Here is a 139,061-nt window from a genome sequence, read left to right on the forward strand (position 1 = left end):
CATATCCCGTTTTTATTTATATTGTATATCTAGCCTTGATTGAAATGGGCCGTTCTACATGATAGGAGGAGGCCCGATACCGGTATACAAGAAGTCGGGGCTGCCAATGTGATGGATCTCGACTGCTAAACATTTCTGGTTTTTGTGGCTGGTGACGATGATACATAACAAAATTATTGGTTAACATTTAGAAAAAAACCAAAAGTAAAAGTGACGAGAAAAAAGAAGAAGGAAGAAAGATTAAGAACGAAAGTGCATTTGATATTAATGGTGACAAAAAAACACAATTAAGTGGACGTGCGATGTGCAGAGAAAAAAAAAAGGGGGATAGAAAGATGAGACCAAGGCCTGATCCATGACATCTACACCGGGACTTGAAAAAAGAAAAAGTACAGAATGATTTGAGGTGGACTATTCTTTGGTGCAGAGTAAATGAGACGGCTGTATATGGGTCCGTGGGAATTATTCTATCGAAGAGTTCGAATATCGTGCGGTACAAAAACAGAACGGCGAAATCGTTACTGTGAGGAGGAGAAGGTAGTTGGGGGTGGGACAAGTACGAAACCAATCGAATTACGTACATTCAGCAAATGGCATGTGATGTGGTTTTTTTTTTCTTTTTTTTTTTTCGGGTCGAAAATATGGTTGCACTCGTTAAGATGAAGATCGAGCATAGATAGATGAAGCTTCAGAGCAAATAAGAGCCCGAAAGGTTTGGGCCGGATATAAAGTCCAATTTGGAGGACTTTTCTTGTTCGGGCATTAGTAACCCAATCGGCCACCTGGTTTGCTTCTCGGTCACAATGCGCCGGAAATGCTTCTTATCAAATCAAAGATGATTTGATTCCGGTTCATCATTCTCTTCGGCTCGAGCTTGGAAGTAACAATAGGGTTTACTGTAGGGCCATTGCTTCCGTTTGAGCTGCAGAGGCGGTCCTTACTGTTCGTGTAAAGCCATCTACGAGGGGACCAGAACTGTTCGGACACACGCAAGCTATGGCTCCCTTACTTGTTCCGTCTAGCTAAGATCTATCTACAGAAAAACCCCATTTTTTGGTGGCCTCCAGCTTCGATCTAACTCGGTACGACACCCTAACGACATCCTAGCTGATGCTCGGTACGTCGTTTAGCTCCCACCGTCCATCTCGTGATGTTTGAATAAGTAGCCATAGCTGATTCCACGAGCTTCCTTGGGTTCGGTTTTTGCTCTCTAAACACAACACTGTTCCTCTCCTTCCAGATCTGCCGAAGGACAACCGAGAGGAGTTCAAAAGGTACAGAATTATGTAGAAATGCAACGGGCCATTCCTCAATTATTGACAACCCAGGGTTTGGGATGTGCACATTTAGAGCTGGGTCGGACCAAATTATCATTGTCCAGGGGGAGACTAGGAGGACATGCTTGGTGGTTTCGTGTTGCTGGTGGCACTAGTCACACATAGAGGATCAAGTGTGATCTTTTTTCTCTCGAACAAGTTGTCCTTAGTAGAGAGAGTGCGTTCTGACAAATACTCCAAAGAAAGAATCTGATGTGATTGGAACTTTGAAACTTACGCCCTTATTCCTTAACTTTCTCTTATACATAATCCTGGTACGATGTGTGGCCATGCTAAGCTCATTGGGTTCTGCCAAAATCGGAATTGTGCATTCAAAAACATTGAGAATTGGCACGGCACCGTGATGTTGGATGCGGTAAGAAATCAAAGCGGCCATTGAAAATATGGTCCCGGTGGTTGAGGGTTGGGCAGGGGCATGGCATCGCGGGTCAAGGGCTATGGAGGTGGCCTATCTAGGATCATGAAGCTTGTCACCACCTCCGGTCCATACCTTTGGGACCATGTGTACGAATTACGAAAGCTGGCATCTCTCTCTTCCCGTCACCCATAGCCACCCACCTCAGTTATAGTTAAGATCTGTCAAAAAAAGAGTTCAGTATCATGTACTTTTCCCACCCGCAGATGAAGGAATCGCAGAACCCATAGCTAATAATTAATGCAGAAGCTTACAAAAGCAGGTGAAGATTTTAGTTCCATGGCATTGAATCATGCATACCATCAACGTATATGTTCATCCCAATTGCGCCAAATTGAAAAAAATGTTCGATGAACAAAAGGTCTTCGATCGCGACATGATTATATGATAAATACGGCTCGAGACATCATTGCGTCCATTGCTCTAATAATTCGTTTATTTGAAGAAAAATTGTTTTCGCAAAATTATTTTCTCGACTTTCCGGTGTTTGGATGATAAACCAGTTGATCTACGGAAAAAGTTTTCCATGGACCAAAAACAAAAAAGCTTAGATTGGATAAAACAACTTCTCATTTTGGAACGAAGGAAACCACTTTCCATAAACTTTGTAAATGATTTCCATGAAAAATATTTTTCTTTATCAAAAATTTTTTAACGAAACAAACGCATCCTAAATTTCCTATTAAGGGTTGCTTTACTAACGTAAATCTTGGAAGAAACATGGGAAACCCTCATTATCATTCGAACATAGATAGTCACCTCTCTCTCACCTGGTACATAACATGACTATTGGGTCATCATAATTCTCATATTAGCATATCACAATCACGCTTAAAATCATTCACAACGAGTCAATTAAATCAGGGTGAACTTAGTATGAACCTTACTAATTTGTGTTAATGCACGAGTTAGTGTCTATGTGTTGAGCCATTTATTCAGTTCCTTCTCGTTTAGAGCTTTGATTCTGTCGTACCAAACACGACCTTGCAGGATGTTAGAATGTCCAATCCAAAAGTTTAAACTAATAGGTGGGAGGAGACCACATGTATATAAAGAGTATACATGGAGGATTAGGAACAACACGTGGAATTTGACGAACGAATCTGACGCACACTTAAAATTAACTGGGAAACCTGGCTCTGATACCATATTAAAATATCTAATCCAAAATCTTAAGTTAATAGGTGGATGGAGACCGTGACTGCTTTACGAATTTAAGTTGTTAGATGAATGTGTGATTTATGATGTGTTTATTTCGCGGAAAATGGATGATATGGAACATATTTTCTTAAAAACAATTATTTGTATTGTTTGTAAAAATGAATGAACGAAAAATATTTTCATTGTCTACAGAAAATATTTAGGCACAAATAGTCGTTGATAATGGAAATTTTTTATTTTTATTTTAAGTGATCATTTTCAGGAATATATTTTTTAAATTATTAATTTTTAGCAAAATAAATAGAGTCTTAAAATTTAAATATAATAATACAAGGAAAGAAAGAAAGAAAGAAAGAAAGAGGGAAGGACGCAATAACTCGACTTGTAAAGGACGGGTCCATTAATTTTTCCCACCAGGCACAATTGACAGGTTGCTGATTCATTATTGCGCGGTGATTAAATGCCACGTTGGACATTACATGTGATATGAGGACCTCTTTTTTTTTTATTTTAATCTATGCATTTTCGATTATTAATTTAAATTCAGGTAAGAGTAATAGCTAGTGATAGTTAGTCAAAGAGTCCACCGCCAACTTAGGTCACAGTTGAAAAAGGAAACTTTATGAATATTTCAAGTGCATAGGCAACTTGTTTTTTTTTGTTAATATCATAAAAAATCTCAAACTGATACACATGTGACAAATTTACCCAAAATTAATTTTTTGACCACCAAAAACCCCAAACTGGTATATGTGTGATAAATTTATCCCAAACTAATTTTTTGACCACCAAAAACCCAAAACTGGTATATGTGTGATAAATTTATCCCAAACTAATTTTTTGACAAATAAAAACCCCAAACTCGGTACCCCCATGACAAATTTACCCTCCGTTAAACCGAATTAATACCACGAAAAATCACAAACCTGCACACATGTGACAAACGGAGGGTAAAAATCCAAATCGGTACACTCGTCAACTGTCACGTGTCATTCAACTCAGAAATTTGAATGTAAATGTTAATGGAAACTAACGGATGGAAAAATTGTCACAGGCGTACCAATGTGGGGTTTTTGGTGGTAAAAAAATTAGTTTTTGGTAAATTTATCACAGATGTACCAGTTTAAGGTTTTTCGTGGTATTAAAATTTTTTTTTTTGCATGGACTTAAATTTCTATATAGCAGTCAAGGATGGAGTCTTGGATCCGTTTGTTTCACGGAAAAGAAACGATTTAGAATACAATTTTCTAAAAATGATTGCTTGTATCGCTCACAAAAATGAATGAACAAAATATATTTTCATCATTCACGGATATGTTTAAAAACAAATTGTTATTGACGATTAAAAAAATCTTCAATTGAATAATTATTTCAAGTGATATAAATGATCATTTTTAGGAAAATATTTTACAAAATCGTTCATTTTCCGCCAAACAGACAGAGCCTATAGGTAGTTTCTTTTGCTAGAAAGAAGTAAGCTACCTGCCCGCAACGCCATAACTTCATTTTAATTCTGTTGAAATTGAACTGCCATGCCTAAATTGATTATTTGATACTCAATTGATACTTGTTTAACATTTGCATAAGCGATCAACTAAAACATCTTCGACGCTTTTTCTAGCAAAAACATCTTCGACGTCAAGTTTATTACAAAAATCGGGTATTAGGATGATTCTGCTGTTTCGATCCAAAATAACGTCTAATAGACTTCTTAAAAAGTTGGGTAAGTGTCAAAAAGGTGTTGTTAAAAAGGTGCTAATCACTTTATTTCCAAATAACTTGCTGGTAACTTGCTAACATTCCTATGAAATTATTTTATTTTTGACCGTTTACAAATTATCAACTTTTTTTTTTATATCTATTATCAATTTTTATTTGCCTTTCTTACCAATGTCTTAAATTTACCGACTCATATATGAAATATCAATAATTGATTGATTACCTTTATCTCATTAATTTACAAACTACTGGATTACCGACTTTTATTTGTCTTTCTTACCACGTCCTAAATTTACCAACTCATAGATATCGTCATAAGACGGTAACGTCAGTTGGATTGAGCTTGATTCAGTGCTGGTGACATGTGATTAGAAAATTTGTGAAAGTAGAATAAAGACATATTACAAGTATAGAGATTTGATTAGGAAAAATGTGACAACGATGAAAAGTAAAATTTTTCCAAAAAAAAAGAAAACTCACTCTTGGGAACAGTTTAACTTCCTCAATTAGTAAGATTGGCTCGATTTAGTCGGGCCAAATGCCCTTGCGCCATATGAATCTTATGAAGTCGAGATACAAAATGGGTTTTACAATGTTGCTTTAAGTTTCTACCTAATTGATCTTTCATTTCATGTAATATTAACACTATGAATTTAGTATCCTTGCTCCTTATAGGTTCGAATTTGGCCGGTCGAATTAATTGGCTGAAACTACGTAAATCCGGCGTCGCTTTTGTTCACCGTAACCTTCGCGCCATCAAACTCGTTCCCGCGACGATATTTCTAGATCGAATCTTCAATGCAATCGAATTTAAGTCGGGTTCCACCAAACATTTCTACTTGTACCACTTGAGAGCCCATCGACCCTAGACACCACTGGCCTTGGTTAAACACAGCTCATCCTCTCTCTTTAATTCAGCCCTTTGTGGTAGGGAATTGGCACCGGCAAGTCTAATTAAAGCAGGCTTCTTGTCGTGCAAGACAGATTAATGTGCCAAAACTGTTCGGTTCCTTTCGTTGTCCCCGTAGAATCCTAGGACATCGAGGTACTAGAATTGAAAGACAGCAATCCAACTCGAATGTTTTCAGCACTGGCTTCTGGACCACATGCTTATAGTGGTGTATTATCGACGAATGCGGAAGCTAACCGAGATCTTGCAAATCAAATCATTGGGAGAGAGCCAGCGAAATAAACGAGGAACGATAAAGGATATTCAAGATTTACGTGGTTCAGTCCGAGTATCGGCACCTACATCCACGGAAGAGTTAGCGACAAATAATCCACCAATAATTGGAGAATGAAAGTTATAATCGCCCACACGCTCTTGTGTTTCCTGCACTTAGATTTATCTCAAACCTAAAACGTACACAAATAAACAACTCACTTGAATATAAAAACTTACACGACACATATCTCACAGTGTTCGTGTCGGTGCGGCCGAAGAACAGAGAACCTCGTGCTTTCAGACTCTTCCCTCTTCGAGCGGGCTCCTTTTCTTGAAGAGAACTCACGCCACCCTACTCCAATTCTTGTTCTTCGTGCGGCTGCTTCAGCATCTGGCGGCCAAACTCTTCTCAAGAAACCCTCCTAGGCGACCACTCCTTTTTGCTCCTATATGTGCGGTGACATTTTTAAGAGAAGAGGGCATCCTAAAGGCTGGAGTCAAATGATTAGAAAGCTGTATATTTTGCTGTGTTTCCTTTCCTTCTCTTCTTTTGGGCCTCCACATGGGAACCCACGCCCTTTGTTTTGACAATGGACCACCCATATAAGAAAATGTGAGCCCCTTCTTTTGTCTTGTGGTGCCCATCTTTCCTCTCGATCGTCCAATTATTAGCAAAGGTGAGTACAGCTCATGTCGGATAATAATATAAATGCTTCCTGAATGTACAATATAATTCATAGACTTTCAACGTATTAAATGTGATTTCTGAACTTTAACCCAATATGCAATGCCCCTCGAACTTTGGTAGTGCGTTTAAACCTGGTCCCTAGATTATACGAAAATGTTCAATGTAGTTCAAGAACCACATTACACATTAAACAAATTAAAAGTTTAGGTGATCACATTGCATATAAGCCCAAAGTTCAAGAACCATTTGCTGCCGTTTTCCCCTTTTATCGCAAAGCCGTCAAACTTGGGTATTTATCTAATCGGATTGGACTCCATAAACGGTTCAAACTCGAGACGCAATTCAACAATCCTCCAACTTTGCTTAACGTTTGAAGCCATGTTATACTACTCATCGTCCATGCTGCCCTCTCAATGCCCCTACGGGCGCTCACACTACAGATGCCAATTGTGCTTAAGCAAAACTTTAGTTTCACGAAAGGAACAAGCATAGTCATCATGTTTGCCGGAGCGATCTTTTCCACAACAACCTTACCATTCGCTAAAACATTTCGGATAAAGTAGTACTTGATGTCGATATGCTTCGTTTGCTTGTGATAACCGAATTGTGTGCCAGGTATATTACATCTTGGTCATCGTAGTGTATATCAACATTTTTCTGTTCTAACCCAAAATCCGACGGCAAACCTTATGACGATACAGTGAGCGATATAATTAGAAAGCGATAAGTTGATAGACTACGTACATTACATACTGGGTCAATTTTCTCGTCCTACAGAAAGTCAACATGTTAAACTTTTCATCTGAACCTCCTCAATTTCTTACGCAGATGCATAGTTTCTTCATTGCTACGTAGTTGTTCTGCCAACTTAATATGTTTGTATGGAACCCTTTACATTTTTTTTTTCTTTCTGGTTTCAATTTACAGAAATTGGCCTATTACCTGGTGAGCTGCACACGGATCCTGAGCCCGTTTATTTATTGATTGTGGTTACTATTTGCTTCGTTGAGTTCACTTTTTCTAACGCAACCACCACCTCTACATCATCAGAGCGACGGAGCCCAACATTAATTTATCACAACCGCTTTCATGAACCGCATAAATGCACCCCAACCACATCCAGTAAACCACGAACTCTCTCCTTTATAAGAACCCTCTCCCACCCCTCCAGTTTTCACTTACTCCCCACACTGCATACAACATTCTCGTTCATCTCATTCAAATCATCAGTCTCTCAATCATGGCGTGTCAACAGGGCAAGACGAAAGATGAGATGGTGGTGAGCTTGCAGACCATCAAGAAGACCCATGTCAAGCCCAGGAAGAAGCTCGGGAGGAGGGAGTGCCAGTTGGTCACGTTTGATCTTCCGTACCTGGCGTTTTACTACAACCAAAAGCTGATGTTCTACAAGGGGGGCGATTTCGAGGGCATGGTGGCGAAGCTCAAGGATGGATTGGAGCTGGTGCTCGAGGAGTTTTACCAGCTCGCCGGCAAGCTTGGGAAGGATGAGGAAGGGGTGTTCAGGGTGGAGTACGACGATGACCTGGACGGCGTCGAGGTGGTGGAGGCGGCAGCGGAGGCGGTCGCCATGGAGGACCTGGCGGCTGAGGAGGGCACCGGCATTTTCAAGGACTTGATTCCTTGCAATGGCATCTTGAACTTGGAGGGGCTTCACAGGCCTTTGTTGGCCATTCAGGTTCGATCACAAACTTGTCTTTCGACCATTCTTTTGTGGCCTTCTCTTCTTAACCTCAATACGAAGTGCATTATCTGCTGCATCTCAATTCTTTATCCTTTAAATTGTGTACTAAACATAACTCTCTATGCTTATATTAACCCTTAGAAGCTTCAGTCCATAAATGATGTTGACCCAGGTCATAATACTTCTTGTCTTAGCTAAGATTTCGGTGATGACAACTCTTAGACACTCGAATTTATTTCTTTTACTATCAAACGCAACCAAATGATGGGGTTTGGCCCGACAAAAAATAGTAGAGTTCCCGCATATATTAGTCGAGTTTTCACTTGTTCTTGAACTTAGATTGTACCAACAAGCCGAGAAGAGATGGAACGCGATAAAAGATGATCTTGATGTCGATGTAATTGATTGTACATTAGTCGTTGTTTAGGCCAGCCGTAAAGAGATTGATACGCATTCGCTCTGTCATATGATCTTCAGTATTACGAAGCATCTGTCTAAATGGCATTATAAAAAATCGGAAGGGACCTTCTCTTCAGGAGAATGTATGTTTTGCTAAGCATGTGGAGAAATTTTTTGTTTTTGAGAAAATCGAGGTGGGTGAATTAAAAAATGTTGACTTCTGTTACCATTTATATTAAGGACTCGCATAATAAAGTTTCTTCCTCTTTTTGATTCGAGAGTTCCAAGAGCCGGATAATATGGTCGCATTGAAGTGGGTCTGTGGCGTGTAATGAATGTTATTGAATGTCGTGCACATGTAGCCAGTTGCCCAATAGAATGAAATTTCCCTATTATGTTATGATGAAATCCGAAGGACAGTGGGAGTTGTTGCCTAGCTGTCGATTCTGGCCCTCTGAATGATCTAGACAAGTGCTTGAATAGATGAAGACTCCATGATTTCAACACCGTCGTACCCGAATTCATTTCCCTTTTATTGACTCATATTAGATCAGAACCCTAGATATAGGTATGTTAACATACCCTGATCTTTGTCAAGTAGAAGCTAACACTAAAGAGCAATGAGGCTCTGGTGAAGTCGGACCGATGTCGATTTGAATATAATCTCTAAAAAGGATCGCTCAAAGATACAACGAGCGAACGAAGCAATGCTCTTCGGGCTGTTAATAAATGCGTAGTACCGGCTGTTCAGTACCCTTCTTCGCTAGACAAGAGACAAAGTTAAATACACCTAGGAAGCACGAGGAGAGTGGGATGATTTGGATTGATTATCCAACTCAAGATCACATTCGATCCGAGGAGTTGGTGGTCGCCATCCATCAGTCTTAAATCGAAGATTCTTGTCAATATACGGAAATACGGCTTAAAGAAGTTGTATATTCTCGTTTCGCTTTGAGAATTATGGGTTGTGTTATCAATATTACCGACAATGAATATCCACTTTCGACCAAAAAAAAAAATATCCACTTGTTAGATGTGACTCCCATATTAGTTGCCTGTGATAATAATACGGTCTGTACATTTAATGGCTCGTCTCTGATGCTTACCAACCGCCGTGGCCCCACCGTGGCGGAGTCCCATAAATGGTCAACGCCGCGAAATTCGTTGAGTCTCCAGTCGTCAATGGGCTTGTGGACCACCAACTCGTAGGTGCTTTTGGGACACTGATTTATGACGTCATTTGTATGATTCAACTATAGGTTAAAATTATATCGATATAGTATACCGCTCTCCCATCTCACGTAGTACATGATTTCATGCTTATTCACCCTCTGACCGAAGGATCGTGGTGCGTGCAGTTAACCAAGCTGAAGGACGGGCTAGCCATTGGGTGCGCGTTCAACCACGCCGTCCTCGACGGGAACTCCACGTGGCACTTCATGAGCTCGTGGGCCCAGGCCTGCGGCGGCTCGCCCGCCGTCTCGGCCTCGCCCTTCCTCGACCGCACCAAGTCCCGCAACACCCGTGTCAAGCTCGACCTCTCCCTCCCGCCCGATCCCTCCTCCTTGTCGTCCAACGGCGACCATGCCAAGTCCGCCCCGCCGCCCCCCCTGCTCCGCGAGAAGGTCTTCCCGCTTTCTCTGAATCGTCCATCAACAAGCTCAAGTCGACGATCAACGCCAGCACGCCGTCGGATGGCTCGTTGCCCTTCTCCACTTTCCAGGCCTTGTCTGTCCACATCTGGCGCCACGTCACCAAGGCGCGCGACTTGAAGCCCGAGGACGTGACTGTCTTCACCGTGTTCGTCGACTGTCGGAAGCGGGCCGACCCTCCCATGCCGGAGACCTACTTCGGGAACCTCATCCAGGCCATCTTCACCGGCACCGCGGCGGGGCTCCTGATGGCGCACCCACCACAGTTCGGGCGGGGATCATACAGAAGGCCATCCTCGCGCACGATGCCAAGGCCATCGAGGAGCGGAACAAGCAGTGGGAGAGCGAGCCCAAGATATTCCAGTTTAAGGACGCGGGGACGAACTGCGTGGCGGTCGGGAGCTCCCGAGGTTCAAGGTGTACGAGGTGGACTTCGGGTGGGGAGGCCTGAGGGGGTGTGGAGGCGGGTCGAACAACCGGTTCGACGGGATGGTGTACTTGTACCAGGGGAAGAGTGGCGGGAGGAGCATTGATGTGGAGATCACTCTTGAGGCTGGGGTCATGGAGAAGTTGCAGCTGGACCAGGAGTTCCTTGAGCCTTAAGTCACTTAAATTAAGTGACAAAGATTAATACAAAGAAGGAAAACTTCCAGTGCTCAAGTAGCTAATTATCAATAAACCATCTTCAGGGGGATCCAAAATTCATATGATCGGAGGATCAGGTGCACCGGCACTTGAAAAGTATCAAATGGATTACGCGGGGATTCGATCTACTGCGAATCTCACGATTTTCTCGAGTGCTGGATGTGCTTTGATCTTAGGACATGATGAATCTTTGTTTCGCCCCGCGATTTTAGCTATTTGAGCACCGGAGTTTCTCTAAACTATGGTGATTTTAAGTGACAGTTTGGACTTGGGTTTTTAAGATTTGATCCTGAGTGATTTGAATTTTTCTTTGCTTGTTATAGCAACTAGTGGTTCTATGATGCATTATATGTAAGTTAAGTCTTCTTTGCTTAGATATGTTGTCTATATCGTGTCTGTAAGTTCGTGTGATGTGTCGTTAAGACTCCGTAAGATTTGAGACTGATATTGATTTCTGAGTGCTGTGAGCTCTATTAATATGGCCTTCAGTAGTAACTTTCTCAGTTACGTTCCTGCAGAGTTAAACCAAAGTCTGAGATGGATAGCTCAAACTTTCTAAGAGTCTTTGCAAAATGAAAATCGGTCGACGCAAGTGGCATTCGGAAGGATCCGAAGGAATAGGCTTGAAGGTTCGATCATCTATGTTGACGACGCCCTTGTCAATCGGACCATGTCTCTCATAGTGACACACTTGGTTATCATCGGTCGTGAAGTATACAATATACGGCGCAAAACCGGGCAAATCCGAAACGACATCAAGTGACTATTCCCAATGAAAACCATCTCATTGTCGAGGCTCTCGATCTCGACCCACCTTGGCTCTCCTCCTTCTCCTTCGCTTGAAGACTTGATCACCCTCGTTAGGTACAAGTACAACCGCTCGGCATGTTCTTGCTTCATCCGAGAATGCCGAATCATTAGCAATTTCCCTTCGCATGATTCCACAATGTAGCATTGCAGGACATATACCATCAGGTCTATGAATTTAAAACTTGAATGAAATGCCAAATAGAGCTGCACAAGAAAACTCAAGACAGTATATACAACTCCAACATAGGATAGAGACTCGCCGGATATAAAAGCTGCTTCGCCTCTACAATTTGCACCTGTGATAATTGATAACTTTACAATATCAATCCCTCAAGACCTGGGATAGTTCCAAGAACAAAATTCCCAGCTCATATGCCACATTGAACCTATGAGCACTTGTTGGTATCAACAGACTTGCTACCTAGCGCTCTAAAACAATGAGCGAAGAAAAACTTCTTTATCGCCGGACTCTAGGTTTCTTTTTGGCTTTCCGCTGTCCTGTCTCAACCTTCGCAAAAAGTGGCGTTTCACACAGCTTCATGTCCCATTCTCAGTCTTTGAGGGGGAAGGCCCAGAAGTGACAGTTTGTTCTACTGCAGTAACATAATCAAATCCTGTTTAAATTGAGAGATAGACAGACGGAGATAGAGACAGAGACAGAGACAGATTGAGACTCGGAGACTCACCTATAAACGAATTGCTTATGCATGGGATTTCCAAACGACATTGCTAGAATTCCAGAAAGTTCAGCAGCTCGTGACCGAGCGCGAGTCTGCTTACGCTCCATCTGTTCCTCTCCTCCCTCTGCAACAACGTACGTCATCTATTGGGATTGTTGTGCTAGATTAATAAGGAAAAGATAACAGCTTGTTTGATTTTGGACTACTGGTCTATGTGAACTGGTTCTCCAACAGTTTCGGGTCTGATGAGCAAGTGGCATCTAGAATGGCCCAGGAATTCCAACCTTTTCTTATGGATCAGTGGAGGTAGGCAGTTCAACACTGCACCGAATTACTTTAATGTCGATTAATCGAGGTCGGTATAGGCTTGGAACCCATTTCCATCTAGCCTTGTTCGATGGCTTGTTCAATGTTAGACATTGCATGCTGTGCACATTATATATTCTTTGGTGATCTTTCGACTAGTAGTATTCATGCTGGGAGCTATCAATTGCAATCTCATGTTTGTAATTTCCGTTACTTGCAAAAATGTGTCTGTTCTGTTGCCCGCTCGATGCAAATAGAGCCTTAGAAGCTCAAATGTAGTCTCTTTCAGCTTGGCTAAACACGATTAAACTTCATGCCGATGAAATGGAAGACAAAAGTCATATCTACAATCAAATAATATCAGTTCTTCCATTTCAGGCAGGAGTTTGTGCTTCTAGACAATGAAAGAGAACAAGGTGTAAGAGAAGTAGAGGAACAGAGAGGACAAGCAAATGAAATATTCAGGGATCTTGCGGCTTTAGCTCGTGAGCAGGGTGTGGTAATTGGTAAGATGCCAAAATAACACGAAGCTATCTGGTTTTCCGTTCTAAATTTCTCCTGGTTCTGACGATTTTTTTTACTTTGGTTTTTATGTGATCACATCTTTCAACACTACAGATGATATTCAATCGAACATTGAGAATTCGCGGCCGCGACAAAACAAACGAAAGTTCGACTGGTTAAAGCTTCTAAAAGTACGAAATCCAGATCCTCATAAGGGTAAGTATCGAGCTCGACTATCGAGATCATGTTTTTCCTTCATTTACCATTGACGATATCGATAGCCAGATTGATGTGGCTATGCAAAGATCACCTAGAGGGGGTGAATGAGTGATCTTAAACAATTTTGAGAATTTATGCGAAACAAAACAAATCACGAAGAGTGCCAATAAAATTGATTCAAGCAAGATTGTATAGACGGTGCTCTTGATGTGTAGAATGTAAAAGTAAGAGATAAGGAATAAAGAAGTCTACAGGTTTATATTGGTTGCAAACATATGCTGCAGCCTACGTCCTCTCCCACGCCTGACCCTACCGCATTGGATTTCACTATGTAATCAAGAGGAATTACAACTTACCGAGTGTGTTAGCACTTGTGTATGATAGGACTCTCTATCTCACACAATCACTCTTACAAAGTGTCCCTCAAGATCTTAATGTATTACTAGAAAGGCAAGAGAAAATGATCGGAGTATGCCTCGGACTTTTGGACTTGATGATTCTTGATTTTGTACATTCTTCGCGTCGCTCGTTGATCTCCTTAAATACTCTTCTACTTCCAAACTAGCCGTTGGACGGCAAATATTGAGAGGATCATCTTCCAATCTTCATTCGGGAGACTGATTTGTATAGAAAGGATTAGTGGCGTTGACGACTGATGGTCGAACCCGCTGATTCCCGGTCGCCCACAATCGAGAATCTTGGTTTTGTAAGAGAGTTTTATTCGTCAGAATGCATGCTTGTCGTAGTGTTTGATTGTCAATCAATTATAGCCTTAAATTGAAACAATCAAAACTTTCCTTGTAGAAATCCATACCCGGATCACTAGTTGTTATGACTCGTTTCACTGATGATCTCAGGAAAGTGCGTCTACATCTGAAGAACTGCCTAGGCTTGCGGGCTGAAGAACTTCGCGTCTACTTGGCGAATAATTTCTTCGTCTGCATCTGAATAATTTCTGTGTCTGAGTCTTCAGAACTAAGATTATGTGGGTCTTCAATAAGGTATTTGCCAGCTTGTAAAGTTTGAATAACTTTCTTCTGAGCTTCCAGAATATACATACCTGGAATAAATTAGTTCAGAAGAAGTATTAGATTTACAATAACATGGAAGGTTTTGTCAACTTCAAAATCAATAGGAGTTTTCCTCAACACAGATATCAGAAAACATCGTTTGAATTGTCTGAAAAAAATTGCCACAAGAAATTGTCAATTGTAGTTTAAGTTAAATTCATTGTGGTTTTCGTGTCCTTTGCTTTAAGAAAGGATATGTAATATTAACATTTGAATGCAGTTCTGCCTCCTTTTTCTTCAGAGAAGAACAGTTAGAAAAGAATCAGACTGCAGAGAAATGAAGTAGTAGTTGGGTTAATTTGGTATTATGAATGTTCAGTTGTCCATAGTATCTTCAGAACACCTAGTCCCTCTGGTTACATTATCTGCTCTTGAGTGAAGACTGTCTAGTGTCTAGTTATCCTTGAACAAGTTCTGAAAATTTCCCTGTGCGAGCAAAACTCCATTATATCATGAGGTTACTGTAGTTCCACATACGAGGGCGAGGGCAAGGGTGTTCACTGAGACGCATATTCTAATAATGAACTTCTAATTAATCCCAATGTCGATGATTTTGAAGAAATGGGTGGCGATTTTTGGATGCGTGGGCAGATTTGGGACCCAGAGTGAAAGTTGAGAATTTTTTTTAGACAAAAAAGTTCGGGGCGGATATTGTCGGCATCCACATCGGCGACTTCCAACCAAAATTACCAGACTGACTACATTGGCAAATCATCAAAATGTTTATGACTAAATTTGGCCAAATTGAAAAGGTTTAAGACTTTTTTCGGTTATTTTTCCGATCTGTATATATTGAAATAGTACAGAGAAAAAGAAAAGGGGAGATATCGGTTAGTTGGCCTATGCTACGTAACTTTTGAGAAATTCTATGTAATAAAAAAAATTTCGTAAAATTCTGAGAAAATAATGAAAATCTTTCAAGAAAATACTTAGGTGCGCATGACAACCGTTCGCGCGTGGGTAACTATTTACGAATCAAGAAATGATTTTTTTATTCTCGTGCCTGGAAATAATTTTTGTGCATTTAAAAAGGCGTTTGGTGAATGTCCAGAAATTTCTTATTAACGGAATAGAAAAAGAACGGCCAAAACGTTTACACTTGAAATTTCTTTTATTAATAATATTTTAATAATATTTTGAATTGTTTAATTTTTTTTTTTTCTACCTAGGCCATGGCCGTCGCCTTGGCCATGACCACGACCCTGGGCGCCGCGAGGGCATCACGGCCCTCGCCACGGCCAGCAGGCCCCTGCCGGCGAGCGGCGAGGACCCTCGCCGCCACCCGGGCGAGGCGGCTCGTCAGAGTCGGTCATGGCGAGTCGGCCTCGCCTGGGACCGGCAGGCCGGTAGCGCCTGTCGCGACCTGCTGCGAGGTTGGCTTCACAGGTGGTGCGGCCGAGGCTCGCCGCTGCACCCGAGGCGAGCGGCGACCTCGCCATGGCCGACTCGAGGGTCCACTCGCCCTCGCCGGCAGGGGACTCCTCAGCCGCGGCGGCCAATGTACGTCTGTGACGCCCGCTCGCATGGGCCCTGGCGCTGAGTCAAGCCGCCGGCATGGCCGACGCCATGACGGCCACAACCCAAGAAGAGCAACACAAAAGAAGAAAAAGAAGAAAAAAACGCGTTCTCAAAATTGCTCTTAAACAAAAAGACTCTTTATTTTATTTTTGCTTTTCTTCCAAAACTTGTTTCTAAAAGCACAAATATTTTGCAAAATGTGCCCAGACAAAAACAAAAGTTTCTACCGGAACGCATTTCGTTCCTAAACTATTCTCGGAACAAAAGAATGTAAATTTTCAGCTCAGGCTTTGGCATCGTTCTACCAACCACCTAGTGGGAAAAAGTTAGGAGAAAGTTCTAGACGAAGACAAAAAAAGGTGGGTCAGGGAGTGTGGGACCCACCAAGGCTGGTATCCATCACATGGCGCTTTCGCATTAACCAAATCCGCAAAATGGATTAAAAAAACGAGAGCCTGTCTCGCTATGTGATTTGATTGGCAGCGCTGCAACTTCGGCTGTGCTTTTCCTTTTAAAAAAGTTCATTTTAAGGAAGGGGTCGAATCTTTTTTATTTATTTATTGTTGAACAAAAAAACCGCATAAGAAACCTGCCCTGTTTGAGTGGGTCAATTCAATCCCACTCAAATTTTCATTTTTCCATATTATTGTGTAACCCTTATAAAACTTTACTTGCGATGTATGTTTTGCTCTCTTTAGTAAAACTTTGACCCCACTAAATTTTCGAAAGTACAAACTCGGCTCCATTGAATATGAAATTTTTTCTTCTTATTAGAATCAACTTTTTTTTAATTATTGAGCTTCCGTTTCAAAAGCGAGCTTATGGGAATAAATTCGCCGCTTCCGGAATAGAAAAATTTCTGGCATGGATGTTCTTTTTGGTTTGGGAACAAAAATAGAAACAGGGTGGTTTCTGGTCACGCTTGACCCACTGGAAGCTCTTCCTTGCTTTTGCTTTGAGCCCGAGTTTTCCTTTCCACCATACGCTAGGAGGATCGTGTCCTCGTCAGAAAACCAGCTGTCAACAAGACATAAACACTTCTATAAGTTGAAGGTCACACTAAGATGACAACCAAGGTGACCCTCATCGATATAGATAGGGAAGGCAAAGGGAAATATATGCCCCAACCCCGAAGGAACTCAATGCAGTGCGCTAATTTTATTCAACAGAGAAGATAAAGAACCAATCAACATGAAAATCAAGAGGATTTCTAAAGTTCTTGTTGTTTGGTGACCAAATCTAAATGCAAGCTAAGCGAAGGTTGAAGGTTGTCATTGTTTTTATTGCCTTATCTTGATTTTTGTTTTTCCTTTTGTTGCGGATATTACTTTACCTTTTTGCTTTCTACACAATTTTATGGCAGTTCTGAGAGAGGTTCTTCTACTACATTTTCCTTGGTATCTCTCCATTTATGTAAATGTAAGTGAAAAAGAAAAAGGCCTGATGCACTTTAACTTGCATTAGCAGAAGGTTAATGTACAATAAGGAAGTTTCTCATACAGAAACCAAGAGGGGCTTAGGTGCTGTTTTGATGAACACAGGTGAGGTGAACAAAACATACACTGCACTCAACCTTTTCTTAAACAACAAATATCTTAAGAAAGAAAACATTGTGTGGTAATAGAATCTCATAATAATTAAGCCTATCTTACCGGATCTAAGAGCAGGACGTAAACCAGGCTCCCAGTTTTGCAAGGCCCTGCTGATGCCCAATCGAATCGCTCCAACTTGACCTGGCATCAGATGAAGTTTAGTATTACCGCTTACAAACTCCATTTTAGAAGGACCAGAGATATATCCAACAGTAAAAGAAAAGACAAGACCTCTTTGCTAAAGAGACAGAAAGCAAAAGGTACGCTTTTTGCTTTCACGCCAAACTTAAAGCATTATTCAAATTTCAAAACATTAGAACAAATTATTTGTCAAGCTATGGGTCAACATCTGTATCTAGTGAAAGTTTCAAATGTTTCAGATTATAAAAGAGTTAGTGTGTGAGCCATAAGACTTAAGTTAAACAAAAGAAAAATATACAAGTCAATCCAAAGAGACCCTGTCTTTTCCCATTAAGCAAAGCCTTTGCATAGGAATTCTTACTGTGTCGAAAAATATTGTCACTACATGTATTTGAAAGGAAAATGACACAAGCGAGTTCTGAACTTTGGCCCATGTGTAATTTGGTCCTTAAACTTTTAATATATCCAATGTAGTCCCTAAATTTTAACCCTTGATATACAATGTGGTCCCTAAACTTTTAATTTGTTCAATGTCATCCCTGAGCTTTTGGTACATGTTCAAATAAGGTCACTGAACTATATAAGAATGTATTCAATGTAGTCCTTCTATTAATTCAAGTTTAGGGACTACATTGAACATTTTCATATAATTCAGAAGGACCGAATTGAACTACTACCAAAGTTGAAGGACCAAAGTGAACAAATAAAGTTCATGGACCACATTGGTAACATAGGCTAAAGTTCGGGGACTACATTGAACAAATTAAAAGTTGAAGAATCCGAGTGCATATTAGGTCTGAGTTCGGGGACTGTTTGTGTCATTTTCCCTATTTGAAAGCACTAGCGAGACTCCAGAAACTTAAAAAATCTTGTGTTAGAATATACAACCATTGTGACTGCACCAAAAGAGCCCGGTTCCTACTTTTTAGTTGGTAAAACACACTAAGGCGTTAGAGATGTGCTAGTGAGTGCCTGAGTGATGAGAGAAGAAGGAAGAGGCAATTCAGAAAACAAAACTCAACCAACTAGTGCGATAATATCAGCATTAGATAGACATATCAAGCCAGCCTTGCACATGTTAGTTCACTTAGGCAAGCCTATCCATCCCTAATATCAGTCTTATATTCTCAGAAATTACAACAATCGCTAACAAATGATGATACATAAAGACTGCAAAGCAAATAGTATAAAATGCTAGTAATGGATGCACGGATAGCACAAATTAAAATAAATTCAATCTGCCATGTATCCTGAACTTAAACAACGATACAAATAAATAATTGCAAAAACAAGTGCTTTCACAGTTCAGAGCGACACTAGAACTCACCCCGAGACACCACCTCCTTTCACGGTACAGTTGGCGTCCCAGAGGCCCAAAGTCTTTGTCTCAGAGAAAGGTCGAAGTAGAGCAGCACGATGGTCAAGCATTGGGAAATAGACATCGACTTCTTTTTCATTCACCGTGAATTTGCCATCACCAGGTTGAACCCAGGACGCGTGCTATGCTGCACTTCCTTCTTCCTGTTCCATAAGCCCTTTCCTTGTCGTCTACTTGTCTCACTCTTGCCTTGGCGACTTCCTCCTGCTTCAAGCGCTCTATTTCTGCTCTTGTGGATTTTCTCGTGTTCTTCTCATAACGCATGTCTTCGATTTCCCTCAAAGGTGGCAAGCCTTCAATTCCTTGAAATCCTTGAGAGCAATCAGACTGTCCAGCATGGCATCTGTGATTCCAGATGCTGCAATAAGGTACTTAAATGCACGATTTGGACCTATGATACACAAATGCACAAATTAAACTTCAATACTATGAGGAATAAAGCGAATTATATAAATAAAAAAAAACAACGAATTAATAAAGGTTGCACATCTACATGAGGTGAAAAAAGAGGCAAACTTGGCTCTCGGGTCTCTCAAAATGAGGAACATGACAACAAATTTCCCGATTTTCTTTCCATTGAGATGAAGCAATGTTCAACTCCGAACATTGATTTGCAGTCACGGAAGCCAAGGGTGAAACTAATAGGCTTAGCATACACCACGAAGAAATACAACTACACTAACCACAAGTACCAAATTACTCGAATTATCTGGCGCACAACTCTACAACAGAACTAGGAGACAACACCATCAAGCTTGCGACCACGTTGAATACGAGAGCACACAATGCCGAAAAGAAGATGGCTTTCCCCGAAACGATAATTCCAACGATTAATACTGTAATAATGCACAAATGATGCCAAGAAAAAGGAGCAAAAATGCATAAGGAGCACGCTGATCGGTAAAATTGGGAACCTTTGAGTACTGTAGTGAGTTCTTGTTCTTCTCTCTCGAGCCTCTTCTCCTCCTCGATCTTATCACTCTTCACAGCGTCAGCTCCCCGACCCACGTCATCGCCAAAAGCCTGTGCACCTTCCCCAATATCAAACAAGCCGTCGTCCTTCCCTTCCTCCACCAAACTCCACGCCCTATACCCCTCGGCCGTGAGCCATCCGTCGTCTTCTCCGACGCTCTTCTCTCCCGCTTCCCCCTCCTTCAGCCACGAATCCTCCCCGCCGCCGGAGAATCCCGCGAGCTTCCCGGAGTCCTCCGAGAAGAGGCGGTCGAACTTCGCGTCGCCGTCGCCGTCGCCGGAGAGCTTCCAGGGATCGGAGGGCGGGGGATCTCGGGAGTCGCCGCCATTGCCGCCGCCGCGATCGGTGGAGAAGCGCCGGAGGAGGAGGAGGGAGGCCAGGTGTGGGCGGCGGCTGCTCGGCGGAGGAGGGGGATTGGAGCGGAGCCTTGCGGCGGCGGCAGCGGCGGCGGCGGAGAGCAGAGAAGGGAGGCTGGATGGTCTGGTGAGGAAGCGAGCGAGCATTTTCGGAGGAAGTTGCAGAGCGAGGGAGCACCGTCCGGGAGAAGTGCGCGTAACTGAGAGTAGGGTTTTAGGAATGGAAGGGGGAAGGGAAGGAGAGAGAAAACGGGTCGACCTGGATTCACAAACGGTGCGGGTTGGAGCTCCCGCGGGCTAATGGGTTCGGGATCGAGATGTGGGGCCGAAGCCCGGCCCAAATTGGAGACGTGGCTAGACACATTTGCTCATACCTTTTGGGGCTCGGCTGGCTTGACGGTGCCGTGATTTTAATTTTCTAACCGCCTAATACCAGCCACATTTCGACCCAAAAATAAATAAATAAATACCGGCCACAACTTTTAGAGTTACGTTTGGTTATCCGGACACGGATTAGGATAGGATAAAATGAGGTGAGATTATAAATCTTCCGGATTGTGAAAAATCTCATCATTTGTTTAATAAATGTCCGGATATAACATGGATATTGGGATATGCTATTCACCACGCTAGCTTGATCTCTAACGGACAACGGTGATGACGGCACGACTAACATGCCAAGGCTGACATAGCCTAGTGGTGGCGTCCTCCTAAATCTAGAACGGTGACCATCATTGAGATGATCGCACTCCTAACCATGGTGGTTGTACTTTCTCTTTTGAAGGACGGCCAAGCTGCGCGCTAAGGCAGACAACTGCTACAAACAGTGTTTGATTACATTCTTTTGTTCACTAGAATCGGTTGGGAATAGAAATGCATTTGTTTAATTTTTTTGATTCTAGGCACAATTTTGCCAAAAATTGTTCCCAGAATCGCCGAGAGAAAAATCAAGAATAAAAAAGTAACTTGCTTGATTACAGGGAATAATTATGAGAATCGATTTTTTTTTAACTTCCATTTCTTGGTTTTTAATTTAGCTTCTAATGTCCGAGCTTAGGGACCAGCCCTAAGCCAGGATCGACGAGAATAAAATATTTGAATAAAAATATTATTAATAAAAAAATATTTTACTCGGCCATGGCCATAAAAAAAGAAAATATATATTTTTAATAAAAATATTTTAATAAAAAATATTATTAATAAAAAATATTTTACTACGCAATGGCCGGTGACCAGGCCATAGCAAAAGAAAAAAAAATATATTTTTTATAAAAATATTTTAATAAAAAATATATTAATAAAAAAAATATTTTTAATCGCACCATGGCCAAAAAAAATAAAATGTATATTTTTAATAAAAAATTATTTTGGAGCCATGGCAGGCGATCGGAACCATGGCGAAAAAAAGAAAAAAATATATTTTTAATAAAAATATTTTTAATAAAAAAAATATTTTGTCAAATACTATGGGCGCTGGCTAGTAGGCCATGGCAAAAAAAAATAAAAAATATATTTTTAATAAAAATATTTTAATAAAAAAAATTATTAATAAAAAAAATTTTATCTAGTGGCCGAGCGCGACCAGAACCATAGCCCAAAAAATAAAAATGTATATTTTTAATAAAAAAAATATTTTATGCCATATATGAAAAAAAATAAAAATATTTTAATAAAAATATTATTAATAAAAAAAATATTTTCAGGTCATTTGGCCAAAAAAAGAAAAATACTTTTAATAAAAAATTATTAATAAAAAATATTTTTTCTGGTCGTGAAGTGTGGAAGGTACTATGGCCAAGAAGGAGAAGAAAAAAAAGAAAAGAAAAAAAAAGAAAAGAAATATTAAAATATTTAAAAATATTATTAATAAAAGAAATTTTGTGGCGTTAAACGCGTTTTCGTTAACTTTTCTATTCCAGGATGGAATTTTAGGTACCGTTAACAAAGCGCTTTAAAATGCTCGAGAATCAGTGCAGGGCACAGAATAAAAAAGAATCAGTTTCATTACGAGCGGAACCTGTTTAGGGCGCTATGAATCGTTGTAAGTCGCCTTGCGACCCTTACGCATTACAAAAAATAAGGATCAAATATCATTCAATTCCTTACACTTACGGTTTAAGGTGGGATGGAACTCTAAAGGGCTGTGCGTGGCGGCAGAATTCGTGTCGTGCCGAGGGAATACCCTGGTCAATGATTCTTTGTATTCTATGTCCGAACGCTGATCTCGGCGTTAAAACGCGTTTAGTAGCTTAGCCCAAAGATTATTCTGAAAATAAGTAAAACAAAAAATACAGTTTGATAACAGCATAAAGAATTTTCTTTTATTAATAATATTTTAATAACATTTTAAATATTTAAATATTTCTTTCTTTTCTTTTTCTTCTCCTTCTTGCGCCATTAGGCGTAAAATATTTTTAATCAATAATACTTTTATTAAAAATAATTTTTTAATTTTTTTTTGGCCATGGCGGTAAAAAATTTTCTTATAAATTTTTTTATTATTAATTTTAAAAAAAATATTTTACTAAAAATATTTTTATTGAAAATATTTTTTTTTTTTTCAACCCATGTGCTTTTAGTCGGTGGCGATGGTCAGGTAAATATTTTTTATTAATAATAATTTAATAAAAAAATTTATTGTAATTATTTTTTTTATTTTTTTACCATGGCACAGTTCTTGACCATGGCCGCGATAAAATATTTTTTTATAAATATTTTTTTATTAATAATATTTTTAATAAAAAAATTTATTGAAAATATTTTTTTATTTTTATTTTTTCGCCATGACACAGTCGGCTGGCCATGGCGGTAAAATTTTTATTAATAATATTTTTTTACTTTTTTTTCGCCATGGTCGGTAAAAATTTTTTTATTAATAATATTTTTTTTTTTTTTTTTTTTCACCATGGCTGTCAGTCTTGGCCATGAGTTAAGTAAAATTTTTTATTAATAATATTTTTTATTAAAAAAATATTTTAATCATCGCCCAAATACGTGGTCAGCCCTCTAGCCTGGGACATTAAGTTATATTAAAAACCAAGAAAAAGAAGAAGAAAAAAAAGCTGATTCTCATTTTGTTCCTGACCTTGAGAGAAGCGTAAATTTGGAACAACTCCAAAGAACTCGAAATTTTATTCTATAATACCGTGTTTTTTTTATTACGGAATGGACATCTTATATATAGAGATAGGACTCCTAATACTAATGGAAGCTCAGAATAATTAAAGCGCATGAATGGTAATATAGGAACCCCCTTTGCCCAGTAATATCGAAGCGCCTAAATGATAATATAGGAAAGCTGCTTGAATGGTTGTTTTCCCAAAATCGAAAAAGCTATGAGATTCCACGGTGATTACGGTGATCGCGTTGTTGAATAATCACGGGCGTGAATCGTTACTGCATCATTCCCTCCTCTTCGGAGAAAAACTCGTCCCTCGAGTTATGATCGGAATAGAGGAGTGTATGGAAGCATGATACTCAAATAAGTCTACTTGCCACATTAAATGTAAGGGAAATGTTGAGATAACCGGGAAGGTCAACTACATAGGCATTGTCGTTGATCTTCTTGAGGGATGCGACAAGGACCAATCTTGCTTGTGCTTCGGTTTATTATAGTGTACTACAGAAAATGCTCCTTTCGCGGAAAACCATTACCTCATCACCCACCTCAAAAATTTCTGAACGTCGCTATGTTTATGTCATCCTCCTTATACTTTGAATTAGAAGCGACCAATTGACTAGCCACGACAGGACTTAGATTTCATTAATGCGGTGGATTAAATTCTGCCCGCGATCTTATAGCACGGAATCTTGGGCAAGAGAACCAAATCCAGTATCTTTGTTTGGTGTGCGCCCAGTAAGCGACTTGAAAGGGAGATGTCTTGGTAGAGCGGTTAGCCCGGGTTGTTGAAGGCGAACTCGGCAAGAGCAAGATACCGGTCCCCTTTGTTGGGCATATTGCTATGCCGGGCTTGATGAATGATATCGCCATAGTACGATTCGCAGCTTCGTCGACCATACGTTTGGGGATGAAAAGAACTACTATATCTTGTAAATCCGTCCCAGACAAGCGCCGTAAAGTCTTGGCGCGTTAGTGAGTCGAAATGGCATGACAAGCCACTCGTACAAACCGCGCAATGCTTGAAGGCCGTTTTTCCATTAAATCGTCGCCGAGGGCGGATGCGAACTTGGTGGTATCCGCTTTGAAGTTCGATCTTCGTAAAAATGCGTGATCCGAGCAAGTACGCCTAGCATATCATCAAGTCGTGGAATCGGAAACCTATAGCAGACAGGTAATCAGGTTAATGGCACGATCTGTCTACACATACGCATAGTACAGTCTTTCTTTGGCGTGAGAAGCGCATGAGAGCGCACATGGACTTTTGCTTTCACGCAAAAAGCCCTTTGAAGGAGATCTCCCGCGTCTTTCTGTAGAATCGATTCTCCTTGATTCATCCAGATAATGCACAAATTAGGAAGACTAGCACACTGGAAGAAAATCAATCTCGTGATGGATATTCCTCAAGGAGGTAATCCGTCGGAGTAAATCCTCGGGCATAACATCTCTTGAATACCTTTAATAAGGGCTTAAGAATGTCGGGAACACGAACCACAACTTATTGGTCATCTTGTCCACAATCATATACATCCCTTCACGTTTCGGATATTCATCATAACCCACACATTGCTAACTTCTTCACAACTGACGGGAATTACTCTTTGGTTTCAAAGTAATTTTAGTCCTTTTCCACACAAAAGAATACGTATTCTCCCTAGCTCGGTGTGTAGCATCAACATCATATTGCCATGGCCAGGACCCGATAAAACATGACACGCATCCATCTCAGCAACATCACGAGACAATAGTATCTTGATATGATTTCCGTCGAAATAGGTAAAGCGGCATAATTGGTTTACCTTAAGTTCTGCTCCCTTGCGTATCCACCCGATCGTGTAGGGCGCGGGATGCGGCTTCGTCTTTAGTTGCAAGTGATCCACCAAGGCCTTTGACACTATGTTCTGCGCAACTTCATTGTCAATAATAATATCGCATACTTTGCCATTGACATGATGACGGCTGGCGGAAAAGTGATTCATTGGGTATCTTACGTTCGCGGAGCAAGCAATAGGCGGCGCACAACACAATTAACTTACTGCCCACTTCATCTTCCACTCCCTTTCTTCTTCCTTTTCCCAATCTTCCTCATACACATCTTCATCATGTTCAACGATATTGGCCATTCTACGACGAGGACAATCGGTGGAGCGATAGCCCAACTCGTTACACTTGTAGCCTTTGATCGGTTAGGGCTTGGCATATGGATTAAGGTATTCGATTGGGAGTGCGATTGCTTTCTTGTATTGCTTCCTTAGGCGTCCCAGTAGTACCCCACGGAACTCGGCTCCCGAATCGAGGTGTTTGTTGACTAGAAGAACTTGCAACATCAGTTGTCTTCCTTTCTAGAATGACCCACGACCCGAATAATTACTACCACGAGTACTAGGGCTAGTCCTCTCAATTGCATCTCAACTTTTCGCGCCATATCTTGGGGCGTCTTCGACAGAAGAATAGTCGATGCAAAGAAACCCGATCTGGATATTAAGTCGCAAACCATTAATGTACCTAGCGGTTTGTTGTGCCTCGGACTCATCCAGTTATTGCGAGCGGAGAGTCGAAGGAACTCTTAGTATAAGCTTGGGCCGATCTATTCGATTGTCGGCAATTTGGAATTCTTTGAAATAAGAGTTGCTCATAGTCAGTTGGGAGGAACCTCTTTTTTAACCATTTCATCGACCCCATGATCGAATAGGAGCCTTGCCTTATCGACGTCGCGTCAATTGAGTACGTTCCCCAAGGGTGAAGCGCCACCCTTCAACTTATGCATACAAGTTTCACTTGGCGATCTTCGTCAATATCCATAGCGTCGAAGAATTTTTCGACCTCCCAAAGAAAATCAAGGAAATCTTCAATATCCAAATTCCCATTGAAAGTAGGAGATCTACCTTTAGTTGATCTTGCTCGGGATCTCGTCGATATCCTCCCTGACGTCGATTCCCACGAACATGCTCCTCCTGGAATCCCTTGTATCGGCGACCACCACGAATCTGCATCTCCTGGAAATCATCGTCTTCATCTTCCGTATCCTCGACATAGTCTTGACGCCTTTGTCGGGAATTCTCCTACGCCCCATAGCATTTTCGGGATCACGAACGAAGGGAATTCGCTCAGTGGAAGATTGCCGGGCGCATGGTTTTGTGGACAAGCTATTTGGATGGCATCAAGGATCTCTTGAAACCTCCGTTCGGTTTGATCCACGAAGGCGATTGAACTCGGCCGCGTAATAGGCTTGTTCTCACGTCCCTCGGCGGGGAGATTGACATTCACGTTATTCACCATCGTCATAGGAGAAGCACGCTTTCGATACCAAATGACGCGAGAGAAGCGTAAATTTGGAACAACTCCAAAGAACTCGAAATTTTTATTCTATAATCGTGTTTTTTATTACAAGACGGACATCTTATATATAGAGATATGACTCCTAATACTAATGGAAAGCCGAATAATTAAAGAAATTGCTGAATGGTAATAAGAATCAATGGTAATATAGGAAAGCGACTAGTTTTTTAAATTTGATTGCTTGAATGGTTGTTTTCCCAAAAAGCTTGAGATTCGCGGTGGCACACGATCACATTGTTCAAGATAATCACAACCTTGTGCCATTAGTTTCAAGAATCAAAAATTAAACAAAGCGGTTTCTATTCCCAAGCCGGAATCAAAAAATTAAACATACGGGAACATTCCCAAAGGCGATTACAGGAGCAAGAACAGAATCAAACACTATTTAGCAAGTTGCCATGCGCAGCCTAAATCCACTTTTTTGCGGCAGAATTGCAATGAGCACTTTTAGCTTTGACTTTTTTCCCATTACATGTATATTCTGATGTCAGAACGTAATGCATTTTGTTGCAAATCTAGTCGGAAATAGCAATGGTCCCTTAAAGTTCACTAGAAAGAAGAAACTTTCTCATCGTTAACAAACAATTCGAAAGAAAGAAGAAATTAAAGATTAAAGAAAAATAACCAAGTGCCCAGAACACCAGCCAACGAAACACATTGAAGAGAATCGAACAAACATCAAGGATCTCGGTTGTAACCACGTCAAGGATCTGCCGTCGAAGTGGACCGCGTTAGCATAGCACTAGATAGATCCTAAATCTCGGGTCTAGGGTTTTTGTCGACCTCAGATTCAAGTTACAAGGCTCGACATTGCCGGTCGAGCTCGGGCTCCACGATGATGAGGACGGCCGCAATCTACCCGGTGAGAATCAATGGCGACGGAGCGTCGTGGAGGAGATGACGGTGGTTGAGGGTTGAGGTGACGGCGATCGGCTATTATGATGGCGGTCCTCAGACTTTGGCCAAAATGCTCTTGTTGGAGGTGGTGACAAGCGATGCTTTTCACCCCTTAGTAATTGGAACGTGATCGGCTAGCCAGTTGACGATCGGCGACTATCAGAGGCTACGACGATCGTGCAGTGGTCGGAAGTGACAATGATATCGTCCGGTGACGTAATATCCCAATGTATCACTCCATCACTCAATCGTTGGGACAGGGCTTATTAAGTTACATTTTAAATTTTTTTATCCAATCCGGGTTTATCCCGCCTCTCACAAGAATTTCTTATTTGGCATTTTATTTAGGTGTATCTAGATTTATCTTGTCCGGAGGACGTCGCCGAACATCGGATATGATAATATGGATTCAAATTTAGACTGCCAAATGCAGCTTTGACCAGTTTCATTTGTTTGTCTTTTTTAACTTCCCATCATTTCCTTTTTCACTCAGCTTAATTTAGGATTAGAGGATTTATAAAGGCTGAAAAAGCACCAATCTGAAAGGGAAACTCTACATATCCCAAAAAGTCAAAATCCTTGAATATGAAAACAAGAAAAAATAAATTACATACCGCAAAATAGAAAATCACGAGTAAAAAATATTATCACTAAGTATAAAGTAATTATTAATGTCATTAGAAAGATCTATTACATTTCAAAGATAAAAAAACATTTGAAATGTTGGCTTTGCAACTAATAACGAAATCATTGTGCATTATGACTTCTCATTTGTTTCGCTCGGATCGAATTGCTCTACAAGGACTTTTCAGAGGCCTAAGATAATTAGTGAAGTTGCTTTCATCGCTAGTAACTTAGGTATCGCATGATGTCACGACTCTTTTATCCCTAGCATCTTCAATTGAATTGTTCACCTCATCTTTATCACTAGCATTATTTTCATTAGTGAAGTTGCCTTCCACATAACTCCATTCATCTCAACAAGATAAGAGGAAAAAAAAATTAAGCATCGCTGTTACTTTCTTGCAATCAAAGAAGTAAAGACTGATGAACCTTTCTCCACGGTTACATGATAATCCATTATAAAATCCTAAATTAATCGAAAGTTTAAAGTATACTGGATATTCGCATTCTATTTTTTCGAGTTCTCAAATTTCCTATCGTTCTTTAGACATGCACGGCCCCATCCATGCCCCTCAGTTGTTAACTAGTAGTGTCTTTCTCGAGCGGAGATTTCAACATGGTTTGGTCAAAAACCCCCCAACTCGACCCAATCTTATCAGATCTAATTAAACAAATAAATAATCAAGCATCAACCCGCACGGCAGGCAGGCAGGCAGGCCTGAGGCCAATCGCGGCGGCTCTTGGTGCAGCACGCAACCGGCCGAATCTCGCGCCGGCGGGGCAGGCCACGCTTCTGCACGAAGCTCCCCTTGGACACCTTCCCCAGACAAGAGACGACCGGCCTCGTAAGCATCGCCACCTTCCTTCTTCATCTCTCTGTCTGTCTGTCTGTCCGTCTTCTTCCCCAGTTGAACACTCCCCCCGATCTAAGTCAACGGATCGATTCTGTGCATGTTCTTGCTTCGTCGCTAAGATCTCACCGCCCTGCACCTCCTTTATATCCAGCCCGGCTCCTGCAGACAGATCTCGGAGTCTAGCATCGCGTCGATTCTCTTTTCATCATCTTCATCGGGTTGAGTTGATCCAACCCACCACACCATCTTCGTCAGCGTTTCGAGCCACGCTCGAACATGGCCTCCTCGCGCTACCAAGTCGAGATCACCCTCATCGGGGCCAAGGACCTCAAGAACGTCAACTGGCGCCACGGCTCTCTCAGGCCTTACGCCGTCGTCTGGGTCGACCCCAACAACAAGTCCTCCACCCGGGCCGACTCCGAGGGCGACTGCTTCCCCGTCTGGGAGCAGACCCTCCAGATCCCGTTGCCGCCGGGGACCGCCGTCGACGACGCCACGCTGCACGTCGACGTCGTCCACGCCGGTTCCGAGGACGGCACCAAGGCGCTGATCGGCTCGGCCCGGCTCAGGCTGAGCGACGTCCTCGAGGACGACGATGGGTACGGCGGCGGCGACGGGCGCGCCAAGAAGCGGAGCCTCCCGCTGAAGCGACCCTCGGGCAGGCCCCACGGGAAGGTCGACGTCAAGGTAGCGGTGAGGGAGACGCGCTACCGGGCCCCTCCCGCTGCCTATGGGGTCCCGCCGCCAGCGGCGAGCAGGGAGTACTCGAGCAGGGACTACACGAGCAGGGAGTACACCGCTCCTCCGGCATACACCGCTCCTCCAGCATACACCGCCCCGCCGGCGTATACCGCTCCGCCGGCGTACGGGTCGGCATACGGCAACCCGTATGCACCGCCACAGCCTCAGTATGAGCGGCAGGATCCATACTACGCGTCGGCTCCGCCGGCTGGGTACCCGAGCTACAGCGGGACGTCGTACGGCCAGCAGCCACCGAGCTACGGGCAGGAAGAGAAGAAGAAGAGCAAGTTCGGGGGGATGGGGATGGGGACGGGATTGGCCGTCGGTGCCGTCGCCGGGGTGCTGGGTGGGATCGCGCTGGTCGAGGGGGCTGAGTACGTGGAGAACAAGATCGCCGACGACGCGGCCGAGAAGGTCGAGGACGACGGCGACGACTACCGAGACGACGGCGACGGCTACCAAGACGACGGCGACGACTACTATTAGTCACTACTGTTTGTCTCGATTTCGTGTTTCCGATCACCGTCTGTATTATGGGATGAATTATATCGTCCCTTGATCTTTCTCTATGTCAAATTTTTTGGCTTTTACTCCCAATCTGCACATCGATCCACAACGAGGGACGAATCAAGCATTAAAAGCGTTTAAATTTAAGTTTGGAGCACATATTATCGTTCGATCATTGCGTATTATATAGAGTTTAATAATTGAGTAATTAGCATAAATTACTTAGAGATCTGGTGCAAAAGTGTTGACCAATTGCTTGAAACATACTATATAGCATTAAAGAAAAGGTTTAAGTACAAATTTATGGAGTTTAACAGTAAAGTTAATAGTTGAGTAATTAGCACGAATTTACTTAGAGATCTGGTGAAAAAGAATTGACCATTTGCTTGAAATGCATTAGATATCATTAAAGAAAAGGTTAAGTACAAACTTAGTTATTAAAATTTTAGCATTTGTGCACTGTGATCTTCTAACTTTGTATTTAGTGCAATCCCAACCCTCTAACTTTTCGGATTTGTGCAATTCAGTCCTCTAATTTTTTTTGCGCAAGCAAGTACTTTGTTTACCCATTAAAACTAAGATAGTCAAATTAGGTTTTTTTTTTTGTCGGTTTGTTTTCTGCTCGTTTAGCTCAAGATTAGCATCGCTTGTTATTTTCTGTCACATAAGCAGTGCCACGTTATTAACTCATTTGACAATTTATTTACAGTGGTTGACTTGAGGATTTGATTGTACGACTTTCAGAATGTTAGAGGACTTAATTGTACAAAATAAAACTTAGAAAATCAAATCGCACAAATTCAACAAAGTTAGAGGAATCAATTGAACAAAGCAAAAGTTAGAAGACAGAATCTCACAAGCGCTAAAATTTAAAGGATTAAACATGCACTTAACCCTTGAAAAAATAGAAAAGTTTCGCGAGGCCAAGAGGAAAATTTTCAAAAAAAGAAAAAGAAAATCAGGGTAAATGGTACAAAATAAAACTTGTGGAAACCAATGTGGGATAAGTCCCTCGAGTTAATCAATTTTAATTGGAAGGGATCAATGAAATGACTCGATTCAATCAATTTGATAAGTTTTTGTTTTCAATTTTGTAAATTTTAAGACTCAATTCACTTTCATGACAAATTTTAAGACTTAGAGGCCCAATTCCAAAACCCTCTAACTTTAGCCTTTGTCCCAATTATATCCCAAACTTTTTTTTTGTCTGCAAAAAACCACAAACTTTCACTTTTGTCCCAAATCTACCATTAATTAACTTTTAGTCAATTTTTAATATTTTTTTTTTTTTTTTTTTTTCTTTTCTTTTCGTTTTTCCATTTAGCATCGCTTGTTATTTTTTGTTTCACCTTCAAGTAGTGCCACGTTATTAACTCATTTGACAATTTATTTAAAGTGGTTGACTTGAGGATTTGATTGTGCGACTTTGAGAAAGTTAGAGGACTTAATTGCACAAAATAAAACTTAGAAAATCGAATCACACAAATTCAACAAAGTTAGAGGAATCAATTGAACAAAGCAAAAGTTAGAAGAGACAGAATCTCACAAGCGCTAAAATTTAAAGGATTAAACATGCATAACCCTTGAAAAAATAGAAAAGTTTGCGAGGCCAAGAGGAAAATTTTCAAAAAAGAAAAAAGAAAATCAGGGTAAATGGTACAAAATAAAACTTGTGGAAACCAATGTGGGATAAGTCCCTCGAGTTAAGGCGAGCATAGCAAGATTACATTGTCAGAATCGATTACGGGCGAAATGATTTTTTTATTCTATGCCCGGAAATAATTTTAAGCATTCGAAAGGGTTTGGTAAGCACCCAAAATTTTTGTTCTTAGAATAGAAAAGAACAAAATGCATTTGGTAAGCTATACAAATTTCGCTTTTATTAATAATAATTTGAAATTTTTAATATTTATTTCTTTTTTTTTTCTCTTTTTCTTTCAGGATAGTTCCCCTTCCTTGATCGATATGCATGTGGTCGGGGCTGCCGGCTCGATATGCCCGATTCGCGGCGTGGGGCCTCGCCCGATGGCCGCCGGCGAGCCTCGCCCCGGTGGCCACGGCGAGGCTCGGCCCGTCTTGGCTAGGCGATTGGCGCAGGTCGGCCTCGCCCAGGCGGTGAGGGGGACCCTGCCAGTCGGCGTCGGGCCACCTGGGCGGTCGTGGGCGGTGGCGGGAAAAAACAATAACAACAAAAAAAAAGAAAAAAATCAAGAAGAATAAGTTCAAAAAAATTGTTCTAGAATCAAAGGAATTGGATTCTAAAGAAAAGCGATTCTTGGCACAATTTTAAAAATTGGCTCAACAAAAATTTAACAAATGGGGTCCCAAAGCGATTTGGGAACTAAAAGTGAAAGTTTGGGGTTTATTTTATGCCAAACAGACTTAATCAATTTTAATTGACGGAATTAATGAAATGACTCAATTCAATCAATTTGATAAATTTGAGGATTTGCTTTCATTTTTTATAAATTTTAAGACTCAATTGCACTTTCATGACAAGTTTTAGAACTTACGGTGCACATATCCCATTTTTATTTATATTGTATATCTAACCTCGATTGAAATGGGCCGTTCTACATGATAGGAGGAGGCCCAATACCGGTATACAAGAAGTCGGGGCTGCCAATGTGATGGATCTCGACTGCTAAACATTTCTGGTTTTTGTGGCTGGTGACGATGATACATAACAATATTATTGGATAACATTTAGTAAAAAACCAAAAGTAAAAGTGACGAGAAAAAAAGAAGAAGGAAGAAAGATTAAGAACGAAAGTGCATTTGATATTAATGGTGACAAAAAAACACAATTAAGTGGACGTGCGATGTGCAGAGAAAAAAAAAAAAGGGATAGAAAGATGAGACCAAGGCCTGATCCATGACATCTACACCGGGACTTGAAAAAAGAAAAAGTACAGAACGATTTGAGGTGGACTATTCTTTGGTGCAGAGTAAATGAGACGGCTGTATATGGGTCCGTGGGAATTATTCTATCGAAGAGTTCGAATATCGTGCGGTACAAAAACAGAACGGCGAAATCGTTACTGTGAGGAGGAGAAGGTAGTTGGGGGTGGGACAAGTACGAAACCAATCGAATTACGTACATTCAGCAAATGGCATGTGATGTGGTTTTTTTTTTTCTTTTTTTTTTTTCGGGTCGAAAATATGGTTGCACTCGTTAAGATGAAGATCGAGCATAGATAGATGAAGCTTCAGAGCAAATAAGAGCCCGAAAGGTTTGGGCCGGATATAAAGTCCAATTTGGAGGACTTTTCTTGTTCGGGCATTAGTAACCCAATCGGCCACCTGGTTTGCTTTCAATGGCGGAATGCTTCTTATCAAATCAAAGATGATTTGATTCCGGTTCATCATTCTCTTCGGCTCGAGCTTGGAAGTAACAATAGGGTTTACTGTGGGGCCATTGCTTCGTTTGAGCTGCGAGGCGGTCCTTCTGTTCGTGTAAAGCCATCTAGGGGACGAGAACTGTTCGGACACACGCAAGCTATGGCTCCCTTACTTGTTCCGTCTAGCTAAGATCTATCTACAGAAAAACCCCATTTTTTTGTGGCCTCCAGCTTCGATCTAACTCGGTACAACACCCTAACGACACCCTAGCTGACGCTCGGTTCGTCGTTTAGCTCCCGCCGTCCATCTCGTGATGTTTGGATAAGTCGCTGTAGCTGATTCCACGAGCTTCCTTGGGTTCGGTTTTTGCTCTCTAAACACAACACTGTTCCTCTCCTTCCAGATCTGCCAAAGGACAACCGAGAGGAGTTCAAAAGGTACAGAATTATGTAGAAATGCAACGGGCCATTCCTCAATTACTGACAACCCAGGGTTTGGGATGTGCACATTTAGAGCTGGGTCGGACCAAATTATCATTGTCCAGGGGGAGACTAGGAGGACATGCTTGGTGGTTTCGTGTTGCTGGTGGCACTAGTCACACATAGAGGATCAAGTGTGATCTTTTTCTCTCGAACAAGTTGTCCTTAGTAGAGAGAGTGCGTTCTGACAAATACTCCAAAGAAAGAATCTGATGTGATTGGAACTTTGAAACTTACGCCCTTATTCCTTAACTTTCTCTTATACATAATCCTGGTACGATGTGTGGCCATGCTAAGCTCATTGGGTTCTGCCAAAATCGGAATTGTGCATTCAAAAACATTGAGAATTGGCACGGCACCGTGATGTTGGATGCGGTAAGAAATCAAAGCGGCCATTGAAAATATGGTCCCGGTGGTTGAGGGTTGGGCAGGGGCATGGCATCGCGGGTCAAGGGCTATGGAGGTGGCCTATCTAGGATCATGAAGCTTGTCACCACCTCCGGTCCATACCTTTGGGACCATGTGTACGAATTACGAAAGCTGGCATCTCTCTCTTCCCGTCACCCATAGCCACCCACCTCAGTTATAGTTAAGATCTGTCAAAAAAAGAGTTCAGTATCATGTACTTTTCCCACCCGCAGATGAAGGAATCGCAGAACCCATAGCTAATAATTAATGCAGAAGCTTACAAAAGCAGGTGAAGATTTTAGTTCCATGGCATTGAATCATGCATACCATCAACGTATATGTTCATCCCAATTGCGCCAAATTGAAAAAAATGTTCGATGAACAAAAGGTCTTCGATCGCGACATGATTATATGATAAATACGGCTCGAGACATCATTGCGTCCATTGCTCTAATAATTCGTTTATTTGAAGAAAAACTGTTTTCGCAAAATTATTTTCTCGATTTTCCGGTGTTTGGATGATAAACCAGTTGATCTACGGAAAAAGTTTTCCATGGACCAAAAACAAAAAAGCTTAGATCGGATAAAACGACTTCTCATTTTGGAACGAAGGAAACCACTTTCCCTAAACTTTGTAAATGATTTCCATGAAAAATATTTTTCTTTATCAAAAAGTTTTTAATGAAACAAACGCATCCTAAATTTCCTATTAAGGGTTGCTTTTCTAACGTAAATCTTGGAAGAAACATGGGAAACCCTCATTATCATTCGAACATAGATAGTCCCCTCTCTCTCACCTGGTACATAACATGACTATTGGGTCATCATAATTCTCATATTAGCATATCACAATCACGCTTAAAATCATTCACAACGAGTCAATTAAATCAGGGTGAACTTAGTATGAACCTTACTAATTTGTGTTAATGCACGAGTTAGTGTCTATGTGTTGAGCCATTTATTCAGTTCCTTCTCGTTTAGAGCTTTGATTCCGTCGTACCAAACACGACCTTGCAGGATGTTAGAATGTCCAATCCAAAAGTTTAAACTAATAGGTGGGAGGAGACCACATGTATATAAAGAGTATACATGGAGGATTAGGAACAACACGTGGAATTTGACGAACGAATCTGACGCACACTTAAAATTAACTGGGAAACCTGGCTCTGATACCATATTAAAATATCTAACCCAAAATCTTAAGTTAATAGGTGGATGGAGACCGTGACTGCTTTACGAATTTAAGTTGTTAGATGAATGTGTGATTTATGATGTGTTTATTTCGCGGAAAATGGTTGATATGGAACATATTTTCTTAAAAACAATTATTTGTATTGTTTGTAAAAATAAATGAACGAAAAATATTTTCATCGTCTACAGAAAATGTTTAGGCACAAATAGTCGTCGATAATGGAAATTTTTTGTTTTTGTTTTAAGTGATCATTTTCAAGAATATATTTCTTAAATTATTAATTTTTAGCAAAATAAATAGAGTCTTAAAATTTAAATATAATAATACAAGGAAAAAAAGAAAGAAAGAAAGAAAGAGGGAAGGACGCAATAACTCGACTTGTAAGGACGGGTCCATTAATTTTTCCCACCAGGCACAATTGACAGGTTGCTGATTCATTATTGCGCGGTGATTAAATGCCACGTTGGACATTACATGTGATATGAGGACCTCTTTTTTTTTTTTTTTTAATCTATGCATTTTCGATTATTAATTTAAATTCAGGTAAGAGTAATAGGTAGTGATAGTTAGTCAAAGAGTCCACCGCCAACTTAGGTCACAGTTGAAAAAGGAAACTTTATTGAATATTTCAAGTGCATAGGCAACTTTTTTTTTGGTTAATATTATCAAAAATCCCAAACTGATACACATGTGACAAATTTACCCAAAACTAATTTTTTGACCACCAAATACCCCAAACTGGTATATGTGTGATAAATTTATCCCAAACTAATTTTTTGACCACCAAAAACCCAAAACTGGTATATGTGTGATAAATTTATCCCAAACTAATTTTTTGACAAATAAAAACCCCAAACTGGTACCCCCATGACAAATTTACCCTCCGTTAAACTGAATTAATACCACGAAAAATCACAAACTGGTACACATGTGACAAACGGAGGGTAAAAATCCAAATCGGTACACTCGTCAACTGTCACGTGTCATTCAACTCAGAAATTTGAATGTAAATGTTAATAGAAAATAACGAAGGGTAAAATTATCACATGCGTACCAATATGAGGTTTTTGGTGGTAAAAAAATTAGTTTTTAGTAAATTTGTCACGGGTGTACCAGTTTGAGGTTTTTCGTGGTATTAACCTTTTTTTTTTTGCATGGACTTAAATTTCCATATAGCGGTTAAGGATGGAGTCTTTGATCCGTTTGTTTCACGGAAAATAAATGATTTAGAATACATTTTTCTAAAAATGATTGCTCGTATCGCTCACAAAAATGAATGAACAAAACATATTTTCATCATTCACGGAAATGTTTACAAACAAATTGTTATTGATGATTAAAAAAATCTTCAATTGAATAATTATTTCAAGTGATATAAATGATCATTTTTAGGAAAATATTTTACAAAGTCGTTCATTTTCCACGAAACAGACGGAGCCTATAGGTAGTTTCTTTTGATAGAAAGAAGTAAGCTACCTGCCCGCAACGCCATAACTTCATTTTAATTCTGTTGAAATTGAACTGCCATGCCTAAATTGATTATTTGATACTCAATTGATACTTGTTTAACATTTGCATAAGCGATCAACTAAAACATCTTCGACGTTTTTCTAGCAAAAAAAAAAAACATCTTCGACGTCAAGTTTATTACAAAAAATCGGGTATTAGGATGATTCTGCTGTTTCGATCCAAAATAACGTCTAATAGACTTCTTAAAAAGTTGGGTAAGTGTCAAAAAGGTGTTGTTAAAAAGGTGCTAATCACTTTATTTCCAAATAACTTGCTGGTAACTTGCTAACATTCCTATGAAATTATTTTATTTTTGACCGTTTACAAATTATCAACTTTTTTTTTATATCTATTATCAATTTTTATTTGCCTTTCTTACCAATGTCTTAAATTTACCGACTCATATATGAAATATAAATAATTGATTGATTACCTTTATCTCATTAATTTACAAACTACTGGATTACCGACTTTTATTTGTCTTTCTTACCAACGTCCTAAATTTACCAACTCATAGATATCGTCATAAGACGGTAACGTCAGTTGGATTGAGCTTGATTCAGTGCTGGTGACATGTGATTAGAAAATTTGTGAAAGTAGAATAAAGACATATTACAAGTATAGAGATTTGATTAGGAAAAATGTGACAACGATGAAAAGTAAAATTTTTCCAAAAAAAAAAGAAAACTCACTCTTGGGAACAGTTTAACTTCCTTAATTAGTAAGATTGGCTCGATTTAGTCGGGCCAAATGCCCTTGCGCCATATGAATCTTACGAAGTCGAGATACAAAATGGGTTTTACAATGTTGCTTTAAGTTTCTACCTAATTGATCTTTCATTTCATGTAATATTAACACTATGAATTTAGTATCCTTGCTCCTTATAGGTTCGAATTTGGCCGGTCGAATTAATTGGCTGAAACTACGTAAATCCGGCGTCGCTTTTGTTCACCGTAACCTTCGCGCCATCAAACTCGTTCCCGCGACGATATTTCTAGATCGAATCTTCAATGCAATCGAATTTAAGTCGGGTTCCACCAAACATTTCTACTTGTACCACTTGAGAGCCCATCGACCCTAGACACCACTGGCCTTGGTTAAACACAGCTCATCCTCTCTCCTTAATTCCCTTCATGGTAGGGAATTGGCACCGGCAAGTCTAATTAAAGCGGGCTCCTTGTCGTGCAAGACAGATTAATGTGCCAAAACTGTTCGGTTCCTTTCGTTGTCCCCGTAGAATCCTAGGACATCGAGGTACTAGAATTGAAAGACAGCAATCCAACTCGAATGTTTTCAGCACTGGCTTCTGGACCACATGCTTATAGTGGTGTATTATCAACGAATGCGGAAGCTAACCGAGATCTTGCAAATCAAATCATTGGGAGAGAGCCAGCGAAATAAACGAGGAACGATAAAGGATATTCAAGATTTACGTGGTTCGGTCCGAGTATCGGCACCTACATCCACGGAAGAGCTAGCGACAAATAATCCACCAATAATTGGAGAATGAAAGTTACAATCGCCCACACGCTCTTGTGTTTCCTGCCCTTAGATCTATCTCAAACCTAAAACGTACACAAATAAACAACTCACTTGAATATAAAAACTTACACAACACATATCTCACAGTGTTCGTGTCGGTGCGGCGGAAGAACAGAGAACCTCGTGCTTTCAGACTCTTCCCTCTTCGAGCGGGCTCCTTTTCTTGAAGAGAACTCACGCCACCCTACTCCAATTCTTGTTCTTCGTGCGGCTGCTTCAGCATCTGGCGGCCAAACTCTTCTCAAGAAACCCTCCTAGGCGACCACTCCTTTTTGCTCCTATATGTGCGGTGACATTTTTAAGAGAAGAGGGCATCCTAAAGGCTGGAGTCAAATGATTAGAAAGCTGTATATTTTACTGTGTTTCCTTTCCTTCTCTTCTTTTGGGCCTCCACATGGGAACCCACGCCCTTTGTTTTGACAATGGACCACCCATATAAGAAAATGTGAGCCCCTTCTTTTGTCTTGTGGTGCCCATCTTTCCTCTCGATCGTCCAACCATTAGCAAAGGTGAGTACAGCTCTTGTCGGATAATAATATAAATACTTTCTTAATTTTGGCTTAAAGTATAATATAATTCATGGACTTTTAACTTGTTAAATGTGATTTCTGAACTTTAACCCAATATGCAATGTGGTCCCTGAATTTTTGGTACAGGTTCAAACTGGTCCCTAGACTATACGAAAATGTTCAATGTAGTTCAAGAACCACATTACACATTAAACAAATTAAAAGTTTAGGGATCACATTGCATATTAAGCCAAAGTTCAAGAACCATTTATGTCGTTTTCCCTTTTATCGTGCCGTCAAACTTGGGTATTTATCTAATCGGATTGGACTCCATAAACGGTTCAAACTCGAGACGCAATTCAACAATCCTCCAACTTTGCTTAACGTTTGAAGCCATGTTATACTACTCATCGTCCATGCTGCCCTCTCGATGCCCCTACGGGCGCTCACACTACAGATGCCAATTGTGCTTAAGCAAAACTTTAGTTTCACGAAAGGAACAAGCATAGTCATCATGTTTGCCGGAGCGATCTTTTCCACAACAACCTTACCCTTCGCTAAAACATTTCGGATAAAGTAGTACTTGATGTCGATATGCTTCGTTTGCTTGTGATAACCGAATTGTGTGCCAGGTATATTACATCTTGGTCATCGCAGTGTATATCAACATTTTTTCTGTTCTAACCCAAAATCCGAGGGCAAACCTTATGACGATACAGTGAGCGATATAATTAGACAGCGATAAGTTGATAGACTACGTACATTACATGCTGGGTCAATTTTCTCGTCCGACAGAAAGTCAACATGTTAAACTTTTCATCTGAACCTCCTCAATTTCTTACGCAGAAGCATAGTTTCTTCATTGCTACGTAGTTGTTCTGCCAACTTAATATGTTTGTATGGAACCCTTTACATTTTTTTTTTCTTTCTGGTTTCAATTTACGGAAATTGGCCTATTACCTGGTGAGCTGCACACGGATCCTGAGCCCGTTTATTTATTGATTGTGGTTACTATTTTCTTCGTTGAGTTCACTTTTTCTAACGCAACCACCACCTCTACATCATCAGAGCGACGGAGCCCAACATTAATTTATCACAACCGCTTTCATGAACCGCATAAATGCACCCCAACCACATCCAGTAAACCACGAACTCTCTCCTTTATAAGAACCCTCTCCCACCCCTCCAGTTTTCAACTACTCCCCACACTGCATACAACATTCTCATTCATCTCATTCAAGTCATCAGCCTCTCAATCATGGCGTGTCAACAGGGCAAGACGAAAGATGAGATGGTGGTGAGCTTGCAGACCATCAAGAAGACCCATGTCAAGCCCAGGAAGAAGCTCGGGAGGAGGGAGTGCCAGTTGGTCACGTTTGATCTTCCGTACCTGGCGTTTTACTACAACCAAAAGCTGATGTTCTACAAGGGGGGCGATTTCGAGGGCATGGTGGCGAAGCTCAAGGATGGATTGGAGCAGGTGCTCGAGGAGTTTTACCAGCTCGCCGGCAAGCTTGGGAAGGATGAGGAAGGGGTGTTCAGGGTGGAGTACGACGATGACCTGGACGGCGTCGAGGTGGTGGAGGCGGCAGCGGAGGCGGTCGCCATGGAGGACCTGGCGGCTGAGGAGGGCACCGGCATTTTCAAGGACTTGATTCCTTGCAATGGCATCTTGAACTTGGAGGGGCTTCACAGGCCTTTGTTGGCCATTCAGGTTCGATCACAAACTTGTCTTTCGACCATTCTTTTGTGGCCTTCTCTTCTTAACCTCAATACGAAGTGCATTATCTGCTGCATCTCAATTCTTTATCCTTTAAATTGTGTACTAAACATAACTCTCTATGCTTATATTAACCCTTAGAAGCTTCAGTCCATAAATGATGTTGACCCAGGTCATAATACTTCTTGTCTTAGCTAAGATTTCGGTGATGACAACTCTTAGACACTCGAATTTATTTCTTTTACTATCAAACGCAACCAAATGATGGGGTTTGGCCCGACAAAAAATAGTAGAGTTCCCGCATATATTAGTCGAGTTTTCACTTGTTCTTGAACTTAGATTGTACCAACAAGCCGAGAAGAGATGGAACGCGATAAAAGATGAACTTGATGTCGATGTAATTGATTGTACATTAGTCGTTGTTTAGGCCAGCCGTAAGAGATTGATACGCATTCGCTCTGTCATGTGATCTTCAGTATTACGAAGCATCTGTCTAAATGGCATTATAAAAAATCGGAAGGGACCTTCTCTCTTCAGGAGAATGTATGTTTTGCTAAGCATGTGGAGAAATTTTTTGTTTTTGAGAAAATCGAGGTGGGTGAATTAAAAAATGTTGACTTCTGTTACCATTTATATTAAGGACTCGCATAATAAAGTTTCTTCCTCTTTTTGATTCGAGAGTTCCAAGAGCCGGATAATATGGTCGCATTGAAGTGGGTCTGTGGCGTGTAATGAATGTTATTGAATGTCGTGCACATGTAGCCAGTTGCCCAATAGAATGAAATTTCCTATTATGTTTCATTTTTGCTCTTTCTCCTCTTTCATCACATTTTATCTGTGTATGTTATGATGAAATCCGAAGGACAGTGGGAGTTGTTGCCTAGCTGTCGATTCTGGCCCTCTGAATGATCTAGACAAGTGCTTGAATAGATGAAGACTCCATGATTTCAACACCGTCGTACCCGAATTCATTTCCCTTTTATTGACTCATATTAGATCAGAACCCTAGATATAGGTATGTTAACATACCCTGATCTTTGTCAAGTAGAAGCTAACACTAAAGAGCAATGAGGCTCTGGTGAAGTCGGACCGATGTCGATTTGAATATAATCTCTAAAAAGGATCGCTCAAAGATACAACGAGCGAACGAAGCAATGCTCTTCGGGCTGTTAATCAATGCGTAGTACCGGCTGTTCAGTACCCTTCTTCGCTAGACAAGACACCAAGTTAAATACACCTAGGAAGCGAGAGGAGAGTGGGATGATTTGGATTGCTTATCTAACTCAAGATCACGTTCGATCCGAGGGATTGGTTGTCGCCATCCATCAGTCTTAAATCGAAGATTCTTGTCAATATACGGAAATACGGCTTAAAGAAGTTGTATATTCTCGTTTCGCTTTGAGAATTATGGGTTGTGTTATCAATATTACCGACAATGAATATCCACTTTCGACCAAAAAAAAAATATCCACTTGTTAGATGTGACTCCCATATTAGTTGCCTGTGATAATAATACGGTCTGTACATTTAATGGCTCGTCTCTGATGCTTACCAACCGCCGTGGCCCCACCGTGGCGAGTCCCATAAATGGTCAACGCCGCTAAATTCGTTGAGTCTCCAGTCGTCAATGGGCTTGTGGACCACCAACTCGTAGGTGCTTTTGGGACACTGATTTATGACGTCATTTGTATGATTCAACTATAGGTTAAAATTATATCGATATAGTATACCGCTCTCCCATCTCACGTAGTACATGATTTCATGCTTATTCACCCTCTGACCGAAGGATCGTGGTGCGTGCAGTTAACCAAGCTGAAGGACGGGCTAGCCATTGGGTGCGCGTTCAACCACGCCGTCCTCGACGGGAACTCCACGTGGCACTTCATGAGCTCGTGGGCCCAGGCCTGCGGCGGCTCGCCCGCCGTCTCGGCCTCGCCCTTCCTCGACCGCACCAAGTCCCGCAACACCCGTGTCAAGCTCGACCTCTCCCTCCCGCCCGATCCCTCCTCCTTGTCGTCCAACGGCGACCATGCCAAGTCCGCCCCGCCGCCCCCCCTGCTCCGCGAGAAGGTCTTCCGCTTCTCTGAATCGTCCATCAACAAGCTCAAGTCAACGATCAACTCCAGCACGCCGTCGGATGGCTCGATGCCCTTCTCCACTTTCCAGGCCTTATCTGTCCACATCTGGCGCCACGTCACCAAGGCGCGCGACTTGAAGCCCGAGGACGTGACTGTCTTCACCGTGTTCGTCGACTGTCGGAAGCGGGTCGACCCTCCCATGCCGGAGACCTACTTCGGGAACCTCATCCAGGCCATCTTCACCGGCACCGCGGCGGGGCTCCTGATGGCGCACCCACCACAGTTCGGGGCGGGGATCATACAGAAGGCCATCCTCGCGCACGATGCCAAGGCCATCGAGGAGCGGAACAAGCAGTGGGAGAGCGAGCCCAAGATATTCCAGTTTAAGGACGCGGGGACGAACTGCGTGGCGGTCGGGAGCTCCCCGAGGTTCAAGGTGTACGAGGTGGACTTCGGGTGGGGGAGGCCCGAGGGGGTGCGGAGCGGGTCGAACAACCGGTTCGACGGGATGGTGTACTTGTACCAGGGGAAGAGTGGCGGGAGGAGCATTGATGTGGAGATCACTCTTGAGGCTGGGGTCATGGAGAAGTTGCAGCTGGACCAGGAGTTCCTTGAGCCTTAAGTCACTTAAATTAAGTGACAACGATTAATACAAAGAAGGAAAACTTCAGTGCTCAAGTAGCTAATTATCAATAAACCATCTTCAGGGGGGATCCAAAATTCATATGATCGGAGGATCAGGTGCACCGGGCACTTGAAAAGTATCAAATGGATTACGCGGGGATTCGATCTACTGCGAATCTCACGATTTTCTCGAGTGCTGGATGTGCTTTGATCTTAGGACATGATGAATCTTTGTTTCGCCCCGCGATTTTAGCTATTTGAGCACCGGAGTTTCTCCTAAACTATGGTGATTTTAAGTGGCAGTTTGGACTTGGGTTTTTAAGATTTGATCCTGAGTGATTTGAATTTTTCTTTGCTTGTTATAGCAACTAGTGGTTCTATGATGCATTATATGTAAGTTAAGTCTTCTTTGCTTAGATATGTTGTCTATATCTTGTCTATAAGTTCGTGTGATGTGTCGTTAAGACTCCGTAAGATTTGAGACTGATATTGATTTCTGAGTGCTGTGAGCTCTATTAATATGGCCTTCAGTAGTAACTTTCTCAGTTACGTTCCTGCAGAGTTAAACCAAAGTCTGAGATGGATAGCTCAAACTTTCTAAGAGTCTTTGCAAAATGAAAATCGGTCGACGCAAGTGGCATTCGGAAGGATCCGAAGGAATAGGCTTGAAGGTTCGATCATCTATGTTGACGACGCCCTTGTCAATCGGACCATGTCTCTCATAGTGACACACTTGGTTATCATCGGTCGTGAAGTATACAATATACGGCGCAAAACCGGGCAAATCCGAAACGACATCAAGTGACTATTCCCAATGAAAACCATCTCATTGTCGAGGCTCTCGATCTCGACCCACCTTGGCTCTCCTCCTTCTCCTTCGCTTGAAGACTTGATCACCCTCGTTAGGTACAAGTACAACCGCTCGGCATGTTCTTGCTTCATCCGAGAATGCCGAATCATTAGCAATTTCCCTTCGCATGATTCCACAATGTAGCATTGCAGGACATATGCCATCAGGCCTATGAATTTAAAACTTGAATGAAATGCCAAATAGAGCTGCACAAGAAAACTTAAGACAGTATATACAACTCCAACATAGGATGGAGACTCGCAAGATATAAAAGCTGCTTCGCCTCTACAATTTGCACCTGTGATAATTGATAACTTTACAATATCAATCCCTCAAGACCTGGGATAGTTCCAAGAACAAAATTCCCAGCTCATATTCCACGTTGAACCTATGAGCACTTCTTGGTATCAACAGACTTGCTACCTAGTGCTCTAAAACAATGAGCGAAAGAAAAACTTCTTTATCGCCGGACTCTAGGTTTCTTTTTGGCTTTCCGCTGTCCTGTCTCAACCTTCGCAAAAAGTGGAGTTTCACACAGCTTCATGTCCCGTTCTCAGTCTTTGAGGGGGAAGGCCCAGAAGTTACAGTTTGTTCTACTGCAGTAACATAATCAAATCCTGTTTAAATTGAGAGATAGACAGACGGAGATAGAGACAGAGACAGATTGAGACTCGGAGACTCACCTATAAACGAATTGCTTATGCATGGGATTTCCAAACGACATTGCTAGAATTCCAGAAAGTTCAGCAGCTCGTGACCGAGCGCGAGTCTGCTTACGCTCCATCTGTTCCTCCTCCCTCTGCAACAACGTACGTCGTCTATTGGGATTGTTGTGCTAGATTAATAAGGAAAAGATAACAGCTTGTTCGATTTTGGACTACTGGTCTATGTGAACTGGTTCTCCAACAGTTTCGGGTCTGATGAGCAAGTGGCATCTAGAATGGCCCAGGAATTCCAACCTTTTCTTATGGATCAGTGGAGGTAGGCAGTTCAACACTGCACCGAATTACTTTAATGTCGATTAATCGAGGTCGGTATAGGCTTGGAACCCATTTCCATCTAGCCTTGTTCGATGGCTTGTTCAATGTTAGACATTGCATGCTGTGCACATTATATTCTTTGGTGATCTTTCGACTAGTAGTATTCATGCTGGGAGCTATCAATTGCAATCTCATGTTTGTAATTTCCGTTACTTGCAAAAATGTGTCTGTTCTGTTGCCCGCTCGATGCAATAGAGCCTTAGAAGCTCAAATGTAGTCTCTTTCAGCTTGGCTAAACACGATTAAACTTCATGCCGATGAAATGGAAGACAAAAGTCATATCTACAATCAAATAATATCAGTTCTTCCATTTCAGGCAGGAGTTTGTGCTTCTAGAAAATGAAAGAGAACAAGGTGTAAGAGAAGTAGAGGAACAGAGAGGACAAGCAAATGAAATATTCAGGGATCTTGCGGCTTTAGCTCGTGAGCAGGGTGTGGTAATTGGTAAGATGCCAAAATAACACGAAGCTATCTGGTTTTCCGTTCTAAATTTCTCCTGGTTCTGACGATTTTTTTTACTTTGGTTTTTATGTGATCACATCTTTCAACACTACAGATGATATTCAATCGAACATTGAGAATTCCGCGGCTGCGACAAAACAAACGAAAGTTCGACTGGTTAAAGCTTCTAAAAGTACGAAATCCAGATCCTCATGGGTAAGTATCGAGCTCGACTATCAGATCATGTTTTTCCTTCATTTACCATTGACGATATCGATAGCCAGATTGATGTAGCTAGCAAAGATCACCTAGAGGGGGGGTGAATAGGTGATCTTAAACAATTTTGAGAATTTATGCGAAGATCTTAATGTATGGCTCAGAAAGGCAAGAGAAAATGATCGGAGCATGCTCAGACTTTGGACTTGATGATTCTTGATTTTGTACATTCTTCTGCTGCTCGTTGATCTCCTTAAATACTCTTCTACTTCCAAACTAGCCGTTGGACGGCATTGAGGAGGATCATCTTCCAATCTTCACCTTGGGCATGATTTGTATAGAAAGGATTGAGTAGCCGTTGGATGTGATCCCAATCCGTTCTCAGTCGCCCATACAATCGAATCTTGGTTTCATAAGTAGAGTTTTATTCGTTGTAATGCATGCTTGTCGTAGTGTTTGATTGTCAATCAATTATAGCCTTAAATTGAAACAATCAAAAAACATCGTTTGAATTGTCTGAAAAAAATTGCCACAAGAAATTGTCAATTGTAGTTTAAGTTAAATTCATTGCGGTTTTCATGTCCTTTGCTTTAAGAAAGGATATGTAATATTAACATTTGAATGCAGTTCTGCCTCCTTTTTCTTCAGAGAAGAACAGTTCGAAAAGAATCAGATTGCAGAGAAATGAAGTAGTAGTTGGGTTAATTTGGTATTATGAATGTTCAGTTGTCCATAGTATCTTCAGAACACCTAGTCCCTCTGGTTACATTATCTGCTCTTGAGTGAAGACTGTCTAGTGTCTAGTTATCCTTGAACAAGTTCTGAAAATTTCCCTGTGCGAGCAAAACTCCATTATATCATGAGGTTACTGTAGTTCCATACGAGGGCGAGGGCAAGGGTGTTCACGGAGACGCATATTCTAATAATGAACTTCTAATTAATCCCAATGTCGATGATTTTGAAGAAATCAGTGGCGATTTTTGGATGCGTGGGCAGATTTGGGACTAGAGTGAAAGTTGAGAATTTTTTTAGACAAAAAAAGTTCGGGCAGATATTGTCGGCATCCACATCAGCGACTTCCAACCAAAATTAGCCAGAATGACTACATTGGCAAATCATCAAAATGTTTATGACTAAATTTGGCCAAATTGAAAGGTTTAAGACTTTTTTCGGTTATTTTTCCCGATCTGTATATATTGAAATAGTACAGAGAAAAAGAAAAGGAGATATCGGTTAGTTGGCCTATGCTACGTAACTTTAGAGAAATTCTACATGTAATAAAAAAAATTTCGCAAAATTCTGAGAAAATAATGAAAATCTTTCAAGAAAATACTTAGGGTGCGCATGACAACCATTCTGTGCCCGGGAACTATTTCTGAACAGAAATGATTTTTTTTTTATTCTGTGCCCGGAAATAATTTTTGTGCATTTAAAGGCGTTTGGTAAACTGTCCAAAATTTCTATTCCTGGAATAGAAAAGAACAGAAATGCGTTTGGTAACCACACACAAATTTCTTTTTATTAATAATATTTTAATATTATTTTGAATTGTTTAATTTTTTTTTCTTTCTACCTAGGCCATGGCGTCGCCGCCGGCGCCACGCCTCCTGAGGCCGGCGAGGGCATCACGGCCCTCGCCGGCCCGGCCGAGGCAAGGGTCCCCCCCTGCCGGCGAGGGCGAGGCTGGACCCTCGCCACTGGGCGAGGCGGCTCGCCGTCGGTCATGGCGAGGTCGGCCTCGCCCAGTCGGCGAGGCCGTCGCGCCCACTGGCGAGGTCGGCCTCGCCCGGCGAGGCCGAGCCTCACTCGCGTCGCGACCCACCTGCGAGGTTGGCTTTGGCAAAGGTCGCGACGGCGAGGCTCCTCGGCCTCGCCAGATCCGGGCGAGGCCGACCCGCCATGCACCGACGGCGAGGGTCCAGCCCTCGCCCTCGCCGGCAGGGGGGACCCTCGCCTCCGCCGGCGGCCAGCGAGGGCTGTGGCTGGTCGCCGGCCCTGGGCTGTGGCTGGTCGTCGGCCGCCGGTCGTCACAACCCAAGAAGAGCAACACAAAAAGAAGAAAAAGAAGAAAAAAAAACTGATTCTCAAAATTGTGCCGAGAAACAAAAAGCAACTTTATTTTATTTCTTGTTTCTCTTCCAAAATTGTTTCTCGGCACAAATATTTGCAAAAATGTGTCCGGGAACAAAAAGTTTACCAAACGCATTTCTGTTCCCAAACTATTTTTGGGAACAAAAGAACAGAAATTTTCACTGTTTGGCACGTTACCAAACGGGACCTTAGCGGGAAAAGTTCGGAGAAAGTTCTAGACGAAGACAAAAAAGGTGGGGCAGCGAGTGTGGGACCCACCAAGGCTGGTATCCATCACATGGCGCTTTCGCATTAACCAAATCCGCAAAATGGATTAAAAAAACGAGAGCCTGTCTCGCTATGTGATTTGATTGGCAGCGCTGCAACTTCGGCTGTGCTTTTCCTTTTAAAAAAGTTCATTTAAGGAAGGGGGTTTAACTTTTTTTATTTATTTATTGTTGAACAAACCGCATAAGAAACCTGCCCTGTTTGAGTGGGTCAACTCAATCCCACTCAAATTTTCATTTTTCCATATTATTGTGTAACCCTTATAAAACTTTACTTGCGATGTATGTTTGCTCTCTTTAGTAAAACTTTGACCCCCACTAAATTTTCGAAAGTACAAACTCGGCTCCATTGAATATGAAATTTTTTTCTTCTTATTAGAATCAACTTTTTTTTTTAATTATTGATTCTGTTTCAAAACTGATTATGGGAATAAATTTGTGCCCCGAAAGAGAAAAATTTACCAGGCGGATTTCTGTTCTTTTTTGGTTCTCGGGAACAAAAGAATAGAATCATGCACTGTTTGGTCGGTTACCAAACATGCCCTTAGTATCACCACCATCCGAAGTGCCACGCGAGGGGGGGGGGGATTTGTCGAGCTTGGGAGACCGCTGGAGTGAGGAAACCATACGCCTAGGAGGAAACATGTCGTGTCTACATTGGTTACGTTTATTAGAATAAGGGAAAGAATAGAAAAAACGAAAAAGAAAAGGAGAAATCAAACCCTAATTTGAATTTTAGGTGGCCCGATCCTAAAAATTGCTTCGAAAACCTGAGGAGATGGTGACCCATGTCGTCTGTATTTCCACCATGTTCTTCGTGTGTACTAGCTAGTTTGTATGTTGCCGACTAAAAAAAGAAAACATTTGCAAGCGGTACCCAAAAACCTCCACACCAATAATATCTTTATAGCCCTTAAGGAGAAAACAAAAGCACAAAAAAGATAATAAAAAAACATTTTCATTTATTAATTATTAATTAATTTGACAAAACGTAAGGAAAGGCATGTGTGATCGTGGATAACTACGCCAGTGTCTAAATTCTTATTTCTATATAAATTTTTCTCTCTATTTTGACACATTCGTCATAATGATAAAAAGTTTGGGATACCGCCGAAGTCTCCCCCATGTCGTGGAATAAGATTCTCATAGCTTGGGAAATTCCAAAAGATAGGCGATGACGTGTCAGGTGGTTATGGCAGAATTGGGTTACTTTGGTTGTAGCTGGGCTTGGGATTCCATTTAACATTTTTATAATCACAACACTATGATAAACCAAATTCCACCATTGACTGTCGCCGCCGTCATCATCAGTCGCCGGTCGCCGGAGAAGGTGGCTAGACCCCTGCCGCTAGTTGCTGGCCGTTGGACTTTGTTGCTGGTAGACAGACTTTGCTACAATCCCCGATCGTCGATTGCCGATCGTCGACTGCCAAACTTCCCCGTTGGTCGTCGGTTGCCGTTCATTGTTGCCGATGAGAAGTATTCTCTCGTTGAGTCCAAAATATTTTTCCGCAATCCGTGAAATTGGAAAGGAATCTACTTGGAATAGGAACCCATTCGAGTATTTCTTGCCATGTAACCAGACGAAGCCGTAGCTAATAAGCCAACTAAGCAACAGATTAGAAGCTAATAGTCACCGCCCAACTTTACATGATGAATTTTGCTACCGAGCACCGCCAGAGCACTTACGAAGCAAGTCCAGGAGTGAGATCTTATGTTTTCCACGTAGAGTTTTATGTCGTGTTGTAATCGCAATTGTAAGAATCAAAATATTTCTAATTATACATATACATCTAATGAGCATCTTGAGGATGCTCGTCAATAGTGTTTTCTACATAAAGATTACTTTTCTTTAACCACAGACTTTTGTCTTCCATGACTTCCTTTCCTTCGCTCACAAGAAATTGGAAATCGTAAGAGAAAGAGGGGGGCCTGAACAGATTCGGTTAGCACATTAGAATTATTGGGAGCCGATTCATTTTCTCGGACCGAGATCCCCTCGTTGGACCGGTTAATATCTTAGTCGTCAAGCTTGTGGGTGAAGGAGGAGATGCGCCACTGGGCGCCTCCCACTGCCTACGGCGTCCGGCCGCCACCGGCTCGAAGGGACTACACCGCTCCGCCGCCACCGAGGTATGGGCAGGTAGAGAATTTTGGGGGCATGTTGACGGCATTCGCTGTGGGTGCGGCAGCGGGGGTGCTCACTTGGCTCGAGCTGGCCAATGTGGTTGACTACTTGGTGGACAAGATCACCGACGTGGCCAAGAAGCTCAAGGAGCTTCTCGCCTCCGATGACGATGCCGAAGCCGCCGAAGATGAAGGCGCCGAAGATGCCTCCAATGACGATGCCGAAGACGCCGGAGATGCCTACGACCTCGCCTTCGTGGAGCTTCTCGCCTCTGATGACGACTCCGAAGCTGCCGAAGACAGAGACGCCAAAGATGCCGAAGACGCCTCCGAAGACGCTGAAGACGAAGACACCGGAGATGCCTACGACCTCGCCTTCGTGGAGGTTCTCGCCTCTGATGACGACTCCGAAGCTGCCGAAGACAGAGACACCGAAGATGCCGAAGACGCCTCCGAAGACGAAGACGATCCCGCCTCCGAAATAATCGATCTCACCTACCCAGACGGCGGCGGCGGCGGCGACGACAACAATTAGTCGCTCCCTATCGTCCCCTGGTTGGTTTGTGTTCCAATAAGTTCAAAAAGAAAAAGCCATACAGCGGAGGGCATTTTCGTCCAAGGGATTGATTTGAGTTTTTCTTGGCTTGTTATAAAGCAACTAGGGGCTCTATGATGCATTATATGTTGTCTGTATCGTGTCTATAAGTTCGTGTGATGTGTCGTTAAGACTATCAGATTTGAGACTAACATTGATTTCTGTGTGTTGTGAGCTCTATTCATACGCCCTTCAGTACTGGCTTTTAGTCTGTTCACTTGAGAAGTGCTTAGGCATATGCTTGAGTTACATTCCCGCAGAGCATCACTGATTAGTGGCTAAACCAAAGTCGAGACGGATAGCTCAAACTTTCTCAGTCTTTGCCCAGTGAAAATCGGCCGACGCAAGTGGCCTTCAGAAGGATCTGTGGAAAAAAGGCTTGAAGGTTCTATCATCCATGTTGAATCGGTCCGTGTCTCTCATAGTGGCACGCTTGATAATCATCGATTGTGAAGTATACGATGTACAGTGCAAAACCGGGCATATCCGAAACGACATCGAGTGACTATCCTCAACAAAAACTATCTCATTGTCGAGGCTCTTGATCTCGACCCACCTTGGCTCTCCTCCTCCTCCTTCGCTTGTAGACTTGATCACCCTCGCTAGGTACAAGTACTGCTCGAAGACTTGATCACCCTCGTTAGGTACAAGTACAGCCGCTCGGCATGTCCTTGCTTCATCTGGACTGCCGAATCATTAGCAATTTCCCTTTGCATGATTCGACAATGCACGCCTTATATATGCATCCTCCGAGCATTGCAGGACTAGGAGTTCCACTTCATCCTTTCCGACGTAGGAATCGTTGCTTAGATCGAAGCTTATGATGATGCCGTTGAGGATAGTGATTTCCATGTCCATGCAACTCGAGGATTCGTCCCCCAGACATGAAATTCCCTCCATAAATGTCATAATATGTATATTGATTCAGGGAAGAAAATTTCGACGATTGAAAGATGAGATGGACTTATAATCGATTTTGGAAAGTAAGCATACTTACTGGAAAATCGACAATTTATCTCGATGCAAAAATGAACATCATATCCTTAGTACATCCTAATTTCTTGCGATAGGCCTTGCATCGTCCATCGATGCCATAGAATCCCATGCACGGATTTGGTCTTGGAGCTTTTAAGTCTGTATGTACCATCAGGCCGATGAATTTGAAACTTGAATGAAATGCCAAATAGAGCACAAGAAAACTCAGGACAGTATATACAACTCCACCATAGGATGGAGACACTAGAGATATAAAACTGCTTTGCCTCTACAATTTGCACCTGTGATAATGATAACCTTACAATATCAATCCCTCAAGACCTGGGATAGTCCCAAGAACAAAATTCCCTACTCTTATTCCACATTGAACCTATGAGCACTTCTTAGCATCAACAAACTAGCTACCTGGCGCTCTAAAACAATGAGTTAAGAACAGCTTTATCGACGGACTCTATGTTTCTTTTTGGCTTTCCGCAGCCTTGTCTCAACCTTCGTAAAAAGTGGAGTTTCACATAGCTTCATGTTCCATTCTCAGTCTTTGACGGGGGAGGTACAGAAGTTACGGTTTGTTCTACTGCAGTAACATAATCAAATCCTGTTTAAATTGAGAGATAGACAGAGACAGAGACAGAGACAGACCGACACTCAGAGACTTACGTTGAGGTTCGGGCTTGCTTTCTTCCAAAGACATTGTCTGGCTCTGCTGTGGGGCAGCAGATGCTTTCAATTGCTCTTCCGTAATCTTCAAGTACTCTTCACTTGAGTATGCTCCGGTGGGGGGAGGAGTGCCATCTGCAATTAGCGCGAATTATACTGCAATTGTCATATAATTTTCAGTGGAGTCAATTTGGATAAACATTATGACTAAAGAACCTGAATCTGCGGGACAAAGCAAAATGCATCACATCCAAGAGGGGTCTAAGACCAAACCTACCAACAAGGTGCCGCAAATGGAAACTCTAAGACCACTTCATTGCAAGTTAAAAAATCATTGCAGTCACATTTTTTTGATGTTAGATCTGAATGTCAATTGAGATTCAGGCTACTTACTATTGCTGAAATCAAGTTCTGCTAACTTGATCGGTCTTGTCCAAAGTCTGTTGAAGTCCATACACATCGCATTACTAATATCCCAATAGGCAAAAAATTCTGATCGTACAGTCCATAGAGCAGCTTTATTCAGTCTCATGCTTCACAAATGATCACGTCACTACTAATATCCCTTTCCAATCATTTTTCGTGTACTTGCTTGATTCAAGGACTTCTACCGTCATCAAATATGTTGAATACACACTCTTAAAAATTGAACCAACAGTCATCCAAATATTGAAATACTGATAATCCAATATATGCGAGCCTGATGCTGTTCTGGCTAAATTTTTCCGCCAAGCCTCTCAACATAGAAGTCTAGTTGAACAATGCCTTGAAGATGGTTATAAAGCGTCAAAACTGCTTTGAAATGTGAAATTTAATTACTATTAAATGGCTCCAAATAATACGACCTAAATGCTAAAGACTCCTTTTTTTGTTAGATCTCCCTTATACATATTTTTATCCTCACATTACCCTAACTTGACATCAAAAGCATTTCTTGAAACCCCATAATTGAGCAAGTAACAAATAAAAAAAAATCAGGAAACACCACATGGGTTCTTTGAGACACAGTTCGCTCTTATAATCATAAATATGAGATGAAGACTTCAGATGGTGGAAATACTTATGACTCACTAGGGTCAACCACAGTCTCCTGCTCCTTCCCACGATCAACTGTAGGAGGAGATGAAGCGCTTGTCCTGCTTGAAGTAGACATGTTTTGTTCTGAAATTTCGTCAAGACCAATTTCCTTTTCGAGTGTGCTCTTGAACTCCCTTGAGACTTCCTACAAATGGGAAACATTAAAGTGTTCACCATCGTTACTTTGAAAATAATTGTTAACTTAAGAATTTGATAGTTTGCCAACCTGAAGCTCCCTAATGGTGGGTTGAAATGCTCGCAAAGTCTTCCCTAAATTTCGTGCTACCTGCAGTTAATCTCTTTCAAATGTGCTACAATGTCACCTCAGCTCTCACAATAGCATAAATTACCAAAACTGAGCATAAAAAATAACCTGTAGGAAAAGGTTGAATAAATATGATTGCACAAGTTAAAAGATAATGCAATTTTTTCACTAGGCCTACAGCACCATGGCACCAAAAGGCACTTTCTTTATGTAGGCATTGAAAATTGTGGTGTCATACCCATTGGCTTCTCTAACACCTAACATATATAGTTCTAAAAGAAAAACAGGTTAGCATAGAAAAAGGAAAAGCAATTTTTAATTCATAAACACTAACTTTTCTCCTAATATGTCTCACCGGTGTTTTGAAAATCTAACATTTCCTCATAAAGTATGCTTAACAAGTACTTCTGGGGCACTCATTCTATGACCTAATAAAAAATAACGGACCATTACGGGTGGAGGGATTTAACCAAGATATCAAATTAAATCACTTATGATACATCCATGACACAGGACAGGATTAATGTGATTTTACCCTATGGAATACTGAGAGCGTTATTAGATGCTTCACAGTACAGAAGAAGTTTCTTAGACTAAGAATATGGAAACCGCCACGATGTTCAATTGGATGCTGCCCCTTTACTTGATAGTTTGAACATGAAATTAGGGCAATAAGACCATATCAACTAGAAGCTGGACTTTCAGCATTGCCCGCACATTTAGAAGATCTACTATTTTCATCTGGTGTTCATGAATGCATCACTGATTCTACTGCAACTTCCTCCAAAGTTGCCCAGTTTCCCTAAACACACTGCATCACACTGCAGCATAACTTTGCTCCTCACATTTTTTATTTCTTAAGTACACAAATTCTTAAGTTGACTGCTATGTACCAGAAAAAAAAAAAAAGCCTTGCTTGCAGAATTACATCACCCGAAGACCTCCCTCTCCAGATACAATATCAGGAAAATAGATTCTTGCGAGACAATCATGTCCAAGCACGTGAAGTTCATCAAGGCAATTCTAAGCCTTGCTTTTGCTTTTTTTTTTTTTTTTTTACTGATTCTACTATAACTTCCTCCAAAGTTGCCCATTTTCCCTAATCACACGGTATCATACTGCAGCATAACTTTGCTTATATTTTTTAGTTCTTAAGTACACAAATTCTTAAGGCGACTGCTATGTACCAGAAAGAAAAGCCTTGCTTGCAGAATCACATCACCTGAAGATCTCCCTCTCCAAATACAATATCAGGCAAATAGATTTTTGCGAGATAATGATGTCCCAAGCATGTGAAATTCATCAAGGCAATTCTAAGCCTTGTTTATCAAGGAGAAACGAACGGGGCATTGCCATTATGCTAATGTATGTAAACTCATATTGAAACAGACAATAGTAGTCACCAGAGCTCAACATGGATAAACATAGCTCTAGGGCAACGGCTCTTGATCATGTAATGCTTTAGTGGTATTCAAGACTCGGTAAAATCTAATCGCATACCATTAAAAAACAAAAGCATACCAAAGTTCTTAATTATTTTCAGCATTCAAAAAGTTGGATTTCGTTTCTTCCTTTTGAACTTCCTAAGGACCTAGCAGGTCTGAGAAAAGTGCGACTCGATCATCAATCTGAATTGGTACAATTCGACAAAGTAATTCCAAGATCAGCGTACTCTGAAATTTGCCACCAAACCTATAAATTGTGCCGGCTAAAAACTCCTCAAGCTACAACAAAAAGAATTACCCAACCTAGAAAATTAAAAGAAAGTGAGACTACAACTAAAGTTGTACTTTTAGTTCAACTAACCTCAGCGAGACCTTTGGGACCAAAAACCAAAAGAGCCACAACCCCAATAACCAGAGCTTCAGGAGCTCCAACTCCGAACAGAGACGCGTACACAATCATGCCTTTACTCCTGCTCCTCCCACCTGCATCACCATTAATTCAAGAATTGTGAATGAACCCACCTCATATTAATTGGCCATAAACTCAAGAGCGAAACAGACAGAATAGAAGCACCCATTCTTAAAGATTTAGGCCTCAGCGAAATGCCAAGATGCTTCAACCCATTCCATGGCGAGAACTCCCGCAGATTCAGAGGCGAAAGCAGCATGGAGCCACCGAATTTGGAAGCTCTGGGGCACGAGACAACAGACGAAGAAGAACAAGAAGATGAGAAGGCACAAAGGGTTGGTCTCGAGCAACCAGACGACGAGCAGAAAAGGGCTGCTGCTGGAGCTGGCATTGGTGATGCCACCACGACCATGATTCTCTCTGCCTTGTCGAGATGACTACTATTTCACTTCTTGCTCCGAGCGGCGGACATGGGCGTTATCTGGTGATGACTGATTGGGATGGATACATTCAATTCGCTTGGCTATTATCCTCGCCGGGGAAGAATTGCGGCACCAGATTCATTGATCATCGTCGTTCCCTCTCATTCGCTCTTTGTTTGTAAGGCCCAAATATCGAATGTAGGCCGCTGCGGCAGAAGATTATGTCGGAGCACGATCATCCACGTTAGGCCCACTCAGCATACTCAGCTGGACCAAAGGTTGGGTTTGGAGGGTCTTGGGCTTCATCAATTTATATCTTTCCTTTCAAAATTTGAACACGAGGAAAAAAAAAATTAGGAAAAATGACATAAACAATCCCTGAACTTTAACTTAATATGTAATGTAGTCCTTGAACTTTTAATTTGTTACATGTGATCCCTGAATTTTAACCCTATGTATAATGCGGTCTCTGAACTTTTAATTTGTTAAATTTGATCCCTAAACTTTAACTTAATGTGCAATGTGGTCCCTGATCAGGGACCACATTGAACATTGGATCAAAGTTAATGGACAACTTGTCATTTTCCCTAGTGATTGTGCCCATGAAAAATAGTAGGCTTTTTCCTTTTTATTTTTTCACACACAATGCACAATGCATGTATATCACACCTTTTGCAATGGCTTGCTAGTTCAACCCTTATCTAGTTTGAAAATGTTCTTTTATTTTACTTCATAGATCATACATGAATGACAAACTTTGAGAATGAGATGTCCGTCGGTGAGAGGAGATTGGGTAATTTCTGTTTTAATTTTTGGCCAATCATAGAAGCTCGAATACAATGCAAAATGTGTGTTTGTTCTTCATGCTTTTAATACACATTCGAATGCACAAAAAGGAGGCACATGGTAGTCAAATCTTCGAGTTTCGAGCCGTTGCTTCAACACTTTTGCATCCATAAAAGGGACACTAAATCTTATAAATTCGACACTTGCTTATTGCACTTTTCACAGAACTCTGTTTCTCATTAAATAGCGCTAGGATCCTTCTAATGCCTAATCAATTCAAGGATTATCACAAGATGATCAACCTTTAAGCGGACCATTGTAAAGAGTACATCGTTGCTTCGAGCACACTTCATTTACTCAAAGGTACCTTATAGTTCTCACATATCACCTATTCAAGTTCGCCAAAACCACGCACAACCACCAGACCCTGTTGATTACAACCGAATTTGCCAATTTTTCTTTCAATCCCTTAAACTCACTCGTCCGAGCCTTGCAAAGGAGGTTGCAACATCACCAACTCTAAAATAGTTTTGAGCCTCGCACGGAGGTCATAGGAGGTCATGGGGTTTCATGTGAATTTTGCCGAACTCATCCTACTGACCCTACACGAGATGAAGAGTCTAGAACTTTCACCGTGCTAATTTCAAAAGACTTGAAAATGCTATTTAAGAGAAGAGGAAGGAAGAACACTTCAAACGATTGAGTATTGCAAACAATGCGCCACAGAAATCAGAAATGGGTGGAAAGCAATATATCATCCCGAATTTACTAATATCCGTCTCGTTAATTTTCCCAAAGAGGTGATGTTGTTATTATAATGAACACGAGAATGCAAGTCTGAACATTCTCTCGAATCTTAATTACAAGCTAGAGTTTGAAAGAGTTTTTAAAAGAAAGTAATAAACAGAAAAGATCCATAAAAGTGCCTAAACAACAGCTAAGAACATTCCCAAGTGGAGCCACTGGAGTAGGAACCGGAATGCAGAATCCTAGACCTTGCTGATATTGCCAGCGCAAGAGTGACTTGGGTGCTGCTCCCAATATCGAAGCAGAGTTGAACGGAGAAGTCATGTTTTTTTTTAAGGATCAACTGGGTTTTGTTGGGCATCTCTTGCTAATTTTTGTTGTTGACCCATGTTTAGTAGATTCATTAATATTGTTGGATTAAGAGCGATATTTTTTAATAATCCAGGCAGGGCAGCAGCAGGATTGACACTTGAAACTCTAGACAAATTGTTCCCACTGATTGCCGCACTGGTCCTAATGGAAAATCCACCATCATCTGTTCTCTTCAAATCATTTGCCTTTTCCAGCGGATTGTTTACATTGTTTGCTTAATATCCAGCCACCAGTTTTCACATCCTTTGTAACGCCAGAATTTTCGAATCTATTTCTTGGCCTTTTTGTTTTTGTTGCAAGACCATCAAGAGTAGGATCCTGAAAAAAGCATTTGTAAACAAATAAAAATTGATACATTTAATGTAAATGAGATTTTAATCTTGGAAGAGAATCTAACTAGATGATGTGGAAAATATAGGCCAGAAATCTAGCCGGTTTGAGTAATTTCTTGTGTTTGTCGTTCTCTCTCATTCTTTGTGCATGTAGGCCGAGGTTCACACCGGTCAACATCTTTGGTGTCACGTAGTGATTTCTAATTATCGATTGTTGCTTATGTGTTAAAGAGAGAGTTATTAGATTTTTCATAGTACAACACAAGGATTTAATGTTGATTTCTTTATATCTTCCTGGGAAACTGTGGGTCCTTCGGTTGTGCTGGCCATTAAGGATTTCTTTCGGTCAGGATCGCTTCTAAAGGAGATCAATACTACGATTCTCACTCTTGTGCCGAAGATTCCTAATGCCTCGTCTATGAATGATTTTAGGCCTATTGCTTGTTGCAACACAGTCTATAAATGTATTACCAAGATCTTGGCTAATAGGCTAGCCTCTGTTCTGCCGTCCATTATTAGCAACTCCCAAAATGCTTTTGTTAAGGGACGGAGGATAGGAGACAATATTCTTCTTGCTCAGGAGCTCTTTGCGGGGTTTCATCATGAGCCTTATCGGCCAAAGTGTGCAATTAAGGTTGATTTTCAGAAGGCCTATGACACAGTAGATTGGGCTTTCTTGGAAACGGTTTTGCAAACCTTTGGTTTCCCTCAGTTGTTTGTTAAACTTATCATGGAGTGTGTTATCTCTCCAAAATTCTCCATTGCTATTAACGGGGAGTTACATGGATTCTTTGCAAGTGATAGAGGTATACGTCACGGGGATCCTATGTCTCCCTACCTTTTTACACTAGTGATGGAAGTACTCTCTGGGATTCTCGACACTCAGGCGCGGCGTCCGGGTTTCAAATATTTTTGGAGGTGTAAGCCCATGGGTTTAACCCATTTGTTCTTTGCTGATGATGTCCTATTATTTATTGAGGGGAATATAAACTCTTCTACCTTGTTGAAGGAAGGCCTGGACCTATTTTCTAAGTGGTCTGGATTGAAGCCTAATGTCAACAAAAGTGACATATTTTTCTCTGGTGGGACACCGGAAATTCGAGGACAGATCCGGAATGTGTTTGGCTTCAATGAAGGTATGATTCCCTTTAGATACCTTGGGGTTCCTATTATCTCGACCGGCTTGAGTAAGGCGGATTGTATTTCATTAGTGAACTCCATTACTGCACGTGCTCGTTCTTGGTCCCAAAGATTTTTATCCTTTGCTGGCCGATTACAACTCATTAAGTCAGTCCTTCATGCTATTCAAGTATTCTGGGCAAGTGTATTCACGCTCCCACTGTCCATTCTGTCTAGAATTGAATTGATCCTTAGACAATTCCTCTGGAAGGGTCCGGACCTTAGCGTTGGTGGGGCTAAAGTCCCCTGGTCTGATGTATGTCTCCCTAAAGAGGAAGGTGGCTTGGGTATTCGTAGACTCCTTGATTGTAATCATTCAGCAATGCTCAAACATATATGGACTCTTTTCACAGATAAAGAATCTTTATGGTGTAAGTGGATTCACTCCACCTTTCTGAAGAACAAGAATTTTTGGATAGCGCCCAAGCCGACTTGTTGTTCTTGGGCTTGGAAAAAAATTCTCGACATCCGCCGGGATTTTCAAATGTTCTTCAAATGGCAAATTGGTGATGGTGCAACCACATCATTCTCTTTTCCAATAGGGACATTTATTGCTCCGGTATCCCGAGGGAGGCCTCTGTTCGGGAGTTCTTTTTCGATTCCTAGCATAGCTCGTATATGCTTCAAACCTTCAACTCCTGGCCGGATGCTATCCCTGATCTGGATGTACAGAGACCTGATCGATTACTGTGGAAGGGCCACTCGTCGGGTATCTTCTCTGTGGCCTCGGCATGGGAGCTGATCAGAATGAGCAGACCTATTATCCCTTGGTGTTCCTTCGTTTGGGACCAGAGCATTGCGCCGAGGTATGGCTTTTTGTTGTGGCTTATGTCACTGAATAGGCTCCCAACACATGTCGTTTTGCTTAATTATCCCAGAATATCAGAAGGTGTTTGTGCCTTTTGTAAATGTAGACCCGATTCTGTTGATCATCTGTTTTTTGGGTGTCCTATCACGGGTACCCTTGCACTACTCTGGGCGGATAAATGTAATCTTTCTTGGAGAAACCAGTCATGGCAAGATAATCTCCAATGGGCCGTCCGTTTCATATGCGGCCACAATTTCCACCAGCGAATTGCTCGCTTCTCATTTGGAGCATTATGCCATATTATCTGGACGACACGGAACAATATCCTCTTCAGAAATCAACCCCTCTTTGTGCCAGCCCTACGGCAACATCTTGCTAAGCTCATAAGGGATATAGGTCTGTCATTCAAACCTGTTGAAGATAATCCTCGCAACAGAAGGATCCAAGTCAATTGGGGCATCTCGCCTACCATCTTTGATTAATCCTCCTCGGTTGTTGTTGGCTCTCTTTTGTAGTCGGTTGGTCGTTTTTCGGCCCTGCTGTATTTTGCATTTGATGCTTTTGAGCTCACTATCCGTTACACCTTTGCACCTGTTAGGACATCTTGGGTGTTGTTTCAGGTACGAGGTTTTTGTGTTTCGGTTACATCATGTGTAGGTTACGCTTTGAAAAGTCAATATACATCTTACCTTACCAAAAAAAAAAAAAAAAAACACAAGTTTCTTTTAGACTAAGAGTATGAAACCATCACGATGTTCGGTTGGATGCTGCCCTTTCACATGATCGATTGAATATGAAATGGGGGTAACATGACTATCATCAACTAGAAAAACTTTCAGAATTGCCCACACATTTTGAAGATTTCATTATTGAATTACAAATTCTACTATAACTTCCGCCAAAGTTACCCAATTTGGTATATCATAATTGGATTACTGATTTACCATAACTTCCGCCGAAGTTACCCAATTTCCCTAAGTTACACGAATTCTTAAGATGACTGTAGTGAACTATTACTTTTGTGATTGTCCTCATGACAAATAATTGGTTTTTCTTTTTCCTTTGTAACTTTTCACACACAATGCACAGCGCATGTGTGTCACACCTTTTGCAAGGGCTTGCTAGTTCACCCCTCATCAAGTTCGAAAATGTTTTTCTCTTTTACTTCATAGATCATGCATGAATGACACGCTTTAAGAATGAGATGTCCCTTGGTGAGAGGAAATTGGGTAATTTCTTTTTTAAATTTTGGCCGATCATAGAAGCTCGGATACGATGCAAAATATTTGTTTGTTCTCCATGCTTTAAATACATATTTCAATGTAGAAAAAGAGGCACATGATAGTCAAATCACGCACTGCGAGTTTTGAGCAGTTCCTCAGCACTTTTGCATGCATAGGAGGGACACACTAGGTCCTATAAATCCGACACTCGATTATGGTAGTTTTCTGAGAACGCTCTTCTCCCTAAGTAGCCTCTTTTCAACTAATGATAAAAAAAAAATGCTAGAAACCTCCAAATGCCCACCGTCTAGTGAGTTTGTATTAATGAAAATGATTTAGGCATGCAGGATTTCACCATGTTGAGGGATGGTGCAACATATGCAGAGATCGATTCATGGAAGATGATTTGTTAAAATATGCTAATTTTGCCTTGAGCTACTCAAGGCGCCTCAATACTCTTCACATGTCCTCTGACATTCATGTCCACCAAAACCACACACAATCACCATTAATATTGAGCCTAAATAATTATTTCGTTTCCCGACCCTTTGCCAAGCCCATGTTACCTTGGACCTGTCCAACTGGAAGGGGGTTAAACTCCAGTTCTTCCACTTTCATTCATTGATCCATTCCTTCTTCAGATGAGATAGAAGTATCTCTATCTCACAACAAGCTAGGAAATTAACAAACAACCGACCCATTTTGAAATCTGGGGAGGGGGATCAAGATCAAGAAGTTATCGAAATTTTTTCTTTAAGAATTTGTTTGATTCAGGGAACAAATTCAATTTCTTCATCATATGATTCGATCAAATATTTTGAATCTATGTCGAATTGGTAGATAATCTCAATCAAATGAATTTCGTTTTAATGGGAGTCAATTTATTAATTAATTAGGGTCAGCCTTGAAACAATTCATTGCATTGATATTTATCAAATCTAATTTTGACCCTATACTACCTAGGTAGGTTAAAATTTTTCGTTACTGAATGAACCACACTAGCCATTCAGAGTCTACTGCATCGATTTCTATAGATAGAATCTATCGATAGAAATATATATATATATATATATATATATATATATATATATATATATATATATATATATATATATATATATAGATCTTATATGCATGGTAGGAACTGATTCAGGAATTGAATCAAATGGGCCCTTTTAACTCGGTGGTAGAGTAACGCCATGGTAAGGCGTAAGTCATCGGTTCAAATCCGATAAGGGGTCCACTAAGATTAGTGTTTCCTCACTCGCGAGTATGCCCAAAATCATTACGATCGTAGGCATAAAAGATAGAACTAGATGTAGATATATGTTGATTATCGGCATCTAGCTTTACAAAAACAATGGAGCATCACTCGAAGAGGAAAAGTTTGGTTTTTGTGATAAGAGATCGTAAAATAACCCTGAGAAAGGAAATGAGAAAGAAAGACTGTTTTATTCCAAAGAAAATAAAACTCATCTCAGCTCCCTATCGAATCGGAACGCTTGTTTTCAATGCTTTGCTGTGATGATGAGTTTGCCTGACCTTCGATTTATCACGGCAATGGAGGCCTCTGCTCTAACCACTGTAGCTAACATTGCGACTTCGGCTCGCAATGGTGACAAGTCGTTCGTTGCCATGGCTCCGGCCCATTTCCCTTAGGAGGAAGAGGTTGGTAATCGGAAGCTTCCATTTGCAGCAGAGAATCGAGAGGGTTATAGTTGATGCCTCCAAGATAAAACGTACGAATTTGTTGCTGCAGCAAACATTGAAATCTCGGACTGGTGTGCCATGTAGTAGTCGATCGACATGATCCGGACGCTGAAAATCTACGTTTCCTTCTCCAAACCCGATGCTATATCGGGCTGCGAATCTTCTTCCTTCGGGAGCGAACCATATGGTGAAAACCTTCCTACGACTCTAGCTCGCGAAATGCCGAAACCCCGATTCGTGGTCAGCCAAAGTTCAATTGCAGGCAAGAGCTCGGAGGCTCTGGTGTCTCTTAAGTTCCAAAGTTATATGTACGGAACGTATTCTTGCAATTTTCCCCTTTTATTATTCCAGACAAGTCGCAAAAATTTTCAAATGAGACAACAAAGAATTACGATATTTTTTTCTAAAAAGTGCACTCGAGCAATTGACAACATGAGAGGACTTGATAGTGCGAAGTAAAGCTTAGAAGATCGGATTGCACAGGTCCAAAACGTTATGGTATTCGATTGAACAAAATAAAAGTTAGAGGATCAAAATCGAACAAACACCCCGAAACTTACATCCGTTCTTTACCCATGACAAAGAAAGGAAAAAAACCCAAGTTGGGTGAATCTTTCCTCCCTCAGGAGCCAACTGGAGGTGCATGTGTTCATTCATGGGCCTTGCACCAAGACCAGCCCTACGTAGCGGCCGAACGGGCCCACCTTTTTGCCCCCTTTTTTTTAAAATATTTTTTTTTATTGTAAGGTGGTTTACAATATGTTAATATATTTATTCGTTTTTCATTTCTACTTGCCACATGTGGCGTGCCGGGTTGTGCTTGTGCATGTGGGACCGATCGCCGCCCGATCCACCACCACGGTGGGCCAAATCCTGAAATTAATTTCCCCAAACCCCCAAAATCCTAATTATTTCCAAATTTTTGTTTTATCTATCTATGCACCGGGTCGAAAGATCAATTTCCACGTTCAATATTTTCTAGGCTATACTTATCCATGTCGATTAAAAAAAAAATAATCATGTCGTATCGCATAACGGATGTCGCCCGTGTGCTTTATAAAATATTTTCCAGGTTTTATTTTTGTCGCCCGTTTAGGGGCACGGCTTGCTGGATGTTGAACATTCGACTCGCCTTAGATGAATAAATCGCCGATCTACAAAATACCCCGTTAATCTCATGGATTGAAGAAGACACGAGTCAAATATGGAAAGGTCTATGCTCAATATAGGTCCGATTTCCTAAAAAAAGCCTTTAACTTTAAGTTCAATCCTTAAAAAAATCACAAACTTTCACTATAAACCCAAATCTGCCCCTCGTTCAAAATTCACCACTTTTTTATTTTCTAATTTATCAATATCAAGATGCTGCTATTGTTGGGTGTCGGTGAAAACGCGTGTGTGTTCTAATAATGAATATTTAGCTAGTCCCGATGTTGATAATTTTGCAGGAACTAATGGCGACTTTTTGACGTGATCGTGATTTTTGTTAGGTAAAAAAAAAAAAGTTCGGGGGCATAATTGGAATTTGACCCTTCTGTTTTTAAGGAATCGAGCCTCTAATAATGGGATGATCAAAGCTCGTGACCCCCGCACTATCCACGACGCCGAGTCCATTTCTTGACCCGCACAAGTCAATCCCGTGGGGGTGGTGAGGAGAGTAGGTAATAATTGCTGTATTTTAGATGGAAAGTAAAAAAGGTGTTGAGATAAGATTACGAAGCTGATGACACTTTTTCCCAATATCGGACGAAGGAAAAAGTCGACCCCATTTCCTATGCACCTTTTTAACAGAAGCTTTTCGAGTTACTTTCTAATAATAATAATAATTATTATCATTATTTTTTTGGGGTTTACAGAGGTTAAGATCTATTAAAGTTGCTGAGGATGATTCGGAGCCGTACCTCAATATCTAGCTCGATCCCCCTCCCATGAAAAGTGAAAAAAAATAATAATCGTAGAATCGCCCCCAAAAAAAGAAATAGGAAATTAAATACATTTTTTTTTTTAAAAAGGAGAAAAAGGGGAGCTGGGGGAAATGTAAATGTGAAAAGTGGCCTTTATAAGGTCACACGGACTCTAAGGTCGCGAAAAGAAAGGGGGCCAAAAAGGGGAGATGATTGAGGAATCCCAAACGGAGAGGTGGGGACATTTTATCTTTCCGGGGATTGGAAAAAGTAAATCTTTGGTCATGATGATGGCACATTTAATCCAAGAATTACTGTCGAGATCTTGTTAATGAGTACCATCCCAACAATCATTCTATGTATTTACTTTGAAACGATCGATTATTCGAAAAATGCTTATCGCGCGTGACACGAGAGCGTTCCGTGCGTCCGGAGTTAGAGATTTTCTTTAATTAGTTACTTAACAAGTACCCGCCAGATTATTGGTCAACAAAATCATGGGTTTTTTTTACCGAAAAATTCCGTAAGTGATCTTAATCACGGTGCATATACGGGACGGGTTAAAATTGAAAATCATTATATTAATTAGAGAAATTTTTTTGCCATAAGTATATTGTCGAAAAGTGCACTTTGGACATTCCGGAGAAGAAACGAAAAAGGAGGGTCGTAAATTTCACGGAATTATTTTTCTATTTGATGAAGATTACCGGATTACTTTAAGATGCATTGTTCTTTTAAAAAGAAAATTATGAACACCATCCTCAAATTTTGCGCTCCTTATGGATTGCCTTTTTCACATTTCAAAACCTACAATTACCATTCTCCTAACATTGCATTGGATTTCAAGTTGCATCTCTCATCCGGACATAATTTACCAAGTTGCCATTTTCGTTCTCAAATCATCTCATCCTCCGTGTTTGATTTCACTTTTTGAGTATAAATTTGGGTAAGCATGAGTGCAAATTGGTCTTTCTAGGATGGAGCTAGCGGCGTAAATGGAGGTTTGAAATGCGAGGACGGTATCTGGTATGGAGAACAAAGCCGATGATGGGTTGTGCTTGTTAGTACGAGCCTTATGACCGAAGATTCAATTACATACTTAAACTATGCTACCTAATTGTATTTCATATACTCCAAGCAAATAAACTATAATTTCTTTCTTTGAGGGCGTGAAAATATAAATGGGCTAAGAACACGAATGGTTTCCGAATTTTGGCAAAATGTGCAATGTGATATCTGATCTTTCAATTTGTTCAATATGATCCGTGAACTCCGATCCAGTGTGCAATGTGAGCCCCTGAACTTTCAATTTGTTCAATATAATTCCTAAATTTTCAATTTGTTCAATATGGTCCATGAACTTTTAGTTCATGCTCAAACGTTCAAGATCATATTGAATAAATTAAAAGTCCAGGAATCACATTGCACATTGATCTAAAGTTCAAGGACCATATTGAATAAATTGAAAATCCAAAGATCACATTATATATTGACCCAAAATTTAGGAATCGTTCGGGTCGTTATTCCAAAATAAATTAGTAATCGTAACCGCACCGGTGCAATTTTTTTTTTCTCTCTCTCTCTTTTTTTAAGACAGAAGTGGGGGTGGGTGATGATGAGGGAAAGAAATAGTAATAGAGAGAGAGAGTGGAGGGCCTGTCACTATCTTGCGCACGAGGAGAGATGCACGAAAAGTGGATCTCCACACGTGCACTCCTTTGACAAAAATTATAAAGTTCCCCTCCCCTTCTATGTAAAGGGACGACTTCTTCTTCTTCTTCTTAACTTAATCATCTTCTCGCGAAAGCTGGGAACCTCCTTGGACCGTTTTGCCCTCGCGTCTTTGCCTCAATCGCGCGGGACCTTGTGCGAAGGGAATCTTCGTCTCTATCGCTTTTGGGGGGGCTCGCTTTGGGGGCGAAAGCGACCTTTCATATTTTTATTTTCAGATATTTGTTGCGTGAGACGCTTGCTGAAATTAAACCGATTATATCATATAATATAATACCAAATTATTTATATTTGTCTGACAGCTAAGTTCATCCTATGCTCAATTAAAGGAAATAATAATAATGGTAATAATATAAGAACGGCTTGAGCGAGGGTGGTACGCTATCGATCGATTGTGCAATATAAAATGTCTCTTCCTTTTGCCTTTTTTTTTTTTTTATAAAGAAAAATTTTGTTCACGTGATTGACTCTAAGGAAAGAGATGGTGCTCCTTGCAGGTTCAATTTCGGAGATGAATGGAACTTCTTTCGATAGGTAAAGTTTGAAGGTGATTATTGTGGAGGCCGAGGTTTTTACCGTGGTAAATGTAGTTTTTTTTGGGGCAGGTCGATCGTAAAGAATCGTGTCTAGTAGAGAAGCCAATCAAACTTGTCTGCCCTGATAATAAGCTGGAAATTTCCTAGCGTGGCTGGATAAATACGGAACGCATGATTCGCCTAACAGCCAGGTCGGCACATTTATTGGCTTATCGAAAAAGACGAATTTGGACGTGAAACGACACATTTTCGCAATCGATCGATTCCGTGGGCGCATCTCGCGGCCACGATTACGAATTATGATTTTTAATTATTGACTTGTCGGTTAGCGACAGCTCAATTTCCAAAAAGGGACGAGCACGGCACTCACCCGCGCAAACTCGTGCATCCACTTTCCATTTCTATCAAAATCACTCCTTACCCCCACGATGCTATTTTTCCCGACAGAACGCAGCAAAGTCGCGGACGCAAAAGTTTCTATCGACCTCGCGAGCCTAGGATCCAAGATTCGATTAGGACCCGCACCAAACCGTCCCACAACGTGGAGCTCACGAGCGGAACCCTTTTGTCCCGGTCGCGGCTACTACACATTCGATCCAACCTCGCCTACACCAAAATCGAAAGTCACCCTCACATCCGACGAAAGGTAATTTAATACGGCACTACACGAGTCCACGGAACACCGAAAAAAAAGAAGAAAAAGAAAGAAGGCATTCATTCTACGAGAGACATGCCATCAATGCCGACCGTTGGCTGGCCCATGCGGGGCTCGGCTCGGTCGGGTCGGCCGGGGCCAGCACGGACCATACGGCGTTCACGAGAGTCGCATGTATTAGGTTGGTTGGCTGGCTGGCTGGCCCCGAGCAAATAAATACGTTTTACATATCTATATCTATATCCCCTCCTGCCTCGGTAAATACGGACGCGGCTCGGGGGCAATCCCGTCAATTCGCCCCCCCGGGGAGGTTGGGGGGGGGACCATTAACTTTTCCCCACGGCCTCTCTCAAATCATTATTGGGTGGCGGATTGAATGGGAATCGAGCTTGGAATCCCACGGGGGGGGGGGGGGGCAGCAATTATGCGCCAAAATCTTCGCGACTCCAATTGGGCGTTTGACCTTTTTACGAAGAGGGGGGCTTCATCATTTCCAAATCACAACCAGATAACATGTTCAGACTGCAAAAAACAAACAAAAATTTAAGATAAAATAAAATTAAAAAAATTTAAAAAAAATTAAAAATAAAACGGCACAGCTGGCCGGCGTCCAACTCTTATCCTCAAGCGGGTTTCCTTTTCTTTTTCCTTAATAAATAAATAAATGAATATAAATATTTCCCCGATTAATTAAATTGGGGTAAAAACCAAGAACGTCGCATTATTCTGTGGCCCTTGAATAGTTAGGGGGCGAAAATTAAGTACGAAATAAATTGCCCGTCCGTCCCACTACCCTATTTGTTTACTCCAGAGGCAGATGACCCTTTTGTTCTCTGTATTTCGGTCGTATTTATATATATATTTGGCGTAGGAAGCTTTCCAACTAACTGTTTCCACGCAGAAATTGAGGGGGAAAAATTGTGAAAAGAAATAAAAAAATGTGTGTAATTATTAAATGCGGTCACATGTTTTATCTGAGAAAGAATGATTTGAGTATTGCAATTTGGTGCTTTTGCTTAGCTGGGCCCTTCCGTTCCCCCGGATGTCCCTTGCAAACTAAATCGCGATTTAAAGCTCGAGATTTCTCCTTTTTTCCAAAACGGTGGACTCCGCGATGGGAATTTGGACATGCGACTTCCCGTGGAGTGCGCACATGTCGCGACCACAGGGCTTGGTAAATAAAAAAAAATTTAGGGTAAACGTATCGCGTCAGGCACGATATATGATTTTTGATGAGAGATGGGGCGGAGAAATTGGAGGGTAACTACGAGAGGAAAGAACCGGACCGAACCGAATTGTCGGGTCCTGTGATTAGAGATTAGATTAGATCAGATTAATTATTATTGATTTATAGATTTATATATATATGCGGGAGGAGTTCTTCAACATGTGGGAGAGTAATTATATGCTTCTTCTGTCTGCTGCACATTCTCTCTGCTCCGAGCTTCCATTGCCAGATCGAAACCCGACTCACTCCTTCCTTCCTTCCCTTCATCTTCCTTCTTCTTCCTTCTTCCTTCTTCGTGTTCGGAGAGCCTCTCTGCTTTCCCACAAAATGAGAGGCGTTCACCACCGCAACCACCACGACCACGACCACGACCACCACCACCACCACAGCATCAACAGCATCGACACTGTGAACGCCGCCGCCACTGCGATCGCCGCCGCCGAGGCCCGCGCCCCGCCCGCCGCCGCTCAGGTACGTCTCTGCCGAGCTCTGCCTCTACGCCGCCGTGTGTCCCGCGGGCGCGGGGTTGAGATTTGGGTCCCGCGTGGTTTCTTAAGCTTCGATTTTCGAGCTCGAGGTTGGTGTCGGAGGAGGAGGAGGAGGAGTGGAGACGTGATTTGTGCATTTCCGCGTGTTCGCCGCCGTGCGTTTGTTCGTTCGAATTCGCGCTTTCTCCTTGATTCTGAGCTTCCGGTTGGTGTCGAACGCCTCATCACGTGAATCGAGTCGTTGTGCGTGCCTTGATTCCCTCCCCTCGTCTTTGTGAGAAATTTCTTTTTTTTGGGACGAGTTGTGGTTAGAAATTTCGCGTCTGTTTTAGATTGGAGCTACGGAGTCGCGAATCGGGTAAGTGAAATGGAGGCGGTGTTGTGATTTGTCAGCACCAAAGGCAGAGGCTTTCTTCTTTCTTAGGTCCTGTTTCGTCGCTGAGAAGATTGATCTAGATTTGTAAATTTTGCAGTTGTGCATATTGAATTTTGAGATTGTTAACTGCTTTAAGAGCAGTGATGTATGGAGATCTTGTAGACTGGTCATGAAGAGTTGAATCTGCTCAGGTGGAATTTGCTTTTGTTTGTTTTCGTTATAATTGCAATACACATTGCATGAATTCTCATTTCTTGATTACACGCTTTAAAACCAAGAAGAAGAAATTCAACCACATAGAGTTCTCTAATATCCGTGATTATTGAAAATGGAAGTGATCACTGCATTAAGCTGATGACCAGTAAGCACTCCAAAGAAAGAAGACGCGGTAGACACAGTTTGGGAGCTCGTGATTTGGGCTTTTCTTTCATATGGGTGACAGAGTGTTTATAGACTTGTAAGAAAGGGACTTAGACTAAGGAACTTGGCGGTGATTTTTTATATCCAAAGTTTTGTACCTTCTTCTTAGCATTGTTTTTCTAAGTATGGTTGTCCAGGAAACGCCTCAGTTTTCCCGCCATTTGCATGCTTCTGGCAGATTTCTGCTTAAAGTCAGGATTTCATGCTGGAAGTGTCTCTCTATTCTTATTGTTAGAGTGTTTAAATGCTAAAGCACGTATTCTTTTTGGTAGCTTAAGCTTTTAGAGCAATTGCTTGTGCTCCTACAAAACTTTACATGGTATAAGTACAGGAGGATTCGAGTTCAAATCTTTCTGACTCCTATTTATCTACATTATTGTATATTTACACACTTTAGTCTTAGGCCAAAGTCCAGCCTATGCATGAGGATGAGTGCCAGAAAGTTTAAATATTAAACCCCTCTAGGTTGTGGTCTCACAAAATTTTACCCCTTACGGAGTAACCTTTTTCTATTTTGCGCAAGGTGATTGATTATTAGTCAGATATGAGCTATTTATAACTCTTGTTCCTGTTTGTGTAAAGCTCTTCATGGTCTGGTAGTGGAGCCTATGGATTGTCATGACAATGAATCAAAATAGTATAAATTCTCTTAAAAAACTTGTGGATTAGTTCTAGTACTTGTGAGTCCCCTAAATGACTTCATAAAAAAGGGTTAAGGTAAACTTTTTCTGTTTACACGCCTGATTTTTCTTGAAACAAACACTTGTCTGTTGATATTTGATCCCATCGATGTTTTAATAACTGTTATTTCAATGAGACTTTAGTGCTTTCTAACTTACAGTGTTTTTTTTACCCAACGCAAATGCAGAAAAGAAGATGGGGCAGCTGCTGGAGCCTATACTGGTGCTTTGGACATCAGAAGAGCAACAAACGAATTGGCCATGCTGTCCTTCTCCCTGAACCAGTCACTCTGGGTAATACAGCTCCTGCAGCAGAGAACCAGGCCACATCAACTGCTATTGTGCTGCCGTTTATTGCTCCTCCCTCATCTCCTGCATCATTCCTCCAGTCTGATCCTCCTTCCGTGACCCAATCACCTGCCGGATTACTTTCCCTTACTTCTCTTTCCATAAATTCTTATTCTCCTAGAGGCCCTGCATCCATCTTTGCCATTGGACCTTATGCCTATGAGACCCAGCTAGTTTCGCCACCTGTATTTTCCACTTTCACCACCGAACCATCCACTGCTCCTTTTACTCCTCCTCCGGAATCTGTGCAGTTGACTACGCCTTCTTCTCCTGAAGTTCCCTTTGCTCAACTGCTCACATCTTCGCTCGAACGCACGCAAAGGGGTGGTGGGACCAACCATAAGTTTTCGCTATCCAATTGTGAATTCCTTCCTAATCAGTCATATCCAGGAAGCCCAGGTGGCAACCTGAGATCACCAGGTTCAGCAGTCTCATATTCGGGAACCACTTCGCCATTCCCTGGAAAACATCCTTTTGTCGAGTTAAGAATGGGGGAAGCTCCCAGGTTATGGGGCTTTGAAAATTTTTCCACTCGCAAGTGGGGTTCAAGAGTAGGTTCTGGGTCTATAACCCCAGATGGTGCAGGACTGCGGTCCAGACTTGGCTCTGGATCTTTAACACCAGATGGCATGGGAGTGGGATCGAGGCTGGGTTCTGGATGTTTGACTCCCGATGGCACTGGCCCCATGTCCCGCGATGGCTTTCTTCCTTTTGGCAATCAACTCAGCGTAAGGGCATCAGTTCCAAGATTGGATGATGGATCTAAACATGACGAGACAATAGTAGATCACAGAGTATCATTTGAATTAACTGGTGAAGATGTTGCACGTTGTCTTGCAAATAAAGCCGCGACCTCTTTCGGGACTTTATCAAAATGTCCCGAGGATGAAGCGGCTGAAGTCCTTGCTGAAAGAGGTGGGACTATGGGAGTCGACGATGATTCTGATGAACGATTTACTGAAAAAGGTACAGATGATAAACTTGTCAAGGGGTCAGGTCCAATGGAGAAGGACCATAGCTATCAAAAGCATCGTTCTGTCACACTTGGATCCACCAAAGAGTTCAACTTCGACAACAGGAATGGAGGTATATCTAGTAAGCCCAATATCAACTCCGAGTGGTGGGCAAATGACAAGGTTGCTGGGAAGGATATGAAGTCTGGTAGCAGTTGGTCATTCTTCCCAATGCTGCAGCCTGAAGTCAGCTGAGGTCAACTTTATCCTCCTCAGCTTCATCTATGTGTACAACAGCCAGCAATTGCACTTCTAGAAGTTAGATCTACTAATCGACTAACCCCATTCAAAGCATATCTGGAGGTGATAACCAGATGTAGATTAGACACAGCATTGCTTTCTTGGGTTTGGATGACTGCTGATAGATGGATTGCATGTGACTTGTGAATGCTAAGTGAGGATTTTGGTAGGAGTGCTGGTATCGATAGGGCATTCTTTCTAGTTCTTTTACCTTACAGAACATAGCTTTTACATGTAGCAAGTATAGTTAGCACAATGTGCACTATTCATTATGTCGTGTGCAATAAATGATAGAGACCATCAATAGATGCAGTTATTGTATATGTCTTTTTAGCCCGACTTCACCATGTTGATTTCTAGGGTATCTGTTTCTCTATTAAGATGATGGATTGAGTGAGCTCAAGCTTTACATCCTCATCTCCTATCATGAGGGGAGAAAGAAAGATATCTTATGTCCAATTAAAGTTGCCCACTTTCACTCAAATTTCCCTAGAGACTATGTCTGTATGAATCATCACCTGTGACGTGACTGATGAATTTCGCATTAGTTATGTGGCCGTAAGAGAATTTGTGGTGCTGGGCTCTAGTTTGGTAATTGCATGAAAAGTCCTGTCCATGTTAAGCACACAAAAAAGCTTTAGAGTAATTCTCTTTGTATATCTGGTGCTATGCCGCACATGGATACAATATGATCTTACTACCAAATACTGATGCCAGCTTTTGTTGTGCTATGGGTGGATAAGCCTGAAGAGCCCTTTTTTAAGGTAAAGGCCAAAACGCATTTTCCTGCTCATATCGACCCTGTGTGCCCAGACACAGAACATAGACTAGACAAGAGAACGGCCAGGGATTACTCCATGTGGGTTGTTGCCCATGATTTTGTCTGTACCAATTTAAATGAACCGAATCAATAGTAGTTTAGTAGAGATCCAGACCCTTCTTGTCATGAAGTGGATAAAAACACAAGTTCGCAATCTCTTCTTGCACTTGGTAGTGAGGGAAACTCGGTCTGCGTGAGAAGACATGCCACCAACTTCAGAGAAGATGACACGGAACTCCCTACATGGCTGAACATGTAAACTGTTCTACCTACTAATTGAGTCCTAGAAAGAGTTCCTCCCCAAATTTTTGTTGCCTCAAATGGTTAGGTGTCATTCAAATGGGACATCACCCTGTTGTCATATTCGGCTCAAGCTTACTCATTAGCGGTAATGTTGGCATTGCCCACGTCGAGTTCCTTCCGATCAAATGTCCATTCGTTTCGTCACCATTGAAGATATAAACCTAAGCTAGAAACAAAAAGTAGTCACATTCTTTACACTTTCTGTTACAGATTATGTTATCTATATTGGCGCCATGATTGAGAACATTATTCGTCCGTCGGCGCCGTCCCATGCGTGGGGAGACTTAAAGAAAATATATGTGAAGCACATAACTGCTGCTTCCAAGGAACTGAAAGGTGTTCTTATTCTTGGGTGAATGATAGGGCTCGTTGTATTCTTATACCTTAATCAAATGCAAAGGTCTATTCTTGCCTGTCCAATTCCGGCCTTCGCAAGATCAAAACCGATCAAGTTTTCCCAGACCATTTTTTAAGAATCGCACAATTATGGGTTAAAGAATTAAATACCGACAGCGACATCATGAACCGAATCCAAAACCGTATTTCCACATTTAAATGACAAGATATAATGAAAAATCAAGCTAATGCACCAAAATTTGTTTAGCCCTCAGCTCTCAACATCCGAATTCGAGTCCTTATTTCGACACTTTTCGCCACATTTTCTCGAGACCTGTGGCTTCTATGGGTGCGAATGGTAACCATTCTACTCCAGAAATCAAATTCTTGCCAGAAATTGATTTATGGAATTCTTGCCAGAAATTGATTTATGGAGGAGAAATCTGTTTGGTAAAACATGACTAATTCTGCTCCAGAAATCTGTTTTGATTTGTTGATTTTTTTTGCACCTAAAAAAATTTAAATTTTACTTAAAGTGGGTGGCCACAGGTATTATAAGCCATTCTGTAAAGTTTTGAAATTTTTGATTTTTTTAATTTTTTTTGGACACCTAAAAAAATTTAAATTTCACTTAAAGTGGGTGGCAACAGGTATTCTAAGCCATTTTGTGAAGTTTTTAATTTTTTTTAATTTTTTTGGGCACCTCAAAAAATTTAAATTTTACTCAAAGTGGGTGGCTACAGGTATTCTAAGCCATTTTGTAAAGTTTTAAAATTATTTATTTATTTTTTATTTTTTTTGGGCACCTAAAAAAATTTAAATTTCACTCAAAGTGGGTGGCCACAGGTATTTTAAGCCATTTTGTGAAGTTTTGAAAATTTTTATTTTATTATTATTTTTAATTTTTTTGGGCACCTCAAAAAAATTAAATTTCACTCAAAATAGGTGGCCACATGTATTTTAAGCCATTCTGTGAAGTTTTGAAATTTTTGATTTTTTTTGGGCACCTAAAAAAATTTAAATTTCACTCAAAGTGGATGGCCACATGTGTTTTAAGCTGTTCCGTGAAGTTTTGAAATTTTTTATTTTTTTTATTTTTTTTAAAAAATTCACAAAATTTCATATTTTCCCGAAATCTGACTTTTTTTTTATTTTCTGGAAATTTTTATGAATTTTTCTAGAATTTTTCAATTTTTATGCTTTTTCTGAAAAAAAAAATTATGAGAAAATAGGGAAAATGCATTCCGGAATCAAGAAGCTAAAAAAAGTAGCTTCTCTTTTTCTTGCCAAAAACTCATTCCGGAATCGAAAATGCATTCCGGAATCAAGAATGCATTCTGGAATCAAGTATTTTTAACAAACGCATTTTTATTCCAGAATGCAAAAATCGCTCCAGAATGCATTCCGGAAATTTTTTAACAAACGCCATTCTATTTCGGAATGCATTCCGGAACGGAATTTTTATTCCGGAATGCATTCCATGCGCACCCTATAAAAATTAGTCGGGTGTTCAGAAAATCCGGACCTTTTTTAGCATAAAGTCACCGTGAGCTCACGACAAATCATGTGACGTGTAAGAAGAGACGAAGTGCCAAATTTTGTTTTTTCGGAAGGGTAACATATAGGAAGTGGATAAGAACCGTTGATCCTGAATCCCGATGCTTTTGGGTAATCGTCGGAGGCCACTCATTGTCAACGACGAACGTCTCGTACTCTGATCGACGCTTGATTTCTTGGTGAGAGACTGAGACTTCCATTGTCGCCTCATGAATTGATCTGTCACTCGGATCATGCGATCTGTACGTAGAGCTCGAAATGGCCATGTCAAAAGGGCACCCTCGTTCGTGGGTCTCTCTTCGATCACTCGCTCGTCAGGTTCCATGCACTCAGGTGAATCGTTGCTGTTCTTTTGAGGTCGTGTGACTCGACTATAACATTATTGTTCTGTGTGTAATGAGAAGAACTGGATTTGTATGACCATTTTCGGATAACATAGCTTGTCCCTTAGATTGTCATTGGACTGAAAAAATCGCTGGGGTTATCAGTTTACCCTCTGTTCAATATGAATTGCGATCCCAGAGATTGATCTGGTTCTTTCTATTCGATTCTCGACCTGACTTAACTGAGACTCCGTGTGAGTGGATTCAAGATTGGATGGGTGTACTTGTTTCGCTTTAGCACTCTTTTTAACTGAGGATCATACCTTGTTTAGTCCTTCTTCTTTCTTTAATGAAGAAATCTAGTATTTGACATGTTTGAAACTTGAGGGACCTTTCGCAGTCAGAGACTCTGGTCTTCGTTTTGTGGTTTAAAGCCGCGGACAGCTTTTGAAGCTAAAGCTATCGCTGAGACTGTTTTCGCTCTTGAAGAGACCGAGCTGATCGGGACATTATCCAGTGGAAAAAGACTTAGTCGAGGTGAGTTGAATTGACTATTTGGTTAAGTCAGGGCATCTTACGGCACTCCCGTTACTGTTGTCTCCTTCGAGCAGCCTAGAGTATGAGAGTGCCGCCAGGAGATTATCTTCTTTGGAGTCTATATTTGGTTTTCACTATGTTCTAATGGGGAACCTTGCTCATGGAAGCGAATTATGTATCGACCGTGAAGTTCTGGTAGTTAGTGTTTTTTGAATCCATCGAGTTCTGAGTGCTAACTCTCATCAATCGGCCAAAAAACTGAAAATGGTAATGGCTTCATCGGTGAAAATAGTTCTGGGATCTATCGCCTTTGCAGTCTTCTGGGTATTGGCGGTTTTCCCAGCTGTTCCGGTTTTGCCGATCGGGCGGACTGCTGGCTCCCTTCTAGGGGCAATGCTTATGGTCATTTTTAGGGTCATAACGCCCGATGAAGCTTATGCAGCGATCGATCTTCCAATCCTTGGTCTCCTATTTGGGACGATGGTCGTTAGTGTGTATCTTGAAAAGGCGGACATGTTTAAGTACTTGGGCAAGTTGCTCTCATGGAAAAGCAGGGGAGCCCGGGACTTGCTTTGCCGTGTCTGCATAATATCCGCCATATCCAGCGCCCTATTCACCAACGACACCTCCTGTGTCGTCTTGACCGAGTTTGTCTTGAAAATAGCCAGGCAACATAATCTTCCTCCTCATCCGTTTCTACTTGCTCTTGCCTCGAGTGCAAATATTGGGTCATCAGCTACTCCAATTGGCAATCCTCAAAACCTGGTTATAGCAGTTCAGAGCAAGATTTCGTTCGGAAGTTTTCTTTTCGGCCTTCTTCCTGCGATGCTGGTGGGGGTTGTTGTTAATGCTTTGATTCTACTATGCATGTATTGGAGCCTATTATCCGTTCAAAAGGACGAAGAAGATGCTACTACTGAAGTGGTTGCCGAGCAGGACGTGAATTCTCATCGCTTTTCACCCGCAACAATGTCGCATCTTTCGTCCTTAAATTCTCAGGAATGGAACTCTAGGTTGGAGTCCATGAATATGCAAGGCTCTCCCATTGTGAATGTTCACACCCCGGGTCAAATTGAGACACTCAGAAGCCGCTTGGCTCCAAATGAAAGTGAAATCCAGAGGGCCCTGAGTAGCACGCTTGACTCAGGAAGAAATTCAAATGCGTCAAAGGAGGCAACTGCCGACTCTTCTTCTCAGAAAAGAAATGAGCATGCTTCTTCCGAGAGGGTGCTTTCAATGGACAGGTTAAGTGATGTACTCTCGATGAAGTACTCACAAGGGAAGGAAACCTTGGCCACTAGATGGAAAAGAATGTTATGGAAATCATGCGTTTACCTGATCACCGTAGGAATGTTGGCTGCATTGTTAATCGGTCTGAACATGTCTTGGACTGCCATTACAGCAGCGCTAGCTCTTGTCGTCCTCGATTTTAGGGACGCACGACCATGCTTAGAGAAGGTAAGCCAAGCCTTTATACTCTCATATCAATTTGCTTTAATTTATTTGGTGTCCATTGATAGTGCTGCAATATACTCTCTGGTTATTCTTAAGTTTATTCTGTTTTTTTACCAGGTTTCTTACTCTCTTTTGATCTTCTTTTGTGGAATGTTCATTACGGTCGATGGATTCAATAAAACTGGAATTCCAAGCAGTCTCTGGGACCTCATGGAACCCTATTCCAAGATTGATCGTGCTAGTGGGACAGCAGTTCTGGCTGCTGTCATACTGGTTCTCTCGAACTTGGCTTCAAATGTGCCAACAGGTACAGTGATATACTTGAGTTTTTGCTGTTTTTTTCTTCTATTATCCTTTTGCAGCATATTTCGGTAATCTTTGTGCATTGTTCTAGCTTGTAAGGAACTTCAACCTTAGAAAGCACGCTAATAATGCTAAACTATCACAATGCAGCTGTTTTATCAGGAATGCTAGTGTAATGACTGAACATACATGTTTAACACCCTCCGGTCTTAGTCTCATAAAGAGTATTTGATATCAGAATGCGAGCAAAGACGGGTCACCTATTTTCATTAAGAACACATAGGCTAAGGAAAGAAAACATGCTCATGTCCTGCGGTTCTTACTGTTAGAATATATGGTCCTCGCTCTATAAGACGTCCTTGTATTTCAATCAACCCAGATGGTTCGTTCTAATCAAAGCATTCGCACTAGTACTTAAGACTAATCGAAGATGCGGTATGTGCGCAATTGCCTTAATGTTCATCAAATTTATAATTAGCATTTTGTTCTGTTCCTTTGCCACTCCCTATGGCGACAAATAGAACCTGACTCTGAGCTGATCCCGCTTTTTATCTGATCTGATGTGAATCTCCTGAACAGTTCTGCAATCAACAAAACTTGTTATTGTGTGTAGAAGTTAAAAATCACAGGGCACTGATTCTAGTGATATGTGTTGGTTGCCACACAGTTCTCTTGCTTGGTGGACAGGTCGCAGCATCCGCCGCTGCAATCTCAGCAGCCGAAGAAAAGAAGTCGTGGCTCATCCTGGCATGGGTCAGCACAGTGGCTGGGAATCTCTCATTGTTGGGATCGGCCGCCAACTTGATCGTGTGCGAACAAGCGCACCGTTCCCCGCACCTTGGGTACACTCTGTCCTTCTGGAGCCACCTTAAGTTTGGGATTCCTTCCACCGTTGTAGTGACTGCCATTGGGTTGATTCTCATAAGATGATATGATTACCAATGCATCATGTAAAGTTTACTTCTTGCAGGCAAACGTTGTTTGGACCATTTGTGTCATTGAAGAGGTGAGACTGTAAACATTTTCTTGCCCTGCCCTGGCCTTCTTATTGACCCATAATGTTGCAAACTTCTGTTCTTCCCTTTGAGGAAAAATATGGAAAATTTTCCCATCACTAAATTTCTGGAAATGTTGGTGAATTTCACGTACCAGCTGGTAAAAAAAGTTGTGGCTCGTGTATTGCTTGTCCAATAACTTGTTAGTTAGTTACCAATTCTTATATCAAATTACCAAGTGTTATTTGATTGTTTTATAATATTCTAGTTGTTCAAATCAATTATCAACTTTGGTTCGGGTAGACTATCAACGTGTAAAGTTCTTATAATTATCATCTTTACTCCGAGTGATTTGCCAACTTTTGCCTGATTGGATCACAAACTCTTGTTTGAGTCACTTACCAGTGTTTAGTTAGTAATTTCGAAATTACCATTATGTGTTCAATTTACCGACTATTATTTGCTTAGCTCACTGACATCTAAAAGTTTACCACCTTCCGTGTCAAATTACCAATCTTAATCTGAGCTGTTCTTCAATTTTTTTTTTCTGATTTTGACAATTGATTTCAGCTAGCCAACTCTTGTTTCAGGGTCCGTCTGTTTTGCAGAAAAAGAACGATTTAAAAAATATTTTCTTGAAAATGATCGGTTATATTGATTGGAACAGTTAGCCCACAAAAAGTGTTTTCATTACCGATAATAATATATATCTAAACTTTTTCGTGGACGATGAAAATAGTTTTTGTTCATACATTTTTATAAGTGATACAAACGATCATTTTTAAGAAAATGTTATTCAAAACATGGATTTTTCGCAAAACAAACGGACCTTAAGTGACGTATCCACGGTTTTTTAGCGATGTAAAGTTTTGTTAACCATCCGATTAGAATATTTCTATTGTGATCTAACCCTGGTTATGTCCCATAGTTTCGCACTACAATCGATGGACGTAGCCAGCGAAAGAACATTAGATAACCGCATGCATGGCTTCCTAAGCTCCACGACGGCTGTGGAGCCCTAAAACAGAGAGCATTGATATTGATAACGATACGTCTGTCTTCCTTTGCGAACGTGAATCTGTTTTGGCCTAGTGTTTCCGTGGACAATATCGATCTCCTTGGACTGAATTCGCGTCCTAAAACAACGCGGTCGAATCGGGTAGATTTCGTAATATAGACCATCTATCTAAGCACGTAATCACACAGCATTTCATAACACGTGACTTGGTGATGGTCGCTGAGTGGTAGATGTAGATGCACATGAAATATAGGTATCTAGAGATCCTCTTGTCATAAGGGCACGTCGACCTTGGTTATGTCCATCTCGAGTGGAAGACGGTTATCTGATAGTTTCCATCTGGCCATATCTTTGATGAGTAGAGACATCGTCTACCTAATATTGTATTTGTGGTTGTGACTAGACTTTTCGGATAATTCTTTTGCATGTTCCCCAAAAAATGATGAGCTCATGTACATGTATATTTTTTTACTCTGATTAAGATAGATGATCAACTATATCAATATCATATCTCTATTTGAGGGTTCTTGTTAATTCCATCTGTTCTCTCTCTCTCTCCTTCTCTGTGAGCTAAACATGGCTGTGTACTTTCAAGTCAAAACTAACTTCCTCAGAGGGGATAGTCCTGCCAACCATTCATATGCTGTCTTTCCATCCATCTGCACACGCACATTATCTTCTCTCCAAGCTCTTGGTCAATGAATGGCCCAAGAAAAAAACTCATTTTGCTCTTTTTCGTCCACCTGCAGATTATCTCTCTCTCCAAACTCTTGCTTAAGGTATGGCCCAAGAAAGAACTCATGCCCGATGAACTGGCCTCAATCAGAGGAACTCTTGATCAAAAACAGGGGACTTGAACTTCCGTGTTAGAGCGAGAAGGAAGGAAAGTCAAACTCGGAGCCAACTTGGACTCGAACTTCCATTTGTCTACTGTGGGTGGATACATACGGATTATTTGAATAATCACATGAATGCTGTCAATTATATGCATGATTACAAGCTGACCAGTATAGATATAGGGTAGCTATATACACCGTCTGTCTTATCTACCTTTAATTTGAGGGTTGTAGCAACCCACTATCTCGATAACCATAAATCATAAAGCTGCGTGAACCAAAAGCTCTTGATCAATATCAAAACAGGGGACTTGAACTTCCATGGTTGAGCGAGAAGGAAGGAAAGTCAAACTTGGAGCCAAACTTGGACTTGAACTTCCATTTGTATACTGTGGGTGGATTCATACGGATTGTTCGAATAATCACATGAATGCTGTCAAATTTATGCATGCATTAATTACAAGCTAATCTCGATAACCGTAAAATCATAAAGAGTAAGGTTTTCTTTACATTGGCGGTGCATGATTTAGTTTTCCGTAGATATATATGTCTCAAATTTAGTGAGAGAATTGTCCCTTTTGCAAACACATGTGAGGAGAAAACAACACACCGTTTAGCTAACGCATTTTGAATCACTGTTTGCTATCCCTCCCTTGCTTGTTCTTTTCGTGCATGGTGGTCCACGAATACCCCCCAAACACGAAACCAGATGATTCTGGGCATTAGTCGATTTTTTTGATGGAGTGAAATATAGAAAGCAAAAAACTAGTGATGATTAGTATTGGGGGTTAGCCCACATCGATTGTGGAAATGATTGGTGGTTAGTTCACAAGTGTGAGAAAAAACCTCGTCCTGAGGCTAGTTTTTGGGTGAGAGATGCCCGAGATGACTCAACACTAGTATTAGAGCTTAGGTTATCAACAATTCTGGACTCAATAGTCACATGAGAGATATGGGTTGTTATTGCTCCAACCTAGGACCCCATGTGGGAGGGAGAGATTGTTGGGGTTATCCCACATCCTTTGAAAGCCTCACCCTTTGAGCTAATTTTTTGGGTGAGAGAGGTCCAAGACCACCCAACAATCATGGCTGGCATGGAGCTCCAGGACCACCCAATATTTTCTTATTCTCTCTATGTATTTATCGACCGTACCACAGACGGGAAATGACATGGAAAAATCAATTGACATGGAGCCAACATCCCATGGGGGAAAATTTGGAATAAAAAGGCCAAAAAGAAAGAAGCTCCAAACTCACGTGAACAATGTCCAGTAGCTATAAAGCCCGTCGTATTTTGAATATCAGTTAGCTGCTTCATTGCAAACCGTTTGTTTTTTTTTATAATAAAATTCTTTTAGGATGTATAGTTGACTCACCAATCGAAATCACCAAAAAAAGGGTTGCAGAGAGAAATCTTACTTTAGCCACGAACTGGTTCACAAAATTTATTTATAAAGTGTTATGTCAAAATCTTTCCGATTGTTGAAGACAAGCTCATTTATTTCTCTTGTCCTTTTTCCTGTTTTTCCCCTCCATGCTCTTCTTCCTTTCAGCTCTCTCTACATGCATTCGATGGGGCATCAAATTAATCTCAATCTCTCAAAACACGATTCCCTTTTGTCATTCTTTGGCACAAAACTCCCAACTTCACTCCCAAAGTTAGAATAGTACACACAAAGAGAGGGCCTCTATTCCGAACTTGTAAAGAGCCTGAAATTTTCTATCCATTTGGCTCCAAAAATGATGAATTCTTTGGTCAAAGTGATTCTGGGATCAATAGCCTTTGCAATCTTCTGGGTCTTGGCTGTTTTTCCGGCTGTTCCTTTTCTTCCCATCGGACGAACTGCAGGTTCGCTTCTCGGAGCTCTATTAATGGTGGTCTTTCGAATTCTAGACCCGGTCGATGCTTATGACGCAATAGACCTAGAAATTCTTGCTCTTCTCTTCGGAACAATGGTGGTGAGTGTGTACCTTGAAAGAGCAGACATGTTCCAATACTTGGGAAAGTTTCTCTCATGGAAGAGCACAGGCATGAAGGACTTGATATGCCGAATCTGCGTGGTTTCAGCTGTTTCGAGCGCACTCTTCACGAATGACACTTCATGCATTGTCTTGACCGAGTTTGTGCTCAAGATTGCTAGGGAAAAGAACATCGCGCCCCGCACACTTTTGCTAGCGCTCGCTTCGAGTGCGAATATTGGGTCGTCAGCGACTCCAATAGGGAACCCTCGAAACTTGGTGATCGTCGTCGAGAGTGGGTTGTTCAGTTTTGGGAGCTTCATGACAGGCATGCTTCCGGCAATGCTTGTAGGGCTCGTGTTGAATGCGCTCATCCTCTTGGTTATGTTTTGGAAAGTATTATCCACTCTAAAGGAGGACGAGGAAGATGTGAATTCGCATAGGCTTTTGCCCGCCACCATGTTCCATGTACCCTCGAACCTGAACGGGAATGGGAATGCTGGTCATGCAGACACACTAGGTCTCGAGAGCCGAGCGTTTTCGGACGAGCACGAAGCGACGCATCTAGTCGTCCATGAGATGTCGGAGTGTGATGGAGTAGCAAACACATCAACGAACTGGAGGAAGATATTGTGGAAGACTTGTGTATATTTGGTGATGGTAGGAATGTTAGTTTCTCTATTGATGGGTCTCAATATGTCCAGGACGGCGACTGGCGCAGCTCTTGCCCTAATCGTTCTGGGTTTCGAGGACGCTCGACCGTCCCTGGAGAAGGTGAAGTTTCCTTCGTCAAAAGTGTTCTTCTTTTATTCGAACAGTGCTAAGTCTGCTAAGATCGAGTTATAAAGCATTATTATTGGATGTCGAAATATGACCTACTCATTTTAATGTCCACTTCAAATCTAACGAGTCATTTATAAACTAATCTCGTTTATAAGTTGCAGGAGAACACGAATTACTCCTTTTCTTTTATCTGAGCTGGTTGAATAAAGTCCTTGAAGCCATTTAACTTTTTTTTTCCCTTCTTATAAGTTCACCTTCCCCTAGGTACCTTACCACCTGGGAGGGACATTTTCAATGACTACTCAGACACGCGCATGTTTTAAACGCAAGTACCTATTATTTGTGTCTAGTGATGAAGATAGAACTTCTGTACAATGTGTGACGATTTGATGAATAGTGATTCTACATATCGAAGAAGACGACGGTTCCAGAGTAGAACTTGCACATGCATCATCGGTCCAACATTGTCATCAACTTCTCTCTTTTAGGGGCCCGTTGCATTTAAATAAACAGGTTCTTTGCATAAGAGGGTTTCTGTTTCCACGTGCTTCTGGGGACTGAAAAAAGCGAGCCACAAATTAGGAAGTTGAAGCTCCTTCTCTTGTTGTTTTACCTTATTAGGAAAAAAAGAGAGAAAGAAATCACAAATCCATTAATTTAAAGTGTGTTAGCAGTTATATGTATATTATCATTTATGCTTATCTGAAAATTAGCAAGTGAAACAGTTAACTCCTTTATTTGGACACATTTGATTTGATTTAGGTTTCATATTCCCTCTTGATATTCTTTTGCGGGATGTTCATCACTGTCGAAGGATTTGAAAGAACTGGGATCCCATCTTCGCTTTGGGATTACACGAAGAGACATGTGCAGGTCACGAGTGCAAAAGGCGTCGCTGTTCTTGCCCTTGTCATCCTTGTGCTCTCCAATTCCGTCTCGAATGTCCCAACCGGTATGTCATTTTAAATGTGAGGAAGTACCTTATGCATCTTCAGTACACTATTGATATAGTGAATTATGCCTATTATCAATACTTAATGCACAAAAGGTAACAGAATTAGATAATGGAATTCACCCATTCATGGGTCTGAGATCCACGTTATAAAATCTTGAATTTTATTTTAAACATCTTGGTTTTAAAAAAAAAAAAAAGTTCTAAACTTATTACAAATATGCCAATTCAGTCTTAAACCTTTTTTTTTTTCCAATTGAGTCATAAAATTTTTGCATTTTTGCTAATTGAGTCTATTTGGCCAATTTTGGCCAAAAATCGATGATATGAATGTCGGCATTGACATGGATAATTTTTAATTATATTATATTTTTCGAATTATTTATTATTTATTTATTTTCTTTCTCTTTCTTTTTACGTGACCGACGTTGATGTGGATAATTTGTAGTAATATTTACATTTTTTTTCGAATTATTTATTTATTTTTTGGATAATTTTTAATAATATTTAAATACTTTTTTCGAATTTTTTTAAATTTTAATTTTCCTTTTTTTCTTCTCTCTCTCTCTCTCTCTCTCTCTCTCTCTCTCTCTCTCTCTCTCTCTCTCTCTCTCTCTCTCTCTCTCTCTCTCTCTCTCTCTCTCTCTCTCTCTCTCTCTCTCTCTCCTTTCCTTCTTCCTCTAGCTTATCGCCGGACCTTGGCAATCGGCTAGAGGCGAGGGCCGACAAGGTCCCTGGCAAGGGCAAGGTTGAGCCTTGAGCCTCACCCGCCCCTAGCAAGGCTCGACCTTGCCCAAGCCATGCCTAGCCATGGCGAGGCTCGTTCTCATCCTTGCCGGCTAGAGGAAGAAGGAATAAGGAAGAAAGAAAAAGAAAGAGAAACAAAAGAAAAAATAAAAGAAAAGAATGAATAAATAATTCGATATAAAAATATTTATTAAAAATTATCCACGTCAGCGTTGTCGTGCCACATAGGATGGCTGGCGTCCATGTTAGCAATTTTCGGGTAAAATTGATCAAGATGGATTGAATTGACACAAATATAAAATGTTTATGACTCAATTGATTAAAAAAAATTAACAATTACAACAAGTTTAGGATTTTTCAGATTATTTCGCTTGTGCTAAACGTACCCCTTTTTAACCACCATGCCCTACGATTTTTGCTTTCGCTTTGCTGGGAGGAGTTACTCAAAGCGGACATTGCTATAATATTGGGGATTGTGTGGAATTTTACAAGATAATTCTTCTTTCTTGCTTTTGGATATTGACAGGGTAACTCTAAAATCCAAAAATTATAAAAAGTGGGTCCACCAAATCCTATCAACCTACACATAATTTACACTTCACCGGTAGATTTGGAGAAAGCCTATTATCTAATGCTTATATCACGTGATATGTTAATGTGGTGTCACTCAATGAATATGTTATTTGTTGTGACTTTTATACATTTAAAAATAGATTAATGGCACATACTATGTGATCAATACGTCACTTGATACCGTTGGGCCAAGCCCGGGCAAACAAGGAACGGCCGGTTCACTTATTATAGTTGTAAGATTGCAGTGACAGACATTAAACTATGAAAATGTCATTCTAGAAATTGGATGTATGAGCTCTTCTCTAGTCCAACCCCATCCAAATGCAGGGATCATATCCATTTCCAGTTTTAAGTTTCAAAATGGTCATAACATATGATGAACTTTTCTATTGCAAAGTAGCTTAAATTCATTGTAAAACATTTGCATTGCAGTTTTATTGCTAGGAGCAAGATTAGCAGATTCAAAAGCTTCCATGTCACTGGACGACCTCAAGAAGGCATGGCTGATTTTGGCTTGGGTCAGTACCGTGTCCGGAAACCTCTCGCTCCTGGGCTCGGCTGCCAACTTGATCGTGTGTGAGCAGGCCCGCGGCTCGCCTCATCTCGCTTACAACTTGAGCTTTTGGAGGCACCTCAAGTTCGGAGTCCCTTCCACGATTGTAGTGATTGCCGTCGGTTTAACACTTATTAGTTAAATGATCATGAGCTCGATCACACATTTTCTCGCAGGTTGCAAATATTGCTGATGATAGAATTTCAGATGATGAGAGTTTGTAGTGACTTCGACTAAGGGGGCACTCCCGTGGAGTGAAAGGGCAAAAGCTTCAACTTTGTTTTTGTGATCAGCTACTTCAATTTAGTGAAGGTCTTGTATTCTATGGCAATTCTAGAGATGTAGAAATCTACATCAATAAAAAAGCATACCAATTCAATCTCTACTTTGTATGGATTTCCCTAATTCGATAAGTAGTAGAGTAGTAGAGTAGTGCGTGCGCCCCCCCCCTTCTCTCTCTCTCTCCGAGCATGATGAAGGTCTCCAAACTCTCACCTGTCTCTCACGGCAAAAATTGTCTAAAATGTTATAGATCTATTATACGGTTGGCTTCCTAAACTTTTTAATTGTGCTAATTTAGTCATATATCCTTAATGATTTGCCAATGCAGTCCTTTTGGCCAGAGATAACTTATATGGACATCAGCCGTTTTATGTGGCACAGCAGGACGGCTGGCGCTAACATAGAAGCTGGCTGTCCTACGTGGCACGACCGCCAACTAAGCGTTTTTTGGCCAAAATTGACTAGAAAGACTACATTGACAAATCGTTAAAAAGTTTAGGACTAAAAATAATAAATTTAGGACTTTTTGGATAATTTTCCCCATGTAAGTAAAGTACTTTAGGTGAGAATCCAATGTTTTGGAGGTCATATTAGTGAGTTGTACCTATATTAGGCAATGTATTGTGTGTTGATGGGGCAGACCTAACCCCAGAAATAAAATCAGTTTGTGTTCTAAAGTCATCTCTTTCTAAATTCTCCTCATCCTCTCCTAGAATGATCTTTTCTTATTAGGATCTTGTTGTTGATTGGTAATGTGATATGGTTAAGTATGCTCTCCACGTGCTACAATATGGAACTTGTGGATCTGAAAATCTGAAACTTAAATGTTTAATTTGAGAAGCAAGTTCGGAGACTAAAAGGCAGTTTCCTTGAATGGCAAAGTGAGCCGAAGGTTTGGGGACAACATACCCGTCTCACTTGTTCTTCCCAACCGGTACACTTTGCGGCTTTTTCTTCTATGTGGGCTACTTGCATGCTTACGAACTCTTAAGTTTTCATCATTGAAAGCAAAGAAAAATCAGGTATAAATTTATGCCATTAGGGAAGGAACAATATGTGCAACCATGCGATGTTGGATATATACAACAAGAAGACATTAGGTATTGGCCGAGCAATATATACCGTTCGTGCGAAAGAAACATGTTGTCAGTAACGAAACCTACGGGCCATACACAGGGCCTGCAAAAGTTGTAAAAGTGCATGCTAAGCTCGCACCTTTGTAATTGTTCAACTATATGCAGATGCTGTGCCAACTTGCGGAGTCATTTGCTACTTTTGGTGGCTGTTGTTCGATAATACACCTGCACCTTGCGTTTCCATACGTGAGGACAACGCTCCAACCACCATTTCTCTTGTCTAGGAATCCCCAAAAGCATCGCTGGTCCACGATTATGTGTGCAGCCGAAGTCTTTCCTGTGAGAAAACGGAAAGACTTTGGTTTGCACACACGTGATTTCTTGCTAAGTCGCTATGCTCGGATGGGTTAGATTGCCCTCTTCGTTCTTTTTGATCTGTGAGTCTGTCCTGGACCGTGGGGAGATCTTCTAGTATCCTTTGCAGTCATTTGTAGCTTGTGCTTCTCGAATTGCGAGAGGAAGAGAGATCGTTATCTTCGCTTAGTATTGAGCAATGTGTGAAATTTTACGAGATAATTCTGCTTTCTTTGTTTTGGATATTGATGGGGGTAATACAAAAATCCAAAGAAAAAACTAGGTCCACCAAACCCTATCGACCTACCCATAATTTGCACTTCACTGGTAAGGATTGAAGAAAATCTGTTATGTAACGGTTATATCACGTGACATGTTGATGTGGCGTCACTCATTGAGTACGTCATAAATTGTAACTTTTTACGCATTTCCTATCAGAAATAGATCGACAGAACGTACTTCGTGATCAATACGTCGCTTGAGGTGGCTATTACATAGTAGAATTTCATGTGGATTTGTTTGGTGCTCAAGAAAACCTGTGGGGATTCTAATGTCCCACGCTCGGGCAAAAAAACACAGGAAACTAGTGATTGGGCGAGGTGGGGCCTGTAAAATAAGATGACATTGGGCCAAGCCCGGTCCAATAACGCACGACCAGTTCACTTTCAACGGAATGTGTGATCTCCTTTCTAGTCCAACCTCATCCAAATGCAGAGACCATATCCATTTCACCTTTTAAGGCCTAACATGGTCATAGCATATGGTGACTCTCTATTTGCAAACTAGCCTTTCATTCATTGCAAAACATTCGCAGTGCAGTTTTATTGCCAGGAGCAAGATTAGCAGATTCAACAGTTTCTGGCTTGGGTCAGTACCGTGGCTGGAAACCTTTCTCTCCTGAGCTCGGCCGCCAACTCGATTGTTTGCGAGGAGGCTCGCCGGTCGCCTCGTCTCGCTTACAACTTAAGCTTTCGGAGGGCACCTAAAGTTTGGAGTCCCTTTCTGACCCTCCCAAAAAAAAAAAGTTCGGAGTCCCTTCCACAATTGTAGTAATTGCCGTCGGTTTAACACTTACTAGTTATGTGACATGCGAGTGATCGAACATTTCCCTGATCGCAAATTTCGTGGATGATAGAACTTTGAATGATGTGATTGTGTTGTAATGAATTTGGCTAAGGGAGAACTAGTGCTTGAGGGGACGTTAACAATATTATATTAGGAAGATTTTCTATACGAAATGAGAGATATAGATATCATAATTTTCTCTAACATAGAAAAATATCCCATATAAAATCTTAAGAATCTCTAATATAATATTGCTATCAAAACTCAAACTCAATGTGACTTTAAAGAAGTCTAACTAGAGTTTGAATTAATTCGAACAATGCCACGAAAACTTGTTTCTCCAACGACATCAAGTGGCATGGGGCTTGGTGGATCCGTGGCGAGGCGGCATCTACTAGATGTGGTTCGTCTGAGGGCGGCGATCTAGTGGTGGTGTCGGCTTCTCGAAATGAGAAGTGAAAAGTCGAGAATCGGAGGTATTGGAGTCGAAAAGAATGCATCCTTTGCGGTCGGCTTTGTTGTTAGGATAATAACTTAATAAATGCGGCCGATGCGGCTGGGGTGACTACAACAAGCGAAATAAGCCAGAATTTGATAAGGACCATTCTCACTTGAGATGGGGGAGGTGGGGAGTTCGAATCCCCACCTTCGCAGGAAGTAGGGGTGGGGCCGCGTAGTTTAAGATGTGGGTTTCGACGCTCACGCCCTGCAAGAGGTGGGGCGCAAGTCTGAGTATGTATCGTGAGTGAGAGATAGGGTAGGGCCGACCAAAAAAAAAAAAAGAAAAAGAAGAGCTCGACTTAGTGACGCATCATCGGCCATTGTGGTGCTTGGTCAGACCTGAATGAAGCACTCAGGTGTTGAGGTGCACATCACATCCGGTGCACTTAAGATTTCAAGAAATAATAATGCGGAAGAGAGGAATATGGAATTTGTGTATATGCCAATATATTTATAATAGGCTTTTGTTTGTGTATTTCCATTCGGCAACCCTTTTGTTTGTGTATATTTATAGGCTTTATTATATGACTATTTAATGTAATAAGATAAACACAATATTAAATATAATCGATCAAGGATATTCACTATCAAATGAGATATATGCATAATTTTAAGAGATATGCAGAATCAAGTAAATATCATAATATCATTAACAAATGGGTTATTGAATGGACGGTACAAAACACCCTCTCTCTCTCTCAGATTTTCTTCCTTTGTTTTACTCCTTGTTGTTGCCGATATGGTCCTACTTAGCTCCATGTTAGCATCACATGTCTTTGTCATGCCATACGATGTAACTAACTCGAATGTGTATTGAAATTGTGGTTTATCGAAGGGTTTGATGCTTCAAATTAAGAGAGATAGATGACTTGATTACATAGAAATAAACTTAAAGAGAACCAAATTGCGATTTCCCACAAATAAAGACATCGACAAACCCTTAAACTAAACTCAGACGGCCCTTTTAAAGACATAAATGTTTAATTGATCCGATGATTAAGTAACTTTCTTATGACATGGCTTTCAAGAGCTATACAATTCTTCTACAACTTCGTATGTTCGGACATTTCAACTTAATCGCCTGGCTCCATTTTTCCATCGCAGTCCCCTGATCTTAGTATCGGTCGAGGGTCGAGCCCCCCTGCCGACCCGGGGAAGGGGAGAGCACCGGCCCGAAAATCAATGGGGGAGAGGTCCGAACCGAACCCAATCCAATCCAATCCAATCCAATCCAAATCAAATCAGCACGCACCTTTTAAGTTCAGTTTGCAATCACGAACAAACGAAAGCCAAGAGGAGAAAAACCCTAACCCACCCACACGTGCGGCGGTTGCCCCCGAGGCTCCGGTTTGTCACGTGCGAGGGAGCGAGCGACCACCACCACGACCACCACCAGCAGCACCTCCCCCAAAGCCCCAGCACACCCACCAATCCGCAACAGCGCCCATCGACGCCCTCCCCTCCCTTCCAACAGAAAAAAATTCTAGAGAGAGAAAGCACCGCAGATATAGAGAGAGAAGGCGCTTCTTCTTCTTCCCCCAATCCCTACCCCCCCTGGCCCCGCGCAAACCCTAGCACCGCCGGCGGCAAGTGGCGGCGTCGTCTCGCTCCTCCGCCATTTCTCGACAGGTTCGTCCTCGTCTCTCCGTCCTCTCTCCCTCTCCCCGCGCGGCGGTGCTTGTTTTCTTCGTCGGGCGGGTGCATTGTGCCGCCGGGAGCGCGTTCAATTCGTCGCTCCTTTCGTCCCCTTCCGGCGGTCAATTGAGATCTGAATTGAGATTCGTTCGTTGGTCGCGCGCGATGCCGACCGAAAAGGCGACGTCTTTTTAATTCGAGGATTGAGCTGCGTTTGTTTTTTTGGGCTCGTCTTCTTATGCGGTTGCTCTGTCGATGGTTTGCTTTGTATGCCATTGGCTTCTGCTTGGTGCCGGGGAATTGAGCGTGCTGATGGGTTTTTTTTCTTTTCTTCTTTTGAGTCAGGCTTTATTTTGAAGGAATTAGGAGGATTATCTTGGTCCGCTAATTTGTATCGTGTGTACGAGGAGGGTGCTTTTTATTCAATCGCAGGGATGGATGCTAGTTACTCAGCATTTGCTTCACAGGAGAAGACCAGTGAGAGTAGTGCGGATTGAAATGAAATGAAGTAATTTTGCAGCAAATTGGACCGAGTGGCGTGAAATTTTAGTTTTTTAAAATAGGTATACGTTGGCCTCGGTGGACTCTTCACATTGATTTTGAATGTTTATCTGGCCTAAGCTTGCATAACTCTGATTTGATATTCATGTTTTATTTTGCTGTAATGTATGTGCTTTTTTAAGTGTCTTGGTTATTTTTTTCATGTTCTTAATTTTTGTCCCTTTGATTGTTGGATTAACAGCTCGTGGTTTCTTGCCCGTTCTTTTTTGCTTTTCCCAGCGACGGTATTATAGGGAGCAGCAGTTAAGATGCAGAGAGACATGTCATGTGAAATGAGTATTTTGTTGCATTGGGAAGCATTGAAATCTATCTCGTATTCAGCGCAGGGATCCATCTTTCTGACCATTACGAAGCCTTCGTCTCTGCTGTGAAACTCTCGACTTAGTTCATCTCTCTGAAGAAGTTGTAGCTGTTCAGTCTTCAAATGTCAGAAGGTGCCATGGCAGTTGTCAAGCCCGAGGTGCGTGTCTTCAACATTTATGGGAGAGTTTACTTTTGTTTCTTTTTTACCGTAGGAGTAACAGCCCCATGCAATGCACAAGGAACGGTTATCATTGGGCGAGTGTCTCAAAATGTCAAATTTGACAATAGTTGATACCAACATCGTTCAGATATTATGTTGGATTATAACGAACCATTGTAATTATGAACCATTATAATATGAGTCGAAATTTAGGGGAACTTTTAGAGGCATATTACATAGAATTTTGTTTTACATCCTTTTGGGCGCTGTTGTTGTTGTTGCATCTTGGCTTTTGTGAAAACTGATTCCTTTATTTCTAATCAAGAATTTAAGTTCTGTCCCAAAATTTTTAACTAGAACTTATTTCTTTTATATCAAGATGAAGTCATACATCTGGCTCCAAACTGCTGATGGTTCAATCCAACAAGTGGAAGAGGAGGTTGCCATGTTCTGCCCCATGATATGCCAAGAAGTACTTCAAACGGGCATGGGATCTTCAAAAAACTATGCTATAGTACTTCCACAACGGGTCAATCCTCCTATCTTGGGATTAATTCTTGACTATTGTCGATTTCATCAAGTACTGGGGCGCTCAAATAAGGTCAGTTTGATGTCAATAGAATTCATTCCTAATCTTTTGGTTATCGAAATTCATTTCACCTGTCTTCTTTTAAGGTTGACTTGATATATGGTCATACCTCCTAGGGTGAGGCCACTTGGAAGATTGTTTTAGTATAAAAAGAAAATTATCCCGTTCTGTTCTGATTTGACTTTTATGTCTAGGAACGCAAAACATTTGATGAGAAATTTATCCGAATGGATACCAAAAAGCTCTGTGAATTGACATCTGCTGCCGACAGTCTGCAATTAAAGCCTTTGGTGGATCTAACCAGTCGTGCACTTGCTCGAATTATTGAAGGAAAAACTCCTGAGGAGATTCGGGAGACATTTCATTTGCCTGATGATCTAACGGAGGTGTTAATCAGTTATGTTGATACATGTCTTATTTGCGTTTTTGGGTCACATGTGATATAATATTTTTGCGTCCTTTAAGGAGGAGAAGTTGGAACCTCTAAGAAACATTACCGATGATCCACGTATCCGACTGTTGAATAGATTATATGCAAGAAAAAGGAAAGAGTTGAAAGAGCGAGAGAAATTGAAGGTATGTGTTTAATTTCAATGCTATACTCAAGGATCCAACCTAAATTTGCATGTCTTGCTAATAGTGCGAACTGCACATTGTCCAGAGTGTGGAGGTTGAGGAGGAGCGTGTTGATGAACGTTCAGTTGATGATCTCTTGTCCTATATAAATAGCGGAGGTATGTTAGTGGATAGTGGGTCATACAATGATAGTGACTTGTATGACTTCAATATTCTTGGCCTCTCAGTTTTAACTCAATTTGCTGATACTAGCTTTTAGCTATTATATTGTAAGAAAGACAATATAATTCCCCATGTTGATTTGTTCTAAACTTACATCTACGCCCTTTATGGGGGATGAATTGCTGATTTTGATTAGGATGCGGAATTTTTTTTTTCTGTAGCCATTATTTGATTCTGAACTTTTGCAATCGAGGTTACTGTGAGCAGGTATATATTAGATAGTGCATATGATTGGTTGTGGAGATTTGGATTTGAAACTGCAGTTTTAGTGTGCATATTCTAGACTTCATTGAAGCCGTCGATTTTTGGACTGTCAAAGTGATCTGCAAAGCCTATGTTTTTGTTGGCTTAGTCTCTCCGTCTTCCTGAGCTTTGCCTTATATTGGACTGTTAGTAGTTAGAGTGGGAAGATCCCTCTTTTAATATATATTGGCTGGCCACACAAGAGGTTTGTGTGGATATACCCTTTTGTGGAATTACATTGATGTTAAGTTTTTGGAGCATCTGGCTTTAAATTGGAGTTCATGGATTCTGTAAGAATGTCAGATAACACTCTCTAGGATATGGAGGTAGATTGAGATGAGAATGTATGGTGCCCTTCTTCATACGTGCTTTGATTCAGTGATATATGTTCTATCCTGTTTCTGCTTAAGATTCATTCTTTATGATACTGTTTACCTGATTGTGGCCCATTTTAACATACTCAATTAGTGGACAGAAAGTAGCTGCAACTCTGGGCCGTTAATTCATGTGTAGCTTTTGTCCATATTAAAAAAATAATATCATGTTGTTGAACATTTTTCATTGGTATATGCCCTCACGTTCTTCTTGGGATTCTTTGTGCATTAGCTGTCCATCCTTTTTCCATATTTAATGTCACGCATGATTATCAGATATTGCTGTGGGTGTGGCCTTCTTTTCCATATCTACCCTAAGTAAGATGTAACCATGTTTGTCTGCAGATGGCAAGGGAGTGAGAGCCAACAAAAGCAAAAAGAAAAATAGAAGGAGAAAGGACCCATCAAAAGATGCTTTGTCAAATAAGGTGAATGGTGATCATGAGGTTGGTGACGAGTTCTCACTCGACATGCAAATCCACTCTGTATTATATTTTGTAGACAAGGTGTAATATTTTGGTTTTTTTTTTTTTGTTTCATCTATTTCAGGAACTGGAATCTGTGCCCACTGCTTGCTCTCACGGTGAGGCTAAGGATCTTGAGGTGGCTACCCCTCATAAAGCTTCGAAACTTCAAGATTCTACTGTTGGCACCTTTTCCCCTAAGCTTGAGTCTGATGATGGTGATCCGTATGATGATTTAGATCCTGCAATGAGGGAAGAGCTTGATAGGTGAGTTGCAGAAAAGGACCTGTGCTTTAATGTTAATTTCACAGCATAGCTGCTGGTCTTATAGCATAGCTTTGAGCGAGGACTTGATTGTTCATTAAATCTGTGCTTTTCTTTCCTGAGCGACTTACCCTCCCTTACAACTTCATTTGTGTGCACTAAAGACCAAGTTTATTGTGAAGATCTTTTACTTTATGGGTTGGGTGTGATGGTCTATCACGACCCTTATAAAGGTGTTGAGAAGGGATCATTTTTTATGATGAGTGCATAGTAGGTGTTTTTTCAAATAGGGACGTTCCGTTCCTGGCATGGCCTCTCATTTGGGTTGGCTTCTCATGTAGGGAGGTAGAGGACTTTGCTCGTCGATTGAACTCAGATTGGCCTGAGAGGATGCAGGAGATTTTGTGTTTGGGCCGCCCTGAAAGGAAACTTCTGCCAGTACATATCAATGGTACTAGTTCCAGTTGTGCATGCATAAGTATGTTCCTACCCTTGAGTTTTTTGCCCCTTCACTTTATGGATCTAGCTGCTTTATATCATTTCAATTATTCTCATCTTCTCTGCTGTTATACATACGGATTACATTTTGTCTTATGTCTCTCGAAATCACTCCTCTTTTTACCAAAGGGTGTGATTTAGCATTTGCTTGTCCAGTCTCAACTTATTTAGAGCCTGGGCAGTACCTCTGTGTGTGTGTGTGTGTGTGTGTGTGGGCGGCGTATGTTTTGACATCTTCCAAAGTTAAGTGCTTGGGGACTTATATAGGAAGCAACTTTGTGACTAGTTAGATCTTGCTGGAACTTTTTGTTTTACTACAAGGCTCCTGCCAAAGAAAGCATTAAATCATATTCTTCATGGATTTGAGCAGGCTTGGATCGAAGATAATTGGTGGAAGAGAGATGGTTGCTTTTCAGTAATCAGAACTGTCTCCACCTTTTCTTGTTTGAGCTACCTGCAAATGCAGGCTCTGTTGCCCTTGCAATGGAGAGGAGTTCGAATACTCTGGTGTGGGTAGTGTGCCAGCATACATACCTAGTTTGCCATCACCAGAGCCCCTTCATCGTCCTGTGGGCATAGTGGATGTCAGAGAAAAGGTGAAGATGAGAAACCGGGGAAGAAGAGGGAGAATTTTGAAGTTTCGATGTGCAGTTTAAGCAAACGTTGCTTATGTATCTTGTTTACTTCTGTTATTGGGTTGGTTTGTAGTTTATACATGATCTTTGGCTGGATCATGTGCTTGCTAGGAATTGTCAATTCCAATAATGATCCCTTTTCTTTTCTCTTTACACAATTTGGCTGAGCACACATAGAGGGACAAAGCGTTCTTTTTGTCAATGATGTCATGATGTTTTTATACCAGATTTGGTTCTTGTCATCGGCCCCTTTATGGCTTTCTTCATGGACATTAGCCATGGAGTTTACATTTTTCCAATAAAGTCAATTATTCTTTTGCAAATGTGGACGTGGCTTCAGAAATTTTAGTCTCCTTTTCTTCTTTCATTTTCGCAATGCTCTCTTCTTTCCATTTTGTTTTTGTCATTTCAATTGTTATGTTATTTATCGTGGCTGACTGCCACATTGCACTCTTCGAGTGCTGGAGAGAGGGATTCTGGGGCCTTCTGATTCGAAGCAGAAGATAAAAAGATAACGGTCGTCAAGATGACGAGATCTGAATTGATTCACATACTGAATAGTGAATACATTTGTTTGTTTGCCAATCAGCAGGGTATGGAGGTTACATCTGTTGAACTCTAAAATTAAGGAAAGAAAGTGCTACATGAGTACGATAATCTCTCTGGAACTGGTGGATACTTTGAACAGAAACAAATATTTTGATAACCAATTTAATAAACCGACTCAGATCCATGGATTTTTTTCCATCGGACAGATGCGTGAATTCCCAACACAACTCGAGGGCAAAAATAATTCAAAAACTGGATATTCTTACGTGGAAGGACCACTCTTTTGGTGCTTTGAATTTAATGGGGGTGTATGGAATTAGAAAGATTATATCTTCACCATTAGGTCAACAGTGATTTACGGTTGTAATTAGGGAGGCTGAAGTATAGGTCCCCTCCCACTATTAACGTGAGAACTGGAAGTGGGAAGTGAAATGAAGTGTACGAATGTTGAAATGTATTCTCCATAACAAAACCATTTTATTCTTAATTAAACCTTCCTAATTCACCGGCTCTTATATTTTTATATAGGTCCAATAGAAAATCAAGATATGGAAAACTTAAATCCCAAGTGCCACTCGGTAGTAAAATATCGGGCTCGTTAGTATAGCACGTCAAATTTAGTATACTTTCAACATAAAACACACCGGCAGTGAGGTGGGTTGTCTTTGCAGTCGATACAAAAGCAAGTACACAAAAACACAACATGACCAAAGATAAGTCGTCTTTCTCCTTACATCCTGAATCATCACCACGAATACAGATCGCATGAGGACACAATACATCGCATATCACACAACAAGCTCCGCACAGATAATCCCGGTTTTGAGGCAACAGCTATTGCCAATAGAAGATTTATCTTGCACACAAGGAATGGTCCAGGCACTCTACTTTATTGCCAGCATCTTCTTCACCTATAAGAACATGAATAAACAATTTGTACAATCAGCTTCCGTTCAATTAATCTTTCCATCTCCGATTCAAATTGTCATATTTGGAACAGGGACAAAGGTGACTCGGAAAGACATACCTGCTTTGCTGAAAGTCCAACACTCCCTAAATCGTCAAGCTGAAATTAAAAACAAAAGTTATCATCACTCATTAAATCACTTTGAATTCTGAGAGACAATGATTGGCCAAACCAAAGAAATGGTTCAATCGAGCATCAAAATAGATATACAGACGGATGTGCAAGAACAAATTTCTGAATGAATACTCGCAACAATAAAAAGTACTTACACTCTTAAATGGCTCCGGAGATTTTTCACGAAGTTGAAGAATGTGGGTAGCTCTCTTCTCTCCAATTCCCTGAATTAACAAGTTCAGTTCATGTAACTTACTTGAAAAAAATTTCGAGTAAACCTTTTCTGTAGAATAAGCTCCTTACCCTTAGTCCCTTCAACTCGTCCCTGAAAAAAATTGAAGAAATGGAGACAAGCATAAGTCCACGATTCTAAATTGCGGTGAAAAAGAATTGCTCCCAACAGTTGACAAATTCTGCAATTCTAGTTTTCAAAATTTGCCTGACTGTTTCCTGGCTCAAGTAGTTACCATAAATCTAGAGTTTTTTCATTTCAAAGAAACAAATGTATAGTTCACTCACTTGCTAGCACTGTTGATAATCCTTAGATATTCTTGAATGAGGGAATTCTGCAAGAAAAATTTTAGAAGGTGAATTAGCAAAACAAAAATTCAGTTTTTAAATAGTGAGATATGCTCTTTTTTGTTATTAGAGAGAATTGATGTATGAGACCTTTGTTCCCGGGTAGCATGTCCTAGAAGCTGCCCAAGGACTACTTATGCTAGCAATGTCTTCTCTCTCATTCTGTTGGAAATTTGAGTCAATTATTGGAGTTTCTGGCTCCAGAGCTTCCACGTTCTCATTTGGCATCTTTACGCTTGGAGTTGAGGAATACAATTGCTTCAAGCTGTTTGACAGCTCCTGCAATCTGACACTTAAGGGTGGCGATCCACCTTCATTGATGGAACATTGCAAATTTTCCTTACCCATACTACCTGCTTGTTTTCGAAAGACAAACTATCAAAACATGGGAAATTATAACTAAGTACTATCATTTGAAGGAATGCGTTTGTACCTCTATTAGGAGAAGGCAATGCTTCCTTGCTGCCACTGAGAATAGAGCTAACCTCCGCTTGATTTTCTTCCCAGAGCTGAGAAACATCCTAAAACACAAAATGGAATGCATACATATATGTATTTCTTCTAAGAATTTCTGAAGACAATGTCGACATGTAAATTACCACATTTGGCGGTATAGTGCTTTCCAAAGTATGTTGCAACACCGTAGGGGAAGTTTGCTGATGAAAAAGAAATCTTTCGTAACTTTTTTTTTAATAAAATCAAATAAATATATGTGAAATTAAAAAAGCAGAAGCTGAATTACCTTCTCTGACGAGACCATACTCTCGGTAACATTTAAGCCTGATTTTTCCTGAAAATATCAGGACATGAACCAAGTTATGAAACAATATGCTTTTAACCTCAAACCTTAAAATGATTTGGGATTACTGACATCTCCATGCATCAAAGGTTCAAAAGACGAAGCAACAGCAGATATAGAAGTTTCCTGCGATATATAAAAATACTAGATAAGGAAACAATTGTGTCTCAAGAAATATAGTTGTTTGAAATCTGTAGAAAGAAGTAACCTCTTCTTGTGCTCCAGCTTCAACGGTTGAAGCAACAGCTGAGTCTGAGCTTGCCTGCCATAGGGGACATAAACCAAAGCTTTATTGGCTAAAAGAAGTAGTTAAGTCAACTTCAATCCACATTCAAGACCCAAAATGCTCATTAGAGAGGCGATTCTTAGACATTCTTGTCAACAAATAGATAGTGCCTCTCTCTTGCCATAAAAGAACCATTCTTGTTCTACTGCCAGTTTAGATAAAAGTAATTAACAAATTCATTTACGTATGAAAGAGGAGGTCAAATACCTTCACACCATTATTCAAGCCACTTGTCTCGCCAAATAATTTTCTTCACAGCAAGAAGAAAAATCAAATGTATACCCAATGAATAAAGAACAATATAGATTTTTGTCAGTCAAAGGAAAAAAAGAAAAACATCGACTTACTTTCCCTTTATGGCAGATTTACAACTGGCATTCTTTTGAAGAAGATGAACCCGCGATCTAATTTGCTTACCAGAAGCACTTTGTGAGATTCTAACCTTAGCTGAGGAAATCATTACTGATTTTTCCAAAGTTTTGCTCTTCTTTGCAGATTCCATGACAATCTGATGACTTCCCTGATAAGTCCGAGAAGCTAAACTGGTAATGTAAATGGAATCTTGGCACAACAGTGGGTTCTGTTGAAGCAAATTAAGCAAAATTAAATGACTAGATATCATAAGTAAATAATGCAAATGAGACATGTAAACAGAGCAAAGAAGCAACCAGGCTCACCAAGCAAGCTATGACCGTGAGCCTATTATTTAAGCCTCCAAGTGAATCTTGCAACAGGCGAGTAACTTTGCTTTCCCGGAAAGGAACATGGTTTTCATTAGCATTTAATGCATGAAGAACATTTTGTAGCGCGTAAAGTGACTTGTTGATTTTATTCTTCTCCACAAAGCTAAGGCCATCGTTACTTTTCCTGCGAGGGTCCTCATAACCTGATAAAGACAAAGTCAAAGGGAAGCAGAGTTTATACTTGCCAAAGAACACGGGGACAACAAAAGCGTGATCCAAACCTGCTAAGTCAACAAAATTCAGTTTGCCAACAAGAGGTGCATCTGTGTTCTCAACAAGAGACGTGACGTGAATAATTAAGCCCCTGTGGCTTCTTTTAGGAAGTTCATTAGCCATCTTGTTGACTGATTTGTTGGAATTGCAACCACCAAAATAAAGCTTGCGAAATTCTGAGCTAGACTTTATGGGAACCTGAACATTACGGAACATGAATCAGGAAACGGAGTTGGCCAACATCAAGTCACTAATTCACAAGATCTCTCTTTAAAGTCCTTCGAACCATTTCTCTAATTACAAAGAGGACATGCCTGAGAAAGCCCTTTCAATTTGATTTTTCCTTGAGCATCTTCGAGTATTGAAACAGCTGCCTTTTCTGATTTTAGCAGATCATAGACCTGGTCTTGGTAAATCTCATAAAAAGATATTGCAACAAGTCTCTCGACTCTTTCAGCTTCTTTAGTAATGTCTTCAATGGCTAGTGCAGCCAAGCCTGGACTCTCCCCCGAGCCCTTCAAAATAGAGATATCAACACCCATAGCATACGCTAGAACTAAGATTAATGAATAATATGGCCAAAAAAATTAGAGCTATCAAATCTAACCTGAATTAAGCATGTCTTTCCACTGCCTCTAGCCCCATAAGCAATGGTAGTGAAATTATGACCGTCGAAAACTTCCGATATAAAAGGCTTGATCTCTCTGATGTATATCTTGTCATTGTCTTCGTTAGGCTCATAGCAGTAGTGCACTTGATGGGATTCTTTTCTACTGCAAAATAAGGGTGATTTAGCCATCCAAGTCCACATATTAACAGAAGAAAGTGAAATTGACTGGCGATTTCAGCATTGTCCGCAAAACCCGGTACTGGAAATCCAAATGCTAGACTCCTCTTCTTCAACACATGCTAAAAGTTCATGGACATCAGATAGGATATGCAAACATTACTTCTCCTCAAGACTTGGGAGAGCCTTTCAACTCCTCACTCCCCCCCATCACATCTCACCACCGGCACCAATTATTCCATTCTCAGGGGAGCTAAAAACAAGCCTAATCTCAGAAGACAGAAATTGCCTTCTCTCGTTTTCCAGCGAAAAAAAAACAACTTGTGCGCACACGCGTGTACATGTGTGCACAAATGACGTCGACTCTCCCCAGCAATTCGACAGAAGAAAATGAACATCATGAACAGGATCCCGCACCAATCCGGACACGGGAGCCGCGGAGTAAAAGAACTCCTAATCTTCACCTAGCTTCCTTCCATCAACGCACGTCCAGGAAAACGCAAAACCGCAACCAGAAAAAGGCAAAAGAAAAAAAAAAAGAAAACAAAAATCAAAAGTCGGCACGCACTGCACGCTCGGAGACGGAGCAGTACCTAGCAGACTGGGCGTCGAAAGACAAGGCGACGGTCTCCGAGTCCTCCCCGTCAGGCTTGTGGACGGAGATCCAAGGCTTGGCCTCTCGATCCGCACGCCCTCTGATCCTCGCCACGACTCGGATCTTCAGCGAGGGTTTCGAGCTCATCTTCTTCGCCCTCTCTTCTCCTTCTCCTCCTCCGCCGCCGCCGCCGCGAGGACGATCGGACCGACGCCGGAACCCCGAGCGCGCGATCGACGGCAGCAGACGGAAACCGAGACGACGGGAGAAGATGCAGAGTTCAGCGGATTCGCGAGGGGGTGGAATTTAAGGCGTCGAGGAGCCAGGTTGGGAGGGGATCGACCTCTGAGAATTGCTTGGGAAGTAGCCGTTTGGTCTTATGATTTGAAAATGAACTGGCTTTTCTCATAACGCTCCCCCCACCTTACCCAGAAAAGCCCGTTCGGGGGGGCATTTCCGTCAATTCACGATAAAAGTTTCGGATGAGTCCAGAGGAAGCTTTTATTAGTGAAACTTGCGTTATTCGTTCGTTTTTTCAAATTGGTGAAAATGAAAAGGAAAAGGAATATATCCGTTTTGTTGGGAAATATAATAATGTTTTCCACTTTCGTGTCCTTTCGTTGCATCCATTTTAGAGAAAACTGCAAAGAGGTAAAATTGGTTAATGAGTTGCTCGTTTTACCCATTTTCGACGATTTTCTTGCCCGATAAGGGAGAACTAAATTTGCTAGATAATGAGTAAAAATTAATTTCTTAACTTTTGAATTGTTACCAATTTCTCCTCCGCCGGTCCGAGTGATGTCAAAGGCGAGGGCGTTAATCAGGCGACTCGATGCTTGGCCGAGCGAGCTCAAGTGATGTGACAGCACACAAAACCCCATTGCTGCACGACGCACGAGCGTTCAATCAGTGGGCTGGATCTCATAAGTATGAATGAGATTGCTCAATCGGATCTTCAAAGCACGAGTCTCTTAAATTTCATATTATGGAATTTCGGTATCGCGTGACCTCAGGCGAAGTTTCCCCGCATCAACCGATCCCCGATGAAGCTTGCCAATGTCTCACTACCCTTGGTGAAGCTGTACTACCATCCCTAGATCTCCTCCGCGAAGCTTTCTAGCCATGATGGACCACATCTTTCTTTCTATCTCTATTTTGACTTGTCCACAAGAACTAGGAAATCAAATCTAGCCATAAGAAGAATGCTTGGATGAGAAATATCTTTTCTATGTACTTTGAACGACCCAAGAAAATATTTGATTCATTTCATACATATTAATAACTTCAAATCGGAATATATAATCGTATCATCTTTAGTGTTTTCTTTTAGCCAACATGATATCCCCGTTTCCTAGTGTATCCGTAAAAGTACACAAATTTTCATACTTGGTAAGGAAAATAGTACAAATAGTCTATAAACTTTGATCAAATGTACAATGTGGTTCCTAAACTTTTAATTTGTTCAATATGGTCCCTGAACTTTTGGTGCATGTTCAATTTTATAATATCAAAAATCCCAATGTTCAATTTTATAACATCAAAAACCCCAAGCAATGCCCATTATAACACATTTACCCTAATTTTTTCTTGTCACATAAAAAATCCCAGACTTGTACGTATGTGACATATTTACTCTCAGTCAATGTTCCGTCAAATAATGCGTTATTAGTTCATTTAAGTCACACGAGCGCAACATCGTTTGCTTTTCAGCGTCTATGTAAGCAGATTTTTAATAATGCTCATTGATGGAACCTTAATGTGTTACTTTGGGATTTTTTTTTTGTCACAAGGAAAAATGTTTAGGATTTGGGTGTATTTTGGGATTTTCAGGGGCTTTTTTCCATTGCAATATTTCACTTTCGATCTGCAATGACGACTTTACCCTTCCACCTTCTGGTCCTCACCCTTTTTGCGGAGATATAAAAGCCGACGCTCGACGTCTAAACCCTAGCTCTTCTGCGTCTTCTTCAAGCCGACCGTCTCAGATCGTCAGGCCATCCAGGAAGGTAAAAATCTCTTAGCGCTTCCCCTGTAAACTCAGGAGATCGAAAGCTTTGAGCGTTCGCGCTTCCTCTGTGAACTCAGAAGGTCGAAAAGCTCGAGTGTTCCATGTTGTTTTCTACGAGATTTGTTCTCTCCATCGTTCAACGCATCAGCTTCGTGATACTTGATCTGTCTCTATATTCTTACTTACTTATCTCGCGTAGCTTTGGTCGTCGCATGTTCATCGATTGGTTTTGCTGGAAATCTCGCATTTTCGTTAGGGTTTTGCTAATTTGACCTGCTTTTGGATGCTTTGTTTTTGCTGCCGTGTTCATTATCTTTTTGCTTGTTGCGATCTCTACGGTTTTGGTCCTTTCCATGGTGCGTCACGGGCGTACCGTTTGCATATTTTGATTACGATTGATTCTACAAGCGCACGCTGATACGTGGGGTTCGTGTTGTTGATGAGCAGGTAATGGCTCCGAAGCAGCCGAACACTGGCCTCTTCGTGGGCCTTAACAAGGGCCACATCGTGACCAAGAAGGAACTCGCCCCGCGTCCTAGCGATCGCAAAGGAGTGAGTGCATCCCGCATCTATACCGATTAACCAATGCATACATATATTCCCTTTTTGTTGTTTTGATATTGAGGCATGTGCATTTCATCGATGCAATTCGAAAGCTGCAGTTTTTTTATATCAGTTTTGTGTCCCTAGAAGATAATCTTGAGGACTCGCGATTGATGGAAGGCATTTGTTGCCCCTCATGTTTTTCCTTTGTAATGTGGAAATTTGCTGATGATTGAGAGAGGTATATCTTTGAGAAGGGATGCCCTGATATCATGTTTGAGGGTATTTGTAGAGAGAGTATAAGGATATAAGGAGGAAACTGGTTTCTCTTACGGGGTTTAGTTCTGGCAGAAATTGTTTAATAGTCCAGTGCACTCATGCAATTGGCTAAACCGTGTAAACAGTATCTAGTTTGGTGAAAATATGTGGTGCTGCTGGTGCCTAATACTGTAGGTGTTCACTATTTGTCTTCCATATTCTATCAAAGGTGCACATCTATACAATAACCTGTGTTAATGTCTCTCTAAATCGCAATTGCAGTAGCCATAGTCTACTCCGCTTAAATTTCAATGGTAAAATCTTGGTTTCCACTTCAAAATACAAATTGTTACATTCGAGCATACTGGAGGGGTTTCTTCTCTTCTCTCCCTTAAGTAGTATTAGCAAAAGCAGGGATCATAAGTTACTTCTATTGGCAATGATTGTAGGCTAGGAATAATTGAATTATCTGCTACCTATGTATGATTTGGTTCCTTTTATGTCCTTTAGAAAACCAGCAAGAGGGTCCATTTCGTGAGGAGCTTGATCAGGGAAGTTGCTGGATTTGCACCCTATGAGAAAAGGATCACCGAGCTTCTAAAAGTTGGAAAGGACAAGCGTGCTCTGAAGGTGGCTAAGAGAAAGCTGGGTACCCACAAGAGGGCAAAGAAGAAGCGCGAGGAGATGTCTAATGTCCTCCGCAAGATGAGGTAATCTAACAAATGCATACTGGTCATGGTGCTTTATCTATCATTCTGGGCTGATCTTTTTTGCTTAATGTGTTTCAGTGAGATAATCTCTTACGCTCTTTCTTGGATTTTGGTGCAGGTCTGCTGGAGGTGGTCACGAAAAGAAGAAATGAGGGATAGTTTGAAACTACTAAGTCCTTTAAAGTGATCTTCGTGTTCAATTACAATCCGAATAGTCTGCTAGCAGTTTAGAAATTTCCCGTGATTTGGACTATTGAACTGGGAAGACCTAAATTCTTGTATTTCCAAGAATGTCATTTTTGCCAAGACAATGTTTCTCGTTTGTTCCTTTTCTACTTGTGCATTTTTTCTTACAACTTGGCATATGAATCCGATGCTCTTGATGCTGTTGGCTGGCTGCTTCCCAACCACACAGGGCGATATTCAGATCAGCTTTATGCTCTTGAGCTGATATAATGTTTGGCGCTTGCGGGATGGTTAGTGAACTAAATGGTGAGTGCGATATTTTTTGCCTAGAGATCATTTGCATCAATCATCTGTTTGCCAAACTGTTCAGATAGCGTTAATCGATTCCTTGTAGTGCCGACAATTGAGTTCCCATTGAAAGAATTGGCCACAAGAAGGCCATAGTACAACTATCCAGAAAAGTTTGTCCTCTATCTGGAAAGATATTCACCCCCAACAATGTTTTTCGCTAATGCTAAAATTGGAAGAGCCACTGACATCAGTAATCTGGAGGGCCACTGATTTCCAGCACCCACGCATCCTAAATTGACATTTACTCCAACTGTTAATGAATCTATTGCAGATTTCATGAATCTTTATACAAGTAATTCCACAGATTCATTCGGCAGAATACTCCCATGTGAAGCTGATTCACATTTTTTTTCATCGATTACTGAAAAACAGTTTTAGCCCAAAAGAGCAGTTCGCATTAGTTCACCCGGTTGAACCGCGGAATGACTCAGATCGAGCAAATTGACACCCGATTAAATAGCACGCACATTAGTAGTAGAGACCACCCGGCCTCTTTCAGTAAAATGTACGACATTCTTGGTATCAGTTGCCCCTTCAACGAATAAATCGTGGGCAAAGCCTGCTTCTGAGCTGGCCATGGATGCTAGAACAAGCTAAAGTAACTTAAATTAGTTAGCAACCAACAGGGTCATGAAGTATACAGTAACGAAAAAGATAAAAGGAGACTTAACGTTTGGACCAGCTGGAGCACTATCAAGCACATTCTTGTTAATTAGGAGCGAGACATGCCTGTAAGTGGTAAAAGCCTAGGTTATAACAACTCGAAAACCATTTTGGAGGTTGATATGCATCACTTCAAGGTGCAATCAGATGAAGCGCAAAGACGACCCATTTCAAAAAACAGAAACTTTGGGCAGAACGAATCGCCTACTTCAGAAGAAAAGCATTGGTTATAATAACTCGAAAACCATTTTGGAGGTAGATGTGCATCACTTCAAGGTGCAATCAGATGAAGCGCAAAGACGACCCATTTCAAAAAACAGAAACTTCCAGCAGAACGAATCGCCTACTTCAGAAGAAAAGCATTGTCCAGTGTATGCTCAAAAGACCTTGCTATATTGTCGCTCATCCTTTCTACTTGTTCATTTTTGCTTATAAGCTGGCATACAGTTTCGATGCTCTTGATGCTGTCGGCTGGCTGCTTCCAAACCACACTGGGCAATATCCAGATTGAACGCACTGATCTGTACCCTCGGAATCGGTTTCACACAATGCGAGGTTGTTACTGGCAGACATACATAAGGTAAAGTTGGATAAGATCAGGTTAATTGTTTCACATCCTTTGTTTGGAAAATAAGTGAAAGACAAACATTTTATGCCCATTGCTCAGAAGACTTACGATATGGCTAAATCTATGGCTGTGGGTGTAACCACTGTGCAATAGTGGTTAGAAGAAACAGGTCCATGTCGAGATAGAGAGAGAAAGATGGCAAAATACTTAAGGTGGTGCTACTTAAGAATGGACTCTGCTGAAGTGGTGGCGAAGGTCGTTCACGGTGTACGGCCATTGCTGCATGTGGTGATGGCACTTGCGTTTGGTTCATGAGAAAAAAAGCTTTTGATGGCTCATAGCAGAATAATGTGACATGGCGCAGGCTTCTTTACCCCATAAGTAGAATTGCATGCGTATCTAATCTCAAAGCAAATAAAACTGCGAGTACAAATAATCACGAATCTTGTAATAATCTTCACAGAGAGGTCCCTCGAGGACAATCTGCTGAGTGCCAGATAAACCGCCCTACGAAATGAAAACACACAGAATCAATGACCCGGTAGAAAAAAACAAAAGGTAGAAGGCATTCATAGTTCTTTCCTACAAAATAACTCAAACACGGGCAAATTCAATCATGAGAAACTATACAGCTCTGACTACTTTGTTCAGAGGCGAAAGGGGTTGGCATGGACAATAGTTGGGAGTCAGGACCAAGCAAGAGGGAAGTAGAAAAAAAGAAAACGGACAAAATTGAGTACAATTAATTACTGACCTTCTGGCTTGCATCGCCAACTTTGCGTAGTGTTACATACTCACCGCATCTAAGAGCTCCACCTGCAAATTCTACCTGCATATACCGAAAGTTCAAGATTCAATTGTGTCGAGCACTGTCAGATTGTCTTTGCTCATTGGTTAAAAACTCCATCATCACTACTTATGTTGAATAAACCCGTGTTAGCAAGCAGAGAAATTTTACCTGAACACCCTTGCTGGCTAGGAACTGTTTGAAATCCGCCAGCTTCAAATCACCAACAAGTACCGATTTATGTGGTGGTGCTGAAGTTGACAGCGGAAGCAAAGACAACATTCCATTCTCTGTCTTTCCAACTTCAGCATCGATCCAAGCTATTTCATAATCTCCTAACTGTATAATCCGTCAGCAAGAGACTCAAACTGGAAAATGACATGGCGATCAAGTTTTATGAAGATGAACGAAAACATAAGGAGCTCACCTTCTTAAAAAGCACATTGCTCATCAATTTCTCAGAAAGTTGCACCTAATTGTCACAAAACAAGATTCAGAGGACACATATTTGCAGCATCACGATGACTCAAATTACATAGCATTTCTTAAGGGTACCTTATAAGCACATAAATCAGATGTGACATCAATTGTTTCTTCAATTTGGGAAGCATAGACTTGAGGGCAGACATTTTTCAAGCAGTGTTGCTTCAAATGCTCCGTTGCCTCGGCTGATCCTCGCACCAAAACCTTCAAAAAAGTGCATACATGAGTTTATATTCAACAATCATATGGTTATATTTTGCAATGACAATTATGCTTAGTCGCAGAAGAACATCAACAGGATAACTATCATTTGACCAACAAAATAAGTACTATAAGCTTGTGAGTAATGAATAAGTTGTATCTTCTGATGAATGGTAAGTAGCACCAGGTCAAAACCTCACATTGGATGGAAAACAATAATAAAAACTACTCCTTATTTCAGCAGGCATGACAATGCGTGTATGAACACTAAGATGCTATCGGATTCTAAATCATGATTGCCTTCGAAGCATAATAACAGTTTGAACCTGATACAAAGACCCAACAGTCTCTGGTCGTCCTTCAAACTATTTAAAGCAAAGATAACCTTACAAGCTTTAGGGGAGCCACATGGGCAAGTATTGATTTAATTGCTCGGCTGTCCGCACGTCCCTCAAAGTCCATGTATATCAATGAGCATTTGACTTGCACCTGATATTACAAATCACAACACATGTAGAAGGCAGGTTCATCAAACAATTAAATAATTTTCATGAATTAAATTCACAAATGCAACGTAATAACAGCGCAAAGTACAAAAAAGCATCATTTGTTCCCAAATGTCCACAAAATTCAAGTTTTCGCAGCCAAATTCAGAATTAAAGACAATAAAATCTGACAGAGCAATAGCATGCCATGAATATGCTCTGTCCTTTTTTAAGGCTTCTAAAAATGGAAGGAAAAAAAATATGAAACAATAAAACAAATAGGTGCTTCCCCACAATTCAAGGTTAGATGAAAGTTTATTTCCCATCCAAATTGTCAATCTCCATCATGAGAGTACTCTTTTCAGGAGGCAATGTGAGATATGACTGTACTTTTAGTTCAGGAATAAAATGATGAATGCCATGCATCACTTGTGGCAGAACTCACTTACAGTTAGTTCAGTCGATACAACTTTGGAGGGCTTCATATCAAGTATCAAACTAGCAGGTCCTTCATCAAGTTTTCCATCCATATTGCTCACAAACTGCAAAGCCGCATAAGCAATCCAATGAAATATCTCGTCATGTTAGCACCATAGAAGGTAAAAAATGATGTATCAAAAGACTACCGTACTAAAGACGACAGTACTCGGTGAATTTCAACTGAAAAGTTTCATTAGAAAAGCTCACACCGCTGAAAGACCATTATTTTGTTCGAGTCAACCAGGGGATCTATCTTCTCATTGTAAAACAAGTACTGCTGGACTATGTAATACTCTCTCGATATGATTCGCATGCCACTGTACTAGCATAGGTTCCAAGGGATGATCTGATACCATTCTTTGACATGAAATAAGCATTACATGTTCAAAGCTCCAAACCCATACCAATTTACATGCTTCAAACCATAATTCACTTTACTTAATTTGGTTTCTTTTCTACCCTTCTTCTGGATCATTTAGCAGAAGTTATTCATTTATGTGACGCTAGGGAAACGCAAACACTCGCAAGAACAATTTGCAAGATATTGTGTCGACAAACTCTAAGACACGACCTACATAACTTCTTCAGGTCAAAAGTTCTAATGATAAAGCTAAGAATCGCTAATCCTGGCAAAAACTTCCAATATTTTTCATGTTCTTTGTTTCATTTTACTGGACTATGCATTAATGAATAGACATGATATTCAAAGGTGACCGTCCTATGGTACCTAGAGCAGTCGAAGAGGCAAGCATAGAGGCTGCAAATTGTGATAGAATACTTACGGGCAAAGCTCCTTGATCCATGTCGTCATCTTTAATTACATAGTCATCAGGATTGATCACTTCACCAAAATCATCCCACTCAGAGGCATTCTCATAAAAAGGAAACATAGGAGCAGCAGAGTTGGGTGGTGGAACAAATCCGTCAATAAAAATGTCACGGTATCTGGCACCATGTGAACCAGCTGCTGCCAGAAATAACAATAAACATTAAAATAGGGCAGAAATAATGTCGAGCAGAAAACTTGTGTACACTGTTATGCTTAGTCTTCCTTAACAGGAAAAGATTGTTCAGGGCAAGGGCTGTCCAAGGTGAAGCTTCACCGTGTAGTGAAACCGGAGGAAGAAAGATGAGAATTTGGTTCCCCAAAGAAGGTTACTCAAAAGCGAGAATCTTTAGCAAACGCTTCAATCATAAAGAATTGCCACCTTTTACTTGAATACAACTTAGGATTCATTACTACCAACTTTTCCAGCTAATGAGAACATCTTTTCGCTACAGATAACATTTAAGACATAAACCATGACAAAAATTGCTACTATATCAACTTCTTGAGAAAAAATACCTTCTTGCGATGCCTGAGTGTTGCTGGCATCAATGACCATCGGATCACCCACATTTTCAGATGCATGCACTGCTTTTGATTCCTCTTCTTTGATAATACTAGCTTTCATAGCTTCTTCCTTCTTTATCCGATTTTGCTCTTCTTCATAAGCAAGTAGCTCATCCCCAACCAAAGGAACTCTTTTAGACATGGTAACTTTGACAGCTTTTGGGGGTGGATCTGCCTGAAGCATGCGAGCTAAGGTTGCAAACTACAAATTCGTTGGTAACTGTCAGCACATAAGTATGATAAGGAAAGGAAAATCTGTGCAGCAAATCAACTTGGAATTCACATCTGCCACAAATCATTTTTGGAAGTTCGTTTCACTGAAATGAACAATAGCTTTTTCATCAGTAATTATGTTTTTCATCTTATATGCAGGTTGCTTCTAAACAACTGACGAAACTATATCATAACACCAGTAGAGATCAATTCCATCAATCATTTGTTTGCCAGAACTGTTCAAATAGCGTTAATTTATTCCTCATAATGCTGGCAATTTGGTTTCCATTGAAACATTGCCCAAAAAAAGGTAACAGTACAACTATCTAGAAAAGTTTGTCCGCCTTCTGGGAAGATAATCGTCACCCCTAACAATGTTATTCTCTGATGCTAAAATTCGAAGAGCCACTGATATCAGTAATCAGGAGGGCACTGATTTCCAGAACGTAAATTTATACCCATGCATGCTAGATTAATATTTACTCCAATTGTTAATGAATCTATTGCAGATCTTATATGCTGAAACGTACAAATAATTCCACAGATTCATTCAGGAATATATGTGAGGCTAAATCAAGAAGATGCCTAACGGGCTGAAGATTTTTCTCATCATTTCAGCCCAAAAGAGCAGTTTGCATTAGTTCACACAGTTAAACAGCAGAATGACTACAATCGTGCAAATCACAACCAATTAAGTAGCACCCACATTAGTCGTCGGATTACCTGGCCTCTTTCAGTAAAAAGTATGAGATTCTTGGTATCAGTTGCCCATTCCACAAATATATCGTGAGCAAAGCCTGCTTCTAAGCTGGCCATGGATGCTAGAACAACCTAATGTAACTTGAAATAATTAGCAACGAAAAGAATAAAGAAGCATACAATAACGAATAAATAAAAAAGGAGATTTAACCTTTGGACCAGCTGGAGCATTATCAAGATCATTCTTGTTAATTAGGAGTGAGACATGCCTGTAAGTGGTAAGCATAATGTAAAAAATTCAAAAATATTTTAGGAGGTAATTTCAATAACTTGAAAGTGCAATCAGATGAAGCGCAAAGAATAGCCATTCAAAGAATATAAACTTTGAGCAGAAAGAATCACCTACTTCAGAAGAAAAGCATTGTCACGTGTATGCTCAAAAGACTTCGCTATATTGTCGCTCATCCACTCAAGGAAACTCTTGACATAATCAATTGTGCTTGAGGCGACATATGTGAGGAAATAGATTGGACAATTCAGAGGACTCTGCAGTCAGGATGTAAATTTAGCAAGATTTGTCTTCCATAGCCACAAAAGTAAAAATCAGGCCTAGATTGCATGACTGACCTCTTCCAGTATCAGAATAAGTTCCAGCACTCGTCCAGCAGTGTCAACAGGTATTAATACATTTCCTCCTGCTTCGACAGTCTTTTTTATAGCATCTTCATAAGAACAGAATATTAGCATGTGAGTAGTTAAATCATACACATGAACAAGCAGATATGTAGGAGCTTATCAGTCAGGGCATAACAGTGAAATTGAACCCTGAAAGACAAACTTCGATAATATACAAAAAGCGCTCGCTGCTTTATTTATACACTCTTGAAAGGAGAGGGCAATACCTATAAATCCTCTCTCCCTTTGTTTAGTTGGGAGCTGATTGTTTAAGGCGTTGTAAGCATCCGTAATCAAAACGGCAGGTCGGACAAAGGATTCAAGAACAGTTCCATTCAAATGCCTGACAGAAGCACATAATTACAATAAGTAATTTCTAGTGGTATATATAACCCAGCCAAGGCAGGTACTCGGTTGAAACTCTTACTTTTCTTTACGATGGTTAAAATCCACTGCATATATGACATCCTCTCCATCCTTTGATATTTTCCAGATTGTACCTCCCAGGAGGTGCCCAGCCACATGTGGAGAAATCACAATCCCCTCCCCTTTTCCTGACAAAGTCAATACACTAACCACAATCAATGCAGAGATACAGGGAGTTTACAGATGTGTCCAGAATCAACACAAAGTAGTAAAAAACAAGGGTATACAAATATCGAATCGCGCTTAAAATGGCCCAAGAAAGGGCTCAGTCTGAGCTACTGCAGTCGAATGACAGAATATATCAAAATCCAACTAGCGTCGATCAAAATGATACAATTGTTCATAATGCCTACCGGAAAAATGATGGTTCTGAGAATATGTCAGCCTGGTCACATTTTGGAAAGCAGAATCAATATCGTCCAGTGTGAATAGATCAAACTCTGATACTTGCTGCAGAAAAAAAGGAGAGCGACATTTTCATTATTATTTCTCATTGCTCAAAAAAGCATACACTGCTGTAATAGTAAACCGTGCTAACCAACACAACAATGAAAAGAATACCGCTGCAGGTGATGTACCCATTAGAATCAGCTCTCCAGATTACAGGTGTCTTTCGGGGGATCAAAAGATGAAAACAAAAGTTCCTATGGTTAACCAAGCACCAGCAGCTGATATGATGTACGCAACACCAAGCGCTGAACAATCAGTCGAACTAGTTCTTAATCGATACAGATGGTACAGAAAGAAGAAGGAAAAATCATGACCTTGGCCTATTTCTTCGCTCGAACTAAGTCAAACTCAATTCACCCGCAAATTCACCTTGTTATATTTGCGATTTCCAGGCCAAGCAATGTCGAGGCAGGAGGTCAAAATCACGCAATTGCACCAATTCAGCGGCGGGAAAAGAAGATAAAAAGAAAAAAAAAAAAAAAAACCTGTCTTGGTACCGAGCACTACTTACTTTCCGCGAGAGGTACTGATCGTACATAGTGAGCAGCCCCAATCTGAAAACCGGCTCGGTGGCGTAAACAGGAGACGACAGCCCGAGCTGCTTCACGGCGTAAGGCAGGGCTCCCAGGTGGAGAGTGTCCGGGTGCGACAGCAGCACCGCATCTACCGTCGTCGCCACCCTGCACCACCACCACGGCGAACCAAACGGTCAAACCACCCCCTCGCGACTTCACCGCGCTCCCCCATTACCGCGCCGCCGATCGAAACGAAGAAACCGAAATCACACGGGGATGATGGATGGGGGATAGACCTGGAGAGGGGCTGGAGGAGGGAGGGATCGAAGTGGTCGTTCCAGCCGCAGTCGACGAGGAAGGTGAAGCCGTCGATGGAGATGAGGTAGGAGAGCGGGTTCTCGTTGTAGACGCCGCAGAGAGGCGTCACCTGCACCGACGTCCCCATCTTCCTCCTCCGATCTTCTGCAACCCCGCGAGCCAAAGCTTTCCGGAGCTTCTGGAGTCAGTAGTCAGTAGTCAGTGCTTAGGGGTTTCTTTGGGGGCTCGCTTGTTGGAGGGAAAGGGGGAAGAGAAACTGCGAAGCTTTGGAGGAGGAAGAGGAGGAGGGGACGCCAAGCAAACGTCGTCGTTTTGGCATGGCAGGTGTTTTACACGATTTTCCAACGATTGTTCCTTTTATCAAATGATGATTAACTTGACCAAAAAAATGATGATTAGTTATTCATATTTGCACCTCGAATTATTTTGCGATAAATAATTGATTTAGAGAATATTTTTCTAAAAATAATTATTTTTATTACTTATAAAAATAAATGGATGAAATTTTTTTTATCGTCTATAAAAATATTTAGATATAAGTTGTTCTCGAAAATGAAAATATTTTTCATTGATTAGTTAATTCAAGTGATACAGATAATTATTTTTTTAGGAAAACTTTTTCTAAATCATTCATTTTTCTATAGCAAATGCAGCCTGAATTTCCAACATTTTACTAGACAAAAAGGGAAGACAGACTTTCCTAGTGCACTTGGAGACTGAAATTCTTTTTTTTTTTTTAAATAATTTTTTCCTTATGTTTTCTAAGTCAATGATAAGAACAAATAGCCCAAGTTAAGCTAGACCCATTAGAGCATCATTTCTAATAGGGCCTGGTTCGTCAAATGATAATCTCTCAGCGACCTTATTTGGAGCCGAGGATGAGATTAGGCTACTCTACGACATGCTAGGATGAATTATGAATATCAACGCATCTTAATTAGGCTCCTAGCTCTTTCTCCCTCTCTAAGGTTGCGTTTGTTTGAGGGAAAGTGTCTTCTGGGAATTCGTTTTCCGGACTTTCACTCGTTTGGTTCGTCGAAAATGATAAGTTAATTGAAAATACTTTTCGGTTAAGGAAAACATTCATGTATAAAATTAAGAAAGTGAATTCCATAATCTAAGAAGGTGAAAACACTTTTCGAAATTGTTCATCTTGAATTTGTTAATATTTTTCTTTTCTCTTCTTTTTTTATTTTTCTTTTATTTTTCCTTCTTCCTCCCTCTGTCGGTCGCAGGCCTTTCTTTTTCCAAAATAAAAATAAATTAGAAAATATAAAAATTTTCAGTAATTTTCACCATTAGATTTTTCTCATTAAATAACTGAAAATACTTTTCAAGTCTTTTTTAGGTTTTAGTCAAACACTGGAAAACGAACTCATTTTCTTGGAAAATGACTTCTTGGAAAGTGTTTTTCAGAAATGGTACATTTTCCGTGAAACAAACGCACCCTAAGTTTCAGCGTTTTTTCGCTTCTTCAACTTGTAAAGGGTTCGACCAAAAAAAATTCCAAAGAGGAGGGATTTTCATTGATCTCTCCCTCCCCTCTCTCTTTGGTTGTTTTTCCTTATATTTTCATTGTTCTTGCTCCACTCTCCCAATATAAATCTAGATTTGAGAGCTATACTTTCCCAATCTTAAATTTGGGAAATTTTCTCTCTCGATCTATTTTTCAATCCAAGAGTTTTAATAAATAAACACTCTGTCTCTAGTTTTAATGGTGTCACAGCAGTTCCGATATCATATTTGCGCTCGTTAACATGTTTTGTTAGAAGTTAAGGCATCTCGCACTTGCTAAAGGGTTTGCTCTCGCAAGGGTCACATCTGAGCTTGTTCAACATGTTTTTGTTGTCTCCGTATGGTGATGGTATTGGGGTTGCTGAACCTGTGCGCACACCGCCCCAAGGCAAAGCCGTATCTGCAAATGGAGATCTCGGTGTGCGCTAATCACTGATAATGATGTGTGATTCAGTGATCAATGCCGGTCGTTTTGCTTGGATGCAGTCGCATATCCGTTCTTGAAGGACAAGCTTGTGCTTATTTCTGCTGATCATGCTACGATGATATATCTTGATTTCTTGATTTTGGTTTGTTTTGCGGCTTCTTGGGCTTGCTTTGTTGTGGTGATTTCTGGAATGTCCTATGGATCTTTTCATGTATCATTTTTTGTAATGAATGAAAATTTTCTTAAACAAAAAATAAAATAGGTTCCAAGTAATATTAGTTTGATATAAGTAATTCACTTGCACCACATATTATTATTATTATTATTATTATTATTATTGGTCAGAACACCGGATATTATAGTCGACGAAGATTTTTATAACAAAGAGGGTTTCATTTTACTAAATTTCTTTGGTTTAAATAATCATATGATTTTCAGATCTAGTGTGGACTATAGTCGATCATGATTCTTATCCACGCTATGCTTGTGTGTGATCAATTACGGCTGGCCAATGAGCTGATGAATAAGTGCCATTTTTTAAAGGTCACGTGCTAGCTCTCTATTTTGCATGCATTTTGCGTTCTTCTCATTCCTCCGTTGGGTGGGCCAACTTTTAGCAGCACTTTCCCAAATAGTGACGAAGTGAATTCAACATGCAAAAGATACACATCAGAAAATATACATGAGGGGCAGGCAAATAAACTTTCCTGTTGCTTGTCTAACACTTGCTCGAATTTAGAAATAAAGCACCTTTCAAGTGCTGTACATTTGTAAATTCATATAGTCTCCAGATTGTCTCCACCTCAAATTCAGGAAAAATTTCATTCTCGTTACCAAAAATGAAAGATCATGGGCCTGATCACTTTTGAAACTGGTCAAGGATCAAATCAAGTTAACCAGTTACAACATAATTTATTTAATATTCTTAAGTTTGTGAATTGAATTTGAATCCCTCTCATCCTTCGTGTAGAAACTACATGCCCAAAGTGTGCTTCGGTAACTTTCATCATCATGCTGAGCCCTCAAAAATGAGAAAAGTAGCCATATCGTAATTCAAATAATCATGGGCCTCTTTCGATTAACACTTATCGTAATAAAATAACCGAAAATTTCACTAAAGTTCGGTATCATAATAATATGTGTGAATACATAAGTTACGATGACCCTGTGTATATCCCTAATATTGCTTTTGACAAGTACAACAGATTCTATATTATTGATTGGTTATACATTATTACTCTTACAATAAAGAAGTATTATTGCTGACTATCCTAAAGAGGTTTGACAATGAGTGGCAAGCCTTGGGAAGGTCTAAGAGAGAGCAAAATGGAAGGCGAGTGGCAGTAGTTTGGTGAAACAGAGAAGGAGAACTTGGAGAGAATTAGGGTTAAGACAATCCTGTACTCCATCATGGTCAAGTTCCGACCGATGCACATTCTCCCTCCAAACCCAAATGGCAAAAACCCCATCTTGTGCTTGCACCCGCCGTAGAGCGTGTCCTCCTCGAACCGCTCCGGCTTGAACTGGTTCACGTCATCCCCCCACAGGGCGGGGTCATGGTTCATTGACACCACGTCAATCCACATATTCATTCCCTTAGGGACCACCATGTCGTGTACTTTAATATCCTCCAGCGCCTGTCTTTGCACGTTCGGTGCCGGGCTATACAGCCGCAGAACTTCGTTCATCACCCATCCCATCTGCAATTAATCATCAATTACATAATCTAGTTAAATCGACAATTCTGTCAATTACATTTACCTTTACTATTAAGGAGAAAATACACAGACGTGCATGCACATGCCATGTAATTAGCTATCCAGATGGAAAATTAATATTTTCACGGGCTGTCATGTGAGAATTACAAAAGCGGTTTATGGCAAGATGGACACTGACTACTTAGCTTGGCTTGTGGCTATATATTCATTTAAAGGAGTCATTAAAACGCATACACATGGCAAAAACATGCAGTTCTATTGTATGGTGGTCACACGCTTATGTTATCTCCACATTTCCGTCCATGAATATGGCGGATCAACGTTGACCACCTCCCTCAAATTAAGCCAAAAGGAGGAAAGACGAAGACCACTACCCGCACACGGACATATAAGCACTTTTATATGGAATTTGAACAGGACAGTTATTAAAAAAAGGTTGAAGATAAGGCATCTTCAATTACCTGCGCATGATGCATAGCTATGTTCTACATTAATTTTCTGATTTTTACCTTGTTCTCTGGATCGTGGTTAAAGACTGCGCTTTCGCCAATTAAAGTACAACTGTATCAAATTATTCATATGCACAGTTTAATTGTAGGCTCATTTCTATCCAAAACGAACCATGCTCATGTTCCCGTGATTAGATATTTTCTACATGAAACTATTCAGCCATTATGAAACAAGAAATCATACCAACTTCGGGAACGCAGACACTGACTTTTTCCATATGAAATATGATCTGAGCAACATCAAGCAATTGAAAGCACATGCAAACAAAACTAGCTCTATGTACAAAAACGTGCATCTATTGCTTCTCATTTCGAATAGTGTTTTTACCTTCTTTAGTCCGGCAAGCATGGTTGCATCAATCTCTTTTTTATCACCAACCACTTGTTTGATCTCATCTCTGAGCTGGTCTTGCCACTCGGGATGCATGGCCAAAAGCAGCAACGTCCACGACAGAGCCAACGCCGTCGTCTCATGACCCCCGAAAAAGAACGTCTTGCACTCGTCCACCAACTCTCTCGTCGTCAAACTCTTCCCTACTTTTCCGTTTCCGCAGTTCCCTTCGAGTAACAACCCGAGCAAGTCCTTCTGGTTATTCGCCACGAAGTTGGCCTTGCGATCATCGATGATCGACATTAGTAGGTCGTCTATTTCTTTTCCTAGTCTTTTTGCTTCTAGGGATTGTTTGGGGGTGATAAATTGGTTGAAAGGCACACCCACGAAACGGTTTGTCTTGAAGAGAGTGACCTGCATGGCTCGCAGTTTCTCGAGAACTTTCTTACCATCATCGTGGCTAATGCCGAAGCTGGTCTTGGCGATGATCTCCCCTGCCGTCGATATGATCTCACTCTCGACATCGATTTCCGGCTTTCCGGAGTTTATGAGAGCTGTCCACTTTTCCAGCATCTTGTTGGCTGATTCCACCATTAAGCTTGACATTCCCTGTCGTACAAGCAAATTATGTGCAAATTGAGTAAGTGTAGGGATAAATGCCTAAAAGATAATTGAGTCTTTTGTTCTGAAACGTAAACTCTAACTAATCACCTCCTTTACATAATTAGAGATAAACAATTTACGTGTACATGCACTCCGCAATTCTTGCGAAAGATTTTGTGACGCACATTTCCTTTTCAAGAAATAAGTTTGACGTGACTCCCACGAGTTGCTATCACTCATATTCAAAAGCCCAAAGATCGGTACGTGTGTACACATCTCTGCTGAGAGAGAGAGAGAGAGAGAGAGACCTTGAGGTTGGCAGGAGAGAAGGCTGGGGTGATGACATGCCTGTGACGGACCCATTCGTCGCCCTCGGTCATGACCAGTCCATTCCCGAACATGGGTTCTCGGTCGTTCTTGAACACCCTGGGCTTCCCCCAACTCTTCCCCATTACACCACTCGACATTTGCTTCAGAAACTCAGGCTCTGCAATGTACAAGAATGGCTCCGTGCCCAACCAGTACATGAACACCTTCCCTGAAATCAAAACACAGAAATTATTAATGAAAACCAACAAAAGTAATTGGCAACCCAACTTCATGAATTGAACTTTTCTGCAACAGATTCATTTTTGGGCTTACCATGTGATTTTTGCCAGCTAGCATAGTAGGGGAAGACCGTGGAGTGAATGTCATGAGTGATGGTGTTCAAAGATTCATCATTAGAATTCACAGAACAGGAGGCATCTTTTATGGCCTTTTTCATGTCCATGATATTCCCGAGGGGGAAAACCGGAGAAGGCCCTTTGAACCCATTTCTCTTGAGCTTCTGATAAGCTCTCGCAGGTGAAATCCAGCACCTGAACGACACCCTCCACAGAACAAAGAGCACAAAAGCGACCGAAGTTGATAGAACAAGATTGCATAACTGAAGAAAAAATTCCATCTCTCTCTCTCAAAGACAAGTCTCTCTCTCTCTCTCTCTCTCTCTCTCTCTCTCTCTCTCTCTCTCTCTCTCTCTCTCTCAAAGACTCTCTCTCTCTCTCTCTCTCTCTCTCAAGACGAAAAAAGAGAATGTAGAGCAGGTAAAGACCACACAGGTGAGGTCAAGATTATGTGTTGATGTTGGTTGAGAAAGGCGAGAAGGGAACTGGGGTATTTATAGGCGAACGGAGGAGGGTCTTTCAGAATGTCCGAACTTTGACTGTAGAACTGCGCATTATCTTGCCAAGGTTTGAACATATCTTGTTTCGGTCTTAATGTAGAACTCGGTAAACAAACGTGACTTTTTTAAAAATAATTTTCGGCATGGCCCCCCGTCTTGTTCGCTTTTCTCCGCTTCGGTTGTTGTAAAAAAAATCTTTCACTTTGGTTATTTTTAGAAAATATCCTCACGTGACAAAAAAAAAATGACATCATCATCATGTCAATCTATTCTTTTTTGTCGGGAACATAATATGAAAAAAAATAGACAAGCATTTATATATCTATGGTCTTTAACGCGAGTTCGTATTTGTTTTTAAAATGAGTTTACCGACACCGAGATTGATTTTTAAAGTAATAATGTTATTCTTATCGAGTGTTAATTAAGACTTATTTTTTCAAATTCTCGATTGCAATTTGCCATACCAACTAAAGAAATGATTTTGTACATTAATCTTGTTACATGGATCACTATTATTTCTTTTAATTATGTTCTCCGATGAAATTGTCGATCACCAAATCTTTGACTTTTCTGCCTTTATTTGCTAGCAAGGGAGCTAAGAGGACAAGATCCAACCTGGCGAGGAAGACGCCGCGACTCCAATTCTAGTCTAAGGCCGGACCGGCCAACGGTCTCTTCTCACGTCATCTCCTTTGACTGACACGTAACATGCTTTCAACGCGGAGCGTGGAAACTTGGAGAGGGAATAGTATAAAGTAATATTGGAGGGGGGGTTAGAGTTCTTGCCATTGGCTCCTCTTTTCCTTACGTGCGTCAAATCAAAATATAAATTGCATGCTCGGGGAAAAAGTTTTGCAGATTATCGTGAGCAATGATCTCATTACCCTTTACTTTCGAGTAAACTTCCACCGGCTACTTCAAGGTCGGAGAACACGAATTCTTCTTTTTCTCTTAAGACATGCGGCGTGTCGGGACAAATGATAAATGTATTTTAACATTTTTTTAAGCCTATCGTTTTCGCAAAGCGGCACGCGTAATTTGAATCGTTCTCTTATAAGAATTACGAGGGCGGAGATTTGAACGAACATGTGTGCATTTTTAAATTGCGAATATGCACATCTTAGAGTCAAACGTTGGACTTTCGGCGCGAATATGTTCGTGCTGCCTTTGCGTGCAAAATCTTGGAGGAACATTTCATTGGTTTTTTATACGGGCTACTGCTAACTCGTTAATACAAAAACTAAATGTTTACTTTTTTATCAAAAGAATGAAATGTTGACTATATATACATATACACACAAACACACACACACACACATATATATATATATATATATATATATATATATATCTATCAATTGGTCCTTTTCGATTACGGAAGGACGGTTTGTTCTCTTTTTTTTTTTTGTCGTTCAGACATGCTGTGCCTCATTTATTATTGACATAGAAATTGATTTTGAGAATGAAGTCTGAATGCACGCTGTATGGTGAAGGAAGAAGGAAAGACCCTCAGCGGTCAGCAAATAACACAAAAATGAAAGTACTCGAAAACAAGAAACATTCAAGTATAAAAAAGAATTTTCAAGGATATGATCCAAAATAATTCTGTCCTTGTTTATTTTTCTCGCTTGCTCCTTTTGCTATATAATTATTTTCTTGTCCTCATCACTCGAGAAAGAAAGTCTGAGAGAAGAAGACAGGAAGGAGCCTGTTTGAATATTACAATAACCCATTTGATATTTCTTCTTAAGACCTTCCCTTTAAAATCGGATAATGAAAAAAATATATATGTCTAAAAAGTTATGAACAGAATTATATGTGACTCTACATGTTGATATTAGTAGATTTTAAGAGGTTTTAAGTGTTTTGCGGTGAATAAAAGCCAAATTGAGGAGCTGAATTTTTTTTTTTTGGAAAAAAATCAAGAGTCGAAGTCATCCTAAACAAACCCTAGTGATTCTTGTAAGTAATTTTTCCTCGTTCTAGATTGTTTGGTCACGTTTTCATCAATAGTGAGCTTTTTTTTGGGTCAATAATAGTGAGTTGTTGACTCACTTTTAGTTTTAGCAGGCGTTGTGGAAGAAACAAGAATTATATTATTCCCAAACTACAACATTACTTGATAAGTTTTGTGAAAATTTCATTTTTGCACCTCAATTATTATGCACAATGTTATGTTGATGTGAGGAGGATATGTTTTTGTTTATGTATTCCTCACGAATTGAGAGGATCTACATCTCAATTCTAAAATATAGACAATATCATAATAGCTAACATAAAAAACAATTTTGAAGGTCTGGATATAGAAGAATTATGTGATCAGCCAAAAATATATGTTGTAATTGTTATATTATGCTCAGATGTGATTTTGGAAGGTGGACTAGCATGTGCTTGTTTGGTTTTACTCCTAACTTGCCTAAATTTAGTGTGGTGGTTTGGATGACAATACCAAACAACCTGCCTACTTTGGCTAAGTGCAAGTTGAAGCAAGCATGGGATCATTTGTTTTCTTGCATGTGACTACTCCAAACACTATAATGCGGTTTGGAATGGCTTTTCCAAGGAGCTTTGAGCCTTTGAAGCCTGTTGAGAAAAAGTTTGGTGTTATGGCAATTTCTTTTGCACCCACTTTCTTGAAAGCCCTTGGGAAAGTTAAAAGCCCCTACCTGTTCTGGTCTTTCAGCATATTCGGAGGCCCACTTCCTTAGGGTTAATGAATTTTTTTGTTCCAAAACGGGCCCCACCAGTATTTTCGTTTTAGGTTTTGCCCTCATAAGATACTGTTCGACTTCTTCTCTAAGTTGCAGATGTGGAGATGCTTGTTTGTCTTCTCCAAGTTGCAATGTGGAGGCACCGATGGTTTGCAAGATGGTCATCGGTGCAGGTTTGCTAGATGGTTTGTGAGATGGTCGTGGGTGAAGCTATTTTGTTGCAAATCCCCAATCTCATGCGTTGTAGATCATATTCATGGCATCACCTTACAGAGATCGTGTGACCCTAAGGGCTGCCTTGCCCAGAGTCGTGTGACCTAGGAGCTGCGATGCCAAGGTCACTTGATCCTAGGGGTCAGCTCGCCCAGGTTTGCGCGACCCAGGCGTAACTCGCCTAGCTTTGCTCATATTTAGTCGACAAGATCTACTTCAACAAGAGTTGCCGGTCCTTTAACCAAAAAAAAAAAAAAACAAGAGTTGCCGGTCGATTCTCGCCTGGTTGATGGTCACCTTTGGTAGCTGCCAATGCTCACCTGTGGTCGCTGCTGCCGCTGAAGCTCGCCCAGTCCCTGTCCTCTCTAGTAATGCTCGCCCATGCCTCTGTTATCTTTTTTTTTTCCTTTTTTTTTTCACATCAAAGTTGCTTAACAAAATATACACCAAAATGAGTTATCCAAACACTATTCGCTTTTAGAAAATACATATTCGTTCAAAAGATTCGTGAGAAAATGACTTTGTATTCTCCCAAAGCAGCCCATCTAAGTGTATATTGTTAGGAGCCGGCAATAGAAGCAAGATTGCCAAGAGAGAGCCAAAGTCCGAGCGTGTCAATATATTCGATTGGAATCATTTTCACTTGAAAGCTTAATCCAATGAGTTATGGGCCTACTATGATATATTAGTTAACTACTCCACACCACACCATTTCTCCGATGTAGAACTTTTTCTAATACAACTCACACATGCAAGCCATGTTGGTCACGAGATTACTTTCTTGATTTTTCACCAAACACTGATACACATTGGAAGTGGGCCACCAATCAACCATCAGCTCTGATATCATTTATTAGAGATGCATAATAGAAATCTGATACATTCACGTGGGGAGATCGCCAAGAAGGAGTTCAAGTCCGAACTCATCAATATATCCAGTCAGACCATCTTCACTCGAAAGCTTAAACCAATAAGTTATGAACCAACTATGATATATTAATTACTCCACACTACACCGATTCTCCGATATGAGACTTTTTTCTAACACAATTCACACATGCATTTTAACATATATATCACATTTAAATAGCTAGAGATGCTCTTTTACAGGAAGGACTTCTTTCTCTCAATGCTGTTGTTAACCACGTGAAGATTATCGTCGACATTAGAATTGAGTGCTCTATGGTTTTGAGAAGATGAAATAGGTGTGTATATCACCCATTATTTGATTCTAGAATAACACCGTTAAGCATTAACTATCTATAAGACAAGATATTTTTGGTGCTTACAATTACATAAAATTCTTATTTTAACCTCTAAAAGCCAAATAAAAAAAAGTCCAAAAAGAAAAGTACACATCAAATTAACACCCAATAATTATTTTCTCCAGTGCAATCAAGGCCACGTAACTAAAATTTCCAAGCACTTATTTGAATTAAAGAGTGCCTTAGAGACACTTCTTAAGTAAGTAATTAAAGAAATTTTAGTGTTTCTAATACACTGAGTGTTCTCGAGTGATACATAATCAATACATTAAGGCTTCGTTCGTTTCGCGGAAAATACGACGTTTGTGGAAAATGTTTTCTAGGGAGCCATTTTGCAGGAAAATGACAATAATTTTCGGTGTTCGGTTGAAATCTGAAAATGAACTAGAAAATATTTTCCGCCGTTTGGTATCTGTTTTGATTTTCTGGGAAAAATTACTAAAAGAATCGAATTTTTTAATTATTTTATTCTTAAATTCGTTTTCTTTTCTTTTTTTCCTTTTCTTTCTTATTCTTTTTGCTTCTTCTTTGGTCAGTTGTCTGCCACATGCAAGCTCGAGCCCCACCACATTTCTTTATGTAATGCACGAAACCTAAGAATCACATTAGGCTCGAGCCTCGCCAACAGGGTGGCTACCGTGGAACGCACGGAGCGAGCCTGAGAATCATATCAGTTCAATTTAAATATTCTTAATAAGCAGCAGTGCTCTTTGAACACTTTGCGGGGCCTCATTTATTTAGGAAAAGCTAGAGATACGATCGCAACAAAAAAAAAATTACTATTGGCCCTTGTGGGATGATCTATGCATGATGAGTGACGATGTATCTGGAATCCGCGTCCCTGCTGGTCCAGATTTTCATTCGTACGACCTCGCGTGGTGAAAAGGACAAAAAAAAAAACATGATTAGAAGGAAGTCAAAATTTTCATCTCCGAGGATTAACTAAATAAAAAGTCAAACCCTAATACATTAATATATAATATCAAAATTCAAAACAATGCAGCGTGTGAACGGATGAGCAGCCGTGCGCCGCCACACCGTCGTCAAAATTCTTCGGTCTTCGGGAGATTTTCTCTAAGCTTTAATTTCCCTTCTTCTTTTTCCGTCCAATAATTTACCTTAATCTGTCTTCACTTTTGCATGTTCGTTACAGCAAATAAAGTGTAATCTGCCTGCTCAAAGGGCCCCGACAAGATGATTAGCACCCCATTAAAAGTGAACTCGGTTGTGTTTAATGTTGATATCGCAGCAACATTAAAGCTTACGTCCAAAATTGTTGCCTAATCTATGTTCCTAGCAAAGTAATAAGAAAGCCAGATTATTGTCTGTTCTTTGTCCCCGGGCAAAGTATTAAGAAAGCTTACTAGTTATTAATATCAACTTTAATCATGTTTGGGAAGGAGGCAATTCCACATTTTGAATTTTTTTTGGTCTTACAAGCAACCTTACCAATTTTGAAATGTTTTTCTTTTGCTGCATATATGTACACAACTTTTTTTTTTTGTATTGTCTCGATAATTTCTTTCCATAATTAATAATTCAAATATTTTGAGACAAGGCGATTTTGCAAAATAAAAATTTGAATGTTAGTTTATTGTTACACACACTCAAAGTGTGTGTGAAATTTTGAATGCCGATTCCATAATGAACACATCCAAAGTTAAAGAAAATGGGGGAAAAAAGAAAGAGGAGGTTATCGGTCCATATACGCATACTTTCACACATATCGATAGTCGCCCGATATATATTGTACCATTATATATTTATTGTTGGTAAAACGACCCAATAAGTGATAAATATATTGTATGGATGTTTTAACAAAAAAAAAATATATTATATGGATGTCAATTCAATTATAAACTTTTTAATATTATTAATTTAGTTTTAGCTATTTGTGAGAATTTTCAGTGTAGTCTTTTTGATCAATTTTCGCAGGAATTCGTTGGCATGATTCTCTAATCATCGTTAGCCGTAGCATATCAACATGTTAGCGATTCTCAGCGAAATTTGATCGAAATGACTACATTGGAATATTGTATAACGGTTTATGACCGAATTAGTATCTACACAATAGATTTAGAGCTGATTTGACAATTTTCCCATTTATTGTTTATCTAAATCCTTTTTCATCATATACTAGTGGCCATAGTATCATATGCTAGTGATGCTGCATGTGAAGCCGCAATTTTTAGAAGATCCCTCGTCCGTTTCCACACTTGCAATTGCAGAGTGAGGGTCACATCTCCTGTCATTCATTTTAGATTCGACAGAAAACCGAAGAGGAAGTGAATGGCAGTGGAATGAGCACCCAATCTACCCATAGCTAGAAAGGGACGATGAAAGTATTAGGACCAAAATCCATATAGACCGAGTCCTATGTAGAATCATACCAAGTCCTACGAAGATCTGGAGCTTCCCTCCGTTCCACTGAGTAATCATCGCGAGCGTCCTCAATTCTTGAACCTCATTGGTGAACGAGAAGAGACCTTTCAAAATCACACATACTTCTCGTGTGGGACATCTTACTAGGTTTATTGGGAGATGACTACACCCGTGTTATCCAAAATCTTCCTGTGGCGAAACTTTTGGGATTTGGAAGGCTCGACGACACCTTTCTTTTGGTCGACATTCAATAAGTTTAGTCCTACACCACTATATTACCCTATCAATATGAAACCTTTTTTTTCTTTTGAGATTCTTGTTTATTTTTTTGCCAAAGTAAGAGTGTCAAGAGGCTACTAGAATGGCAGTACTTAGTGCCGTCAAAATTTTTTCACTCAAGTTACAAAATATTCTGACTTAAAAAGGATAGTCCTTCGAGATGGGGTAAGCCCTCCACGATCGATAAGGCGGCTTTAGTGTCATTACAGAAGTTTGAGAATATTCGATTTGATAAGGATAATCCTCCGAGGAGGGGTAAATTACTTGTAGTCAATAAAGTGGCCTTAATTGGCATCCAACCTTTACGACTCTCCTCATCCTGAATATGATTTTGCTCGTGCAACTGCTATCGAAAGTAGATTCGGACACGCGATCTAAGAGTCAAAAGTGGTAATCACTTGATTAGGGAAAAGGTATCAAAAACATTTTAAACCTATTACATTTGTACCAATTTATTTATAAACCTTTCAATTGTGCTAGTTAAATTTTAAACATTTAGACAATTTGCCAATATAGTTCATCCGGCCAATTTTAGCTGGAGATCACTGACATGGATGCTAGTGGTCCTACATGGAATGGCCGCCCTTGACGTGGAATTATTTTTACGTTTTTCTAATTTATTATTATTATTTTTTGTTTTTTCCTTCATTTTTTCTTTTCTTTCCTTCCTTTTTTTTTGTTCCTCAACTGTGGGTTGGTGAAGTCATTGGCTGACCCTTACCGGCCATAGGCAAGGTTTGGGCGAGGGCATCAATCCCTCACCCAAATCCAGGAGGGCCACGACACCCTCGCCTATGGGCAGGCAAGGGTCACCATGCGCTCACCTTGTTTGGGCGAGGGTCGCAAGCCCCTTGCTTGTGGCCAGCGAGGCGTTGACTCTTGCTCGCGGCTGGTGAGGCTATTGGCCCGTGCCTGGATTTGGGTGTGGGCCCGATGCCTAGGCGAGGGTCTCTGGCCCTTTGCCTATGGCCAGTGATGGTTGGCGGCGAGGTCGCCGACCCAGAGTTGTGAAGAAAGAAAAGAATAAACAAAATCAGAAAAAATAAACAAATTATAAAATTATAAAATTTGTCCGCATTGGTACCGGTTGTGCCATATAGGACGGCTGGAGTCCATGTCAACGATTTCTAGCTAAAATTGGCTGAATGGACTACATTGACAAATCGTCAAAAGATTTGGATTGAATTGGTACAAATGCAATATGTTGAGAATTTTTTCGGTACTTTTTCCACTTGACTAGCTACACGACGTAGGTAGTATTTTAATTTTAGGGGAGTTAATAAAAAAAAATATCGAGCTCATGTAGAAATGTGACACCGACCAGCACTATTCTTGCTTGGAGTGGAGAGAGTAGGCTCCTTTGTTTTATTGGGAGTTCAGTTCTGGCCGCTATGTTGAAGTCAGTTTCCCGTTCCAAATGTGGCCACACATGAAAACCGAAGTCATGGATCTTATATAGGAAAAAGAGAATTGCTTCACGATCCAATCTTAGACTTGTTCCGCAGTAATGACCTACTCAGAATTGGTCAATGTGCCTAAGCACAAAAGGCAGATATTTAGGTCATCATCCCACATTTCATAATAAGGTTTTGCTTCTTTTTGGCCATTGGATGTCAACCGTTGTAGCTCTCAAAAGGGTTGTTTCGGCTACCCACCGGTGTTGAGGCTTTCGTCGTTTCATAAAGTTCCTATCGATACGCGTGAAGGGGAGATAGAGCACGTTTTGCCAAAACATAAAGATGATTCGTTCTTGATGACATTGATTAATCTATTCAATGTTGGTTAAAGCTTCAACCACCGGATCCTTGATTTGAATTCGGCGTGAGACTATGCTTTTGAAAGGTTCAACGATCATCGATAGTTACAACGAGGTCTACCACGTTCGAACTAAATTCTTAGCCACTCGACAAGCCTCTCAGAAATAGCACATGCTAACCGTAGTTTAAGATATTTGTATCATTCGTACCTGCTCCCATTTATAGAAAGATTGAATGATGTCGAGTAATTCAATCTCATAACGGAGTATAGACTAGACCTAATTAATGGATGACAATGCCTAATACCTACGAAGCCTGAAAATCCTTACCGAGGCTCACCAAGGGTAACAAGAATGTTGAATGATCTGTGTGAAATTGACTAGCCCTTAGGTGTGAGGTCGAGAAGGGAATTGCTTGCACTAACCTCTCTCATTCTACTTTTAATCTGATTCGATCTAGCGGTGACAAGGTGACACCTAATTTCCATCAACATGTATATATGTCTAACCCGTTTGGCACAATTTTCCTATAACAGTTGTGTTGCAGTTTTTCTAAGCTCATGACATAAATATGTCAAACATTTCGTCATTGCAGTATCTCCATAGCTGTAAAAACCAGATGCTTTTAAGGGAGAACTCATCCAACTTTAAGAGTGCTGCAATTTTAATGCATCTATTGTCACATATATAAATTACTTCACTTCATAACATAGTAACAATCCACCGTAGTTACACACAATAGCACCACAACTGTACTAAATCGACACATATCAATCTAAAATTTTGGACCGTGGCACTGATATTATAATACCCTAAAAGTTTAGAATAAGATGAGGAGTTTGTAATTTACGGACCCACTAACATGTTCACTGTTGGGTCGTCTTGGGTCTCTCTCACCTTAAAGTTAGGTCAAAGGGTGAAACTTTCCCTTGTACTTACAAACTAATCACATGCCCCTTCCACAACTAATGTGGGTAACTTCAATAATTTCCTCTTCACACCCTCACACATCGGGCTTAGGTCGGAGCCGTAACAACCCTCTCCGAGTGACTGTTGGTAACTTAGGCTCTGATACCATTGTTGGGTCGTTTTGGGTCTTTATCACCCTTAAAAATTAGCTCAAAGAGTCAGGTTTTCTCTTACACTTATTAATTTAACTAGCTGTCTTTTCCACAATCGATGTGAGATAACCCCAACATTCATTAGCTAAGTCCTCTCGAGGCTTGACTCAAATCGATCGGGCCGGATTATCACAAACATGCCCATGTGTACATCTTAACATACATATTATTTAAGATCAAAGATAAGTTTGATTGAAAGGGAAATGAAACAAATAAAAGAGAGAGCTAAAGCATTGGTCGGTGCTTCGGCGCAGGGGATCATAAGCGTACTAGGATTTCAACTTCGAATGAGTACATCTGGAAGATACTTGTAACGGACCAACGCACTACTTCCCATTTCCCGGGTGGCTATCATCATCATCATCATCATCATCATCATCATCATCATATCTTTATAGTGATAACGTTACGAATATCAACTTTTTTACTGCGGTGCTGCGTTGTGTTCTGTGAGAAAAGCATTTTAGGCAACTGAAAGAAGAGAACCAATTTGATAACGATCACTTCGGTGTGTTGCATGCGCTTGCCCTGTGCCATGGGCGGCGTCAACCTCGATATACCATGAGTGGTGCACTTAAACCATGGCGACTTCATGTAGTTAAAAAATTAGCATTTTAATTAGAGGTTTCGAGTCTCGAGATGATATTTTGTGCGCAGCGCGTACAAGTTTTTATCGATAAAGATTATACTTCTATTAGTGATATTCACATGCACTTATTAAGAGCTCTTCTGATTTCACAATTGGTTGGAAAACTACATTGCATTCAGTCACATTAGTCTATGCACATGAATTGTTCTGCGGACCACGTGTGAAAACTAAAACCAAATGTTAAATGCAAATGATAAATTGTTGTGAATTGAGAACATATATTGGGATGTGATTCATATTTCCTATCGGCAGGAAGGCACGGGGGTCGTCACGAAGATAGATATAGGTAGTTTGAGCTTAGGTCCATAAATGGCTACTGCGTTGCCTATATATAATATTTTTCTCTTATAATTGAGAGATGTAACGGAGAGGTGCAATGTGCTAATTATAATGGAATCATCTACTAAACTTAGCCTTAGTTTAAGGTGAACCAAGATAGAAACCTTGTATCTCGATTTCTTTTTCTCGCTTTTACTTTCTATTTCCTTGTGATTGTGCGCTGAATTCTAACAACAATGTATCATGAAATTGGCGAGTACTGGGTACATGTTTTATTACGATGGTAATGAAAGGGACAAGTTATCATTCATATATAATTCATATAATTCCTCTACCCATTTTTTGCATGCAGTGCATAATGCGTCAAAAATATATGAGAACTCAGGCAGCCACCTATGTCCATTTGGGTTGAGCGATTCCAAGTTCTAGGCTGGATTCCAGGTTTCAAGTTCTAGCTTCGACCCTACCATATAGGAATCGGTTACCTAGTTTTTGGAACCTAAAACCTACCCCATGTACCCTAGAATTTGAAACCTACCATGTGAATTGAGAACAGTGTGTCATGAAATTAGCTAGAATCGAGTACAAGATTGATTACCACGGTAATGAAGGGGACAAGTTATCATTAATATATAATTAATATATTTCCTCGGCCTATTTTTTGCTTGCAGTGCATAATGGGTCAAAAATACACGAGGACTCGAGTAGCCACGTATGTCCATTAAGGGTGAGTGGTTCCAGGAAAGGCTGGAACCTGCCCTATCGGAATCGATTCCTTAGTTTTTAGAACTCAGAACTTACCCTGAGTACCTTAGAACCTAGAAATTACCATGTTAATCGGTTATAGGTTCGGTCCAAGGTCTACTCTGGAACTGGTCAATTTCCTTTTTTGTATTTAATTTTTTTTCCTTTTTTTGTTTTATTTTTAGTTAAGCAAGATGAAAGTGAATGCAACAACAAAAATCCACATTTGTCAATAGTAACAATCCATAAAAGATGAACACGTAAAATAAAATAAATAATAAAAAAGTTTTAAACACGTAACCGCATATCATTAGCTCTTGGTCTGGTTCTCTGGTTCTTGGTTCACGGTTCAATTCTTACCTAGGAATTGGGAACCGAACCGCATAGTACCGGTTCCACTTCTTTGTAATTGTTAACCACGGAAACCTATAATAGGACTGGCTTCTATGGCCAGTTCGGTCCGATTCTCGATTCTACTGTCAACTAATGCTCACCCCTAATGTCCCTGACTTATATCTTTTGTGGTCCTGGTACTTACTATGGATTATAACCTGGGAAAGCTGGTGCGCAAAGGCACAAGTATAGAGGACCGCTTGGGCACTTACTCCCCACGATGGGAAAAGTGTAAAAAAAGTCCTACACCTTTTGTATTGGTGCCAATTCAGTCCTAAACTTTTTTTTGGTGCCAATTCAGTCCTAAACCTTTTGCATTTGTGCCAATTCAACCTAAATCTTTTTTTGGTACCAATTCAGTCCTAAACCTTTTGCATTTGTGCCAATTCAGTCCTAAACTTTTTTTTTTGTACCAATTCAGTCCTAAACCTTTTGCATTTGTGCCAATTCAGTCCTTCCAGCTAATAGCTATTCATGTATCGAAGGACTGAATTGGCACAAATGCAAAAAGTTTAGGACTGAATTGGCACCAATGCAAAAGGTTTATGATTGAATTAGCACAAAAAAAAAGGTTTAGGACTGAATTGGCACAAATGAAAAAGATTTAGAACTGAATTGGCACAAATGCAAAAAGTTTAGGACTGAATTGGCATAAAAAAAGGTTTAGGACTAAATTAGCACCAATGCAAAAGGTTTAGGATTAAATTGGCACCAAAAAAAGGTTTAAGACTAAATTGGTACAAATGCAAAAGGTTTATGACTTTTTTGACACTTTTCTCTCCCCACGATTTTCGTCACCAAAGTCTATTTGGAGTAATTTTGTATTTTTCTTATTCCTTCTCAAATGGCGTGATGCTTATGATATGGGTTTTATTTGATTTTGAACATCTAGAACCTCTTAAGGATATGCAAATATTGATGCGGGACTCATGTAGAATTTCTCCAAAATTTCAACAAGAGAGCAATAGATGATATCTCCGTTAGCAATACGCTATCATAAGTCAACAAACTGAAATTAGGACACGAGATATCAACAATGGGGAGAACACAGATTTGGGTAGAGTACCAAACTCAACATTGTCTAATAGACACTCCCTATTCCTAACTAATAGGAAACTAAATTTAATTTGTCAAATAGTCGCGAGGTGAGACCAAATTCCACCTATATGACGTCCTAACATCCAATAACCGAACCTCTAATTAGGATCTACAATTTCGAGCACGATGCAACCCATATAGACACGGAATATATCATTAGACTAAAAAGGAAATTTGATAGGGTACAAATACATTTGCATTGCTTTTTCTCGTTCATCAAGGTTGAGATGGAGTTACTTCGCTGGCGACGCGTGGGAAATCAATGGCACGGTATGAATGACCCATCTAGATCAATTGGGCAATTTGACAAAAGCGACCAGACAGGCCATTGGACGGCTAGGAGTAGCAAACCCAAGTTTGGATCCAATTTTTCAGATACTCAAATCTAGAAGCCTTCTTTCTTTCCTTTCTCTATCAAATGAACACAGAAGCCGAAAAATGAAGAAGAAAAAGCCATTTTTCAGGTACTAAAGGGTACTATCAGTTTAGAATCCTATTCAAAAAGGGCAACAGCGACACCTGAAAGACGGTGGGACGCGTCCAACGACTCTCCGACATGGCCGGAGAACTCTAGCTGTTTTCTTGGGCCTCGCTGTGGCGGCGGGGTTCGCAGGCAGTCGCCTTGGTCGGGCGAGGCGCTCGGCAGTGGGCGAGGCTGCGTTCGGCTCGGCCGGTCGCCGGACCGGCGACCGGAGAGGAGGGAGAGGGGACAAAAAAGTGGAAAAAAAAAAAAAAGGAAAAAAAAAATTCAAAAAATATTAAATATTATTTTTTTCTTTGGATAATAATTATGTATACGTGATTGACGGCAATAAAAGTTAAAAATAAAAAAAAAAAAAAAAAAAAAAATTAAAAAAAAAAAAAAAATAAAAAAAAAAAAATTAAAAAAAAAAAAAAAAAATAAAAAAAATAAAATTAAAAAAAAAAAAAATTTTTTTTTTTTTTATCAAATGCAGAAGCCGAAAATGAAGAAGAAAAGCCATTTTTAGGACTAAAGGGTAGTATCAGTTTAGAATCCTATTCAAAAGGGCAACAGCGACACCTGAAAGACGGTGGACGCGTCAACGACTCTCCGACATGGCCGGAGAACTTATGTTTTCTTGGGCTGCTGTGGCTGGGGTTTCGTCTATATCTGCGACCGCACCAAACTACAACTGCGTGTTTGGACTGCAATTCTCTATTTTGTTTCTTCCTTTCTTGGCCCCCTTGTTCTGCGGCATAATAATTATGTATCACGTGATGATGCGGCCGCAATAATTTACTGAAACCCCCTTTTGATTTAGTGAAGTAATGATGATTAGAAATTGTTTAGTATAAAAATCACGATTTGAAGGACAAGACGGTGCAAGAGGAATAGTTTGGAAGCAAGAGGTCGCATGCGCAAACCTTAGTTCTCCGCCGCTGACCTGTTTGAAGAAGAGAAGGATATGATATGCACGTGTTAAAGGTCAGGACGGAATAAATGTTGAAAACATGCTTGACATTTGGTTTCCCTGATAATTCTTACCTTGCATGTCCCATCAACACTGTAATAATAATTGCTTAGCGGTGCCATGTAAATTATGCCCACTGTAACCACCAAAATCTCTAAATTAGGCCAACTTTAACACTAATGCTCCAACCTTTTTATTGTGTAAAAAAAATAGAGTTTAAACTAGTCCACCATGACACCAATACCCCAAATATTTTTAATGTCACAAAGACCCCCATACTTGTATCGGTATGACAAAAAAATCCTAAATTTTTGTCACATTGTTGCAATTTTCAGGTATTGGTGACATGATAAAAAAGTTTTGGGTGCCGGTGTCACAGTAGGCAAAGTTTATGATTTTTCTTTTATTGTGGTAGACAAAGTGTATTTTCCTATCACGTTAGCTAAAGTTTGGGGGATTTGATGATATAAAAAAAGGTTTGGGATTTGGCATCGCAATGAACATAGTTTAGATTTTTTTTTTATAATGTTTTCCCTACATGAAATGAGGTATTTCCAAAATAACCTTATCTGTTGCTAGCTCTCCCTTTTATCAATGGTGGGCTGATATTTATTATAATAAGCATTTAATGAAGAATTTAGGATTCACCTATCATATTAATTATTTAATATACATTATATCATAACTTGATGATAGTATGTAATCTAAAATTTGTAATTACATACTAATTACTTAACTGTAAGTAATGATATCATAAGATGACAACTATTAAATTATTAAATTGATGTATTTAGAACAAAGAAATATCTAAGGGAATCTAGTTAATGACTCTTAACTTTACTATAATTACTATGATTATAGTCACCATATAGTATGATCTATGATAAAATTACAAACCATCAATTTCAATTATTATTTTACTAAAGAGAGTGATAGGACATTCAAGCTAAGAGCCCGTTTGGTAACGCTCCAGATTCTCTGATTTTCTTTTCTTTTATTTCCCGTAACAAAAAAAAAAAACAGAAATTCATTTGGTAATGTCGGTTAATTTTTTTGTTCTCCAAAACACAACAGTGGCTAGGAAATAGATTTGTAACAGAATCAAGAAGTAAAAAAAATATACTTCTTAATTCTGTTCTAAATCTATTCCCTAAACCCTACAACCCTAAACCCTAAATCTTAATACCTGAACCTTAAACACTAAAACCCAAAAACTTAAAACCCTACCCCTAAACCCCTAGACCCCAAACCTTAAAACCCAAAACACGAAACACTAAACCCCAAATCGCAAAATCCCGAATCCTAAACCCCAAACTCGAAACACTAAACCCTAAAACCTTATACTGTAAACCCTAAACCCTATATTGAAACCCCAAAACCCCAAACTCAAAACTCGAAACACTAAACCCGAAACCACAAACCCAAAACCCGAAACCCTAAAATCATAATCCCCAATCCCCAAACGTTAAACCCCAAACCCCAAAACTCCAAACCCGAAACTCTAAAGCTCAAACCCCAAACCCTAAACTCTTAAACCCTAAACTTCTATTTCCTCGACCACCATCCAGTATTTGCTTTGTCGATGAGGAGTAATTTTATCTATGATTGTATTAAGGTAATCCAATTTTATATCATAATATATTATGATTCTATTTCTAGTTCAATTTTATCCAAACATGAAAAATTATTAAGTCTCCACTCACATTTTAAAATTAAATAAAAAAATTGGGAGTAGAAATTTTTAAGATTGTACCGAACGCATTTATGTTCTTTAGCTATTTCAAAAATATAAATTTTGTACAGTTACCAAAAATATTTTTTTACTCTAAAACTGTTCTCCGGAACATAATTAGAAAAAAAATATTTTTGAATAGAAATTGTTCCCAATAACACAAACGTTTTCAAACATACCATAAACAATCCAATTGTCATTTTCGTTTTGTCTTATTATAGTTTTGATAGTTGTGACATTATAGCTTCCTATGCGGTAGGATACATGACGACTTGAGCAATAAAGCACCACACCTCTTAATTTTCCTCGCGTGCATCGGGACTAATAAACAAGTTTTATAATGGAAAGCTGACATAAATGCTTGGAAAGAAAAATCTAGGGTATGATCCGGGCGGCTAGTGGAACTCAGGAACGGTCCATACTTATCTTTGGCTGAATGATTCACAATGGCACAAAAATTTGGACTCCATATATGTTGTTTGTTGCCCGCTAAGGGCATAAGGCAAATGCACATTAGACGACCCAACTTCGATCATCTTAAGATACTTAGACCCAGCTGTAGCCTTCGTAAAGATAGAAAAGTATTTGCCATTTCACCATTTCTCCCCTCCCCGTAAATGGAAAACTATTGACCATAGACTACTCTTTCGCATATTCAGAGGACCCACCAAAGTCCACTTGACACCTTAAGAAAAATAAACTCGAGAAACTATAGACCATAGCTGCTATGTGAGATTCACATGTTTTTGCTCTATCTAAAATTCGTTTATTTCGCAGAAAATGATCGCTCGTATCGCTCGAAATAACTAGTTAATGATAGTCCACACCAAAGTCCATTTGACACCTTAAGAAAATAAACTTGACAAACTATTGACCATATCTGCTTCGTGAGATACACATGTTTTTGCTTCATCTAGAATCCGTTTGTTTCGCTGAAATGATTGTTTGTATCGTTCGAAATAATTAGCCAATAAAAAATGTTTTCATTATCGGCAACAAATTATATCTAAATATTTTTATGAACGATGAAAATAATTTATATCTAGAAAGTGGGAGTAAGGTTATCTTATTTCATCTTTAGGGTTTTTTGACTTTTAAACTTGGCGAAGATGATGATCAATGATTATTTCATTCAATTGCAAATGATGCTTATCCATTCTTGAAACAACGACCAACCTTGCATTACTGTCCTTTTAAAAGACCTATTAAATTGATCAATGTGTATTTATTACAAATGATTCTCAAGGCCTTCGACA

At 40.5% G+C, this 139,061-nt stretch overlaps 13 protein-coding genes and 3 pseudogenes across 28 annotated transcripts; 11 read left to right on the forward strand and 5 right to left on the reverse strand.

The window, feature by feature from the left end:
* Nucleotides 1-7,651: 7,651 nt before the first annotated feature.
* LOC130135363 (BAHD acyltransferase DCR-like) lies at nt 7,652-11,386 on the forward strand (annotated as a pseudogene).
* Nucleotides 11,387-11,655: 269 nt separating this feature from the next.
* LOC130135318 (syntaxin-22-like) lies at nt 11,656-13,397 on the forward strand (annotated as a pseudogene).
* Nucleotides 13,398-19,046: 5,649 nt separating this feature from the next.
* On the reverse strand, nt 19,047-20,615 carry LOC130135347 (30S ribosomal protein S9, mitochondrial-like; annotated as a pseudogene).
* An 8,482-nt stretch (nt 20,616-29,097) lies between these two features.
* Nucleotides 29,098-30,637, forward strand: LOC130135353 (protein SRC2 homolog). Its single transcript, XM_056304287.1, has one exon. It carries the CDS (start codon nt 29,539-29,541, stop codon nt 30,487-30,489), a length of 951 nt encoding a protein of 316 aa, XP_056160262.1. The 5' UTR covers nt 29,098-29,538; the 3' UTR covers nt 30,490-30,637.
* A 10,039-nt stretch (nt 30,638-40,676) lies between these two features.
* LOC115692462 (BAHD acyltransferase DCR) lies at nt 40,677-44,434 on the forward strand. Its single transcript, XM_030619301.2, has 2 exons — nt 40,677-41,205; nt 43,015-44,434. Exons 1-2 carry the CDS (start codon nt 40,750-40,752, stop codon nt 43,909-43,911), a joined length of 1,353 nt encoding a protein of 450 aa, XP_030475161.1. The 5' UTR covers nt 40,677-40,749; the 3' UTR covers nt 43,912-44,434.
* A 293-nt stretch (nt 44,435-44,727) lies between these two features.
* On the forward strand, nt 44,728-46,538 carry LOC130135319 (syntaxin-22-like). The gene is made up of 5 exons (XM_056304132.1): nt 44,728-44,838; nt 45,415-45,572; nt 45,673-45,744; nt 46,120-46,247; nt 46,360-46,538. The coding sequence occupies exons 1-5, from the start codon at nt 44,728-44,730 to the stop codon at nt 46,536-46,538; spliced, it is 648 nt and encodes a 215-aa protein (XP_056160107.1).
* A 4,329-nt stretch (nt 46,539-50,867) lies between these two features.
* On the forward strand, nt 50,868-51,479 carry LOC130135320 (uncharacterized). Its single transcript, XM_056304133.1, has one exon. The coding sequence runs from the start codon at nt 50,868-50,870 to the stop codon at nt 51,477-51,479; it is 612 nt and encodes a 203-aa protein (XP_056160108.1).
* A 1,302-nt stretch (nt 51,480-52,781) lies between these two features.
* LOC115692463 (sec-independent protein translocase protein TATB, chloroplastic) lies at nt 52,782-56,951 on the reverse strand. The gene is made up of 6 exons (XM_030619302.2): nt 56,554-56,951; nt 56,341-56,462; nt 54,496-54,555; nt 54,264-54,414; nt 53,193-53,327; nt 52,782-53,109 (listed from the first exon to the last, which is right to left on the reverse strand). The coding sequence occupies exons 1-6, from the start codon at nt 56,798-56,800 to the stop codon at nt 53,054-53,056; spliced, it is 771 nt and encodes a 256-aa protein (XP_030475162.2). The 5' UTR covers nt 56,801-56,951; the 3' UTR covers nt 52,782-53,053.
* A 13,243-nt stretch (nt 56,952-70,194) lies between these two features.
* Nucleotides 70,195-73,907, forward strand: LOC115692473 (uncharacterized). The gene is made up of 2 exons (XM_030619318.2): nt 70,195-70,492; nt 72,174-73,907. The coding sequence occupies exons 1-2, from the start codon at nt 70,199-70,201 to the stop codon at nt 73,539-73,541; spliced, it is 1,662 nt and encodes a 553-aa protein (XP_030475178.2). The 5' UTR covers nt 70,195-70,198; the 3' UTR covers nt 73,542-73,907.
* A 2,749-nt stretch (nt 73,908-76,656) lies between these two features.
* On the forward strand, nt 76,657-80,339 carry LOC115692481 (silicon efflux transporter LSI2-like). 5 transcript variants are annotated; one of them, XM_056304279.1, is made up of 5 exons: nt 76,657-76,935; nt 77,326-78,920; nt 79,035-79,224; nt 79,888-80,092; nt 80,191-80,339. In XM_056304279.1, exons 2-5 carry the CDS (start codon nt 77,727-77,729, stop codon nt 80,228-80,230), a joined length of 1,629 nt encoding a protein of 542 aa, XP_056160254.1. In that variant the 5' UTR covers nt 76,657-76,935; nt 77,326-77,726; the 3' UTR covers nt 80,231-80,339. The 5 variants fall into 5 exon arrangements, with proteins under 5 accessions (XP_056160254.1, XP_056160253.1, XP_056160252.1 ...); XM_056304278.1 differs by having other exon boundaries at nt 76,658-76,935; nt 77,326-77,462; nt 77,537-78,920; nt 79,888-80,339; XM_056304277.1 differs by having other exon boundaries at nt 76,658-76,959; nt 79,888-80,339.
* Nucleotides 80,340-83,419: 3,080 nt separating this feature from the next.
* Nucleotides 83,420-88,021, forward strand: LOC115692460 (silicon efflux transporter LSI2-like). The gene is made up of 3 exons (XM_056304175.1): nt 83,420-84,802; nt 85,574-85,763; nt 87,516-88,021. Exons 1-3 carry the CDS (start codon nt 83,810-83,812, stop codon nt 87,776-87,778), a joined length of 1,446 nt encoding a protein of 481 aa, XP_056160150.1. The 5' UTR covers nt 83,420-83,809; the 3' UTR covers nt 87,779-88,021.
* A 4,369-nt stretch (nt 88,022-92,390) lies between these two features.
* Nucleotides 92,391-97,761, forward strand: LOC115692474 (SKP1-like protein 21). Of its 5 annotated transcripts, none has more exons than XM_030619319.2 (10): nt 92,391-92,543; nt 93,330-93,570; nt 93,953-94,174; nt 94,357-94,548; nt 94,628-94,738; nt 94,824-94,896; nt 95,923-96,023; nt 96,127-96,308; nt 96,647-96,783; nt 97,174-97,761. In XM_030619319.2, the coding sequence occupies exons 2-10, from the start codon at nt 93,535-93,537 to the stop codon at nt 97,188-97,190; spliced, it is 1,071 nt and encodes a 356-aa protein (XP_030475179.2). In that variant the 5' UTR covers nt 92,391-92,543; nt 93,330-93,534; the 3' UTR covers nt 97,191-97,761. The 5 variants fall into 5 exon arrangements, with proteins under 5 accessions (XP_030475179.2, XP_030475182.2, XP_056160322.1 ...); XM_030619322.2 differs by having other exon boundaries at nt 96,647-96,756; XM_056304347.1 differs by having other exon boundaries at nt 95,923-96,005.
* Nucleotides 97,762-98,566: 805 nt separating this feature from the next.
* Nucleotides 98,567-103,460, reverse strand: LOC115692455 (kinesin-like protein KIN-10C). 4 transcript variants are annotated; one of them, XR_008814775.1, is made up of 19 exons: nt 103,069-103,460; nt 102,296-102,461; nt 102,003-102,203; nt 101,697-101,886; nt 101,410-101,618; nt 101,080-101,312; nt 100,940-100,982; nt 100,655-100,708; nt 100,519-100,572; nt 100,390-100,437; nt 100,247-100,303; nt 100,081-100,168; nt 99,738-100,000; nt 99,588-99,634; nt 99,372-99,393; nt 99,224-99,292; nt 99,015-99,053; nt 98,768-98,898; nt 98,567-98,716 (listed from the first exon to the last, which is right to left on the reverse strand). XR_008814775.1 is itself a non-coding variant. In XM_056304343.1 (18 exons), the coding sequence occupies exons 1-18, from the start codon at nt 103,215-103,217 to the stop codon at nt 98,872-98,874; spliced, it is 1,956 nt and encodes a 651-aa protein (XP_056160318.1). In that variant the 5' UTR covers nt 103,218-103,460; the 3' UTR covers nt 98,567-98,871. The 4 variants fall into 4 exon arrangements, 3 of the variants coding, with proteins under 3 accessions (XP_056160318.1, XP_030475151.2, XP_030475153.2); XM_056304343.1 differs by having other exon boundaries at nt 98,567-98,898; nt 102,296-102,458; XM_030619291.2 differs by having other exon boundaries at nt 98,567-98,898.
* A 1,485-nt stretch (nt 103,461-104,945) lies between these two features.
* Nucleotides 104,946-106,910, forward strand: LOC115692487 (60S ribosomal protein L36-2-like). Of its 2 annotated transcripts, none has more exons than XM_056304348.1 (4): nt 104,946-105,076; nt 105,526-105,630; nt 106,390-106,589; nt 106,708-106,910. In XM_056304348.1, the coding sequence occupies exons 2-4, from the start codon at nt 105,529-105,531 to the stop codon at nt 106,739-106,741; spliced, it is 336 nt and encodes a 111-aa protein (XP_056160323.1). In that variant the 5' UTR covers nt 104,946-105,076; nt 105,526-105,528; the 3' UTR covers nt 106,742-106,910. The 2 variants fall into 2 exon arrangements, with proteins under 2 accessions (XP_056160323.1, XP_056160324.1); XM_056304349.1 differs by lacking the exon at nt 104,946-105,076 and adding an exon at nt 105,134-105,158.
* A 1,759-nt stretch (nt 106,911-108,669) lies between these two features.
* On the reverse strand, nt 108,670-115,717 carry LOC115692471 (cleavage and polyadenylation specificity factor subunit 2). Of its 2 annotated transcripts, none has more exons than XM_030619316.2 (18): nt 115,461-115,717; nt 115,161-115,329; nt 114,553-114,649; nt 114,201-114,327; nt 114,001-114,116; nt 113,726-113,820; nt 113,505-113,644; nt 113,310-113,367; nt 113,123-113,230; nt 112,139-112,388; nt 111,576-111,757; nt 110,763-110,855; nt 110,219-110,317; nt 109,700-109,831; nt 109,572-109,616; nt 109,316-109,483; nt 109,112-109,186; nt 108,670-108,864 (listed from the first exon to the last, which is right to left on the reverse strand). In XM_030619316.2, exons 1-18 carry the CDS (start codon nt 115,607-115,609, stop codon nt 108,763-108,765), a joined length of 2,205 nt encoding a protein of 734 aa, XP_030475176.2. In that variant the 5' UTR covers nt 115,610-115,717; the 3' UTR covers nt 108,670-108,762. The 2 variants fall into 2 exon arrangements, with proteins under 2 accessions (XP_030475176.2, XP_030475172.2); XM_030619312.2 differs by having other exon boundaries at nt 111,576-111,760.
* Nucleotides 115,718-118,496: 2,779 nt separating this feature from the next.
* Nucleotides 118,497-121,735, reverse strand: LOC115692483 (cytokinin hydroxylase-like). Of its 3 annotated transcripts, none has more exons than XM_056304344.1 (5): nt 121,649-121,735; nt 121,228-121,582; nt 120,894-121,123; nt 119,980-120,591; nt 118,497-119,124 (listed from the first exon to the last, which is right to left on the reverse strand). In XM_056304344.1, the coding sequence occupies exons 2-5, from the start codon at nt 121,529-121,531 to the stop codon at nt 118,696-118,698; spliced, it is 1,575 nt and encodes a 524-aa protein (XP_056160319.1). In that variant the 5' UTR covers nt 121,532-121,582; nt 121,649-121,735; the 3' UTR covers nt 118,497-118,695. The 3 variants fall into 3 exon arrangements, with proteins under 3 accessions (XP_056160319.1, XP_030475198.2, XP_056160320.1); XM_030619338.2 differs by having other exon boundaries at nt 121,228-121,578; nt 121,649-121,703; XM_056304345.1 differs by having other exon boundaries at nt 121,228-121,588; nt 121,649-121,697.
* Between the last annotated feature and the right edge of the window lie 17,326 nt (nt 121,736-139,061).

This window comes from Syzygium oleosum, unplaced genomic scaffold, assembly GCF_021117445.2.
Source record: "Syzygium oleosum isolate NSW1041296 unplaced genomic scaffold, Sole_v2.1 Sole_v2.31, whole genome shotgun sequence".
In the NCBI taxonomy this organism is placed as follows: domain Eukaryota; kingdom Viridiplantae; phylum Streptophyta; class Magnoliopsida; order Myrtales; family Myrtaceae; genus Syzygium; species Syzygium oleosum.

What these genes read in the sequence shown, in the direction of transcription:
- LOC115692455 (XM_030619291.2), bottom strand. Translation starts at nt 103,217, where the DNA reads ATGAGCTCGAAACCCTCGCTGAAGATCCGAGTCGTGGCGAGGATCAGA. An exon ending in TTCGACGCCCAGTCTGCTAG is followed by an intron (nt 102,462 to 103,068) that starts GTACTGCTCCGT and finishes CTTATTTTGCAG; the next exon opens with TAGAAAAGAATCCCATCAAG. An exon ending in ATTATCAACAGTGCTAGCAA is followed by an intron (nt 99,394 to 99,587) that starts GTGAGTGAACTA and finishes AATTTTTTTCAG; the next exon opens with GGACGAGTTGAAGGGACTAA.
- LOC115692460 (XM_056304175.1), top strand. Translation starts at nt 83,810, where the DNA reads ATGATGAATTCTTTGGTCAAAGTGATTCTGGGATCAATAGCCTTTGCA. An exon ending in CTCGACCGTCCCTGGAGAAG is followed by an intron (nt 84,803 to 85,573) that starts GTGAAGTTTCCT and finishes GATTTGATTTAG; the next exon opens with GTTTCATATTCCCTCTTGAT. An exon ending in CGTCTCGAATGTCCCAACCG is followed by an intron (nt 85,764 to 87,515) that starts GTATGTCATTTT and finishes TTTGCATTGCAG; the next exon opens with TTTTATTGCTAGGAGCAAGA.
- LOC130135319 (XM_056304132.1), top strand. Translation starts at nt 44,728, where the DNA reads ATGAAAACCATCTCATTGTCGAGGCTCTCGATCTCGACCCACCTTGGC. An exon ending in TTTCTTATGGATCAGTGGAG is followed by an intron (nt 45,745 to 46,119) that starts GTAGGCAGTTCA and finishes CTTCCATTTCAG; the next exon opens with GCAGGAGTTTGTGCTTCTAG. An exon ending in TGAGCAGGGTGTGGTAATTG is followed by an intron (nt 46,248 to 46,359) that starts GTAAGATGCCAA and finishes TCAACACTACAG; the next exon opens with ATGATATTCAATCGAACATT.
- LOC115692462 (XM_030619301.2), top strand. Translation starts at nt 40,750, where the DNA reads ATGGCGTGTCAACAGGGCAAGACGAAAGATGAGATGGTGGTGAGCTTG. An exon ending in GGCCTTTGTTGGCCATTCAG is followed by an intron (nt 41,206 to 43,014) that starts GTTCGATCACAA and finishes TGGTGCGTGCAG; the next exon opens with TTAACCAAGCTGAAGGACGG.
- LOC115692474 (XM_030619319.2), top strand. Translation starts at nt 93,535, where the DNA reads ATGTCAGAAGGTGCCATGGCAGTTGTCAAGCCCGAG. An exon ending in AAGAGCGAGAGAAATTGAAG is followed by an intron (nt 94,739 to 94,823) that starts GTATGTGTTTAA and finishes CACATTGTCCAG; the next exon opens with AGTGTGGAGGTTGAGGAGGA. An exon ending in GTCCTATATAAATAGCGGAG is followed by an intron (nt 94,897 to 95,922) that starts GTATGTTAGTGG and finishes GTTTGTCTGCAG; the next exon opens with ATGGCAAGGGAGTGAGAGCC.
- LOC130135353 (XM_056304287.1), top strand. Translation starts at nt 29,539, where the DNA reads ATGGCCTCCTCGCGCTACCAAGTCGAGATCACCCTCATCGGGGCCAAG.
- LOC115692471 (XM_030619312.2), bottom strand. Translation starts at nt 115,609, where the DNA reads ATGGGGACGTCGGTGCAGGTGACGCCTCTCTGCGGCGTCTACAACGAG. An exon ending in TTGTATCGACTGAACTAACT is followed by an intron (nt 110,318 to 110,762) that starts GTAAGTGAGTTC and finishes TTGTAATATCAG; the next exon opens with GTGCAAGTCAAATGCTCATT. An exon ending in TTGGCGATGCAAGCCAGAAG is followed by an intron (nt 108,865 to 109,111) that starts GTCAGTAATTAA and finishes TTCATTTCGTAG; the next exon opens with GGCGGTTTATCTGGCACTCA.
- LOC130135320 (XM_056304133.1), top strand. Translation starts at nt 50,868, where the DNA reads ATGCGCCACTGGGCGCCTCCCACTGCCTACGGCGTCCGGCCGCCACCG.
- LOC115692487 (XM_056304348.1), top strand. Translation starts at nt 105,529, where the DNA reads ATGGCTCCGAAGCAGCCGAACACTGGCCTCTTCGTGGGCCTTAACAAG. An exon ending in GTCCTAGCGATCGCAAAGGA is followed by an intron (nt 105,631 to 106,389) that starts GTGAGTGCATCC and finishes TATGTCCTTTAG; the next exon opens with AAAACCAGCAAGAGGGTCCA. An exon ending in AATGTCCTCCGCAAGATGAG is followed by an intron (nt 106,590 to 106,707) that starts GTAATCTAACAA and finishes ATTTTGGTGCAG; the next exon opens with GTCTGCTGGAGGTGGTCACG.
- LOC115692481 (XM_056304277.1), top strand. Translation starts at nt 77,727, where the DNA reads ATGGTAATGGCTTCATCGGTGAAAATAGTTCTGGGATCTATCGCCTTT. An exon ending in CACGACCATGCTTAGAGAAG is followed by an intron (nt 78,921 to 79,034) that starts GTAAGCCAAGCC and finishes TTTTTTTACCAG; the next exon opens with GTTTCTTACTCTCTTTTGAT. An exon ending in GGCTTCAAATGTGCCAACAG is followed by an intron (nt 79,225 to 79,887) that starts GTACAGTGATAT and finishes GTTGCCACACAG; the next exon opens with TTCTCTTGCTTGGTGGACAG.
- LOC115692463 (XM_030619302.2), bottom strand. Translation starts at nt 56,800, where the DNA reads ATGGTCGTGGTGGCATCACCAATGCCAGCTCCAGCAGCAGCCCTTTTC. An exon ending in CCACCATTAGGGAGCTTCAG is followed by an intron (nt 54,415 to 54,495) that starts GTTGGCAAACTA and finishes TCCCATTTGTAG; the next exon opens with GAAGTCTCAAGGGAGTTCAA. An exon ending in AAGCAAGCCCGAACCTCAAC is followed by an intron (nt 53,110 to 53,192) that starts GTAAGTCTCTGA and finishes ATGTTACTGCAG; the next exon opens with TAGAACAAACCGTAACTTCT.
- LOC115692473 (XM_030619318.2), top strand. Translation starts at nt 70,199, where the DNA reads ATGCTTCTTCTGTCTGCTGCACATTCTCTCTGCTCCGAGCTTCCATTG. An exon ending in CCCCGCCCGCCGCCGCTCAG is followed by an intron (nt 70,493 to 72,173) that starts GTACGTCTCTGC and finishes ACGCAAATGCAG; the next exon opens with AAAAGAAGATGGGGCAGCTG.
- LOC115692483 (XM_056304344.1), bottom strand. Translation starts at nt 121,531, where the DNA reads ATGGAATTTTTTCTTCAGTTATGCAATCTTGTTCTATCAACTTCGGTC. An exon ending in TAGCTGGCAAAAATCACATG is followed by an intron (nt 121,124 to 121,227) that starts GTAAGCCCAAAA and finishes TTTTGATTTCAG; the next exon opens with GGAAGGTGTTCATGTACTGG. An exon ending in TGCTTGCCGGACTAAAGAAG is followed by an intron (nt 119,125 to 119,979) that starts GTAAAAACACTA and finishes GATTAATTGCAG; the next exon opens with ATGGGATGGGTGATGAACGA.